The 128,535-nt window shown below is 44.9% G+C and overlaps 1 protein-coding gene and 2 long non-coding RNA genes across 3 annotated transcripts; 2 read left to right on the top strand and 1 right to left on the bottom strand.

The window, feature by feature from the left end:
* Positions 1-22,059: 22,059 nt before the first annotated feature.
* On the bottom strand, positions 22,060-111,067 carry FOXO3 (forkhead box O3). The gene is made up of 3 exons (XM_039725463.1): positions 110,378-111,067; positions 37,493-38,927; positions 22,060-26,209 (listed from the first exon to the last, which is right to left on the bottom strand). Exons 1-2 carry the CDS (start codon positions 110,960-110,962, stop codon positions 37,527-37,529), a joined length of 1,986 nt encoding a protein of 661 aa, XP_039581397.1. The 5' UTR covers positions 110,963-111,067; the 3' UTR covers positions 22,060-26,209; positions 37,493-37,526.
* Positions 56,135-62,188, top strand: LOC120510062. Its single transcript, XR_005629410.1, has 2 exons — positions 56,135-56,473; positions 58,927-62,188. It is a non-coding gene; the product is annotated as an uncharacterized LOC120510062 (long non-coding RNA).
* Positions 100,259-107,506, top strand: LOC120510067. Its single transcript, XR_005629412.1, has 2 exons — positions 100,259-101,723; positions 103,100-107,506. It is a non-coding gene; the product is annotated as an uncharacterized LOC120510067 (long non-coding RNA).
* Positions 111,068-128,535: the final 17,468 nt, after the last annotated feature.

The raw sequence follows: 128,535 nt of genomic DNA on the forward strand, positions 1-128,535 counted from the left end.
GCAATAAAAAATCACTGTTTATAATCCTGAAGAAATAAAAACATAGAAAAAGTCAAATCTCATCATTATTTTTAAAGCAAAATTGAAGTGGTGATGTGATTCTTAGCCTTGAAAAATATGTTTTGAGGTATAATTTTAGTTACATAGGAAAACTTCTATGCAAAGTCATTGGGAAAAAACCTCAAACAAAAATCCCTAAAATATATTAAATGTACTGTGTACTTTCACAGGTTTTAATTTTCAGTCTCACGTGTGCATGGCGAAACTGAGTGCCATTCAGTGGACTCCTTATGATGACTCAAATCTGCATTAGGAAGAGGACTACACAGAAGAAATGTTTCTTTCTTTGTGTTTTTAACAATTTAGCCAAATTTATATTTTAAAAAAGTGCTGTTGAAATTTTAAGGGTTTTTATAAGACACCAACCATGTCAGACCTCTCTTCAATGCTATTTAAAACAAAAATATCTGAATTAGATTTTCCAGCCCTTTTATTTGTTTTTATTCAAGTTCTACAACTGTTAATATAAACATTTTTTCTCTTTTAATGAAAATATTTTCATTTTAGCTGAATGTCCTACTTCATCTCCAACACTCCAACACCATATGAATGAAAAATATATTTATCAGCCAGCTTGCACATTCTGGTCAAGGACACATAAGCCTTATCCAATGCTCTGGTCCTACAACTATCATTCATGTTATTCCTTATAATTTCCTACCTACTCTTGTCTGTTATTTCTCCCACCTTTCATGACACAGAAAATGTAAAGTAAATATTGCTGCATTTTTTTCTGCACCATGTTGTCTTGCCCACACACATTTGGAAGGATGAATAAGTAAAAAATGTTTCAACTGTCCGGGTTTCCCATCACATGTACATTTATAGTACTGTCAAAAAGACATCTAACGTGTGTTTAACCTCTGAAAACCAAAATGCTGCAGCTTAAACCATCTTTCACAACATTTCTATACAGTTCACATTTTACAAACACATCCTGCCCAGAAAACACAGAGGAATAAGTAGGTCTTGAACTGAAAAGCCATCTGAAACATTTTCAAGGCTAGAAAGTGAGAAGCAAGGCATGGGATCAGGGCCATCTCATGTGAGAGCAGAGGCTCAGTGTTGGACCAAATCCATGTCTGCTACAAGCACAGCAGTTTCCACAGAGTGAGAGTGCCAGTCCCCAGCACTCTGGTTTGGGGTCTGCTAACCAAAATGCAGGCTCTGGACTGCACCATTTCAACAAACTCAGATGCACAGCTCTCTGTACAGTTGGGAAGGTCTATGTGCCCACCTCCTGTTGTTTCTGCACCTGTTTTGGCAGAAACAACAAAATAGGTTTTGTGTGTGTGCCTGTGTGTATTGCATAATTCACCACCCAAACTGAATCCAAAATATCTGGATGGCAGCCTGCCCCCCATGTGCTTGGTGGAGCTGGAGAGGCGTGCCAAGAGCAGCACCAACAGCTGGCAGCCCATGATGCTCCGAGCCCTGGGCTGCAGACACAGTCCAGAGACTGGGCAAGTAAAAGGGTCCTGGCTTTTAAATCAGCTCTGTAGGCAGCTGAGGTTTGTGGTGGTGAAAGCAAAGCAAGGGGTCACTTTCAGCCCAGACACAGACCACCTCTCCCACCAAAGCTCTGCAGGTCATTCATTTCTTGCAGCATTGTATTGTGGTGGTGACTGGGAATAATGTCACAACTCACTGCTGTTGTAAAGGTGGAAGCTCAGCTTAACCACACCTGAGAGCAGCAAGGTAAGGACTGGTAGTGTTTTATGCACAACTGTAAATGTTCTTTTGCCTTTCAGTGCTGCTTGCAACCCAAGATTTCATTTGAGCTGGTATAATATACACTTGCATCATTAACAATTACCAGTCATTGTTCCATTTGGATTTCTCTTGCTAATTAGATTCACTCCGACAATCTGTATGGCCCATAAACACAAGCCCAAAAGGAGTATCTTCCCACAGTGAACAGAATGGAATATGAATAATCAGTTTAATAATTGTATTTGACTTAGCTTTTCAACACCAGAGTGTTAATCAAGAGCCTGCCAGAGCTCCCTGGTGGGTGAGTCCTGCTCTGCTCCCGACTGTTCTCACGAGAGGAACCAGAGCTTGCCTGACTGCTTTACCAAGGCTGCAAATGCCGTGTGGGTCTGACACAAGCATCGGGAGCCACCACTTTTAATTCTTACAGTTTTGCCTGAGCACCCAGCTCTTCTCTCCCTCACTTACTCTTCTTTCAGATTCTTGCCTTTCTCCCTCACCCCTCTCTTTAGAAAGGCAGCAGTGATGGAGACAATATTGGCTCCTAGAGGAGCTGAAGGAATTCTGGAATGTAACCTTGCAGTCCCTCTGTGAAAGGCCCTGCAGCACCTCTGCTGACCTGAGTATTGGGCTGGAAACCATTTCTTGGCCACTTGCTGGGCCGTGTCTGACAGCTCACTACAGCAGCCCTCTCCCGGTGCATCTCCAGCAAAGGCAGCAATGTAGCTTCCAGACTCAGGTTGCTCCATGTCTGACTGGCCTGAGGCATAGCCAGAGGGTCAGGTTCTGCTCCTACCTGTTTGGTTAGGCTTCACCTGGGGCCCTCCTGCAAATTCCCTTCTCCACAACACATGTATGAAAACTCTGGTAATTGCTAGGCAGAGCAAGATATAGTTGGTGGCTTTGGCTGTGAATCATGCAGACAGACAGTTGTTTTTATTCATTTTTTCATTGCTTTTCCAAGCTTTAAGGAAAAACATTAAAACAAATGCAATTGCACGCCACTGCAACTGCTCCTCACAGAATGCCAGTGCTGGAGCTGGACCCCTGATGCTACAGCTCAGCTGCCAGGGACTGGGGCTGGAAGAGCTGGCAGCTCCCAGGACAGAGATGGAATGTGGCTCCCAGGTTCATTTGGTACCAAAGCACTGTGAGGCACCACTGAGCTTTTCTCTATCCCCCACCCTACCCCCAGTTATGCTTCTTGTTCCAGGGGCTGCTTTTGACCCTAATCCAGAGAAAATAGATGTGGGTATGCTAGTGGCTGGAAACAATTGGGGGCTGGCCTTAGGCTGGAGTGGGGAGCACTTGGATATTTGTGACAGCAGGAGGGTGCCTGTTTGATCAAACTCCATCCCCATCACCACATGCATGTGCTCCAGTAATTCCCCATGGCCTCCTGGGAAAGAGGCTCTCCAGACTCCTGGTCTCCCTTGCAGATCTTCTCTGCTGCTCTGTTGTTAATACATCTTTCCCAAAAAGAGGGGGAGGAAGGGAGGAGAGTTGATCTGGGCACTAATACTTTCTCTTCTTAGTTGGAAATAGGTGCAACATCAGAATCAAGGTGGAAGAACACAAATCCCCTGTGAGTATCTAATACTGATTTTTCTTTTTCCTCAGTTCTTTTCCCAACCCATCCACTCTCTGTTAATAGCAAAAGCCACCTCTGACATCAGTTTTCACCTGCAGGACTCTTTGTCTTTTACTGGAATGTCACCCTCCTTTTATTACAGCCATTCTCCAGGTGCCCTGCTCATCCTGCCTGGCCTGCAAACCACCTCCATGGCAGCAGTGCCTCATGGCTTTGTGCAGCATGTTCCATCAGCACAATGCTCACATGGGCCAGCAGCATGCCATTAAAGCAAACAGTGAAACAAAACTGGTCCCAAAACTCCTGTTTGAAGAACTCTCACAGACAACTTCTCCTAAGCTGAGATCTCCAGCCTCAGCACTCATTGTCTCCTCCTCTCACCAACAACACAATTTCTCTAATAATCTATTTTGTCTCCAGCAACATCAGTGGTTTCTCACTTGACATCATAGCAAATACATTAAAGTAGTCTAGATAAAGGAAATCTGGCAGATATCACCTGTCTGGAAAAATAATTGTTTTATCAAAGAGAACCATCAGGTTAGTCTGGCAGGATGTGCCTTTAGTTGCATTTCATCCCATTTTGATGTGCCTTTGCATTTTTAATTAACCTTCGAGGCATGTTCCAAGGCCCCGCATACCAGTGAGGTCAGAGCTACAAGGGCGCCGACGGGTGGCTGGATTATTTTTTAACCCTGCACAACTGAACACGTTGTAATGGATATCCTGAAGTCACAGGGTCCCGCTCTGACTTGGCAGATCTATACAAACAGTTGCTAGTAGACGTGCCTCCTCTCATGCTGGTCTTTCCAGAACTGCTGGACAGGCATGACCTGCCTTCCCGAGAGGAACGCCGCCTGCTCTTTGAGCACAGTAACAATTCTATTTCCATATCCCTATTCCCATTAACCAGCCTTCTTTTACCCCTAGGATTTGTCTTCCTTAAACCAGAGCAGAGGTAAAATACTCCTTTGATTGCAGGCCATGCCTAAATTATCTTAATCTCATTTAATGCACAACAGTCTGACTTTGTTTTTCTTCCTTTCTTACATTGAATAAGTTTTTGCCCTTTTTTGTTCTGGAATGCTTTGCAATTTTCAGTTCAGGTTTGCTTCTGATGCTTACACTTACTATTTTTTGGCCTCTAAACGATAAAGCCCTCTTTCTGCAAGGCTCTCCAGAATTAACCAGAGAACTGAGCGTCCCAGTCATGTGGAGTGAGCAGGCAGGGTGCAGGATGCCTCACCTCCACACCCGTCTGTGCCTGCCCTGCACAGGAGCCTCCACTTTCTCCACTCGAGTCAGCTTTGCTGAGGAACGTTGCCCCACTTGTCAGCTTGCCCGCTGGCAAGCTGAGCCTCAGACACACACATATTTGTGTTTATTCTCCCCATTTGCTTCAAACAGTGAGAGCTACTTAGTTCAAAGCTCTGCTCTGTGACTAGATCTCTAGTAACTTAATTGCACATCAAAACAGCATCGCCTTGTATGACTTCACTGATGAAGATGTTTGTTGGCTGTCAAATCCAAGGGTATCTGGGCCCTACCATTGCTAATTTGAAGTATCATTGAGTAATGGAAGCTCCTCAGATTGCCAAAGCACTGGATGAAGATATGAATAATTTCCAGAAGAGTTCTTATCTGAGCCAAAAACATGAACAGCAGCTAAAGGAGTCAAGAGAAAGTGCACTTGTGACCCTGCAGCTTTGCTCCTGCTGAGTTTCAGAGGCCATGGGACCATCAGAAGAGCAAAAGCTACTCAGCAAAACATTGCCAGAAACTTCTTTGCTAGTAAATTTTTGCTTATCATCCTGAAGTGTTCTAAGGCATGTCAGAAAATTCCATTTGCTACCTGAAGAACAGCAGCAGGCCAAGTCCAAAGGGTATTGGAGAAGGTTTTGCATGACTGTTCTCTCCAGTGCAGATGTGTGTGTGTTTGCAGCCTCTGCACAAAGGACTGTCTGGCCTTGCCTGCATGAGGTTGGGATAAGTGTCAACAGTGATTCTTTCAAAATCTGCTCCTAATTTCATCTATCCTCGTCAAATACTTCTGTCCTCCAAATCCTGCTGGATGTGTCAGCCTAGCAGTAAAAGAAAACATCTTCACCTCACGAGACACACCACAAGTGCTGTCATGTAGAATTCCATAGAATCATGGAATGGTTTGGGCTGGAAGGGACCTTAGAGACCATCTGGTTCCAACCCCCTGCTGTGGACAGGGATGCCTTCCACTAGAGCAGACTGCTCACAGCCCCATCCAGCCAGTCTTGAACACTTCCAGGAATGGGGTTTCCACAACTTCTCTGGGCAACCTGTGCCAGTGTCTCACCACCCTCATAGTGAAGAATTTCTTCCTGATATCTAATCTAAACCTGCCCTCTTCCAGTTGAAAGCCATTCCCCCTTGTTCTTTCACTTCATGTCCTTGAAAAAGATCTCTTGTAACCCCTTTTAGGCACGGGAAGGTTCTGTAAGGTCTCCCAGAGCCTTCACTTCTCCAGGCTGAACAACCCCAACTCTCTCAGCCTGTGTGCACAGGAGAGGTGCTCCAGCCCTCTGGTCATCAAACTATACAAGGGCTGAAGAAGTGAAGTAGTCCATGCGCCCTACAGCACATCCTATAGGGTGCCATAGGACACCAGTCACATAAAACATCTGAGATGTTCCCATCTGAATCCAAGCCTTAGCAGAGACACCCTGGCATGGCCAGCTCCACGTCTCTCATTCCGCACTCAGCAGCCGGATGCGAAACAACAATTACATTGTGAAATGTCATGGGTCTACTGGGAAGCACAAACACATCAATATTGTCTCCTGGTTGCATTGAGCCATGATGATTTTGCTTGACTGCATGCCTGGATGAAACAACAGAGAACACAAACAGAGATGGGGCCAGAGCTTGCATGTGCACTAGTTTATCTTCCTGCCTTTCCAGTGCACCCATCGCAGCAGCGTCTGGGTGATAAGTCTGTCTCTTTGCAAAACAGGAAGGCCGTGGGCTGGCTGGCTTCTCTGATGAGCTATAAATTACAGGGGTTTTACCTGGCTGCCAGCCTCGCTGTGCACTAGGTGAGGCGGGCGCTGCAGCGGCCGGCGATAGGATGGATAATTACTGTTATTGCATTAGGAGGGAATGGCCGGGACTCAAGAGCCCCAGGGAAAAAGAGTCCCAGAAATTGGAGCACCGAAGGCATTGCTAGCTCCGTGCACACAAAGGCGACCGACCTATAAATAATCTGACCTCTTTGTTCCAGTAAAATGGCACAAGAATTAAGACCCCGGTCCAGGAAGAAACTTAAAATGCATGACTAAGCTCGGCATAGCTGGGCAGACCTATTGACATGCCGGGGGCCCGGAGGCCTTTCTGCTCTGCGAGCCTTTGTGCTCACCTGGGAGCGGCTGCCGGAGGTGTCCCGCTGCCAGAGCTGCTTTCCAGAGGCTGGGGAGGCAGCTTAGTTACTGCAGGTAAAGGAGCGAAAGCACCCTGCCAAACTCCGAGTGGGACTGCTCAATGGTCTCCACTCTTCCTCTGCTTCCTAAGTTACAGCTAAAGAAAGAGACCTCTGTTAACCTCAGTTACCTGATAGTAGCTGGCAATTTGAAAATTAAAAGCCGACATGTAGAGGAAAAATATGAAGTGTTAGAACATGAGCCTAACAAATGTAGCCCTGCAATTTTCCAGTAAAACAAACCCCCCCAAAAAAAGAGATTAGCCAGCAACAGGGCAGGTCATCTCTAGGTTAGCTTCACCCTGCATGTATATAATCTCTCAACTTTTGGGAGGAAACCCACCCAAGACGTGCTTGTTCAAATTAAAAGGCTTGTCATTAGGCTCAGAAAGCCCTTGGAATCCTTGATAAAGCAAAACTAGAAGTACTTGTGAAAAGAAAGCTTTGATGGCTGCCTGAGGTTCAGAGTAGCACCATTTACAAATATTTTTCTCGTAGCTCTAGATCACAGAGACTTAGAAAAAGTATACCTGAAAATTATTAGTGAACATAAATATATAATAAACCCTTCCCTACTCTTGCTTTTTATCTTTGCAGTAGAGAGAGAGTAAATAACTATTTTCCTCATGCTGGAGGTGAGGAATAAGCATGGAGAAGGTTCAAGACTGACTCAGCATCACCCACCACCAGCCCCTGGCCTGGCCCCCCAAGTCTGGGATCCACAACAAATACGTGTCCCAGGGAAGACATGTGCAGGGTGGGCGTAGGGGCCATTCTGTTCCTTGGGAGGTGAGTAACAGGGTTTGGTAAGCAAACTCAGGTCAGGTGGGGTGTCAGACTTCAGAACTGTGTGCTGCAGGTTCAGCAACTTAGCAGCTGGCTGGCAAAAGAGTAATCCAGCAGCCTTTTTCCCAGGTGAGGGGGAAACAATAGTGATCTGTCAGATCACAAAAAGTGATCTGCCAGAAGGTTTGCAGTGGACATTTGGACAAATGCAGGAAGTCCAGCCACTCTCATCTGTGCTGTGAACACCTGGACAACAGGGAGCTCTCAGGTGTCCCTTTTGCCTGCACTGCTTTTTGTTGCATCCAGGGACAGTAAGGGTGAGGAAAGAGCCACATTCTTCTCTTATGACTGCTTGTCCCAATCCACAGCACCTCTCCACCAGCCTTCCCCGTGCCCCACACGTATCCACAGCCCCTAAAGCAAGCACTTTAAAACTGGAAGTGGAATCCAAGTTTGCACTGTAATTCTTCCTAGGTAGCTCAGTCATTAGTTGCTGTAGAGCAATTAGGAGCTAACAGGTCTAGCAGAGAGACATGGTGTTTTCTGGTGGCTCTTTCCAAGCTCCCAAGACAATTTGGGCTGTTGTCCTGGGTGGCTCATAGCCCCATCACGGCGTTATCAGTCAGAAACTCAGGAGCCCAAAGCTCTGCAGCAGAGGCTGTGTGTGCCCTGTGTTTGTACCTGTGTACAGGTTGTACCCCGGGTTTCCTGCTGGGATCCGTGGTGTTAGAGCTGTACTGCCCTCCTGTTTCTCACGCTCCTCCCGTGTGCCTGCCCCGGTGTCCCAAAGAGCCGCCAGGCTGCCGACAAAGCCAAGAGGCAAAGTTCATCCTTTTGTTCCGAGGCAGCGCCTGGCACAACTATTCCTGGCCCCTGACTCAGAGCACAACCATCTTTGAAATAAATAAAACAAAGAAGGAGAACATCTCTGGGCCTATATTTGACACTTGTATTCCCACACCACTTGGCTTTATATAAACATACGGATTGGTATGGCGGTTATTTTGACTCATCTGCTTAGCAATCATTTTATTTTAATCAATATTTATTTAACTCACCAGCTAGACAAAAGCTCCCTAATTTCTTCATCTGATTTAATTGATGTTCCCTGACAGAATGAAGCTAGACTGGGTAAGACAGTACAAGCTGTGCCAGTCTTCTTTGGTTTGCATCTCTTTTAACAAGTCCTGTGACTGTCGCAGAGCCAAGGCACATCTTACACCTGGCAGAGGAATTGGGACCATACGTGGCTGTGTGCCCTGGGACAAGGAGCAAGAAACACGCCAAAACAATAAGCGTTGACACAATAATTAGCATATTGGTTCTCCATGCAAATTACCTCTTCATGCATTGTGAAACACTTTGCACTGTCAGAGGACTTCAGAGGAGTTCCTTACGGGCACCACAATAATTAAATACGCGTCTTCAGTTGTAACATTAAAATACAATTCTGGGTGAAGGATCATAGAAAGAAACATGCACATTGTGCAGATAAAAATGTATGGGATATGTCTACCTGACACCCCTACCCTGAAACAGGCACCATAAATTATATTCCTGAAGGAACTTTCAAACCATGGATATTTCAGGCCTTCTTAGAAGAACATTTTGCTTTTTATTTGAAGGAAATGATCTGTACCTTATGTCACCTCAACCTCATGCCAAGGGTGAGGAGTGGCTGCAAGTTGAAGGATTGAATCACAAAGCTCAATCTTAGCCCTGTACTCCACTTGCCTGGAAGGAAAGGCTCACTTTAGCAAATGCTAAAACACACTGGCTTTCAGAGGAACTAATTTTTCAAGCTCAGTCACAAGTGCAGGGGGAAAAATGAACTCTCACATTTACATCAGTGGAATCATACAGTAACTATGATCCTGAAGTCAACACGTGGAAAAGCTTAAGTGAAGCAACCTGTAACTTGCTGCCCAGATTAGTTCATGCTGAGCTCTCTCTGCCAGCATTTAAAGTCTTTGTGAAATGCTAAAGTGTAAAGGGTAGCACCATCTCTCAAGGCCAAAGTCAACTGATATTAGGAATGGGTACAGTAATTTTACAACCATTAACAGCATTAATGACCCTGTGAGCCAAGACAGAAAGCTGCCAGAAAGACCCAGAACTGCCTCTGCAAGGAGGAAAAATTGCCTTGCCTCTATGGCCATACTGCACTGTTGTAAAAATCATGTAAATATCAACTGCAGGCTGAGAGGGCAGAGCTGTCTGCAGCGACAGAGACAGATCCCATCCAGAGACAAATGTGACACCATGGAGCACCCACCAGGACACCAGATTTGGATGTAGGCCGAGATACTTCAGAGCAGGGTGGTGAGTCCTACAAAGGGAGCTGCTTCCCCACTGCAAAGTTTTAGGAGCAGGTCACCACCCTCTAATGGAGGGTCCTGAGGTTCACTGAGAAGACCAGAGCTCACAGATGGTGTCCTTCCCTCTCCCCCTGGTAATGCCCTTTTTGTGTCCTCACCTGTGTTGCCACAAGCCCACACTACCACAGCCTCTTGATGGATAAACACCAGCTGCCAGCACCTTCAAGTGCTGCAGGTAAGGCTTTCAACGGGGGCTTGGAAAAGGTCACGGAAAGACCCAGACCCTAATCCTGAGGGCTCCAGGCAACAGGAGACAAATGAATAAATCTCATCTTCTCCAAAGGCACTCAGGCCTGCTCAAGATTTGTTCAGGCTTGGTTTTCTACACAAGAAAATGGTACAAGGTCAGACACTCCTACAGCAGCTCCTGAAACCATTGCCTGTTCTTGGTCAAGCACGGCAGGACTCAGGATCTCAGTAATCACCCAGTTCCTGAGAGTTTTCATGCAAACATTACCCTTCCCTGGTTTGCACAGGGGGGCAGGACCAGAGGAGTTAGGGGTGCTGGCAGAGGACATGGAAGTGCATATGGATTCACTGGGTGCCTGTTCCCACAGCAGAGGAGCTGATTGCAGCTGGAATCAAGGGACATGCCTGCTCCAAGGCCAAATCCTGGCTTCCAAGCCTGCACATCCAGAAATGAGGGGAGGTCCCAGCCCTGGAGGGTGGTGTGGCACCATTTGGAATAGCTTTCATTCTGGTCCAAGTGCAATCCAGCTCCTCCACTCTGTGCCCCAACAAGTCCTGGCTGTCAGCAAAAGCTGCCATCCTTGAAAACTGCCTGTAATTGCAGGAATTCTGGGCTCAGAGGGAAAGGGGAGGGACTGGATAAAAAACCACCTTGGGTCTCTGAAACACAGAGGCACAGAAATCGTGCCCGAGTCGGTTCAGTAGCCTTTCATGGACTCAATAAAAGATTAATCAAATCCTCCACAATGAAAACAAGTTTGGCACCCCTGTCCCTGGGCTAGTGGCAATGCAGAATCCTCACGTGCAGTTTCTTGTAATTGATGCTATTATTTGAGAAAGGCTTCAAGTACTGTCCTATGGGGAGTAATAAAAAACCCTCCCCAAACCCAAAAGGATGCATGGGCATCCTTTATAGTGATAGTGATAGAAATTTGCATTTTTCCTGCCTGTGAACAATAATTCATGCAGTTAGTGCTTTATCAGAACTAATTTAACCCAGTTTTTCATTTAAACTACAGGAAAGCAAGTTCAAATAGGTTTCTCTAACATGAAGGACACCTTTTAACCCAACTTTTTCTCCTGTACACCCCACCCCCACCCAATGCTATTAAATGGCTTGAAACATGACACAAAAATACATCTTATCATATCAGTTGGCTTCTCCCACTATAGCAGCCCTTATCAACATCCAGCAGCCCTATTAATGCAGTCCCCTTCAATCAGTATGAAAAAGTAGAGCTCCACAGATCTGTGATCCATCCCTTCCCAGTATCATAGGCCATTTCTGGATCCAAGTAAAGATCAGGAGTTCTTTTAATGCCAGCAGTTTGCTCCTTTACATCTGGCCTGCATGCCCATGGCCCCCAGCCCTCAGAGCTTGCTCCACAGCAGATCCCTGAGATGCCAGTGTCACATGGAGCTGTCCTTCCCCAGATGCAGCTGCTGGAGCCCTGTCCCTGTCCCACTGGGCTCCTTCCAGAGCCAAGGCTGTGCTTACACCTTTGCCCAGCACATACCTTTAGGGGAAGGTTTACCTGGGTAAGTTTTACATGTACTGCACTGTTTAATGCAAACTGCTCTGAAAATATATCAGAGATTTGCCTTAATCCTACACTACATTCTTGAGAGGTGTGATGGAATAAAGTGCTAGGAAACCATTCCTCATGAACTGCCAGGATTTTTGTAGAAAAGAGCTGTGGAGACCCAAACCTACAGAGACTATTGCAAGAAGCAGAGCTTCAGGAGTCAAACAGTTCAGGAACTGGGAAGTGGACACCCTCAATGGGCACTAAATCTGAATTTGAGTAAATTTGAGTTGAATTAAATCCCATTTACAAACCAGAGAAACCCAGACTTTGGCATCTATACCTCTGTTCCTTTTAGTAGCAGCTTGTTTACCATGTTGTAGTCCTCACTGGATATATTGGCAAGCCCTTTACTAACATTTTCCCTTGGGTTATTTTCATTTCATGGGTGGTTGAATTTAATTTAAGGTTCCCAAAAACCTACAAAATAATGTAAACAAGTGTTTTCAAAAAGTGTTTGCATCTCTCCTATTCCCCCCATGGAACTGGGGTGTCCTTGAGATGTTATACTGGACCTTAGCCAACAGACTGAGAAATAGGATTGGCAAAAACAGAGGAAGGATGTTGCAACACACCAGCTGAATCTTTTCCCTTGGGGTTTTGAGTTTGGTCTGGCCAGAGAGGTTGGCAGGAGGTGAAGGGGACAACCTCTCCACTTTGCTCCACGTGAAGGCAGGTTTGCAAGGAGGAAGCCTGTTTTCTGCAAATGCCTCTTGGGCAGAGTTTACCCCAGGTTTGAGAGGTTATTTGGGGTCCACAGGACACCCCAGGGCCGTGTTTTTCCCCTGAGGCTTCATGGCCCTCTTTCAGGGCATGCAGGTCAGGTAGGGAGACACAATCTTTGCAGACAGCTTGTGTTGCAAGACAGAAACTGCAATGCATGGTTGCTAGCTATGAAAAACTATCCAGGGAGAAGGTTTCTCTCTTACGAAATGCACCTCCTGCTCGTCCTGCAGAAATATCCTTGCCCTTGCTGGTGCTGCCATCCCTCAGCTTTTCAGATCTAACTTTGACTTCCTTACAAGCTTTTAAGAGTGTCTCCACCAAGGCTGCTGAGCAGTGCCAGCTTTGCTGCTGCCTTTCCTAAAATGTGCACTTTCAGTTAGAGGAAAAGAAACCCCAACACACCTATCTCAGCTTCATAGTACTGGTGCAAATGGTTTAAGCTTTACTGGGGCTTATCAGATAGAATTCTAGCTAAAGTCAGTTTCTATAGCTAGAGTGTTAGTTTATAATTTTAGTGCACTGTTTGGTGGTGTTATTGACACACTAAATGGTGAAATGAATGGTGGAATTATCTTCCCTTCAAGTATTTAGTCATGTGCACAAAAGCAGAGAAGTTTGTGCTTACCTGACCATTTTGTGTCTCTATTTCCAACATCATTCTCCAGTATCTGGAGAATTATTACACACAAGAAAGAATCATTCCACAGTTAAATAAAAGTGCATGTGCTTTTTGTAGGAAAGGAGGAAAAAGCGGGTATTTTTACATTGCCTTTAAGAACTGTTACCATTGTAGGAACGGACTAAATTTGGACCTAAAGCCCAAACACAAGTATTGCCAAATCGATGCCCTTTTTCTAGACTTCTAGTTTGCATTAGGCTGAACAAGAAAACAATTTCTTAATGTTCTTAACATTAACCCACTCACACTTGGTACAACTGCAATTCAAAAGGTGTAAATTGCTAACGTTTATGGAGAGACACTTATTTAGCTGTTAATCTAGGTAATCATAGGTTCTCAGTGCCCTCTACATGAAACTCTTCTGTTTCTTGCCATCTGCACACATCATCATCATCAGGGCAATTTGTGGTGATAAAGAAAACTGTAAGAGAAAACTTCTTTCAGAACTTTTGGCTTTGATGTTTACAAGGCACCCTGTCTGTCACGCGAGCATTCAGCCCACAGAACTTCATATTTATGTGAGGTGAACACCATTTTCTTGGGGAAAAGGAACAAACCCCTCTTGCCAGTCAACTTAGTAGGTTTTTGTCATTGTTTTGATGGAGTGATTTAGGCATGACTGGGGAGCAGGCTCTTCAGGAGCCATGGATTACACAACAGACAAAAAGCTTGATAGTGTCATTACCACACCTCTGTTTTTTTAAATACACTTCCTCCTGCTTTTAGGTTGGGTCCAGTTATTCATAGGGAACACCTGGCTCTGCACAAGGAAGCACTAAATCCTTTGCCTTCAAAGCACACAGACAGCAAGGAAGGTCAAGTATTACTCAGGGATTTCTCACCAGATCTTCTGATCAGATCTCTTATTTTCTCAGTAAAATGCTGCACATCATTTTTGCACGTTCAGCTCTGGAGCTCTTGAGTAAACCAGTGAAGCTAAACCACCTCCCTGAATGTCGCTAAAACAGGGAAACATAAAAATCAGCATTTAAATGTACCATGGAGCAACTAATCCCACTTAATCCCACCAGCCCCTGGAAGTCCCTTACGGCACAGGACGGGCAGGGACCAGGCGTGTCCTGAGGCCATGGATCATGCCAACAGCTTCACAGCCAGGAATGGCACCTCCTCACCAGGGACACGGGGTCTGCAGTGCCACAGCAAGCCAGGAGTCCCCAACACCAGTGGGACCAGGAGAGCAGCCAGCCACAGGGAAGCTCAGGTTTGCTTGTTTGCTCCTTCTCTCCAGAGACCCCGAGGCACCCACCCCTCAAAATACCATCAGCACAAGGGAGCCAGGGACTAATTTATCATTATTTGGAGGGAACTGCTCTAGTTTTACTCATAGGTAAGGGCAGCTGTGGATGAAAGAGCAGCAAGGACAAGGACAGAGCCCTGGCAGGTTTCTCTCCAGGTCGGTGCCCTGGGCAGGGCAGGCAGATAGGATCTGCAGCACCATAAATCACCTCACAGCAGAGGGAGAGGAGAAACGGGTTGTGAAATGAACTGTAAAATAAACTCCTAATGTAAACATCGCACAGGCAGGGGGGTGTTTTTTCTGTCTGGGAGCCCGAGTCTGGTACAGTTTGCTGGCTCACTGTGCTGGGCCCTTGTTTGGTGAGGTTACTGCTGGGCATGGAGGCAGCCATCACTTGTTTGGCAGCAGCAGAGGAGGCTGGTGCTGCCATGAGCATCAACTTCTTGTCCTCTGGCAGAATTTGTTTGCTCAGGCACTGGAGCTTTGCCCACAGTTGCCATTTTGGACTGTCTGGATCCTCCTGGCCCAGAAAGACACCCTCCCAGGCACCTGCCTTGGTGGCCTGGCAACAGTGATGGCGACACCCCAAAAGGCTTCAGCATCTTTCACCAGGGCCTGGGTTTTCTGATAAGCTGGGGCTCACCCAAAGCTGCCTCTCCCTGACATGTCCCTGCCCACTCCAGTCCTGCTGCTCACAGTCAGAGGGACTTTGCTGCTTGCACCTTTTCCTGCTCTGGCCCATTGTCCCTGCCAGGAGGGCCAACACGTGCCCTCAGCGGGGAGAGCAGGCCACCTCTGAAACAAACCCGACCCACTGCAGGAATATCTATATTTTCACCTGTATTTCTACCTCTGGTCCAGAAGGAGTCAGGTGATGATCCTGGAGGGTCCCTTCCAACTCAGCAGATTCCGTGATTCTGTGATTGAGCTGCAGCAATGCCTCCCTGGGGTCGGGGGCACACCCTGCCTCGTACGTCAGCACAGTGGCACAACATTACTCAATACCTGTTACAGGCAAACCAGCAGAGAAGATAACAGTTTGCTACTGTACATAGAGACCTGTGCTTAGGTAGGAAAGGACAGAAGCCTCTGTGCTTTTTAAATTTTTTTTGTCTTGTTTTAAAGCTGCTTTAAGTCCTTAAGGCTTAAGGAGCATGAGGTTAGAAGCGACCTCGGGAGATCATCCTCCTACTCTGAGGCAGGGCCATGGAAAATCCAGGCAAACATTTTGCTCCCAAAAAACACCCTTAATGAAGAAAAGTCCACACCTCTAGGAAATGTGTTAATTATCTTCATAGCTAAGAGAACATAACCTAAATTTCCTGCAGATGAAACACAGCTATGTCCTCTCCTTAGTGGGTATGAAGGGTGGGGGGGTTTAAGTAATTTCCTTCATGAAGTAATGCATGAATGTGTCCCCTCTCAACTTGTTCTAACAAATAACATCAGCCTTCTCCCACTGGTCCCCATCCCCACTGCCTCTGCTCATTCTTGCTCCTCTCCAGCCTGGCTTAAACACCCGAGGGGCCCCAGTGCCACACGTCCACAGCAGGAGCTCAGACAGTTTCTGCCTCATTGCTCCCACAACACCTTTTGTCCAGGGCTGCTCCCTGAGCCCCACTTGGTGTTTGCCAGCTGGTCTCTCTCATCAGCACAGCATCTTTGTCTGCTGAGTCTCACCTGGCTGATTTTCCCTCCCAGTTCCCCGTGCTGGCACGTGGTGGCAGTCCCCATTCTGCATGTGGCCCTTGCAGGGTGCTGGGCACGTGTCCCCAGCTGCTGGGCTGCCTCACCTTGCACCAGCACTCGGAGGCTGCTGCCAAATTTTGGGTTTCCAGGGCCCCGTGTCCATGGCATCCAGCCAAGGCTGGGCGGGGCAGGTGGCAGGAGGAGCAGGGGACAAGTGTGGCACAAGATTAGGCTCACAGGAGGAGGAGAGAAGGGACAGTTGGGAGGGGAGGTAGCACACAAGTCCTATTTTTAGAAATGCACACAAGCAAGCCAGTAGGTATTGAAGTGTCTTGGTGAAAAAGCAGTTGCTATCTCCAAACTCCTCTTCTCTGGTCAAGCACCTGTGGTTTTCTTGCCAGGTGAAAGGTAGAGGGGCTGAAAACTGACAATTGGCCAAAAAGTTTGTGGGACACGGTGGAGAAATCCCTGGAATGTAGGAGCTGGACATGGTTTCCCAGCACAAGAGTCTGCATCCTTAAATGGCCTGCCCAAAATTTGGGAGTAAACTGCTTAGACACGAAGGGCTTCAGCAGTTTATCATAATTCAGGTTTCAGATAAGAGTGGTCAGAACAATGTAATTTGGCACCATCTCTTTCTTCAAACATTCCTTTTGTCAGACTCTTGTGTTTCAGGTGCCAGATTCAACCCACATCTAACACTTCTAGTACAGCTTTATCCTGATACTCTGGCACATGGGTCATGTCTGGGACAAGGCTAGACCAAAAAGAAATGAGTGTGACCTCTGAGTGTGTGTGTACAGATGTTGGACAAGTCACCTTTAGATGGTCTTTCCTCAACCATGAGCTCACCAGATCTGCCCGTATGGTAAATTTGACCTTTAAGTTACTCTTGAAATGCTGAACATGTGCCTACAGAGGGCTGTCAGTTAATGTGGAAAAGAAACAGATAAGCCCTTTGTTAGCTTATGGATGAGGTGATCAGCATTAAATGTTCAAATTCTGATAACCTTCAGCTGGAAAAGTTTGCAGATTCCTGACTCACTGAAATAGAGAGAATCAAAGTTTTTCAATCTTATTTTGCAGGTTATGGGCCAGGGAATTATTGCAGGTCACACGTGCCAGCACGGCCAGAGAGCAGACACCCCTGTCAACTCTGCAGCTGGTTGTTCTGGGCTGCACATAAACTGTATAAAGTTTCTTCACAATATTAATTTCTCACAGAAAAACTTGGCAGAGCATGAACAAAGAGAGACATTTTCTAAAAGAACAAGGCATTCATTTCTTTTCCATTTATTTGTCTGTAGGATTTTGCTGTGAAGTGGTGGGCTGCTGTCCCTTTAAGCTGCCATACCTGGTAAGAGGTCCACAAACCATTTGTACTCTCAGCTCTACCTCTCCTTACCTTGGCAGACCTGTGAATACAGCCACCAGGCTACACTGGCTGCAAACTTTACTATTCCAAGTGAAGCAATGTCCAGGGTTTAGCCTGTGTTAGGAAAGGGTGGCTGATGCAGCTAGAGCAGCAAACTTTGACTTCAGACTCAGGTGTGGCTTGAAGCAGCAAAACAAGGAGTGTTTCTTCCTAGTGTAGCTGGAATGGTGTGACTTGTGCTGGCAGTGAATTCTTACAGGTAACTGTGCTATCTGGGCTTCTTGCTTAAATCAAAGCCTCATGAAAAATAACCACGTCCGCAATTTACATAATTGACCCAACAAACATTATAATAACTGGCCTTAGAAAAACAGAAAATTTAAAAAAGGTCATAGAATGAAAAAAAAATTATTTCCAAAAAAGGTTCATGAGGATTAATAGATAGGAAGATCATTGCTGACAGCAATGAAAATCACTGGTGACTTTAGATATGGATTGAAGAATGACCAAAGGGAATGAAAAAGTGGTTCAGATGCCCCCATGGCATTGTATCATTTAAAGAGTAGTATTTTACTAAACCCTTTCCACTTGTCACCTTGTTTTTCACTCCCGTGGGCTCACATCTCTTGACATTTCCTCTGCACCCAAGGAGAAGCCCCCTTGGATGCACGGTCCATGAGATCCGTAAGGTGGGAGCTGCCCACCCCCCCTGCTCCTTACACATCCCTTTGTGGGGGAAAACCAAACCTTGAGAGTCTCCTGCTAACAGCAACCATCATCTTGTCATCCCAGAGGCCCTTTCTTAATAAGGGAACAAAGCTTTGGCAAGGAAAGGTAAAGGCATTGTGGAAAAGCAAAGATGTTCTGGTAGGATATTTAAAAGGCTGGAAATGCAGCCACGTCCCCCAGGACCCAGCAATTCAGGGCACTTTCTGCAGGCAACTTCTCACCTTGATGTCCTCTGGTGAAAAACCGAGTGAAATGGGCTCACCCTGAAGTGCTTGCTATGGGTGAGGAGAAGGGAAGAGAGGCTCTGCATTGGTGTGACTCCAGGGAAACTTCCCACGTGACCTCTCCTGTCTGTGTGACTTGGTTAGTGCTGGCCCTTTGGTGACAGCCACATACCCAGGCTGCAGAGCAAACACAGCTCCCTGCACATCCCCTCTACATTCACGCCTGACCTCCCCTCTGCTGCCTTCCCCAGAGACAGAAGCATCAGAGAAGACACCCAAAGGTACTGCCTTCCTCAGGAAGAGACTTTGATCCAGCTCTGAAAGCCACTATAATTTTATAACTGCTATGGCAGAGTAGAATTTTAACTTCAATCGTGGCTTTTCCATGGGAGTCTGCTAGGCTGAGTGACAGCGCATGGCAAAAACTTCTGTATAAACGAGGCAGCCTCGCCATAAATTCTGACTAACAGATGCACACTGAGGTTGATAACACAATCTGATATTGCAAATATGACTCTCCAGAGAAGTGTGAATGACAATGGGTTTAATTTAATGAGTAAAAGGACTTTGGTTTTTTATTGTATGTCTTTTATGAATTGCTTTATTGCTTGCTGAGCAGTGACTTTTCTCCGGGACATTCATCCATGAATTAGTTAATGGTGTACAAGCCTCGCTAACCTTAAGTAAGAGAAGCCTAAGAGACATTTAAGATAAAGTGCTGGTGAAGTATGAATTTTCTTCTGAAACAACAAATCCAAGACAAACACCAGGCCAGTCATTCACAGCAGAGGCTTGGAACACCTGGACCTCTCCCTCCTGGAGGGGAAGGTATCAGGAGCAGCTTCCTCTGCTGCTCTCCAGGGAGCACCTCTGAGATGACTCTGCCAATGCACACTTTGTCTCCATCTTTTGCTTTGAGGTCAGAGGTAGAGTACACCTGTATTTCTTAACTAGCACTTTGCAACCAATGCCATCCTTCTCCAAGGTGGTTAGGAACAGCAGAAGGAACCACTGTCCATGCAGCAGGTGAATCTCAGAGAGGTTATCACACACCAGAGCAAGGTGCTGGTATCTGCTGTGTTTGCTCCCACTGATGTCCTTCCCATCCTCCTGCACTGCACCTCGCTGCACCAGCCATGGAACAATTGAGGGTTCACAGTGGCCCTCAGAGCATGAAACAGAGCCAAACTCTGACATTCTGCAGTGCCAGGGTCCGCAGGTGCCAGCAGCAGCCTCAATGCCCATTGCACACAGCATTGCTGGAAGGCTGATCCCCAGGGAAAGGCAACATGTGGGAGTTGCTCTGTGCTTTAAGTTTCAGCAAAAACAAAGTTTTATGGTATTGCCTCAAAAAGAGTGAAAATTGAGGGAAAAGACTCCTGATCAGCATTGTATTTGTCTTGGAAATTGGCAATATTTTTGTGAGATGTCATGTATTTTTACAGTTTTCCCCCCATTTCACCATGTCACTCTTAGGACATAGGCACCTTTAAACCTGCATGGCATAATGTAACATTAAAAGAATGTTACAACAGTTAACCTCATTCATGCCAGCTGTTCCTACTGAACTGGGACATTTTATCTCATTTTCTAGATTAAATCAGGTCCTTGGTATGCCATCAAACCATCAAAAAATAAAAGCAGGAAACACTTTGTTCTAGTAAGTAAATGTTTTGACATATGCAAAACTGCTCATGTCATGAGTATGCAAAGAAAATCCAGGTGCAAAAATAAAAATTCCAGTCCGGAGATTCTGATTTTTGTCAGACAATTCCAAAGTTTCTCAAAGATTTAAACCACAGTAAAATTTTTTTTAAAAGCTTACTTGGTTTTTTTGTTGCTGTAGTGGAATTTTCTATGCTTTGTACTTATGTGATAAATATATTTTCATTTTTAAAAATTCCACAGGCAGACCCAGTGGGAAAAAAAGCTCTGTGGGCTGGGTTGGGCAGAGAGAGATGCCATGAGACAGCACAGAAGCTGCTGGCAGTGGGATGAATGTGTGCACCAGCAAGAGCAGTATCTACTCCATCTGGCTTGGGCTCCACTTCATCCAGGAAGACTTCCTTTTGAAGGGGGAGATTCCAGCCATGATGGCTCCAACCAGTAAAAGAGGTAACCTCCCAGATTTACTTATCTCAGCCTTCCTGAAAGCACCCCTAACTTCCTTGGCAGCAGTAACCAAACAAGAGCTGTAAAATACTGTTTTCCCTGGCCTGGCTGAACTCACGACTCAGCATATGTGGCGGGGAGCTCCTAAAATAGCTCTCTGTTGCCTCACCAGCCTCAGCAGCAACTTGAAAAGTCTTTTGCCTTCTGGGATAACTTGGAGAAGTTTTAAAATGTTTGGACTTATTTTGAAAGTACTGTGAAAGATAAGAATGATCTATTCCAAGGCCGTGTGAACTGAAGGTCACAGCTAAGGCATTGCACAATAGACCCAAGTAGGTTCAGCACAAAACTTGCTCAGGAGCTGATCAGCTCATCTTCGTCGCTGTGGCCACTCCTGCCTAAATTCAGGTTAAAGCTGAGTCCCTTTGACTTGGCACCTCACTAGGCCAAGGCACCTCACTAGGCCAAACAATCACAATATCAATGTCCCAAATATCAGCAGAGCAATACCAAGGTAGAAAGCCTGAATCCTTCCCTGGCAGAGCCTTGTTGGAGAAGATTTCTGAAAAAAACCAAGGAAAACAGCCCTGTTTGTGAGGGGAAGCTGTAGTTGCTGCAGGACAAGTGTACTCTGCCAAGTTTAATGCACACTTTCTCCTGGTCAAAGGCTATTTACTCTTTGCTGCGTCTTGTCATGTTTCAGGCTATCTAGTTAGAGCAAAACCTGAACAGCTCTTGCTGTGTTTAACAAGGGATATCCCCAAGCTGCTCTTTATTGCTGCAGTACTTCAGAGTAATGTTCCTGCGGGCTCTGCATGGACAACATCACAGTTTGTTCCCTTGGAGTAATGAAAACCCCCTCCCTCCTGTGAGGAAAGGCTCCTCTTTCTTGAAAACATAATTTCCGGCTGAAAAACGACCATGTACATCTCTGGCTTCCCATCAGGGTGGGAGAAGAGTTTTTTTGTTGACATGTCTCTCATTTCTGAGCACGCTCTCCAGTGCCTCAGCCAGAGCCCTCAGTGTAACTTCCTGCTGAGTCAGGCTGCTGGTTTCATTATCCCAAATCCCAAACGGGTGGTTTCAAGTACTCCAGGCATTTTTCAAAGACAGTCTGAAACCCAGCCAAGCCATGGTGGGGGCTGTAACCCTTCTCTGGACAGGCCTGTGCTCGGACTGGTTCTCTCAGAGCTCAGGCGAGCTGCTCTGCAGCTGCAGCACGCAGCTGCCACCCCTGGGGACAACCCCCTCTGCCCCAGATTCAAGAGAACGTTGTGATTTTTTAGCAGCAGTAAATGACCCCCCTGGGGGTTATTTGACCACCAAAACTACACTGGCTTAGCTGAAGGACTGAAGGGCCGAGATCCACGTCAATATGGATTAACAAATATTAGTGGATGCAGGCTGGGGACCCCTGCCCAGCCCCAAGCACCCCACCAGCCATTTTCACTTGCTGCTTGAAAGTCACCCCTTCTCCAGGTCCTGTGTGTGACACAATAAAACACAAAGGCAAATGTGCAATGTAGAGATCCATTATGCTTTATTTACATGCGTCACCATCTTTTACAAACTAGATTACAATTTAAAATGGAATACACAAGGCAATATCTACTAACACCAAGTGGAGTAAGCACTGCATCTCTACTTCATTTGGAAAGGGGCAGGTTTTGCTCCAAAACAAACTTCCTTCCAACCTCTGAGTAGTAAGGTAATATATTCCTCCAGGGCAGCATTTTCTTTGTTTCCTTTTTTTTAGTTTTTTTTTTTTTAAATATAAAATCCTCAGTAAGACTGCAACGTGAGAGTGTCTGCTTTCAAATGAAAGTACAAGATAGCCCAAATGAAAAGTATAAACTGTTCAGCTCTTCGGTATGTAAAGACGGCCATGCGCGATAAGGCTGTGGATTTAATATTCTTCCAATTTACATGGCTTGAAACAGAAACAGATAAAACAGTTTTACAGATACTGTATACATATTTTTTCCAATCATGCAACTTTTTTAAAAAAAAGTTAAACATGTGAAGCCAAATGTACAATCCATTTTTTCCAACCCATAGTTACGAAATGTATCTGGTCCCCCTTCGCATCTGTTGGCAATTCCAAAGGTATATTGTGTACTTGAAACACTTACAGGACACCAATTGCCAAGCAATGATATAATTTTGGAGAAATACATGACCTAAAAGGTAACTTTTTTAAGCAGTGGCACAAAAATTTCTGGAGTTAAGCAGTGTTTAACTATCTGATTATTCTTAAGAGAAAATTTATTTTACAAAATCATTAAATCAAGCCCCAACCTGTGACTACAAACTGCATAAATAACACCTTTTTAGAGCTTTTGTTTAGACCAAGTGTTCAAAAGACAACCATGTAATTGTGACCTTGACCTTACATGATTTCACAAGGACAACTTCTAGGCATAAATATGTTGAAAGACTCAAAGGCCAAATTTTCCAAATGTAGGTTCCCCAAACTAACTATTCAAGGCTTAATTCTGACACCTAAATAACTGGCCCTTGGATTCAGGGAGATTTATTCAGCACCTCTGGAGTAAAGGGCCTTTGCTGGACACCTCAGCAGGTGAAGAGGGCGATGACCTTCCCTTGGGCCAGGGGGACCTGTCCCCTTCCCTTCCTTCAAGAAGCCACGAGAGCAGAGCAGCTTGTCCCCTGCGACCACGCTGGAGTCCCCGATGTCTGGTGCCTGACACCAGGCACTTCTGCTTGAAAATTCTGGCCCCAAAACTGAGCAATAGAAACCAAACCAAACTGAAGAGGCTGGCAAGTCCATCCCTCTTCAGTGAGTGCTGGGATGTTCTCCAAAGCAGGGGCCCAAGCTGTCCCAGCCACGCCAATGGAAATGCTCCCCTTGACTTTGCTGGGAGGCAGGTTAAGCCTTTCAGCCACTAATGCTTTTATTATTTCTTCTAAAAAAAAACTTCTCTGCCATTGATGGGCTGTCTCTAAACCAAGTGTTTTTTCTCCACTTTCTGAACAGAGCAAGCCATCATTTTGTCTCTCATTTCTGCCAGTGGAAAGCAGTTCCTCTGAACCCAAGCAGGCTAAGTTGCTGGAACAGAGCAGAATTTGCAGCCTTTTCATTTAAGTTTTCAACAGGCCTTCCTTTGCTTGGACAAGAACTGAATCTGAACCAAGAAAAAAACAAAACGATGGGGTTTGGTCACTTTGGCCACGCCATCGAGTCAGGCTTTACTGATCTGTCAGTGACAGTGGCTCTTTGGGCAGCACCACGGGTCTCACTGGAGGCTCATCTGTGTAGGGATCAAAAGCTGCACCTCAGCACGGGGAGCCACCGAGTGAGCTCTGCTGACAGCCAAAACTTGGGGCTGGGGCACAAGCCCAGCCACAGGGCAGCAATGCAGAGAAGCCTCAGTGAAAGAAACACCAGAGGGAAGTCCTTCAGCATACACTCACATTTTGGGGTGTCCCAGGAAGCCAAGAGCTAATGGCACACGCTCAGGGGAGGCCAGTGATGAACTCTTGACCGATTTCAGTAAAAGCTGCCTGCAACTGGACTCGGTTAAGCAGGGTGCCCAGCTGTGCCACACAAGCATCCCAGGATGCTGGCTGGTGACAGACATGGGCAATGTGCACCAGCCAGCTCCAATGAATGCAATAAACTAGGCCACGTGCTAACAAATAAAACCCCTCAGTGTAAAAAGAAAAGAGTTTTTTTTTTTTAAAGGCAAATGATAAACCCTTGGCTGCTTGAAAGAGTTGATATGCTAAAGGGCTATGCTAACCACAACTGCACAGAGCCTACACAGTCGTAACTGGGGGGAGAAACCAAGAGGTGCATCTTTATGAGAGAACAGCATGGGGGCTACGGTACAAAACCAAAACTTCCATCACACTGGGAGCCGTTGTTTCACCAAAATCACCTCAGGGACCTGGAAAGTAAGGAGGGAGGAAGGGCCCACGAATGCGTGTGAGTGTTGGTGCATGACTGTGCATGTGTGGTGGCAGTGGCCAGAGGGAGTCACTCCACATTGCATGGGACACGGGTCGGTGGGAACTCATGCACTGAGACCTTGGGTTAAAATGCTAGTTTTGTTTTCCTAACATCCATGCATAATGATCCATTTCTGTACATAATAAAATATATTTATATATTTATATGCATAATGCTTTTATGCAAAGGAAAAAAAAAAAACTTCATATATCGCTTTGGAGAATTATGTATACACTGTCCTATTCAGAACCTCTTCATACCAAATTCCTATGTACCACTGGTGTTTTCCCCTCTTTTTTTGTATCCCTCCCCCCACAGATACTAATAAAAAGTAATCAAACTTTCCAGATTATAGAGAGGATCTATACAGCACCATACCTTTTATTCATTATTATTATTAATTATTATTCATTTTACAAAAGAAAATCTTAGAAGCAAAATATATAAAACTGCCTTGTCTTTCAGTGTCATTTATCCTGCTACAATCTATGCTCGTATGAAAAGCCATTTGTATGATATTGTGCCATTCCCACTCCTGCTTCTTCCACCACAATGGATTATACATAATGAGAAGGAAAAAATAATCAAGGATATGTCCAAAACAACAACAACAACAAAAATAAACAGGATCACTAATGCCATAACACACCCTGCAGTGATCTGTGCCTCAGCTCCTGTCACTGCAAGTCACCTGCCGATGCGCAGCCGCTCGGTTTCCTTTAATTTCTGTGCTTCCAAACACATCTCTACAGGTGACTGCATCCACCTCGTGTCTCAGCCCGTATCTCCTCAGCAGCTCCCCTGGGCAGTGAGGGCAGCTTTGCTAACCTAAGGCAGGAGGGCAGCCTGCTCCAGCGGGCAGGAAAGGGGCTCGTGCCTCGGAGCTCGTCAGGGCAGTGGCACCCGCTGTCAGTCCGTCCTCGTGAGCCAAGAGGCAACACTCGCCAGCTTCCCTTGCTTTGCAACCAGCTCTGGGTTGACCCTTACGGAAAACAGGGGTGTACCATTAAACTTAAGGAAAGAGTAAGAAAGAAACAAACCAACCAACCCAACAAACAAACAGGCCAGGCACATCCCCTCTCTGGAATCCAGCTGGCTGATGGGACTAACAAACGCTGTGCCTTCAGAAAACCCTGACACCTGAGCAGTGCTGGGTCACAGTCATTTCCATGCATGTGCACAGTGCCTCAGATTCCCCAGGGAGAGAAAGCAAAAATGGTTAAAAATCTACAGAAATCAAACTGGAGGCTGTGGGGGGAGGGTGGGCAGATAGGGAAAACCTCCAAAAAGAAAAGCCAACTTAAAAAATCCCATAAACCATTAATATATTGAAACACCACATACTCATTGACAAGTAACTAGTGTAAAGGCTACACAGTGTGTTCTCAACAGGATGGTGCTGAACATTGTCTCCACAGCAGGTGCTTGGCCATCCCAGAAAAGGAAGATTTTGCATACTTCAGAATGAGTTCAATTTTCAACCAAAAAAAAAAAAGGAAAAAAAAAGAAAAAGAGGGAGAAAAAAAAAGTAGGTTCTTCACTCCAGTAAAGGGCCTATTAACAGTCTGCTTCATTAGGAAAATAATGCAGGGTTCACAAAGGTCGTAAGCTGTAAACAGTATCACTGTCCACTTGCTGACAGCAGATTTGGCAAAGGGTTCTCTCTCTCTACATCTCGTGTCAGTTTGAGGGCCTGGAGGAGAAAAAGAAGAAAAGACAGTGAGATTACTGCACAAAGGGGGAAAAAAAAAACCGAGAACAAAAAAGGCAACCAAGCAAACAACCAAACAAAACAACAGCTTACACTGAAGAACATTTCAGGTACATGTTTGCACCCAGGAGCTTCAAACATATAGCAAGGAATAAGATGACCCTGCCTGAAAATACTTTTCTCTTGCCAAGGTTCATGTGTTTCTTTGATGGCTTAGCTGCTCCAAATAGGACAGAAAAAACCCTCTCTCCAATGAAAAATGACGGTCAAGTCTGATTTACAGAAACCCAGTGCACTGTCTACTTGTTAAACGTATTTCCAGGTAGAAGCAATGAAGGATCTTCCAGCTTTTCTCCATTTTTCATGATCACCTTTTCTCAGCATCACCAAAAAGCTGAATAAATCTGTAAGTGTTTGACATCCACCACCACCCTTGAAGGACAGATGAAGAGAATGCTTAAGACAAACAGTAAGGAGCCACGAATTTCAGTGTGGACTTTGGAGTTTTCCATTTTTCTGCTCACACACCAGCGACAGACAGGGTCCAGCTGGCTTTAAAAACTGGGTTAGGGTCTATCTTATTCCCTAGCCAAGAAACTTCTCTGAGGAGAGAGAAATGTGGGGAAAACACCTTGGATACAGCATGGAGATGACTATGAAGAAACATGGTAAGTAGGTAAAACACTGAAAACTGATGAACATTTCAACCAAGGGGGCCAAGGGGACAGAGTTTTAAAGGTACTCAGTGGCTTAGAGATATAGGCAGGCAGGACACAGGGTTTTGGAAAGTATGTACATTTAGACATTCCCATGAAATCCTCTCACTTTCTCAGAAAGCTCAGTTGGTAGACATCTGTATTGCTGGGCACGTAGCTTCTGGCTCTGAAATGGCTTCTGAAAACAGGGTTTAGTTCCCTCACACCTCACACTTACTACCTTTTGAGGATTTTCCCCAAGACAAAAGATTGATGATTTTTTATACAGTGTAAGAACAGGGGGACACTGGCTGAAACCAAAAAGCCACTGAGTTGATTACAGGAATGTCTTTACTTTCAAAAGACCCTGCTGGCAGGCACCCTCACGAAAAATGCTGGATTTAGTGGAACTGCTGCTTTAGCCAGGACGGGCATCTCCTGCAAGGAGGATCACTCAAACTGTCTCCTGTCTAAGGTACAAGGCACTGATCCTATGATAACAATTTATTAAAATGATCTATTCTGATAATGCTGAATGATTGATGGAAATTTAATCATTTTGTCTCATGGTTATTAAAGCAACAGCGTGACAGCTGCTCCCTGCGCCATTAGGGGAGAACTTCATTCAGCACAGCTTAGGGAGCAGACAGATTGTGCATTTCACCCAAACAAAATTTGGCTTTAGCCTTAATTATGTGGAGGGGTTTGGGGTAGACTGTTTTGTGAATAAAGGGATTTCTGACTGGATCAACATATTGATTTGTTCATTTTCAAAGGGCAAATTAACGCTGGCTGTTGGTTAATGTGACTGCCTGCGATGACTCCATTTGCTGTGCCCCGATGGCCCTAACAAGGTCAGCAGAAGATACCCAGACAGGCCTGGCAGCCCCCAGTAAAACCCGGCTAGTGGCTCGTAAGCAGCTCAAGCAAGTGCAAGCCCATTTCTCTACTTCTTAACCGGAGCACCAGAGGGGGCTGGAAATGAGTGACTTCCCAAAGCACAACATCCTGAAGGCAAGTCTCGTGTCCCAAATGCCACAGCCCAGCAAGTCAGCTCCCTCTCAGGCAGCTGCCAGCTATGTTGAGCATGGGCTTAACTGTGGCATGTGTGAGAAGCCTTGCTGACTTTGAATAAAGCTATTGATTTAAAGTAAAAGAGTACAGAAACTCCCAATAAAGCACCAGAGTATTGCTTAACATTTAAATCAAAAATCTATGTGCAGCATTATACTATGGAACCAAGTGATGAGAAAAAAACCCTGGAGGATGGGTTAAGTTGACCATCTTTTGTGGAAGTGGCACCGCCAAATATTTTTTCTTGTGGGACCTGTACTTCAGACAGTGCCATTGTTTTGGAGACAGATGCACAGCTGAGGTGTGCATCACATAGCAGAACCAAACTATGTTTCATTTTCACAGCTCTGCTTACATGGACTTTGCAAATGGATTAAAAATGAAAAGAGCTAGATCAAAGTCTTAACCTGCCTGCCTTCAAATTACCCTGTTAAAGTCTGTAACAGACTCACACAGTCTTGCTTTCTGTCTCACCACAAAAAGCCTATTTACCCTGAGTTAGCAGCCGGCTACCCCACAGAGATGAAAACCGTATCAAGGCAGGGAAACGCGTGCGCCAGTTATATCTTCATTTATCACAGAATCATAGAATGGTTTGGGCTGGCAGGGACCTTATAAGATTGTCTAGTCCGATCCCCATGAAGTGAGCAAGAACATCTTCAACTAGATCAGGCTGCTCAGAGCCCCATCCAACCTGGCTGGGAGCAGTTTCAGGGGTGGGTCACCCACCACCTCACTCAGCAACCTATTGTGGTGTTTTAGCACCCTCATCGTAAAAAGCACTTTCTTTTTATTTTATCTAAATCTACCCTTTTCTGGTTTAAAACCATTACTCTTGTCCTGTTGCAACAGGCCCTGCTAAAAGCTTTGCAAACAGTCATGCAGGAGATGAGATGCCCCTTTCTTTTGTCCTATTCTCTGCCCTCCCATCCTCTACCTTGCTACTGACCAGTTACAAATGCTATTCTCATTTTACTCTGTGGCCAAGCTGACCAGTTCTAATTTCCCTCTAGCAACAACATTTCCTCACCTCTGCCTCACATCACCACGTAACTGGACTCCCAAGCCCCATGCCACCTTGTGCACCATCAGAGCAGCTCTGAAGAATCATTTGCCACCTGTTGCTTTCTCCCTTTGATTCCCAATGGTGCCAATTATGAAGCACTGGAAATTTCTTCAGAGCAGAAAGGTGACGTGGCAATGCTCCCCAGAGCAGGGCACAGATAACGTGCCCTGGTTTATCAGTGAGCCAACACAGCCACCAGCACATAAAGTCTTCTGTTGGAAGAAAAGCTGTGTGCTCCTTTACACAGTTATGGATGAGAATCTGCACTGCCAACACACAGCTCCTCTGTATGGCAGCCTAACATGGATCTCCTGATTTGGCTTGTTGAGTGGATCTCATCTTGGAAAGTATCACCCTTTAGAGGTCTGTAAAACAAGCGGTCTCCCTGGGCACCACTTGGCAACAAATCTCCAGGGACAGGAAATCACAGTAACTACTTTTACTGTCTAGACATTTGGGATGCAAACATTTTCAAGGAAACTTGTGTCCTTTAGTGACAGATGTGCATTCGTTCTGGTGCCTCTGCCCTTCGATTTGTCATCACTTCTTGCAACAGAGCTTCTACTCCAAAGTGGGGGGGTAGGCTCAAAAAGCAAGTCGTGATTACGTGTGGTGACAAGTTAATATTCTGCCTCAGGTTTCACAGCTGAAGACTGAAAAATACACAGAATTTGCTTGAAAACAACTAAGAAAGATAACTACTGTGGCCAGTCTTTCTGTAATGACAAAATTACAGCACGAGATTTATATTTCAAGCACAATAAAAATTGCAAATCCCAATGCCACAGCAGGTGTGCCACAGTGACACCCTACAGGCTGCACAAGGATGCCACAGGATGGCCTGGTGCTGAGGGACAACACTGAGGTCAGGGGACAAAGCACAAGGACAAAAAAAAGAGTTGGCAACTTAACGTGGCTTTATTTCCTGAACTTTCAGGCATGTTGCAACTTGCTTTTTTTATTTAAATTCTGCTCATAAAAATAGATTTTTCCCAGCTCAGAACTGGGGGCAGAGAATAAGGGTTGAAGGATGGAAAGAGGAAGAATGCCAGCACAGAACCAGGACTTATGGGAGCTAAAATGTTGCAGTGCTTGTAGCTGCATAAGCATGTAAGGCACAAAGGTGTCTCTTTTCCTTCTGTTGCTGTTCTTCTTCCAAGGAACACTGCAAACCATAGGAGACAACCATTTTGGAAGTAAATGTAATTTAAGACAGCAGATCATTCTCTCATCCTGTACCAGTGCCCTGGGAAAGGTCAGAACTGTAGTGAGGTGCCACAACTATTTATAAGCAGGTTATTCTGACATCCCACTGCTCTACAGCACCATATAAAAGTCCAGGCTGGAAGGGATCAGCATCACCTGGTCCAACTTTCTGTTCAAGGCAGGGCCTTAGGTAAGATTATTCAGGATCCTGTCATGTATGGAGTATTTCCAGCACATGAGGATCCACTGTTCCTCTGGGCAGTTCATTTTACCCACAAAGGTGGGAAAAATCCCATCAACCAATTTTACAGTTGAAAAGGAAACTCTGAGCCCAACCACAGTTGATAGACAATTACTATTGAGAACCATCACATCTGGCTGGGTTTAATCCTCTGCCTGGCTAACACAGGAGAGCTTAGATACAGGACGTCTCTCCACAAGGTCAGCAGGTTTCTTACTTGACAACTTTTTGGTCAATTTTATGCCCTCTATTTTGCTCAGGAGCCCAAGGAGTGGGATGGAAATGCTGCCAGCTATGGGTGACACTGCCAATGAGTGAGAGACATCAGCCTGGGTGTTCAACACAGCCCTTTTAAGGCAGCATGCTGCTGGACTAGATGAAGAAGGCCAAAAAGACTTAAAAAATACATCTTATTTTAGGGGTAGAGCCCATCAGCTGGAATAACTGTACTTTCTTCAGGCACTTGGCAGCACTGGGAAGGAGATGTCTACTGTGGATCACAAAAAGATGTGTAACTACTGCACCTGTGCAAGATCAGAGAAGGATTTGCTTGCATTTTTGAATCTGAAGGAAAAAGAGTCACGTTTTAGAATGAGAGGTACCTGCATGGCTAGAGACATCCTGAATATGGGTTTATAGTGCTAAGGAACATGCTATGTACCCGTTATTCTGAATGTGCTCATAGACAGCTTCTTTTTCTTTGCCAGGTACGAAGCCTATTTTAAAAACATCTTCCCTGCTATGGAATCTTCTTGTTTTCCTCTGTGGCAAATCGAAAATGAGAGGCCAATACCATGGACATCATCCATCATGACTTACAAGTGGTAGAAAAGGCAAGAGAGGAAAGGTCCCACCTCAAACCCAGATTTTATCTACATTTCTATGTAGATAAAAGCCAGGAGATGCAAGCAGTGCAAGGGAAAAACAATGGGCAAGACATTCAGCTCAGCTGTAGAAGAGCATATGCACAAGCCACTCTCCACAGCATCATCTGGGAAAAGTGGCCTTTTTCCTGTAGGAAGAGGAATGGCAGACAGCCGCACTGTGGCTTCCGCTAGCCGGGCTGTGTCCCTGTCCGATTCCTGCTCAGCAGATGTCCCCTCTGCCAGACTCCAAGAACTGCCACCCTCTGCAGCAACGTGAGTGGAAAAGATGATTAAACAGCCCCAGCAGACCAGACCAGAGAGGGGCATTCCCACCACCCACCACAGGTACCTGATTTAACGGGGTCAGCGTCCCCACACACCATTCGGGACTTGATCGGGGACAGTGCTGATGGGAACATCCTGCTGGAGATCCTTCACCGCTGGCACCAGGAGCCCAGGGTGGCTCCTTCCTTCATCCCCCTTCCCCAGGCCAGGACAGAAAGGCTGGCTATCAGTACTACTCAAATGTGCACTCCCACTGCCATGCTGTACCTGTGCTTTTTGGCTGGCATCAACACAAGACCTGCACCTCTCCAGCTGTCAGTTCATCACCTGGGCCGAGTGCCCAATTGATATGAAAAAAAGATCCTGACCTTTCCTCAGCTGCATGACGCTATGTTTCTAAAAAGGAGCTCTTATTACGCACTTCTTCAAGAAAACATGCTTTCATGGGGGCTATTTAAAAGTCTGGCTCAAAGGAAGGAATGAACAAAGAAAAGCCACCTGTAACCAGCCGAGTTATCAGGCAAACCACATACCGAGGGACCAACACTGATCTGCAACTCTAAACAATCATTATGGCTCATTCACATGAGACAGACGATTTGCAAAGACTCATTCTGGAACAAAACCTGAACACTGCTGATCCAAGGAGGAAAGCACTGGGGAGACCAGTTGATGCGGGTTGTTCTAAAAATATCAATTTGTGCTGTCATCTGGTGAGAGTATGTCATCCTGTAATCTTAGCATCTGCAGGGACAGCAAGTTTCTGCCTAATTATTGCTGCTGAATCACATGACAAAGCATGAGGTTCTAAAAAATACATCTATATAAAACACCAACAGAAGAACACCCAAACCACAGGATAAGACCACTGTCTTGGCTTCAGCTGCTTTACACTCACAACACAAGCCTGTGGAGCCAATCCTAGTTTTTACAGATCTCTTCCCTGGGTTAATAAAACCCCAAACAATAAACCCAGATTAAAAACATACCAGAACAAAAAAGCCCTACTCCCAGAAGGAGTGAGCAATTCATTTGTGTGTCAGCTCCTGCTGTCTCCACACAGCAAAAGTCACAGCAACCCTGCAAGCCCAGGACTGGCCTCTGTATGCAAGGGGCTTTGATCAGCTTCAGTGGGACTTCATGGGGGGCAGTCCCAAGGGGGTTTGCCCTGATTTCCCCTCTCCTCCTCCCCAGCAGCCATGAGCACAAAGTTTGTTCCTCTGCCACTGATGTCCCCAGCCACTGAGGAGCCTGCTCAGGGCAGGCCCTCCTTGGAGTTGAAGGGATCCCTGCTCCCCACAAAATACATTTTCTACATAGATATTTTTGTTCAAAGGCTAAACTTGGCACGTGTGGAGTTCAGCTAGTCACAAAACCACCTTTCAAAACTTGGGCTGGCAGAAACAACATTTAAATGTTACAAGTGCCACCACCTTAACCACTAGCCTACTAGAAATGGAGCAGAAGAATGTGCTGCTCTTGAATTTCCTTTAGATTTTTTGAAGGCAGGCAGCCCCACCTTAGCTCTGTGTAAGAAACCTGGCAGCCCTATCCCTAAGACCTCATTTTTGAAAATAAGAAAGAAGGAAGTGCAGCTATGATCCTGAAGCAGTCACAGGTTATCACGTAAGAAGTCCAGTAATTCAGCTTTCGTGGGCAGATGTTTTCTGGCAGAAAACAAAAATCATTTTCTTTGTGGCAAACTGTACAGAACTCTCTGATTCAAAACACCACCCAAATGGAGATCTCTGACTACCTATTTTCACTTTTAGATGGTGTTGTAAACATGAAGTCATCTTCAGACCAATTTGTCTTAAGTATGAATTGTACACAGAAACAGGCAGAACACCAATTAACAAACTGGCAAGTAGTCCAAGCTGATATGGACTAATGAAAGACATTTTGTTAGGTTTCCTAGGATTTTTTTTCACCAGAGATGTTAGTCACCAAGTGTGAACACGACGTTGTATTTGCAGCTTGTGTATTCTGCAATAAGAAGATGTGGGACCTAGATGATACTAGTGGAAGATGAGTGACTTTAACTCACCTGTCAGGTATTTTACATGTAATTTTCAAATAAGTCAACGTGAGTCCAGCACAGCTCTGCTACAGAGCCCACAGGCACCCTGATAAATGACACATTGAAACCTCCTTCAGAAGATGCAGCTTAGATGAGTTTTTCAGCTTATGACACCAACTCAAGAAGTTCCTGCCCTGCTCGTGCTCAGCCTTTCTCCACCCCATGCCTAACCCTGGCAGCACTGCTGCCTACATGATGCCATTGTAAACTGGACTGATCACTGAACATCACTGAAACAATCCAGGTAAAAGCAACTTCTTGGATGGGTTTTGGTGCTAGAAAAAATGTTTGGCCATGCAGCAACTGCTCACCAGCTCCTGACCTTCCAGGCAGCAGCACATATCCTGAATAGTCTTCCCTGATGCTCTCTTTGGGGATTATTCTTTGGCAAAAGCCAAAGAACTTTGAACTTGCCAGGTGAGACAGACCCCGGAGCAAAGTGCAGAGTTGTGGGAATCCCAGACTAAGAGAAGGACCCATTAATTTCAAAATAAAGGGTATTATAGAGGCAAGTGAGGGAATACTGATGTCTATTTATTGCTAAAGCCTCTGAAATACCAAGGTGATGATTATCTGAGTGGGTGGAGGGCATTATCCAGGGCTTTTGGAAAGCAGGTAGAGAGAGAGGAACAGAGGCCCCAGGCAGAGTAAGAGGGAAAAATTATGACTGAGTGAATAAAGCAAGAAAAAAATTTGATTTTCTTAATTCCTTTTTGTAAGAGAAAAAAACCCAAACCAAACCCAAATTCATTTATATGCCTCAATGAGGGCCCTCTGAAAGGCTGGGCCTGGGCAGCCTCATGGGCACACGTTGGTGGGGTGGGATTGGCCAATGTTCTTTGCAGGGACCATGCACAGGCTTGCGTGCAGCAAACATGCACAGCCACTAAACCTGCAACAGTGGCATCTCCTGCAGGGTTTTTTAATTTCCCTGTGAAGAAACTGTAGTTGATTTTCTTCCAAAGTAAACCTCTCTCTATACCTAAGTATGTATAAATTAAATACCTGTGTATTTGCCTTCTTTCTTTTCTTCCTGAAAACTGACTCCAACGTTTCTCTTATTTTTAACAGAACACAGCACTCACTATTCCTAGGTATACCAGTAATCCATTGTAACCATTTTTGCCTGCCTGTAAAACACACCTGGCTACCCTCGTGAAATGGATTTAGTGTAAGCAATTGCCAGGCTGTTCTGCCAAAAGCATTCCTCAGTCTTTGGGCTTGCAGAGATTCATTACTGGGGTCATGAACATTGCTGAGAGAAGATTTTAATTCAGGGATCCCTATTGGAGAAGTAACCAAGAAAAGCAATTCAGAACAATGGCATCTGATGTCATGCAAGAAGCCCCTATCAAAACACGAGATGCTCACAGGGAGGCAAACTCTCAAACAGCGCTGCTTAACAGATGAGGAAGGGTGCATGATGAACCAGCTCAGCAGAAATCATCTTGCTTGCACCTGATACCAGAGACACCCCACAGCAGCTGGTCCACTTGTCAGGGAGAGGGAGAGAGGCTTCCACAGATGACTGGACAGCAATCGGCCGAGGAGAGCTGTCTCATTAATAAATCTGTCCTCTGCAGTGAGACTCTGCTCACACAGATGTGTCAGTTCCTTTATTCGGAGGGAGCAGCCTGAAGAAGATCATGGCAGCTATGCTTTCCATGGATGCCAGAGGCCGGGGTGAAGAGGCAGCAGGGAGCATCAGTGAGGAGGTGGGGTGCTGTGTCTCCTCCACGCTGCCCACACAAGTCCCCCTCGGTGGCCGCTACCTACATGCAGCACACGAAGCTATGGAAGCAAGAGGCTGCCCTATTTGCCTGTGTCAAGCAAAACCATCAATAACATCTATTTTCCAGGCCCCATTTGACAGACTGTACTGCTGGACGTTGCACAGCAATAAAGTCCCTACAGCCTTTTTTTTTACTTTGGGCAAAGAAGGTTTTTAAATCCAAACAGCTCACGCACCTGAAGGAAGAGAGAACTGGTCAGCAAGCATGACCTGCTGCAAACTTTTGCTTCTTCAACTTTGAATCAAGTCTCTTTTTCCCCCCCTTTCTTTTCCTAAATTCTCCACTACCAGAACTGAAGAAACCCCAAAATTCATGTGTGGCCCTGGCATTGCCAAGTTGCTGCCTCGCTCAGGGTCTGTGGGACACAGTGTCCTCTACAGCCCTTCTCCACAGCCCGTCTACTGGCTGCGCATTGCAATGCTCTTGCTAAGAGTGAGAAGATGTGCAAGAACCAGAGGAAATCTTTGCACTGACAGAGAAAGGACTGTGCACACCAACAACTCCATCAGAGCACAGCAGCTTTGCAGATCGACTGAAAGGAGGCTGCCTGGGCAGCCTTGCTGTCCCTCACAGACAGCAGATCACAGCACGTGTCCTGAGGTGCTCTGTACCCACAGGAAACAGGAGAACATTCTCCAGGTTCACCACTGCTGCTCACCTACCACAAAGCTTCCCCTTGAACATCTAACTGTGAAATAGTGAATGAAAATGCAATTAAAGATGAAAGGGTCAAATTAGGCAAGTGTAAAGTCAAAGGACACTGACTCCTTCTTTCTGTCCTTCACCTGGAAAATAAGAAAGCTGGAAGTAAGCTGTAAACTGAGTGAATGCCTCATTTAACCTCACCACTGAGATGCTCTACATACTATTCTGAAGTTAATAGAACACTTTCAATAATTTATAGCTAACCTTTTATCCTACTACATTTTGAAATTTACTCCCTTATACTAATAAATAAACAAAGGAGAAAGGGCCCTTTGTGTGGCACCTGCCCTATGAGTCAGGGAATATGTATGTGTGAGCAGGCAGAGGTATGGGCAGGATCCTAAAGAATCACAAAAGAATGACAGAAACAGTGATTACAAGTCCCCAGCTGTGGAAAATAAGCAACGGAAAAAACCACATCAATCTTGAAAAAAAATTAATCTGAAGAAGCTAACATTTGAAAAACACCTATGTCAGAACTCAAATCTACATATATTCTCTTGGAGGAGTCCAAAACAAAAAGACAACTACCTCATTCAGGGAGTGGGGGAGGAGGAAACAGTTATTACATACTTAAAACATTAAGTAGGCCAGGACATTCCTGAGATAGGATCCCACCAATATATAACTCCTCCATTTGATATCTTTTCTTAGCCAAGAAATACAATTTACAAAAAAACAAACCCAAACAACTTTGCTAGTGCTGCTATGCCACAGCAGCAGCATGACCCTGATCGACCCTGATTCTGTCCCACACACCTGATCCCAAGTGAGTGCTCTGATCTTGCAAAGACACTCTTCCTCCTCCCTCACAGCAACACTGCTCCACTGACTGCACAGCCCCTCGCCCATCCCTGTGTAACACAGCTTGGCTACACGTGGCATCGGCTGCAAGAGGGAATCCATCTGTTGCGACTTCAAAGAAGACGAGTTAGAGCTCTGTGATTCCTAAAAACCACAAATATTCCACCTTGGTTTGCCTGATTTGTCATTAACATTTTGCATGCCTAAATTAAGAAGGGCGCTGAACACCAGATGCGTGCTGACAGTGTTGCAGTCGAGCAGCTTTTATAGCTTAGCCTCGTTTCCCTCCACACCTCCACGTTTCTTGGTTGTGCCTGTTGCATACTAACACACAGCAAGCCATCACAAGCCAAATTACTATTATTAGTGTGTGCTAACTATTAAGGGTTTGGTGCAAACTCCAATAAAACTATGGAACCAATTATTTTACCATGTCTATGGGGCACTGACCTGTTTGCCCGTTTTCCCTGTTCTCAAAGATCCTTCAGCCTGGTACCCAACTCTGTGATGAAGCCTGTTTAGCACCAGTGAAGTTCCCCACATTCAGACTGACAACGTTCTGAGCTGAGATGAGGGAATCAAAGTTAAAATCCAGCCCATCGGCATCCATGAGTTCACTGCGGATAATGGACTCCATGTCACACTCCAGGCTCCCATTGAAAATATCCAGGTCCAAGTCACTCGGGAACTTCTCATGTCCCATGACCGGGAGGTTCACGCTAGAGGAGTACAAAGAGGAGCCTGACAGCGGGTCAGAAAGTGTTTGCATAGACTGATTGACAGGTGACTGCTGATGTTTGGTGGATCCCAAGCTGTTGGAGTCACTCAAGCCTATGTTACTGATGGAATTGGACAAGGCACGGCTGCCACTAAGAGAGGAGTTGTGGGACTGGTGCTGGTGATGGGACAGGTTCTGATTGACCAGACCACCCTGGCTGGACTGCGCGGCGAACGACATCATGGGGTCATTGCGGAGCATTATATTCCTGCGGGAATTCTGGGCGGACACAGCTGTGCTGGCTTGGGACATGAGTGGGTCAGACTGTGTCATCATGACATCGCTGTGACTAAGCGCATCAGAAGTGAGGAGATCCTGCAGTGTCTGGTTGTTGTAATGAGAAATGGAAGAGAAGGTGGCCTGCTTGTTCTCCTGAATTGTCTGCATGGGTGACTGGCGGAGGGAGTTCAGGGACGACGGCCCGAATACAGCGTTGTTGAAACTACTTGATGGGGAGCCCAGCCCTGAACCTTTGGAACCATAAGGAAAACTCGAGCTTCTCTGCATTATGCCTCCTGTGGGTGACTGCTGGGAGGGAGGGAGTGTTATATTGTCCAAGAGATCATCCATGAGGTTATCAGTCAGTCCATCATTCAAGTTCATTGTCCCAGCCATATCAGTCAACCTAGGCAACTCCACAGTACACGGTTTGTTTACCGATGGGGACAAGCTCGATGGACTGCTGTACAGCATGGGAGAAAGTGGAGCATCATCATCTTGAACATCATCGAGCTCTGTGCTTGCCAAAATTGGTGACAAGCGGCCACTGATCGTACTGGCATTTGAATTTGTACGGGAGCGAAAATCTGTCCACGCATCCAGCTCGTCGCTGCTGCGGGAGGTGGGACTCCCTGGCCACTTGGAGAGCTGGGAAGGGCTGTCCTCACTCGTCTCCTGGGCTGTCTGCAGGGCTGCCTTTTTCTTTGCCGCCCGCCCTCTGCTCTTGGTGTACTTGTTGCTGTTGTCCATTGACACGGCGCGTCTCCGGGGCGCCTTGCCGCCTTTTCCGCCATCTGGATTGATCATCCACCAAGAGCTTTTCCCGGTGCCTTCATTCTGCACCCTGACGAATCGGCTGTGGAGTGACAAGTTGTGCCGGATTGAATTCTGCAGGAAAGGAAGAAAATAAAGCATCAAGACCAGCACTCCACTTCTTTTACAACCCAAATCTCAATCATTAAACCAACATCCCATGATAACACCAACATGAATAAAATCATTGGACCCTCCTGGACAACTCAGTCAATTTCTCAGGTGCTGGATATAGGAGGGCTAGAGTGTGACAGTGGCACGGTAGCATCCTGCTGTAAAGCAAGCCCCAAATTGCACTAGCTGTGCATTCCTTGTGCTCATCTCCACACTCCTAAAAGCTTCATCCTAACAAAAGGTGACATTCCTAAGAGAGTGACATTCCTGCTAGAAAGGAGCTAGATGTTTATCCCTTACTTTTTACTCAGGACAAACTATTATTATCAGTAATCTTGCCATCAGTTCCTTGAAATAAAAAGTGCGAAGGCACAGCAAAAATCTGGCTGGAGGGGTAGTCACACTCATCACAGCCTCTGCAAATGTCTTTTTAATTCTTCATGGGCACGTGTGCCGTGTATTTGTTATAATAATTCCTGAGAAAACTGCAAGTGCTGTTGCTCCTCTCCCACAGGCACTCTGTGCATGACTAAGCTGTACTTTCTCTCTTGATTAGAGGCACCAGAATTATGCCCATACGGCAGTAGCTGGCCAGCTGTCCCCTCGCTATAGTATCCTCACCGTCTTCAAAACATGATGTGACACAGTATGCAATGATATCCCTGTCCCCGTAAGCTGCTGGATACAGAGCTGGATGAAGCTGCTGTGCACAGCCGGATACTCCGTGCTGTACAGGATGCTATGGAACACAGGGCTCCCAGGGGAGCCTGCACACAGCCTGCTCTTGCATTGTACCTGCTTGCACCAGTCAGCAGTATCAAACTGCCCAAACACCACATTGGCTCAAACCAATGATAATCACCCCAGAATCAGAAAAAGCCTGAAAAACCAGCCCACGGTACTTCCAGAGAAACAGCACTGGATTTAAGCCACAATAACTGAGATGAAAATCCCATTCCACTCATCCTGCTGATCTTGTGCTTAAAATATGGATCAAAGAAAGGAAATAGTATTTGTTAGTGTGAATGCTTCCAGGTTTGGTAAACCATCTTTTTTTTTTTCTCATGTGGAAATCCGAAAGATTTTTGGAGCTATCAAATATTTCTTTGAGAAACCCCTTGTGCTATTCCTCTAAGCTTAAAGAGTGTAGAGTTCTTTTTTCTTAAATTTTGGCAATTACCAGGTGTATCTATGAAAAGGATAAAATCACATTTGTCCTATCAACTTTTAAAAACTCACAGTCAGCAAGACTATAACACAATCACACTATTCAGAACAAGTGCCCTTCGTTTACAAAACACTGAAGAAACTCCAGATTTAAATGGGCAAAGAATGAATCAGTCAACAAATAATTCACCAGCACCTCAATATTTGCATCCTTAGGAAACACGGATGCTTGGCATAAATAAACTGGAGATACACGTAAAGAAGCACAGCCCAGCTTTTTTTAAAAACAATTCTTTTCAGTATAAAATGCCTTTCTTTTCCAACTGTTTTGTGGTTTTTGTCAGATTGTGAAATGGAAAACATGCCTGAAGTTCTCGCACGCAGACAGCAGACGTGGTTGTGATTATCACTTAATGAAAAGAGAAATCATATGGACCACGCTTCAGAACAGCAACTGTTATGTTTTAAACAATTTACACAAAGCAACGGATCAGACTTTGCTGACATGCTCAAGAGAAGTTTGGGTCAGTGCCTCAGCTATAAACATGTCCATTTCTGAGGGACTACCATGCCATCAAAATATGGTGGATTGAGCTGCATCATAATAATTCTTCAGTTTAAGGAGGGAAAAAGCTTTTTATTGTTTAACTGATGGCATTTTAACAATATTTTGAGTCTGGCAACAGTCTAACTTCTAATAACTAGGTACCACTCCTTACTTTCTCAGGTTTCTCCCTGTAAAACCGGCTGGAGAACCAATGTTTTTTTAGAAAATAACTTTTCTTGATACTCCAGCTTGTTCTGCATCTCTGCAGGTAGCTCTCACCCTCGCTCCCTGTAACTTCCATGGACAACCACTTGTGAGAACATCTGCACAGGGATTTCTCCATGCAAACTCCATGTCAGGCTTCAAAAGCCATACAAACCATGCTGTTCCCCACCTAAAAATGCTGGGTATAAGAATACAAGGCATTGTGATTCTTGCTAACGAAAAATAAATCTTAAGAGAGGAGAAACACCTGAAGTGGCTTAAGCAGCGTGCCATGCACAGCTTCAGATATAAAAACACTCAGCCAAAGTGCCAGCAGCTAACAGTTTTTTGCCTATAGTATTCTCATAAAAGGGCTTATTTCTGCTGCTGGTATCCGTAGTATGAAAGCATTTGGCGTAAAACCATGAAAAATCCTAAATGGTAAAATTGTGAGACTGAGGCACCTTTCAGGATGAGGACTCCTTCATGTGTGGATATGTATATGCACATGTGTAATTTTTTTACTATATCTTTTTGCTCAGTGTTGGTTTTACACAAATAATAAAAGAATGTAATAATCCTTCTGCACTGGAAATTGCTAGCTATAAAAAATCCAAGCAGTTTGTTTTCCTTTACATTAAGCACTATGCCACTTACAATCCTGCTTCTGTTTTTCTTTGCTTTTCTTCTGCAGGAAGATTTTCTTAAGCATAATTGTGGGCTAATTTATTTTTGTGTACCCCATCTCCACCCTCTGTTCAAACACTGCCTTAAAACCCACTTCTTTCACGTAACCTCCCACACTAACCTCTTCAGCAACAGTATCTGAGTTTTTTGGTTTCTCCTTCTGTTGGGTGCCCTGCCAAATCAAATCAGGGCTGGATCCTATTATCCTTTCTCATGCAAGTTTTGCTACAGAAGCCACCAGGATTGACAACTCACATCAGTGAAGGCTGTTGCACTGTGTTACCAGGTGGCAATCTGGATGGAAATAACTGTATTTTCTACCTGTTTTCTGAGCTGTCAGAAAATATTCCCATCTGCTTAAGAGACAGGAAAATATATGGGACAATTGCTGCTCACAACTAGGGGCATTACTAATATATGACCATGCAACAAACCACAAAGGAGGTGCAGAAGCAAAGAAAATACAGTTTCTCATTTAAACCCACTGCTGATGAAATTAATGGGGATTTGTCTTTGACTTATGTGGGAGATGAATTAGGCCTTGATGATGGAAACTTAACATATTTTTCCATGCCAAAATGCAATGAGAAACTTTAAAAAAATCCATAAAGGAACTTCTATCATCTGTCCTGGAGACCATATGTAGATGGGAGAGATGCTAGCCAGGCTGCAGACAGCTCGGATACCACCGATGGGTACAACATATGGACTGCACTCGAGCAGAGCAAAAAAGAAATATGATGAGCTCCTCCCTTTATTAGTGTTACTATTTATACTGGACTTGAAGAATGTCGTGCGCTCTACTGAAAGCCAGAAGACTGAGGTTCCTGCAGATAACATCTAGAGCATCGTGTACTACCCTGAGGGCAGACCAGCTGGGTTGAAGTCCCCTTTGAAAGTGCTCCTGCAAGAAGAGGGACTGTCCCTGGAGACAAGGAGGACTCAGGGCAGAGGAACACAGAGAGCAGGCAGAACTGGTGTGAGCAGAGGCTGGTGCAGTGCCACAGGCAAGCAGTGCTCCTGTCCTCCCTTGGCTTAGGCTGATGGCACCAGGAGAAGGGGTGAGCTGGGGGCCAGAACAGCCAGGGCAGCCACACCAGGTCTTACACCACTTTCCCCAAACTTAGGGACATGTTCTCAACTTCAACAAATGTTGATCCACTGCACTGTGTTTTATTTGGTTAATACTCATCGAGGGATCCAGCTACATTTTACTTGCAAGAAAATCCCCCCAGATCAGCTAGCATGTCCTAATTACACAAGCCTCTCTCAATATTTTGATAAGACTGCAAACAGGCAAGCTGACAGAGAGGACACTCAAGCAGTTCCAAAGTGCCCTGTCCCTAATCTGATACAAACAACTGAATGAGTCTCCCAAGAAGGCTGGGACTGTGTATTATTTCAACACTCAGACTCAGTCAGACAACAGCAGCAAATGCTTGAGCTTTTAAAACGGAGAAAATTCCCCCTCCCTGTGCCCATTTCAGCCTCTTCCAAGCAGTGTTTACCTTGTGGAGCCTGTCCACTAACTCAGACACCAGCTGCAAGTGCTTCCACTGCAGTACAGAGTCTTTTTTGTCTGGAAGCAACATGTGGTATCAATTTATCATCCTCGACAACGCAACAAGGAATCCACTCGCTTTAAAAATAAAATGAGAGTTGTGTAACTTAACTCTTAAAAGTCCCTGCCTTTTTTTTTTTTTTAAGCCTGAAGATCAGCAAGATGAGGTGCAGCTGCAGCTGGTGGCTGATGAGTCCAAGTTACACACTGGTCTGTTTTTCCTTCAGTGTTTTGTAGTGAGAAGCTTCCTTCAGATAGGGGCTCCTAAACTGTAGATTTAGGGCTAAGAATCAAAAGCAGTAGTTTAACAAGTGGGATATTAAGACATGGTGGGAGAAAAACAAACACTATCTGCAGACCCATAAATGCTGCTAATGCTCACTCGGGAGAATTACACTTTATTTTATGCTGTATTAACATATATAATGTTTTCACTTCACCATATGAAGTTGTCTGGTAGCCACGCAGCAGAGAAAGGCATCAGATCTAATACCACTGAAAAGAAGCCATGAAAAGAACTCCAGCTTATCAGCCTCCAGCTGAACAGAGGGAGTCCAGCTTCTCCATGGTTCTGCCTGCTCACTTGAATTTCAGTTTTCAGCTTATGTCATCTTGTTCAAAATGCTGTCACACAAGTCTCATTTGGGGTGAACACCCCTAGAGACAGCTTTCACAAAAGAATTATTTTCTTTAAGAAAAGCCTACTTTTTTTGCATTCAGTGGTTGATGAAACTGGAGTCTGTTAATAATCCAACATATTTTGCCCACCTGTCCAGACCAGTGTCTGTGCCTTCTCATGAAATAACTCAAAACTTGCTTCAACTACCAGTTTTCACAGAATCATAGAATCACAGAATAAGTTGAGTTGGAAGGGAAACATGAGAATCATCAAGTCCAACACCCAGCCCTGCACAGGACACCCCAAGGTCACACCATGTGCCTGAGAGCATTGTCCAAACACTTGAACTCAGACAAGTGATGCTGTGACCACTTAGCTGGGGAGCCCAACCACCCTCAGGATGAAAAACCTGTTCCTGATATCCAACCTAACCCTCCCCTGGAACTGCTTCATGCCATTCTCTGCCACTGGTCACTACAAAGAAGAGATCAGTGTCTGCCCCTCCTCTCATAAGGAAGTTGCAGACTGCAATGAGGTCTCCCCCTGTTTCTCCAGGCTGAACAGACCAAGTGACCTCAGTGCTCCTCATATGGCTTCTCCTCACGGCCCTTCCCCATCCCTATGGCCCTCCACTCTCTAATAGCCCAATGTCTTTTTTATCCTGTGGTGCCCAAAACTGCACACAGGACTAAAGGGGATGCTGCATCAGTGCAGAGCATAAGGAAGTTGCAGACTGCAATGAGGTCTCCCCCTGTTTCTCCAGGCTGAACAGACCAAGTGACCTCAGTGCTCCTCATATGGCTTCTCCTCACGGCCCTTCCCCACCCCTATGGCCCTCCTTTGGACGCTCTCTAATAGCCCAATGTCTTTTTTATCCTGTGGTGCCCAAAACTGCACACAGGACTAAAGGGGATGCTGCATCAGTGCAGAGCACAGTGGGACATTTTACATTTCACATATTTTACATTTTGTTTGCTTTCAAGTCCCCAAGGAGATTCAGTTGCAAGTAAACAAGAAAACAGATGCAGTGGCTAAACTGTGTGCCAACTGTGTGCATGCACATAGGAATTCCAGGTGAAAGGGATTTGCAAACCTAGGGAAGTTGATCTTTAGGAACTACCAATCTATTGGTTCCATACAGCCCCTTGTTGCCTAGCTGCATAAGGCTGCAGTGCTACACTTCTCAAAGAACCCTGAAGTCCCAAAGTGGCCTCAGAATTTCTTCCTCTTTCCCATGAGTTTTTTCAAACCAGAAAAAAGTATATAATTTAATAAAGTAGTGAGGGTGCTCTGCAGATACAGAAAAATCAAGAACTAAAATATAAAGAGAGTTCTCCCACAATATCTCTCCAGCCATGTTGTCCTGATATGCCTCTTTTCCATACTAGAACAAGTATTATGTGTTTCAGATTGTTATATTTTCCCTAAAGTATGGAAGCTGCAGGGACAAAAAAAGCATTAAGAAAATTACACGGAGAAAAAGAAATCTTTCCTGACACCCAAAGTGGTTCTGATGCCTGATGCTTGGTATCATCTGCATGCTCCCAAGGCAGCTCCCAAAAATCCCACCAGCTGTTCAGCAGGAACAGGCAGCCAGAGCACAGCAGAGCCCTGCAGGGTACAGCCCTTCACACCCAGCTGGCAAAGGCACCATCCTCACACTCCTGCATATGTGGGGTGACACAGGCTCAGCCCTACCCACGCACGCCCTCCTTCAGGAAAACGGAAAAAAAATATCCCACAGATTTAAGAAAGTCAGCTCCACATCTGAAGGGTGGTTCTGTGGTTTCCCCTCCTCATCCTCTCTTCAGAGGAGTTTTCTGACCTTGGTGGTAGGGGAAGAACACCAGAAGAGGCCACTGCCCACTGTCCCCCACCCCAGAAGAGTAGAGCCTTGAGGGATTTAAGCTCCTTGGGAGAACAGCAAGTCCAGAAAAGGTTTATCCCCTGAAACGTGCTCAGACAGGAGAGCAGTACATGGATCTGCCTCCCGTATCCCGCACACGGGGCACCGCGCCGTGCCAAATTCCAACAGGAGAAAGTGATTAGCACAGGAAAACAAACCCTCCCCGACACGCACACCACGCTGCCCCAGCTGCGCTGGCCACGAGGGCAGGCAGCGAGCCACCTGCCCACCAAGGGGCTTTGTGCCCTCCTCTTTCAAAAGGAAAGCATCTCAAAGCATGGACCTATGGGAATTGAGTCATGACTTCAAAGTTTTTCCTAAAAAAAAAAAGAAAAGTAAGAAAAGTAAAAAAAAATTAATTCTAGTTAAAACAACCACTGCCTTGCTCTTTGCAAACAGTGATATTGCAAATTGCTACGCTGACGTAAATAAAACTTAGCTGAAAATATACACTGCCTGGAAATTGCCTCAGAGCACCACACTTCCAGTTAGCAGAAAAATCTCCAGTTATTTTACAGTCAGACATGCTCTGACCACATGAGGACTCTAATAAATAACATTTGTTTTGCTGTGAGTAGAGCATGCTGGTTGTCATTTACACTGGGTGTTGGGAGACGGGAAGCAGAGTGCAAGGAAAACGCTGATACTTTAACGCAGCTGCGGACCAGGAAGGTCAAGCTCTCCAGCAACCCCCAGCAGTGTCAGGAGCCAGGTATCTCAGCCCCCTTTGCTATAGGAAATCCCCTAAAAACCAAAGTGTTATCCTCTGCATGCTGTGGCAATGCTACTCCACATTAGAATAAGATTTGGGAATCAGGAGGCAGGCACTGTCACTGAGGTTACTAGGGCACCTTGTCAAGAAGCACCTTTTTCAGTCCCTTCCACCTACTTCATATTGTGGCTGCCCAAAACTCAAAACCACAGTTGATTTAAATAAAAGGATTTAACTTAATTAAGAGCAAGAATTTACTGAGAGGTATTGCTCTTGTAAAGTGAAATCCCAAGGGAACTCATAACAGGCTTGACTGGGACATGAACAGAGTCACCAAGAAAATGGGAGATGTTGCCCTTATTGAACTTAAAGCCAAGGAGCTGCATACAAAAAGGCTGCAATGGACACACAGGGCTGGGTCTTTGCAGAGCCAGAGCAAAACATTTGTAATTTCTGTTCAGGAGTGGTATCACCAGCAGATAACATCTTTCTTTTCTCCTATTGTTTCTCAATGGCAAGCCCCAGCATTTGAAGTGTTTCCACTGTAGGAACTTTGGAAATAACACCATGCTTTATTTGTGGAGCTCCTTCAGCACAGCATTGCTGCATTTCTCCTCCACACCACAGAGCCCCCAGAGAAGTGCAAGCACACGCGAGTAATCTACCTGAACACTGTACATAACAGTAACACCCACAAAACCACCTACTCCTGTCAGCACAGCTCCAATCCATCAGCTGCTGAAGCTACTGGAAGAGTCCTCCCAAACCTCAGTGGTCACCCAGACCACTGACCTTAATGAAAACGATGCAATTTTCACAGAATCACAGAATAATGAGGTTGGAAGAGACCTCTAAGATCATCGAGTCCAACCTATGCCCTAGCACCCCTCAACTAGACTATAGCAACCAAGTGCCATGTCCAGTCTTTTTTTAAACACATGCAAAGATAGTGATTCTACCACCTCCCTGGGAAGAGCACTCCAGTACTTTATTATTCTTTTGGTGAAAAATTTTTTCTTAATATCCAACCTATACCTTCCCTGACGTAGCTTGAGACTGTGTCCTCTATCCTAAATTTTAGTGCAAGGCAGACTTTCACCATGAAGGCGTTTGGTTTGTATTGCTAGAAAGAAGATCTAGGGAGGAAAAAAAAGCCTCTGTTTTTCATTTCTTAGATGCAAAGATCCCAGCACAACTCTCACACATCATTGTGGAAGCCAGAGTGCTCAATTCTATTTTTACTCATTCTCAGCATATGGCTGTTACTATACATTGACTATTTAGAAACACGTAGGGGCGTTCTTTCATGCCTTTATAAATAAATGTGAGTGATGCTACTGCTTATAATAATTCACTAAAAATAGTAGCTTCCCTTGGAAGATCACAAAAGCCTCTCACTGCTGAATCACCTATTATAAATCTTCATTTTTTGAAATCTTTTGCAGTCATGGGTTGATTTTTTTAACACTTTCTATGAAATTCAACTAAACCAGCAACAACTCCCACCACACAGTGGCAGGGGAAGAATAAAATCTCTGTGCATGGAGACAGCATTCCAGGGCTCCTGGAAGCCAAGCTCAAGGCTGCCCTGCATGCAGCCCCGCGAAGCTCTAGCACCGAAATGATAGATTGTTGAACACCCAGCCTGGATTAATTGGAAGTGTTGAGCTGCACACACTAAATTGTGAATCTGGTGACAGTTACAGCAAACATGTGACTGATGAGAGGAATAGATCTGTCGCCTGACTGAGTTTGATCAGGCCACAGCAAGCCCTTCAGAAGCCAGCACAGGCACCCGAGACCTTCTCATGAGAAAGCAGCCTCCAAACCAGCCCCCAGCATTTCTGCTCTGTCAGCTAATCTGAAACAGGACCCCTCTCCTGTGCTATTTTAAGCACATAATTACTTTATTATTGAACCAGAAGATACTCTCTGATTTTTAAAAAAAACCAACAGCATTTTAAAACATGATGTGCTTCAGTTGGTAGCTGAGGTGGCAAAGGGAATGGTCCTGCTCCACAGACCTGAGCTCTGGGGGAAGCTGGGAATGCACCTAAGCGTGGCTCTCAGTGGGTCTGACCCCTGACTTTTACAGGCAAAAAGCCTTTGGGAGCCTCCAAAGGGCAGCTGGTGTGGGAACATGCAGCTGTGACTCCAGATATCCACCGAGTTACTGCAGCACTGCTGTGGACAGGGTGTCAATTAGGAGACAAGGGATAAGTGAACAGAACAACTTGAAAAACAGGTATCTCCTTCATGACTCCAGACTGGATAGCTACCAGTAAATACCTGAGCACTCTTCAAAACATAATGGCAGCTGTAAAATATTAATGCCTTTTGAAAGTAGAAAGTGATCAGTTTTCCTTCTGATGTATTCTGATGTGTATTCTGCTTTCGTCCTGAGAATAACACGTGTCCTCCCTAGCTTCTTGGTTACATAGACTTCTGTATTTTCCTTCAGCATTGGGGAACATACTTTAAACACTGCACTTAGGAGTATATTTGAAGAATCCTACAGATTTGCTTTCTGTATACATAAACACAGCTCATGCTGCGCCAGATGACATGGGTGGACAAAAATATCCATCTCCACACCGTTTTTACAAGAACAGCAGCAAAGTGGGTTTACTCCAGCAGTCTTTTCCAGCCCATTCTTTGATCTGACTTCCACTGATACATTGATCAGGGCACTCAGTCCCAAAACCAGGTCTACCCAGAAACTCACCACCAAGGCATGTGGCATTAGTTCCCATGCTGTGATGCCCTGGATGCAATCTCCAAGCTGACAGCACTTGATTCTTTTTCCCCCCTTCCTATGGAAAAAGCCTTTCTGCAGACTTAAAATCTGGGCAGCTCCAGGTCAGACCTGGAGCTAGCGACATCAGCCACCCTTGGGAGTCCTGGGGAGAAAGGGGCACCTCCACCAAACAGGCCCACCAGCCTGTCCTCCTGTTCTCATCTGAGAGCGCCTGACCCTCTCTGCTGGTGGGGGTAGATCTCATCCTCTGGCAGGCAGATTTTGGGATGGTGACTCCCAGTGCCTCCCAGGGCATAGCAGCTTCAGAGAGCTCCTCTGCACGCAACCAAACTCTACATCTCCACATTCATCCCAGCCTCACCTAACCCCACTTATGATTATGAACTGTTTAAGTTTTCATTGAACCTCACCTCACTCAGATGACTTGCATGTTACTGGTTCTACTGGATTTTTTAAATTTATTTTCTGTTTACTGCAAGGGCAAAATATACCTGAGGAGCTGACAAAAGGGAATATGACACCTATTACAATGCCAATGAATCAGCCCTTTGCTGCAGCAAGCAGGACATTCCTGTTTCGCACGTAACTGGCAGCAGCACCATCCCAGAAACCTCACGATCCAGGTAAATGCACAAGTATGAGAGTCATCTTTTTTTTTTTTTTAAGCTGTTTACCTAGTTTGAGAAAATAAGACCACCATCATCGACACAATCATAATCCCCAAGTGCTGAATGTTGAGCCTAAAGCTAGACTGCGTCAAAATGCTTCAGCACTCCATGCTTTGTTCAAGCCCCACCCCAACACCAGAGCCTGAATAGCAGAATGATGAGTGGAGGAGCCTTTTCATGTTCTGGATTTGAACCTGTACACATGAGTAATCCCTCCTGAGGCCAATACTCGGGCCACAATGGGGTCTTTGTATTGCTCCATACATGCCTTTTTCAGAGGCAGCTGTGGAGCCACAGGACAATGGGTTTTAGGACCTTGACTGTGTCAACAGCAAGAGTACTTACCAGGTAATATGACAAGAATTATCTACCCTATAGGATGCAGTCTGGTTGAGCTCCAAGTGAGGGAAGGACTGCACCAGTAGAAGACACTTGCATGTGAAAGTTTACAGCCTCAACCGACAGACAAAGAAGCACTAACTCCATAAAGATTCTACAGAAAATAAAATCAAGAGACTTGTTTTGCTTTCATTTGCTAGCACAAACCAGCCTTGTCTTCCCTGCCCTTTGGGACAGGCCTTGAGCCACCTTCACAGACACCATCTTATACCCCAGAAAATTCAAAGTTTTGACTTGCTGAATCATAATCTATGCATTTTGAGGTTGCAGTAGCTGTATGCACTCTGAAATGCCCCTACAATTCCTCCAGATATATTCTCTCTCAGATAACTTTCTGCTTCTTAGAGAAACTAACCCAGATCTCACATGGGTTGTGTGGACACAGGCCACATCTGGTTTTTAGGGGAAAACTGATGAGTTTTATTAGTGGAACTACACTGCTTGAAGTAAGCTCTTTTTCAACACCTACATGTCCAAGACACAGGGTAAATTTTAAAGGACAATGCTAAGAATGATGATGCCTTTGTACATCATCTTTTTCTTATGACACTGTTCACAGCATTCACAGCTCAAGAATGCAAGGCCTCCTAAGTATGCCAGGTATCATTTTCATAAGCAAAGTACACAAGAAACAAGCACCTTCAAGTTGCAGTTGAAGAGACAAGGGCAAAAAGAATGAGCAATGGCAAATACTTCTGGGGATATTTTCCTCCTTTGGAAAGGGAAAGAACCCACTACACCAAGAACCCTGAGATGTTCTTACATTATGACAAGTCTGCTAATACTTTTGCAATATGAGACAATATGCAAAATATAAAATGGGCTTACTAAGCTTTGTGCTTTTTCTTTCCTTCTTCTTCCCCCACCCCACCATGACTGAAGTTTAGAAGAGATGGGATGGGATATCTAGAAAAAAAGAAATGAACCAGCCACTTTCTGATCAAAGTCAGAAAAAGGGGAATGAAAAAAATAAAGAGGTGGAAGAGTCCACACTCATCTCCAGTTTGACTTTTTTCAGAGCTAGTGGAAATTAATTCTCTTTACGAGGATCTGCTCATGTGCCTGTTGCAAAGTGAGATTCTCACCTGCAAAGGCTTTTTTGCATGTTTAAATGCATATGAACTACTTTGTGTGCTTGAACAGGAATGCCCTCAATGTGTAGGGTAAATGTGCACCAGCCTTTGCCGGACGCTACCTTGTTGACAAGGATAAACACAAGGAGACACACAGAAATTTCCAATTTTCTTCCACAAGCAAGCTTCAAAGCTTGAAAAAGTTAATGAAAACCTTCTAGTAGTTTTGTAACAGGCTCTTTTTGAGGTGAAAATGCACCATATTAATTATTTTCAGCAGAAATGGGTTTTTGGTGCCATCCAATCACAGCTATGACACCAGCAGCCCTTCCGCAGGAGAGTGACAGCTGAGTCACTAGTGCTAAAATAGGGATAAGAAAAGGAAAATGAAAAAGAATCTAGGCTACTTCCCCTGAGGAGCTAAATACAGTATTTAATGGCATATTTTTATAAGGTTAACAAATCAAATGCTTCAGCTGTGAATTGTTGCCATCATTGTGACTACAACAGGATGACCCCGAACACCCTATCACCATCTAGGTTTTTTCCTCCTGTGACACATAAATAAGGAGGAAGAGGCTGGGAGCAGCCTGGCCTTTCCCTGGTCTTTGGGGAGACAGGTTGTGATAGCCACCCAAGGATTCACCAGGACAAACAGCTATGCTGTCAGCATGGGGAGAAGGCGCAGGAGGGAGCAGCTGGGTACTGGTCTTTTCCTGCATCTGCAGCAGCTGCCATCTCCATCAGCTGCTGCCCCATGGCACTCTGCCTGCATGAGCTGCAGCAGGCAGCACTTGGGGTCCTCTTGTTTAACTCGCACTGAAGTGTTGTGTCCCCTCCCTGCCCCACTGCCCTTAAATGAGTGTGTCAAATGCAATTAAAGTCAGGATGGCAAGAAACCTTAAGGCTCTGCGTACAGAGGAGGATCTTTTTACCAACACCACAGAAGTGTTGGGCACTTTGGACTCCATGTCGCAAGCTGCATTTTAGTAAGATGCATTTTAGTGAAGTAGTTAAGAAATATATGCATACTCTAGAAAGTATCTGTTCAGCAGAAAAGTAAGAACTGAAGCTAATTCTGCACAAAATCAACTGACAAGGCCTTCTGTGTTAGGAGACCCTATATACAGTCATAAGGTTTTAGAGCACAACAGGATGAAATTTTTGCTTGCTTACCCAAGGTCATGTTTGCCAGCAATAGCCCTGGATCAGGGCTGCACCAGCAGAGCTGCTTTTGCACCTTCAGGCCCCAACAAATGGTTCCCACTGCAAGAGCCAACAATGTAATCACGAATGCAACATGATCATGGGGTGGTTCAGAACGCTGCCTCCTGATCTGATAGCCAAACACAGGAGTGCACAAGATACTGGCATGCAAGGAACTGGGCCACCTGGGCAGATAATTCCTGGAAAGATCATGTGCTAACCTTCCTTCTTGAGGGCAATGCCAGAGAGCGCACATCGGACACTTGTGGCACTGCATTTATATATTCTTTTTAGGGAGGCACTTTCTCTGAGTCCTAGAGTTTAGCCAAACCCAGCCACGCTTGCCAAACACACAAAATTTCTATTTAATTAATCCCATGCATGTCTTCAGCAGACTCCCTGTTGAGCTGGCTCAAAGCACCCCCTCCACGCCTTATCACAAACTCTGACCGTGTTTTTTTGACTACTTTAAGCATAATTCCAGCATGATGCCAAATAGCAAATAAGTCGCTGTTCGTGCAGAATGTCTGGCTGACCTCTGCAGGACTCTTCACATGAGAAAAAGTTTGCAGGATTAGGACCAAAGCTGGAAGCAGGGTCATCTCTTCCCTCTGCCCACACTCCCTCTCCCTTGGCTCCAGTATCCAGTACATGCTGTCCTCTTCATTACTTCAACACAGTCCTTAAGGGCTTAGACCTCAATGAAGAAAACTAGCAAGCTCTGTGATTCAGGATATTTAAAAGTGGAAAAAAAGGGCAACTGTTAGGCAGAATCTGCTAGGAGGAGGAGAAGGAATCGGCAGAGTGCCAAGAGACAAGAGTCCACAGTCTTCAAATTTCAAAGGTTTTCAGGATAGATGACCTCAAGATACATTCACAAGCTAGTCTGAACAAGTCACAGTTTGGTAGTCTGCTGGTTTTTTCCTCCTCTTTTTTTCTCCACCTGGATAACTCTGGATTTTTTCACTTGGTGAAAGACAAAATAACTTTAATAACTTCAAATAACTTTACTCCCCCGTGGCGCTTACATGTCAATTAGCTCTGGATTGCTGCTATATACAGGGACAGTGTACATGCTTGGGAAAGAGTCCCTGGGAATTGTGACACCATAAAATGCCTCAGTGCTTCAACCCTACCCCATCATTCTGGTACACCAGTCATCGAACACAGAATGCTTTCTTCTGCCGTGCCCCTCTCTGTCCCCCACTTCATCCATGGAATTAGGACATTGCTGGAATTCAGCACAATGCTATTTGCAGCCATGCAAATTGTACCAGGATTTGTCCAGGATTGTACCTCAGGCTGCCTGAGATTCAGCCCCCTTCTGCTGCCCAAAACCACAAAGACAGTGTTTGCATGTTTAGATATCAACTAAAGTAAAATGAAGGCTAAAACTACAAGCACCCCCTTTTACATGCAGACAGGGCAGGGAGTGAATGCCAAGACGCACTGGCACTAACCAGATGGAGCCTTATGAACATTTGATTTGTTTTACTTCCAGGTTTCCACCCTGACTCCCAGGTGCATGGAAGTCATCTGGGGACACAGTTCGGTTTGTTATCAAAGAACTCCTGGACCCCCATGTGTCAAATGACAATGAGCTCTGCTCTTCTGGTGAGGTATTTTTAACTTCAGGAAGTACCTAGAAAAAAGCTGGAGGACGAGTCCCATGAGCCAAGATTCAGGGAAACTACTGAGAAAAAGAAGGAAAATGTCTGGGAAAAGTCATGATGTCATATCATTGTCCTTTTAGACGGATTTTTGGACGTTGCCACACATGCTTCAGCAAGATTTCCACCCCACAGCCCAAGCACTGCAATACAGGCACTTAACGGGTTAAATCACATCAGTCCTCCAGATTTGCAGTAGTTGAGAGAAACAGTCTTCTTCAGGAACAGGAAAAATCCCAAGCATCCTGCAGGACACGATCCACGCTTCTCCATGTCTGTCCCAACACATAAGGGTAAAATGAAAAGCCTGGAACAGACGTCAGCAGCTCCCAGAGGTCTGACAAGCACTGGAAAGGAGAGCTTTCCAGCACCAAGAAAAGGCTGGGAGTATCACCTTCCCCTGGGTACATAGCAACAGTTGCTACTTTTGGCAGGCAGCGAGATGCAGTGCAAGACGTGAGGGTGACATCATTTGATTATCACCTCGCTTCCCTCAGATTCAATTGGATTCCAATAAGAAATTATTTTTAGAATTGCTACAGACAAAAGCCTTGAAAACTAATTTATTACAGATCTGGGTAAAGGAGGCTGGGGACTATATTAATAGCAGACAAAGCCTTAAAAAGGCCCAAGTATTTGGAACCCAAAACCACAGCAGGAATAGTGTGTACATATTAACAGCAAAGGTAATTAACCTTCTCAAAAACACACTAGAAGATAGGGTGGATTCTCCGTTGCCTTAAGCTTTTGCATTTAAGGCTGGATATTCTTCCAAAAAGTGGGATGAAGTTGAAACTGAATTTGGGATTTGTTGTTGAAAGATCTGATGGGAGCTCTGATACTTTTACTCAGAAGTCCTGCCCTTAAAAAAACCTAGAATCTTGCTTGTTGCCTGTGTTTGGGAAGTTAAGTCCTAGTTTGCTGATATAGGCATTTGTAGTTCCAAAGGAAGCTAAGAATTACTAGAAGATATAATGACACATGAAGTTAACTCTCCAGAGAAAGCAATACAGAGGGGAAAAAAAAAAAAAGAGCTCTCCAAAATGTTAAGCCTGAGGTTCATTGCTTTTGCCCTGGACACAAGAAATGAGTAACATCATTTCTTGCTACTCCATGACACCAAGAGCTTGGAAGTAATTGATCTTGCCTCCAATTTCAAGTTAGCCAAGGTGTCTGTTTAGGAGAAGAGGCTCACATGACAGGCTGGATCTTCTGAAGGAGACCTTTCCCTGAAGTGGTAGCAGCTCTCTGGAAATAAATAACTACAGGGATTCCCAGGCAGTTGTGGAATTGTCAGCAGCAGTCCACTGCTTGGTGGTGGCACAGCACTTCTTTATGTTTATGCAACTACAGGTATTAGTATTTACAGCAAGAGGCTTCTTTTTACATCCCTTACTTTGAATATTTGATATCCTATATGAATTTTAATGGACTGTTGTACTGCCTTCTGTTTTTTAGTTTGTCATTTAGTATGCTTGTACAGTGACAGACTAACGAACTACTGAGTGATGTGAGGAACCACGTAGTATGCCACAACTTGTTTTGTAAAATAACAGGGCAGAGCTTTCTCTACTTTTATAGCAAGGAAATAGTCTCTGCTCTGCTTGCCCCAAACAACAGTGAGAAAAATCTTTTGAGAAAGAAGGAAGGAAAACTAAAAAGCAGAACAGAAGTGAAACTGCACTGTCAGGTTTTCACTCTGTTAGATCCCTTGCAATCAAACCCAGGAAGGCTACCCAGTGAAGGGAGGGCCCTGGGCTATCACATCATCCCCACCACAAAACTTCTGACTGACGTAAGCAATTGACTCGTCTGCTAATTTGATTTCTACAACTCACTGCATCAGGACGTGACTGATAAGAGCTGACTAGGAATTCCCACAGATAGGGACTTTGCGGAGCCTTGCACGCCGCGCAGTGCGGCCGACTCCACCCATTTCTTTCTGCACATGCCAGTGTCACCCACAAATCTGAGGCAGACACACACGACTCTATCAGCAGGACCATATGTGTCTGCAGAGATAGCAAAAGCCAGAGACTGCCATAATTTAGCCAAATAAACAACTCCACATACAAGAAATGACATGTGGCAGAAGAGATCCAGGAAAGGACAAGGTTTAAGCCTCCTAAATTCAGAGGCTTTTTGCTTCAAGAGAGCAGAGGCAACAGGCAACCCAATAGCCACAGATTTCTCTGCAACACCAATTTCTATCAGGGAGAAGTCAAGAAGGACAAACCATAGGCAAAGCAGAGAATACAGACTTCTTCAAAACTGATGCATCTAAACTGAGGATTTTTTGTGTGTATGAAGGGCATTGGATAAACATTTGGGTAAGAATGGGGAAATGGATAGGAAAATCAGACCAGTAACAGGAGTAATGTGAAAATATTTGGTGGGGCAAATTGGGCAATAAATTATGAACCATCTGACCCACAGAGATTTATGAGAGACTGTCTGCCAGGGAGCTCAAGCAACTCCTTCTTCTGGAGTACGATAGGAGAGGAAGCACAAGGGCAAAGACTGAGACTCTTGTCCACTGGAAAAGCAGATTTTTAAAACCCTCAGAAGAAGGCAGGAGCGACTTCAAAGTAGACTCCAAAAGCTCAGGTCTCCTGAAGCTACCTGCCTTCAGCTGAAGGCTGCACAGGTACCTGTCACTGCCTCAAATAAAAGATGCAGCACTGCTGCTGGAGGGCTGGGAGGTGCCTGACCTTATCTGCCCAAGTATCATTGCACCCTCCTTCTCAAGGGCCTGCAAGGATTTATTGCTTCCCCTGGGGTATGCAGGGGTCATAGAATCACAGAATCCTAAAGGTTGAAAAAGACCTAAGATCATCAAGTTCAACCACAAACCTAAACCCAGCATGTTCAGCTCTAAACCAAGTCCTGCATCCACACATTTTTTAAACGCTTCCAGGGATGGTGATTCCACCACTTTCCTGGGCAGCCTGACCAACCTTTCAGTGAACAAAAAGGGTCAGTGTGCAACAGAGCATCAAGCTGCAACAGACACACTCTCCAGTGAGGCTGCATCCTTTCTCGCTGTCCAAAGTGCCCACTGAAGAACTGTGACCACAGCTCTGAGGAGCAGCACTCAGAGACCCTGAGTCCTGTTGGCTGCTCATGACAGTGACCCCATGAAACAGCTTTCTCAAATCAATATATGATTTTCTACTAACAGAAGGTAGGCAGTGTAATGCTTTCTAAAACTGACTCAAAAGAGGGTATTTGTCTCTCCTACCTTGGTCCCATGCCAATACATGTCCCAGGAGCTGCTGAGAAGCTGAGATTCCTGCAAACTTACAAGCAAGGTGTCTGATCCTGGTGAGTGGCTCTCGAACAACTGCCTATTTTCTGCCTGAAGAGTTTTTTTTAACTCTTGGCAGTTCCTTTGATCTGCTCCTCCTTAACACTGGCAAAAAAACCCCTGAAGCTGAGGAGGTAGCATCTTCCCAGTTAATAGGTTCAGCATTGTATCTTAATCCCTCCTGAGGCACCTTCCCAAAGTTATTTTACCAGCAGCTGCTGTCTTGCCTGCCTGGTTGTTCTTAAAACTACTTTGATACCAAACCAACAATACACACATCCCTGAAGCAGCCATCCCAGTAGTGGGGCATACACCCTTCTCCATCCCAGGTGGAGATGCATGCCATGCTGGGGATAGAGGGCAAGGAAAAGAGGGACAAGCCCCACAGCACACCTTTAGGCATCCTGGATGTCCAAGCTGGGAGCTGAGACTAGTGAGGCATCCTGACACTTGAGGTTTCTTTCAGAAGCCCCAAGATCAGAACTGCCCTGCTGCTCATGTGAGGCACAGAGACATCTGAAGCTGGACCATAGTGATTTTCTCCTATTCTCTCTTCTCAAAAAATACCTGAAGATATTTTGAGTTTCTCCCTTTTCATTGCAGGGATTATAATGTCTGTGCAAGTTGTTCTCATCCTTGCATATCCAGAGAAATAAACCAAATCATAATAATAGCATATGGAAAAGCAGAAATTTATCTCAAGATCATGGTGTTTTTATTAAGGTGAATGGAGGCAAACACTTATACCGCAATTGACAGGGAAGGCAGGCAGGCAGAAAGGTATGGGAAAAGGAGTTAGTAATAGAAACAATCTGGTTTCTACCAACAAAAAGGTGCTACAGACTTTCTTCTTGCCCTTCTCAAATAAATTACTTCTAACAAACAATAAAAGTTTGTCTAGCAATAAAACAGACAAAGCACTTAATATCTGTAATTTCAGCCTCAGAGAATAAACTATTTAATCCTTCATTTTTTAAATTTTGTTTTACTTCTAAAAAAGACCGCTAGCTCCTCACTCTGGTGCTTCCACAGCAATTTAGCAGGCATAAAATGACGAGATAAGAAAATGATAAATCTCAGTCCAAAGGAGAAATCGGTCTACCCTGACTCAGAAGAGAAACCTTCCTATTCGGCTCCTTCTTGAGAAAAGCTGGCATAAATAAATACAGTGCTTTCCTACCTTCCTCATTTAGGAAAAAAACACCATCACCGCCATGTGATACAGCCTCAAGACCACAGCTTTCTAGAAAGAAAGGTCAAATGAAACAGTTCTTCCTAAAGAGCTTTCCTGACTGCAGAAACAGGATCATACCAAGCAATGAACAGCACGACAAGTGCCTTAAATCACACATCACAGGTCCTGCTCCATCCTCCATGATGCCAGCATCATAGAGGACAGCAAAGGAGAGGGGAGGTGGGGAGGAAATACAGGGCTGCTCTCACAGTTTTTGCATTGACCATACATTTGCCTGACAGGTCCTGGAAAAGGCAGGGCCAGCTGGCCACCAACAACCACCAGGCATTGGACCAGGCCAACAGGAGCCCTCAATCTCCATTCCACCGAGGTGGAGGCATGACCAGGCAGAAGAGAAGGCAGGAAGCAGTGATCAACTGGAAAACTACCATGAAAAAAAACCAAGGACTACCACAAAAACATGAAAACCCAGGGAAAAAAAATCCTAACAAAACACTGCAATAGGTTACCTTTATGTGAATGACTCTTCACGCTCGCCTAGACTGAGTCACTCTGGGAACTGCCTCGCGGTCCATCTGGCTGCCAACTCCTGGCTAAACTTGAACATCCTGTGACTGAAATGAATGCATCAAAGGCTAAGGCACCGCAAGGTAACAAGGTTTTCTTTGTCCAGCACTTCCAGATGCACCAGCATTCCCCTTCTGCTAACTCTCACATATCCTCTGGGTCTGTGTTTGGTATATTTCTGACTTTCAGCAGCTGTAAAGAAAGGGTAGACTTGAACTTTGCCTCTCACTCTAATTTCATGGACCTCCTCAATCCATCTCTGGCCATGTATCAGTGATAGTATAGTTCTGGATGTAAAACTGTTTACGATTTTTCATTGCTCTGGACATAAAATTTTGCTACCACCTATGTAAACAACTTTCAAATACTGGAGGATGCAGTTGCTGAAGAGGAATGTAGGCATAGAAACCACTCTGACACGATCTTACAGAAAGTGAGACTGCACTGCTGGATACTGCACTTCCACAGACTTTCAAACCACTTAGTTGTAGTGGAAGGGGGAAGGGAAAAAAATATATTAAAAAAGTATTCTTTACATTCCCAGCTTTCCTCCCTAAATCAGGAACACACTCCTATCTCTTAGGTGGCAATATAAACTTAAATAATCTTTCCTGCCCTCACTAAAACTATTTTTAAACCAGTAGTCAGGTACAAAACAAATGTCCCATCAAATGCAATGGGTATTACTCAGTGATGATAAACACTATACACCCACCTAGACTTTTCACTTGATGTGGTTGGAAACTGCTATGTAAGGTGGAAAAAGTAAGGCAGGCTGCTTTATTTTTGGCATTTACTTTAGAGTTTAGGCTTACAGCAAGAGTACATTTACTCTGGCTCCGTGTGCTGCTTACAGCCAACTGTGTAAAGATATTTAGTGGCTATTTTTTTGTCTGGAAGAAAGACACCCCCCACCTCCCTTGTGTCTCCTACTCCACCACACTGCCAGGCTGCAAGAAGGGAGCGTGCTGGGAGGGGACCTTCTCCTTCTCGTCTGACAGAGCAGAGCTCAGCAAGGTAAAGCTCTGTCTAGCCAACAAAGCTCTTTACCACGAATATCCTTATTAAACACAGCCTTATCAGAGACCAGTTTCTGCAGTCTGAAGCAGTCAGGAATTAACTCTGTCAATATAAAATTTCAAGCCAGGATTAGAGCCCAGACCCAAGGGGATGTGAGCAAGCGTTCAAGCCACAGCAGAGCCACCTGACCATGCTCACACCATGGCAGGGGGACTGCCCAAGGGGCCAGGGCTCAGACTGTGCACCCACCACCCTGGTGCTACCCCAGCCCCCCGAAGGGCTCACTCCCCAGGCTGCTGCAGCAGGGGAAGGGGGATGCTGAAACTTGTCTGCCTAGCAGGATGGAAGGGAAAGGCTCTGCCAGTGCTTCCAAAAGAAGGAAGGCTGAAGGAAGATCCTGGTACAGCAGCATCACCTGTATGCAGAGGGCATGAAAAGCCAGCCTGAAAGGGGCAGACAGCACTCCACAAGTGTAGCCCAGGACTGCTGGCATGGGAGGTTCACCAGCACCTCGCAAAAAGGTGCCACCATCCAGCAAGGTGCATGGCCAAGATACAGATTCATTCAATGTGCTCCTTTGTCAGCCTCTGGCTCTAATCCCCACCCACAGGATCAGGCTGTGCCTCTTGCCTTATCCACAAGATAAAGCTGTCTATCCCCGACACAGCCCTCAGGGCTGTGGCACCAGTGCTGCCTCTGCCTTCGCTCCAGGGCGAGCCTCCTCCACTGGCACGGCACGGCACAGCATGGCACGGCACGGCTGCCTGACTGGCCTGCAGAAGGTGTGAGCTTTGCCCACAACTCCATGAGTCAAGGCCTTAATGGTGACCTTGCTTCTCTTACATATTGAAAGCTGCCAATGCTATTGATGGGGACTCTGTGAAACACGTTTGTAATACCGAGCTAATAAGGCAGCAGTGAGCCTCTAGTGCCCTGTCATTAGCAATCCCAGTGAAAAAGCCTTCATGCTACCTTTCCCTATAAAATACCTGTCCACCTCCAAGTAAGGCAGAAGTACATTTCAGTGCATGCTTAAACTACAGTAATTTTAAACTCTTTCCCTGAGCTTATTTTACAGCAGCTACTAAACGGTTAAGCTCATTACTGAGTCCAAATATGAACGTAGGGAACATACTTCCATTGCTTTTGGCACAAAGTAAGTGCAAAAGTTGCCTTTCTGCTTGACTAAAAGCCTGAAAAGCAAACAACGCACACAGCATACATTGTTCAAGAAGGGAGTGCAAACAAGCCTAAAAGCAGATTAACTTTGAAGGTGTCATGCAGGAGCAAAGCAGGCAGCACCTGCTGTTCCCAGCCCAGCACCCGAGGCAGCGGGTGCAGAACCCAGCACCAACTGGGATCCTGACCATTAATCTCCTCGTCAACACTGGGAAAACCAAAGCTGCACTTCAGAAAACATGCAGCTATTAAAAGAAATTAAAATTAAAAAAAAAGAAGAAGAGGTACAGTCCTAAGAGCTTTAACAACACAAGGCCTTCACTTCCAAAGAGCAAGAGCACACACTCCTTATTTTAAGACTTATTCATCCTTTTCTAAACAAAATGAAGAAGCTTGCAGCTAGCCAAAACCTTTAGGGAAATTTTTAGTCACCAGAGGCAGTAGCACATGCCTTGATTCCTACTCAAGTCTGCAGAAATCAGGTGCCCAACCCATCTGTGCCTCTGAAATCCCCTCAGTAACAGCTTAATGCTACAAAAGGGAGAAACAAACGAGTTTTGTCTATAGGCTGCTTCTCAAACAAAGAATACAAATTGCATGTGACATGCTGCTGCACAAGTTTGACTGTATGTGTCTATGTGCAAGTGGAAGGGCTAATGGAGAAGTATGCCAGCTTCAGAAGGGCATATTGCTGCCAGTCATTTTTAATAAAAAAATGAAATAAAGTAAAATAAGATAAAGTATAATAAATAAGATAAAATAAAATGAAATAAAATGGCATCCCAGAGATTCTCTATGCCCCATTATGCAAGACCATTGATTTGAGCAACCTGCAATTTGGAAGTAGCATGCACCACTGCCTGCCCATGGCCATGGGCCCCATGGGCCACACAGCTCAACCATCAGAACTGGACTTGCCAGGCACAGAGCACCAACAAGACTTCAGCCTACTGTCCTAAGAGCTAACCCCAGCCAAGTCCAAATCTTCCTCCTTTTCTTTAAAGGCATTTACCTCCCTGTCACAATGCATCTGTTTAGAGCAGCACAGCAACTCCATGGCTACAGCTGTGCAACAGACCTGCTGCCCAGGCCTGCCCCTGGACTGTCCCCCTGGATTTTCTGGAGATGATTAGGTGGTTGCACGAGTGTATTGTTTTCCATCTGTAGCAGTTCCTTTGTCTAGGAAGCTGCCTACCTGCACACAGCTTCACCACCAAGATGAGAGTGCAGGCTCATGTTGGGTGGCACTGCTCCAAACAGGGTTCCCAGAGTCCACTTGTCTCTTTTTTATTCTTCACTCTTCTCTGTGCTCTGCATCGTGCCTCAGTGAGCATGAGACCACCCTGGGAATTCACAGCCACGGCTTCAGATGAAACCAACCAAGCACTGCAAATTCTAGTATTTTATTAAAAAGTCTTGGTTCATCTTTCAAAAGCAGAGAAACAGCACAATTCAAAATTTAGATCTAATCTTCCTAGGTAGGATGCCAGGACTGAGGTGGGGAGCCAAGTCAGGCACCTATGAATTCAAGCTCTCACCTGGACCTGCTAGCTTCCAAAAGGTTCTTCTGCTCATCACTTCACAGCACAGCAATTTAACTATCATCTCCCCCATGCTTTATCTTCTGCAAATCTCCCTGGGTGATAAACAGTGAAGTTTGTAAACACACTGGCATTTTGATGTGGATTTTTGGTTCAAAAATATTCAAAGTGGCACACACTTGGCCATACTGGAGAAATCATATGCAGAAGGTTCCATCCTCACATTGAGCATCTGGGGAGAAACATCCAGCAAGGTGTTGGATGTGAAATCAGTTTGTAAGGGCCAGCACCTCCCTCAGTTGTTAGCATTTAAAAGAGGCCACGGCTTTCAGAGGGACCCAAGACAGACTCAGAGAATTTCAATTAGTTCTTCTAAATCAAGGCTCTTCTAAAATCAAACCCAGTGCTTACACCTATAATCATACCTAGGTTTTGAAATACCTTTCTCCTTTTGTATGCGTGCAAGTCTTTATTGAGGTAAATCTTTTATGTGGATGGTTAACTACAATACTTAAGTATTTCTTGAAGTAAACACAACTTAAGCTCATTTAGATTTAAGTAGGTGCTTGCCTGCTTTCTTTTCTGAAGGCAGATGAACTTAATTACATATGTACCTATTCTTCTAAACAAGGGCCCTTCGGACATCTAGTATTGCTTTTTGCCATTTATTTTTTTTTAATCAAGATGTTCACACCACACTACACATTTATAAACACAGTTATATTTATATCCTTATAATATTCTCAGACTGGAATATGTGAGTACAGAATATACTTACTTAGAATACATTAATTTTCATCTGAAGAAAACCATTTACACATACCCAGTTTCATTACAAATTCAGGCAGTATACGATTAGCACTAATTGTTGGAAATGCTGTTTTACTGTGTAACACACTGATCTTCTAAAACCTTGAACTGTAGTGTTTAATAATCTTTCCCTAAACAGGGGTCTAAACTTGGCTTCTCCACATGTTTTGTCTGACTGTATTTGACTTGTTAATTATCTGCCCAAAATCAGCACTCAAAGGAAAAAAAAATGTAAAGATCCATGTTAAGATAGGCATATTTGGATTCATCTCGTTGGAAATCAGTAATGCTAACTTTCACATTCTAAGTAATGCTTAGATGAAAGACAGGCACTAAGTACTTTCCATTGGAATGTGTAGAAGTCCTTGACAGTACCTTGTATAAGATTTTTTTTAAAAAGGCACAAGCACAGCAGACAATGAATGACCACTCTCCTACACATCTGTGTCTAACTTCTCAAGAACTTGTACCTTGAACTCAGTACAAGCTTGTCCAGAGGACTGTTGGGAGAGCCCAGGACAGGTCAAGGCAGGGACAGTGACTGAGGTCAGCTCACTGGCTGTAACACACTCTGTTAAAATTGCAGCTGTGCCAGAGTGGAGGTTTTATGCAGAAAAGGAAGCGGCTCTGCCCTTTTGCACATCTGCGATGCAATGCACTATTAAGCAAAATTAACTGATTATGTAGCAAACATGGCAAAATGAAGCCCTGACTCCTCTGACAGCGCTATCTCCTTTTTAATGAGGCACAGAACAATCTGTTACCAGGGTTAGTGCTGCAGACAGTCTTTATGGTAATGGGTCCCAGCTCATCTATTTTTTTTATACTTCAGTAGGTACTGCAGATGCCAGAGGTACCATACATTCACTGCTGAGCCTACAGGGGCACAATGTTTGGCCATGTCACTGGATATTAACAAACTTGTACAAAGGGCCTCCAACAGTTTAATATGTTTCATGACATCTATTCTACTCATCCCAATCTGTTCCTCCAGCTTGCCTCACTAACACTCGGTCCAGTGCATTCACACCTGTATGGCTCATTCTCCTCCATTACCTGGAACTTTCCTTGCCTCAAGTATGTTGTGCTGGCCATGCCTAACTCATCAGGCTTTTGTAAGCCAAGGAGCAGCTGAAGAACATTGCTAGGAAACCCTACAGGCAACTCCAGAATCAGCTGAACTGTGCACAAAATAGGTCACTTCTGCATTATCAAATGCATTTAGTGCAATTACAATCATCAGAGAAATTTTAAAAATACAGTAAAGAACAAAGAAGGAGGGCAGGCCATCAACAGCAAGTGTGAAGTCCTGTTTCTTCACAAGAGAATGCCATCATCAGGTCACCCTCTCTGGTAAAAGAACAGACTTTAAATTGGACACAGTTTTTATCACATAATTAAAGGCTGCAAGAGGCCATATTTAGTTTTTTCAGTACTGTGATAAAGCATCAGAAGCAAGAGCATGGAATAAAACATTAAAAATCTATAACAGCAGTTTCTAGAAAGGAACCTGATTGGAGCTGCTACCTGTGAAAGAAACTAACTGCCTTTCCACAAAGTCTCCTCATCCCTTGCAACTTCTCAGAGGAGCATGTTGCAATGGGGAAAAATGTACTTGGCAGGGGTTTTAGCCCATGGGATAAGAGTAAAAAAGCAGTTTTCAATTCTCAGTTCTTGAGAGGCCATGCATCTCTGAAAGACTTCTCCAGAATTTTCTCCCCAGTGACCATCAACACCAGCTCTTCTGCCTGGATATCCTGCTTAAAATTCACATCCTGCTTAAAATTTGCACCCAACTGACTCTAATAAACAGCTCTTACTGAAGTGAGGCTGTTCCCCTAAGGAGCATTTAACATACCCTGACACGTGAATGTCCTGCATTAACGGAGCAGGTTGACACAGGACACGAAGATGACAAGTGCCTCAGTGAAGCTCCTTTCCTGCACAAAGCAGTCCACAGGCTGAGCTTCTTCAGAATCACCTGAAATCCATTACAGCCTTGAGCGTTTTCATTATTTGAAATCACAAATGTAATTTAACACCTTTAAAAGCAATAAGGGCTCACCTTGGCAGCTGGGATTCAAACCATTTTGAGTAACACAGTGTGCCATGATGAGTACAACTCTTGCTGTGTACTCTGCAGACTGACAGGATAGAATCACAAGGTAGGGGGTATTCCATGTCACCCAATTTTTTTCATGTCAGTTATCAAATTACTTCATGGCAGTCAAAATCACTCTCCTCTCTGTTCTTAGGACACACTCCAGACAGGCCATAAGCACCATATTTGTCAAGTGAAGTACTGAAAACAAGACACCCGTTTTGTTTGCTGCATGGTTTCTTGTGCAAGGTGAACGCTTTCATCACCTAAGCACATGGGTTTCATAAATGGAAAAAAAAAAACTAAAGTGAAAATAAAACTATTCTGATTGCTTGGTTGTTCTCCACACTTCACTTGAGAAATACAGATGGAAAGATTACATACAAGACAGCACTGATGCACAGGGATTGTGACACCACACCAAACCATAACAAGACTAAATCCTCCATCTCCTCCTAATCCCTCTGAGAATGCAGGATATTTACTTCTGTTATAACCATCACTCCACTTCCCAGCCCAGACTGCTTGTTACTGTAGTACAGTATGTACTCTTCATAGTTGCTGAGTCAAAGAAAGAACAGCCCAAGTAATTAGAAAACAAACAAACAAAAATAGACTTTTCCTTCTGTCCCTCCCTTCCTCCTTAAATAAAGCAACATCACAGACTGTGAATCACATTGTGGCCATCATATGACCATATCAAAAGCCTTGTATTTGTTATTTCTTTTGCTGTGCACGCAGACAAGATAAAAATGTTTTACTGAGGGCTAGTCATCATAAAGTACCCACTGAGACAATCATTTATCTTTGCATGCAAGGGATCTCAAGATGTAGATTGCTGTTTACAGACTACAGATTTTTTGGAGGAGGGAATATTAACTAGGGAGAAGTCATGTCATATGTTTGATCCTAATATTTGTTGGCTTTGGAGCAGCATGGTTGTGTGGGATTTGTTCAATTTTAAAACGGACCTGCTAATACTAAAAGTAAATATCTTTTCACAAGAAAATCAACAAATACAATGTCCTATGTATATATTACACAATATACTCTCTCTCTTTGTGCCTCAGTTTGGACCTAACACATAAACTGGACCCCTTAAAGCTTCACTTGCACTGAAACTTAAAATTAACAATGTGTAAGCATGCCAAGCAGTACATGAGCAATAGTCACCATTTAAATAACACCAGAAAAACTGGAATCAATTTACAGTAAGTTTTCAAAACCAGCATTTAACACAGCCCTGAAGTCTCTAAGTGACACAAGAAGGCCTACTTCCAGGTAGAGCTATGCTAAGGTTGTGCTGAAAGGTATGGGCAGAACAGAAAATGCACTCACTTCAGCCAACCACTGCCATTTATTTCTCTCTAAAGAAAGCAAATGACTGAATTATCAACTGTAAATGACTTCTGGGTCACAAAAGGAGGTGGAAGGGTTGAAACCTTGAACTACAGCTGCTGCTGCCTAGTGTCTTTATCTCCCTGCTCCCTATGGCGTGTAGTTGCCGGTTATCTCAAAGGATGAACGACCTGCCTGCAATGAATTATGCCTGCTTATCTTCCAGACGGGCAATACACCAAGTCATTAAGTCATCTAAGAGTATAACCCCAAGGGAATTACCAAATGAATGTGAAATCCTGTTCTGCTCTTAGCCCTTGTGACAGACTTCTCCCTGCTTCGGGTTCAGGCACCACAGGGAGCAAGAATGGGACTCGAACATCTCTCACTGTTTGCGTGGCTACTTGTTTTCTGATATTAACATTTTCTGCTTCAAAGGCTGCAAAGTTAGGTGATGTCAGAATAGTAACAACACTCATTTCCTCCAGAGGAAGGGAAAACACAGCCCCTTCTCTGACCACCAGTATTTCCAAACCTCCAATGTACCAGCTGAGACAAGCAGCCAACATGAAACTAGCAGAGAGCTTACGGCTATCACATTTGTGTTGGGATATAATGGATTTTATCCAGATGAAAGGGTGCACTTCTCCTGAAGAGCAGCACATTTTTTTAATTAAAAGAAATTGATTTAGTGACAGGATTTACAATTGGTTATCTGACAAGCCCACTGACCTTCACACACATATAAAAACAACTGAGGCTTGATGCATTCAGATAAATGAATTCTCACTTGAAACCACAAAACATTGAGAATGTTTTCTGACTCTTACAGAACCCAAGGAACCCACTAAAGCAGAGTGTACCAAAGGAGACTTAGGGTAAAGATTGATCTGCACAGCGAACCCTTCCAGATAACACTTCATGAAGTCAGGGGAATAAATAACATCTTTAAGCAGAGACAGAAAAGCATGTCTGACAAAGGCTCACCCATGCTTTATTACAGCCTGACAAAGCTTTAGCTCACCATTTGCCTGGGATGCTGTGTTTACTGTCCCGACTCCCATTGCTCCTTGTACTGAGTAAGTTGTGCAGTAGTTAAATATCTCCTTTCAAGTATTCTCGGCGCCCACACAAAAGACAGAGGCTCAGCAGCACCCTTAATGAGAAGAGACACACTAGCACCTCCAGACAGCGCTAAACAGTTTGGCACCCAGCCTCTAAAACTGTTTGCAAGGGGCTGTTGCTCAGGTTTGTTTTTAGTTTCCTATTATCTGCAGCCAGGCTAATGAACACCCTAGGAGGTGTTTCCTTGAAAGTGGTGGTACCACAGCCTCTGTGTTCCACCCCGGCTGAACAGCAACCAAACCTGAGTTTTACTGGGAAGGAATATAAGCAGGATCCTCCATGAAAGAACGAGCCTGTTGTAATGGAAATCTGCACTTTCACAAAAGGGCAATGACAATCTCTAACCTTCTGCCTGGTGATACCAACAAAACACATGAACAAATGATGCTCACCACCATTTCAGGATCTCCTTCTAAATTTAAAATTATAGATTAAAATAATAATAATTTTTTTAAGGCTTGGTTTTCTTTATTTACAAGCTTTACTGAATGAAAACCCCTCCCAGCCTGGTCAACCTGATAGGTTTCTCTGAATGCTACAATATAAAAAATAAAACCTAATCCTTGCTTGAATGTTCCTGGGACAGGGCCAGGATATTTATATCTTTCCAGGGCAAAACTCAAACTAGGCCTTGTGCTGTGCCAAGAAAAGTCCTGCTAGGACAAGGAAAGAGGAAATTGCTCCCGTTTCCATGTGGACATCAGAAAATGTTGTCTGGAAAACAGAAGATGCCACACAGATGGTCAGAGAGCAACCAGACTTCCTTCAGAAAGCTACACACAACACTCCTCCCAAAACTTTTTTTTTTTTGGAGGATGGCTCAGGCTTGTTCTTCTATGTGTGTTTTGGTTTGCCTCTTTTTTTTTTTAATCAGAACATTCTACACGAATAAAAAGTAATCTAAGTAATCTAAGTTTCTTTTTCAATCAGTACCAGAGACATACCGGGCACCTGCACAAGTGTGATTTTAATCTTATCTTCCTATGCATAGTGGTTTATATAAGGACTTAGGGTTTTTTCTCTTATATAAAACCTATTTTTTCACACTGTACCTCCAGCCACTGCCATAAACAAGGAATTAAATTGCATGATGGTGAAAAGTTTTCACTAATAGACCAGCTTATAAGCCTGCAAGCAGTCTACTAAAGGAAAAATAAAAGCAACAGATTTTCAGTTTTAGTGGACAAGGACAGCAAGGGCTCCCTTGTTAGCTTCTATTTATGGTCCCACAGCAGATGACCTGAATCTCCTCCATACTCATCCCCCTCTACAGAGCCTATAGCTTAGATTATTCACTTCTTAATGAAAACACCACCTGCCAGATGGACAAGAGAATAATTACATTACACTTACATTATTAAAATACATACGAGTCCCATTTGCTGTGCACAGAGCAGTGCTATACATCTGGGTCTCTGTACAGTAGAAAGACTTTCAGAAATGGGATTTTCCTTGCTGTATTTTATGGTAATAAAGATCAGCATCTGATTCAAGCAGTTGCCTGATGCAGATCTACCTGATGTGGGAAAGGCAGCTCTTGGAGTAATAAGCTGCCCTTCCTTATCATCTGAGCTGGCTGGATTTTGTAGGCCTGGGTTCAACTACTGTATCCACAACACACTGGCATTCCCACCTGAAACCCCAAACAGAATAGAGGAGACACCACCAGGAACTACACAGAAGGGCAGAGTTCTAATGGGAGTCATATAGAGGTAGGGACCTTATCTGAACTCGATAAAAAAGCTTTAGATTTAAGTCTAGGGGTGAGCAGAAGTTCAAGCCAATTATGCTCCCGTATCCCTAATACCATCCATGGCATCAGCCAGCAGCACGTCCTGCCCTGGTGGTGTGTCTCAGGGAGCATTTCCACACCTCTGGTAAAAGCATCATTATTCATATTTCTGGGAGCTAGGAGTAGAGAATTAGAAACCAAAATGCCTCAATGGGCAGTGCAGCACATAATAGTTTCATCATTAAAAAGATGGCCACAGAGTGAGTCACCTACTGTATGGCCACAGCTGCATCTGCATTGAACTGAAGAGTGCAGAAAATTGATTTCCCCTCCCGAGAAACATCCTGAACCTTTAATAGTGTTTATCCAGGAGGGCGAGGAGACCAGGGAATGCTTTCTGCTTGTTGAACCCATTTCTCTCTTCCCCCAAGAGAAGGTACATATTTAACAAAAAAGGCCATGTTTTGTTAAAAACATGTTTTAAAGTTTAACATCCATAAATTGTGCTAACATAGAAATTTTGGTAAGACCATTTCTTTCTGCTGTCCCACTACTGCAAATACTACTCAGAAATACTACTGTGGGGCTAATGAGACTTTTCCAGCCTATTCCTACTTTCTTGGCTCTTGTCCTTCAGATGGAGCAGAGCTGTAAAAGACCCTTTGGGGACTTATCAATGCATATTTGCAGACACTCGAAGAAACTACTGGTTGGTTTGGCTGAATGCATAAATTCTGCCATTCAGCTCCGTGGTATCAGAAATGCTGGATGGCTGTTGTCCTCACAGAGTGAAACAACAGGAGTACAATGTTCAGTGTACACTCACTTCACTGCCTCTGCTACTGGGAAAAACAGTAAAGTTTCTCCTTAGAAGGATGATCATGTTTTGGGTAAGTAAATAGGATGGAAGAAGTCCAGAGCTCACACTAAGCAATGCTACAAAAACCTTGTACACAAGCCATCCTGTCTTTCTGGCTGACAACTAAACACATATTTCCTTGAGGGAAGAAAACATCTCAATCAGTTTTCCTGAGACCCAAACTTCAGTCCTAGCCAGACAGCAGTCCTAATTTCACCAGGAGCCAGACTCCAGCCCTGGATGGTTTCCATCAGGATTCCATTAAGCCTGTGCATGTGCAGCTCTCATAATTTGTAAGAGCCACGTGTGTATTCAAGAGCAGGTTTGGATGTTGTGTTTGTTTCTGGCTTCGTAATGGTTCTCATGCCCCTTAAGTAACAGTCTGTTTTCTGGAAACTTAGTAATTTCTTAAATATGTTCACAAGTTTATCCCTCTTATCTGGCAAACAAGACTGAAATTATCAAATGTCTGTAGCTTTTGTTGTTACTTTTGAAGACAAAAGACTGTTTCTCTGAAGCAAGATGTTGGTTAGACTGCATAGTTTCCTTCTCAGGAATCTTTTTCCTTTACCAATACCAATGTCTGCAGAGGTCCTGCCACACACAGCTCCTAGTTTGTCTCCTAGGCTCCACTGAGTCAGTCTAAGGTGTCATAGAACTGGACTAACAACTACTTTATGAAACCAGAAATTACCCCAGAACACAGAATACCCAAAGAAAAGAACAACTTTGCCCAAGAAATAGTTCAAGGTAGCCTGTGATCCCAAGCAATTCCCATTGTTCTTGGCAAGAGCAGGGTATAGATCTAAATTCCCAAACGCAGCAATGTTTATTGCACTAGCTTGGTGATTCACTAAGTACAGGATGTGCCCAATTATTCTGTGTATTTTTCCAATCCTATTTCATAAACTTCAGTTGCACAAGTACAGGAATACATTCTTTCTTTCTTGTCCATTAAAATTAATTTAAAGAAAGGCCATCTGACTTGAACAATAAAATCACCAACTGGCTATATGTGTGAGGCTTTTTTGTTTTGTTGGTAACCATGGAATCAAAAACCTTGGCTGTTAAGTGCATATATTCTGTGATACAATCGCTTTATTTTTTTGTCCCAACCTGCTGAGAAAAGTTTTGCTTTTAACTTAGGATGCTGGGTTTGTTCCAAATCCAAAAATTAAAAACAGCAGTTCTGAAGGACATGGATATCTAAGCCAACAACATTTGACTGTCTAACATAAAAATTAGCAGAACTGTTATTACTAAAAACAAACTATTAGATCTTTCCAAGATAAATAAAAACTTAGAATTCTGACTATCAGTCCACAAACAAAGCTTCTAATTTAGCTTGTTTGAACACAACACCATGAATAAAAGAGATACAACTTCAATTTTTGTATTTCTAAGTTAATTTCACTACCTTAAGCAAGCTGGCTGTAAACTGAAGCTTTGCCTCATTTTCCTTCCAAGATGTCATATTACAAGTAAATACAAGTCTGAGTTATCATCAAGGTGACAACCATGCTCCATTGCTACACATTCAAGATTATTTTATGAATGAAGCGTGGGGTTTGCTGCAAAAGCAGCAAAGGCAACAACTTGCAAGACGAATGCAGTGCAAGGTCCCCAACTCCCAGCACAAGGCACACGCAGTGCTTATGAGAACCCCAGCAGGCAGGATGTGTCTGTCCAGCTGGGATGAAGCACGTTTCACCTGGAGAGCTCACATCACCTACCTGAAGCAGATGGGGCAGCCTGAGGTGCAGTGGCTTCCCATAAGCCACATGGCTCCCTTTGGTACCACAGATGCAAAGGAAACCTGGGTTTCTTAAACCTGCAGCTAGGATCACCCTGGCTGTGTCCACACACGTGGGTGGCCCGAAGCAGTTCTGAAGAACCCCCATAGCCATCCCTCCCATTGCAAGCTGGCTTTCTTCAAAGGGTGGCTCTGCTGGGCCCAAATGAAATTCCTTTCAGAAAAAAACTGAAAAGGAAATTCAGCTCCAGGGATGTATCAAATGCCTTCACATCTCTGAATTAAGATTGAAGTATATGAAACAAGTAGTGCTTCGGGCAGATTCAACCCACACATGCAGTGGGGACATTTAGTCCAAAGGACCAGACAAAAATCTAGTCTGGAATAAAATGTTCCGTTTGAATATCCTGTAGATACAGGAGCCTCTGTACCTGCTGCTTTGATCTACTCATCCTCTCCCACTGTGCCACACAGCAGGTAAAGCTCCTGTCTGTCTAGCATAGCGAGGTGACAGGCCAGCCAGTGCCTCTTGCCATGTGTGCAGGACAGACATCCAACATATTTTTCATGGACAGCCAAGTATTGTACTAACAAATCATTTTATGCTCTAAATGTGAGGATGAAGGTACAGCCTTCACACTCCAGGTCACAAATTCACAAGGCAGATCAGAGTTCTGATCCAGCTTGTATGAACTCCTCTCTGACAGGACCTGCACATCTGTTGAACCCCATCACAGAAAGTGCACCAGAAGCAGCTGCCCACTACAAACCTGAGGCATCTGCACCCTGCACAAGGCCAAGCAACACCTGAATCATCACTGATGTGAGCCATGAATGAGATCACCCACTCTTGCCAGCAGCGCTCAGACAGCTGAGCCCAAGCTGCCCTGAGACACTCGCATCTGGCAAAGCCATGCCATCCAAACCAGGTCAGCCAGTTTGAAGCAGGCTCACCCCAGCTCCTGGCAGCAGAGGTTTACCTCCAGCAGCTGCCCAGCAATTCAAGGAAGTAAGTGTCACCTCGCCACTCTGTGCACACACCCCACAGTCGCACTCACTGGTCAGGCTTTGCAACCTCACTGGCAAGAGACACGAGAGTAAGATAGGCCAAATTAAAACCCTAAGCCCATTAATCACACCCTCATGACTTCAGATAATGCAACGTGCAATGTGCACCATATGCTTATGTAGGTCTTGCCCTTGGCCATAATCTAGATTATGGAATACACTCGGAGCAGGGTGAAAAAATGAAACAACACAAGGCAGGAGGGACGGGCAAGAGTCACGTGAATTCACTCCCTCGATGGAAGGCACTTATGCAAAGAGTTCATACCTGAACTCAAATGGCTCAATTAACATTCCTGAAATGAAACTCATCGATTCTTCACATAAAATGAGACCAAAAGTGATGGCATGTACCCACTCTTCGACACCCTCAGTGCTTGAAGTGGAGCCCAAATGGATCATTGCTGCTTTGCTAAGTCCTCTGTGAAGAACTGCCAAAAGAACAAAGTTATGTGAAATATCACTTTATCATTCCTACAGTGGAAGCAAGCACAGAAATGGCAGTGGAAGAATGCAGCTGAAGGAGTTTCCTCTGGCCTGCTGCAAGGCACCGAGAAAGCTCTTCAGCCTCACTGGAGAATTGCAGGGATCTCTGCATCACAGTGATTTCATGCCTCTCTTTGCAGACAGTGTTGCATGATGTTTGTAGAGTTGCATTAATAGAAATCCTTTAAATAAACAACGCAAGTGAAAATTGGACATACTCAAATTGTGTGATCTCCGTGCTATGCTAAATATTAATGCTGTTTGGTATAACTGTAGACTACTTCACATGGAAAAAAACCCATTACTTTTGAGAGGGAAATGATCCATGTGGAGATATACAAAGATTTAAAATCAAACACATCAGAAAATGAGTATTCCTATTTAGACCAATTGCTTAAAGTCATTTTTTTCCCTATAAAACTGCTATATTTCCAACACATACACATCTGATATAGCAGGATTACAGTGGGTAGATGACAAGTCACAGAGGAAGCTGTCCCTGCAATCCTTTAACACTTAACATGTTACACAGAATCACAAAATCTAATAGGTTGTAAAATACTTTTGAGATCATTGAGGCCAACCTGTGACCTGACACCACCCCTTGTCAGCCACACCATGGCACTAAATGCCACATCCAGTCTTTCCCTGAACAGCTCCAGGGGTGGTGACTCCATCACCTCCTTGGGCAGCCCATTCCAATATCTAACCACCATTTCTGTGAAGAAATTCCTCCTGATGTCCAAACTAATTCTCCCCTGGCGCAGCTTGAGGCCATTTTCTCTCATCCTGTCACTGGTTGCCTGGGAGAAGAGACCGACCCCACCTGGCTAAAACCTCCTTTCAGGGAGTTGTAGAGAGCAATAAGGTCAGCACTGAGCCTCCTTTTCTCCAGGCTAAACACCCCAGCTCCCTCAGCTGCTCCTCACAGGACTTGTGCTCCAGACCCTTCACCAGCTTCACTGCCCTTCTCTGGACTCGCTCCAGCCCCTCAATGTCCTTCGTGTAGTGAGGGGCCCAGAATCAAACACAGGATTTGAGGTGTGCCCTCACAGTGCAGAGTACAGAGGAAGAACAAGTCTATCAACAGCCCTATTCTCCAGATACAACTCACCTGATGTTTCATTCTATCTCCCAGTATATTTTTTTTGCCTGCAGATAGTGAAAGATTGCTTCTAAGTGATAAAACTGTTAATTCCTGCAACTCCACCTGGCAGAAACAGCAGGACACTTCAAACAATGTATTCTGCATGTAAGACATTAACCTTACAGGTGACTTTTAATGCACACAATAGGAAATGTCCTTCTAGCTTCATCAGAAGTTGCTGTCAGCTCAAAATCCAATTAACTTAATAAAATAAATGGAGGAATAAAAGGGGGGAAAAAAGGCAGAGCGAGGTTGGCAAGAATAAGGGTAGGACAGAACCACCCAGAACTTCTTTTATATCTGAAATCCCCTTCAGCCCACCTGAAAGGGTTTGTTTATACCTAGGTAGAAAGCCTGGACTGATGCTAGGATTGGGAAAGTGTCTTTTTCTGACCTAAAGAGACCAAATTTAGGTACCTGTGGTACCTAAGTGCTATAATGGAAATATGGGGAGTAGAGCGTGTTTCCTAAAGAGAACGAGTCAACACAGCAAGTGTGAGCTGTGTTGTGAGCTCTCCTTGCCTGCAGAGAGCACCTTGGACACACAGGGCCATTGCAGTAACACCTGCAGGAGCTGGTGGGGGGAGGCAGCCCCAGGTAACACTGCTTCACCCTGAAAGGAGCCTGGAGTGCAGCAGGCACAGTAAGAAACACTGCAGAGGCAACTATTTTGCCTGAGCTTTTCAGTTTGAGTAATCTTAGATAATATGAGTGATAACAGTAGGTAATAAAAAACCACATAAATATACAACCTTAAGCCTCCTGAACTCCTTTGATCTCAACAAACCATGCTGTCAAACACTTGCAATGCTGTAAACCTTGCCAGGATGGTGGGGGGAAGACACCAAAAACACACCACCAAGAATACCACGCCTCTGAGAACAGATCAGTGCTATCTGCTCTGCTGAAAAGGAAGCCACAGAGCAGGGGAAGGGAGAGCATGCCCTCCACAGCCAGGGCTCTGCCTGGGGACAAACACCAGCTGGCATTCCCATTCCATGCACCCCCCAGCTGCCACTGCACAGCGTGGGTGGGCACCCTGCCTGCCCAGAGGGCAGGGAAAGCCATGTTCTCTTGTACTTGGGGTAAGCAGACTTAAAAATCAAACACCCTTCTTGGACAGGAACTACAGGCACAAAAGCACAAGGCATGACTTTTATTAGCAATCCCTGTGCTGGAGCAAATGCTTTCTCTAAACATGTCGATATGCACCATTGGAAGTGGACAATGCTTCCACCCCCACCCCCCAACCATTCTTGTTGATTAAAACACAAAAGCATTCTCTTTAGTGACCTTCCTCTTTTAACTCCCCCTCAAGCCAACAGTAACCAACCTCTAAAAATAAAGGTAAAAGCTGCTCCATGAAGGTTCTAAAGACAACAGCAGTGCTGCATGCCTCGAAGGAATCATTTGTCCTCTAACATTTCAGGCATTCAGACAGAGATGGACAGAGAGACACTTGGCTTAATGCTCTTTCCCCTCTCCCCTCCCCTCCTTCTTGGAAATGGTATTCTGTTTGAACAGTTTGCTCCGAGTATCCGTAGCCATTCTTGGCTTTAAATGCCTCCTTCCTCCAGGAATCATTTCAATGTAGGCCACTCTATTTATGCTGCTCTTCTGTAATCGGGGGATGAAAGAATATCACTTGCAAGACATGCCTGCCTGGTTCACAACCTATCTCCAGGCAGTGCCAACAATAGGACTGCTTACAGCTAATCCATTTACTTGGCTTACCTGTTATATTCCCATCCCCTTATTAAGCACTACACAGCAGCTTCACCAAACTTGGAAACTGCTAAATGACATAGTAACCTCCCCTGTGCCACATACTTGGAAAGCTGTGGGTTTGGATTTACACAGAAGCAAACCAAAATTGTCATGGAGCTTCCAGCGGCCTGCCATTGAGAGAAGACTTCTGTGCCCTTCCCTGTGTGGAGACAGTGCTGGAACCATTCGTGGATACAAGCACCTCCTCTCCATGGCTAACCTTCAGGGAACAGAAGCCATGTACAACACAAAGAGCAGTTCCCTTTTCAATGTCTGAAAAAAAAAAATCACAGGATACTACCTTTTTCTACACCCTCATGCAGGCAGAAAAGGTTCCCAAAATGCTGCTGACTTCTGTGGTAAAAGGGCATTTAGCCTCCTGCAAGTGGCTCTGAGATGCTGGAACTCACAGTTTCCATTCTTCCTTTCAAGAAGTAGCAGCTTCAGTGCTGCTTCTCCCTGCAAATTGCTGTGCAAGGTGACAGGCAAACAAAAAGCAGCAGAAAACGGAGACTGGAGCTCCAGTAGCTTCAGAAGAGCTGCAGGTCCTGCATCTACCAAAGCCCAAATTCTTCATCACATGCAGAACAAAATAGGGAAATGGATCAAGAATACAGAATGGAAGACCCACATTATTTTTACTTAAAACAAAACACTTAAATCTATTTGGGTAGGTAAAGAAAGCTATCTTTCCCAACACAAAGGTCTAGAGAGGGAAGTGGGGATTTTGGAACTCTGGCATCAGAAATGTATTCAATTACAACGCTAAACAAACAAAAATCCACAAACTAAATTCAATTTTAAAAAGGGAAAAAATAATCAAAATCCCCACAAACCCTGATATTGATTAAAAAAATTATTAGTAGAAGAAAGCTTCTAGTAGAACTGAACTTTAATGGAGACTCCAGCTAGAAGCTGCAGAGCAAATGAAGAGATTCATATACTATGAAGTGTGTTTGCAAGCACATTTCAGGATGCACTGAAGTAGCAATACTCACATAAATTTCATTAAGAAAAGTAAAGGACTACCAGAGTAAAGCCCTAAAAGATACAACTTTCAGGAGGAGCAGGAAGAGTCCAAGGATTCAGGTTATCTAAGAGAACACCTGGTCATTTGTACCTTCCCTGTGCAAAGTTCTCTGATATCAGACATCAGCTGATGTTAGCACACTAAAGTGGAATACCAAAAAACCCAAACAGTGGCTTGACAAGTTTGGAAAACAAAAGAAGTACCAAACTTCTTATTAAAAAAGGGGGGGGAAATGAAGGTAATTAACCACTGGGAAAAAGAATTCCAAAAGCTTCATCATCTTAAGTCTTTAAATCACAACTGGATGCATTAAGAGTAACCTCAAGCTCAGACAGAATTCACATCCTTTATACAGGAAGTATTAGATGAAATTTGATGTCCTGTATGTCACACAGACATCAGATCGTGAGCATAATTGGTCCCTCCAGCTTCAAAATCTATTAATTCTATTCTATATGTGCTAGGAACTCAATTACATTTTGCAACCATCAAAACCTATATAAATATTATCACATTGCTGCAAAAGACAAGCTAAAGAAGAAACAGTTCATAAATCACAAAGCATTGCAAAATGAGGCTTCTTATCATGATGAAAGTGTATTAATAAATCAAATTTTTTTTAAAGGTGCTTTATAAAACTCATCTAGACCTACGCCAATTCCTCCTCACACTATCCTACTGTTAAAACACATTTTTAGTAAAATTTCATGGTAAACAAACAGTATCAATGATCATAACAAAATGTGTTCACCTATTTTCTGCTGCTTGACTGGAAAAAAAAAACCACCAAGGCTAAATGGAGGAAAAGTCTCTTTTCAAATCAAACACCTGGACCCTAGTTGATAAGAAGTGCTCTCTTTACAGATGCTTCATTCCAGAATGGAGAAAAAAAATTCTTAGAGAATAAAAAATACTTTGAGTTGGAATAGCAATTTCCATTATTAGCACTAGAACACATTAGCAGCTAATGTCTTTCTCATAGGGCTGCATCCTCCCTTGTGGCTGCCGTGGATGAGAGACTCACAGTGCTGGGTGCCACCTGAACACAGAGTACCAAGAAATGTCTGCTCTTTCAAACAGCTTGTTTAGAGCAAGCTGCCTTTTCCCCACACCTCAAGGCAACGCAGAAGGCAGGTGAGAGAACTGTACTTTTTGGAAACTGCAGCTGTACTTTGTATCACTCCAACATCTCTCTCTTCCCTGTCGTGCCATCACCTCCCTTACCCTCTTGCTAAGGTTGAACAGTACATGCTTACTTAGACCTGTGAGTAGATTAATCACAGCTCCTAATACATTAAATGAAATAGATGAGGCTCTATCATATTTCTACATTAATGCCACTTTACTTAATCCAGTCTCTTTATTTCACTCAAGCATTAGGCACAGTTTTCAAATTTGCATTTTATTATTAATAGAAAGAATTTTATGGTGATTTTTCCCCCTCCCTAACAAAACAGAAAAAAAAGAAAGAGGTCTAGTCCATTTTTTTGAGAACAGGCTTTTTCTTAGTAATAGAAAGGATCATATGACAACAGTTTTGCAGTGTATCGTGCAAGCTCTGCTGGAGTCAATCCAATTTCTATACAAGTGCTGCCATTTGGACAACAAAGCCGCCTTATTGAAACGGGCAGGCTTCATCTTAATTCTGGCACTACTGAATGGAGAATACACACTAGCTGGGGAACAATGAACCAAGAAAAGAGTTACAAATCTCTCGTGACAACTGCACGCCAAGGAAGAGAAGACGCATTATGATAGTGTTGTTTGCTCTGCTTCTTCCCAAGACCACTTTCAAACAAAGGTGGCTTTTTTGCACTCAAAGCTGAAGGCTCTTTCCAGATTTTACACATGTACTTTCCAACCCTCATCACACATCCACTGAGACCCTCCACTACTGCACGACTCCTTGGACAAAGGTGAGGAAAAAGAGGCTCCCACCTTCCCACTCCTCTTCTTCTCCTGCCTGCTTTATCTGTCACCCCTCCTATTTGGAGCCTCCCCTCCTATTTTCTCATTTAAAGCACATACAGCTGGACTGTTGTATTGTTCTGGGGAAAGAAGTATTTGCTCTTTATTAAATTTACTTAACATACTTCTCAGTGAAATTTAACTTCTGAATTCCTGAGATTTTCTGAAGTTCGGCTTAGTTCACAAGTGCCTGCCTTGACCTCAGCTCCTGAAATGAGTTTTGCTCACACTGGTCCCCAACTCACCTGGTGACACAAGCAGAAATTCCCCTCAACATGATGCATTTTGATGAACCATTAAATAAATGCTAAAGTGTGTATGTGATATGATATATTGTGCAAGTGTGCACTACAACTCTTACAGAACAGTGTGCATAAAATCCCTTACAGAACAGGTCAGAAAATGCTGTGACCTTCCTAGTGTTTTCTCCCAACATGCGTTTTTAAGTGGGAATGTAAGAAACCAATATTCCCCCATACAGGGGAAAAAACTAAAATTAAATCAAAAGGTACCAGAAGATCACATGCACATCACTTAGTCCTGCCAGTGATTCTCAGGTGACAGCACATGACACTACCAGGGGAACACACACACCTGGGCAGAAAGGTGTGTGACTCCAAGCCTGGCTCTCATTTGTAGTGAAGTTTTCCATTTCTCTTTAGTTTGCATGGAAGAAACTGAGACTGCATCCATAGGAGCAGACCAAACCTTTTCCTGCAATTCAAGGCAATTTCACCAGTGTTTGCAGGAGTTTCAGAAAACTTGGCAATGGGTATTTCTCCTCACCACAGATGACTACGGCTCTTCAGGCTGCTAGCTTTTTGGTAGGGTAAACACAAGGACATATATACACCCATATAGACATGCACACACATAGGGAGATAGGACAAAACCTTGTGAAACCTGTGAAACAGGCCAGCTCAGTCCATGAGCTTCACTGTAATGAGGTTCTTAAAACCTTTCAGGTATTTACTCTGGCAAATACAACCTGATAATACAGGTATTTGTAATATAAATCAAATGCAAGTAGGTGCATGTTTTTTTTTAATTAAAGCAATTACAATCTTTTAAAGATTTGAATATAAAGCTTTGCCTGGTAATTCTGGTAAGAAGGATCCAGGAAAATACCAGCTTCAAAGACTCCTGGAGAGAAACACCAACTCATCACAAAATGCTAGACATTTACAAAGAGATCTTTCAAGGACAACAGCACAACTTTCTCTTCATATCCCACCAGTAAAAGCCAACAGGAGTTGAGAGACTAATTCTTCTGGTATACCTGAAAATATCCTCATTACTCTTCAAATTGAAAACTGGAAAGCATGAATGACTTTAAATTAAAACGCATTTAAACTAAAGCCTTTTCTGTCACACCTGGTTTCAGAAACTTGATGATTCTAACGCTGATTTGTACAAAATGTCCCATGTAAAGGAGGAATGGAGGGTCAAAAGCAGGTTGAGTACCTTTCCCATGCCCACACATACAAGATGAGAAGGAGAAAGATCTGGCACTTTCTTTTCCTTATTAATAAATAGCTTTGCATTCTCACTCAGCAAAAAGGAATTAATTTTATCTCCAGTGGATTGCAGCATCTTGGCAGGAAACACAGAACACGAGTTTAATCTTTCTAGACCAAGTCCTCAAGCTTGGCTGATGTGAACGAAAATATGCAATGGGAGTTTTTCTCTCTGCAAATAATTGTATGGGAGGGAGATGAAGCAAGTCACAGACCTAATGAGCAGAATTGCTCAGCTCAGCCATTTTGCTGTCCTGCAAGAGAAGCACACCTTTTGTTTTCTTTGACAAATGAGAATCTTTTGAGACTAGGAGCCTGGGTCCACAGTCCACAACAACCACTTACCTCTAATATGGATTAATGAAAGATGGGGGGAAAAATAAAAGCCCAGGAAGCCAGGAAATCTTGAGAACATCAGAAAAAGGTAAAACAGTAAGAAGTCCAGTCACTGAAAGTACCTGGAGAAGACCTTGGAGCTAGAAGGAATGTGGCTTGGAGCACGTAGTTCAGGCTGGGGCTGTCCTCCCCAGCTAGATGCAAAGGGTACAGAGAGACAATGACAGAGCTGGGCCATGCCTAACACGTCCTCCTACCAAAGTAAATTACAAAACACAACCTGAAAGGTACCATAAGGAGATAACTACTAACCTGCTAATAAAGGCAAAGGTTGACTGCGTTCAAAAAGCTGCTACACTAGCTACAAGGAGATCTCAGCTCTCCATGGAACACTTCCCTTGAAGACCACAGCTAAAGCTGGCTTATACAAATCAGTCAAGAGTTCACCTTTCTGTCCATCAGAGCTGGGGCTCACAGAGCCTACAAACCTGTAAATAGGGGTACAACACACTGCATGGGGCATGCACATCACAAAGACAGCTGAGGTCTCCAGCAGCTGCCAGGGATCCTGAAAGCCTCACAGCACTCTTTGGCTCCCAGGAAATACATCCATATCAAGATGATTTGTGTCCAAGGGCTTGGACTCCTCTGGGAAAAAAAACCTCCAAGTTGTCATCTCCACTGTGTCAATCTTGCTGGAGAAAAAAATGCAATTATCCAATCCACCACAAATTCTAACTGAGAAAAATTGCTGATGAGAAAAGATACCCGGTTACACATGAAGGATACAATGTGCTTTTGTTAAGAAAAATCTACTAACTTGCTCCCTAAAACTTTTGATCAAGGCTTTGAGAGAGGCAACTGAGTGGTGAACAAAAGAACCTCCTTCATCACTGTTTAACACATTTAAATCCACAGGTAATAACTCTGATAAAATAAACGAGATCTTGGACTCAGTTCTACTTCCCTGCTTGCAATTTCAAAAGAAAAAAAACAACCCTAGAAAATGAAGAGCACCTTGCAAATCTACCATAACAAGTCCCTAGAGAAGAAGATTCAGCATACAAGGTTACAGCTGCCACCCATCCTTCATGCAAAAGAAAGACGGAAGGTGCCTGCTCTGGTGTCTGCTCTTTTGTCCTCATTCAGGTGCCAGTGATTGAGAAATGCAATGCAATTTTAAAAATCCAACCAAGTGAGTTTGTGTATTCTATCTGATTATCAGGTGTTTTAAGATTACACTTGAGTAATTAGATTAACAATGCAATAGGAAAGAAATACAGCTTTGACGTAGGGTGCTTTTTGGCAATCCTTTCTGTTAAAGGATTGTGGAAAGCACAGATAAATTTCAAGCATTTTCTAGCACAGTAATACTGGAAACGTCCTTCATCTGAGTCAGGAATTCCAAAAAGGAAAATACGGGGAAAAAAAAAAAAAAAAAAGAGAAACCAACTGTAAATAAGGAGACATTTAGAAGTGCCCAGTCTATTCAAGGGAACTTTTAAAGTTCACAAACAAGTGCTTTTAAATCTTCTGCATTTGTCTTTGTTTCCAGCATTACAAATTCAGCCTAACCAAGGGGAAATTAACACAGACTCAGAAAGAAGTGCTGGGGAAATAAGATGAGCTCCTTTATGTTTCCCAAGTGAGGAATGGTCACTCTGTAAAACAATGTAAAATATGGTATTAATTTCAGTTGGCTTGTCATAACTCACTGAAGGTCTGAGCCACTTTTCAGCAGCCCGCCAAGCCAGACTGAGAACTATCATAATAGAAGACCAACTCCCAAGTGACATTCTTTTTGAGCCCAGAGGCTCCCAACACAGAGTGGCAAGCGGCAGAGCCTTCTGACACCAAATAAGCCAGCTTTTGTGTTGCCTTAACACAAACATTGGCCGCACACAGACATGTCCGGCTCAGTTGCAAAAGTGCCCCATGTCCCAGTGATGTCCTCTCATCTTGCTCCTTCCTGTCTCGAGAAGAGGAGGCTTTTGGGAAGGTGTTTAACACCCTTAAAGCACAGCCTAAACCACTCCTCATCCCCAGCCACATTGACTCTGAAGGAGCAATCATCATGCTAAAGCAAGAGTTTGTAAAATGATGCCTAAGTGCGCTAAATGAAAAATCTCAGTATGTACTTTTATTGTCTGGGAAAGTTGTTCACAGTGTTCCTTAAGAACTTTTCACTCTTCTGTGAAAAAACAGAGTTGTAGTCCAAAACTGATGTCACATAATGACATTAAGTCAACTTTCATTCCCTCCTTTCTGAGTCAGAAGACACAGAAGAACATCTTGCATTAAAGCAAAAATATATTAAATATTAGCTATGTATAAGACTTCTCTGGCATAATCCTGCAGCTGTATTCAGATAAAATAAAAATGACAAGTATGAAATTTCAAATTAATTTTCTTTTTTTCCTGCTTAGAATCCAAGTAACTGCTGTTGGGTAGCAAACTATGGCCACCACACACACTGGGCTAATAAAACAACCTCCCACAAAAATAATCTCTGAAGACAAAGAAAAGAGAGAGGCTACTGGAAGGTAAATAAACCTAACCACTGAGAAGTACATAAAATAATCAAAGTATTACAAAACTGTATGAATTCTCAAATTATTTTTGTTGAGCAGGAATTAGTTTACCTAGTATATTATGCACCAGTATAATTATCAATACATCTTCATCCTGGTACGGAGAAGCAGCTGAAAAGTATCCTAAAATAAGCAAAGGATTACAAAACTGTTGTCAAAACCATCCAACTCAATATGAATTCTGAAATTATTTCTGTTGAGCAGGAATTAGTTCACCCAGCATATTATGCACCAATATAATTATCAATACATCTTCATCCTGGTACGGAGAAGCAGCTGAAAAGTATCCTGACAAAAACAGTGATCCCGTGATAACTGCAACCCTCTAATATTTGCTACAGGAAAACAACACAGAAAACGCCCAGTCTGTAGTTTGTTTGCTCTGAGTACACTTAACTGCCTACAACAGAATGAAATTTTTAAGATCTTGCAAAGGAAGCATTCAGGTTTTTGAGTTACCTGCCTGCACTCTGCAATGAACAGAGCCTTTGGGTCACAGGGCTTTGATTGTGCCTGGTACCCCCCACCTGAGGGAGGACAGCCGTAAATCACACCCCACCAGGCCATGTCACCATCCTCCACCTTCAAACAGCCTGGTAGGATCATCCCATACCTGGCAACACTTCCAGCAGCACATAGGCAGTTGCCTCACAACCTTTAGGATTAAAATTTTGCTGGCCCAACATGCAAGGAAGACAGAAAAGCTCCCAAAACGTGCAGCCTCTTCTGAGCGAAACCACTTGCACAATGTGGAAGAGAGGGGAACATCTTTGGATTTTGCTCATCTTGCAAAATACTGAACAACCTTAATTGCTTCACGTATTATAGATAATAACAAAGGATCTGAGTTGACTCTATGTGGAAACACAGCACTAATTTGAAATGAACACTCGGCCTGAAAAGAATAAACACAACTCCCTGAGTAAAGTACTGACTGGAGGCGGCAAAGATAGGAAGGCTGGACAACCATGTCCCAGCACTGTAAAGAACTATTTATTCCTAAAGAAAGAGGCTTGCTTTCCCCAGGTGGTTGGGGAAGAAAAGGCGGAAGGTTCCTAAAGGCAGGTTGCCTCTGATCCTCTTAATACACTAGATTAAAACAATTTCATTTCTTTTTGCCAGAGGTCTTGGAAACATCTATATCTTGGCTAGCTTTAAGATACTTAAAAAACAATTCAGTCCCATCTCTTGCTATTTATTTCTTTAAATGACAGCATGAGGTATGAAAGACAAGTTCTTGCAGCCAAAATGTATTTAAACACAGACATGCTATCAGATTGAAATATCACATGCATTTACGCTCTTCCCTTTCTGGCTCTCTAGTTCCTGACTCAGACATCTCCTCACAGGATAATGGGAGTCCTGAGGATGATGGGGAAGTCTCCACCAATGGATCCCCCAAATGTCTACAGAAGTCCTGGTGGACACAGCATCCATGGCCTAAGAAACCACCCTAACTCCAGCATAGCAGCACTGATATGTTTCACACAGGGGGCCAGGCTCTCCTGGCAGCTCAGGGTGGGGCACCCCTGCCCATGAAAAAGAAAGAGATAGCAGACACCAGTTATCATTTTGCCATCTTAAACATTCTGCCATTGATTTGGCCAATTTTAACACTAATTCAAGTTTTAAACAGGGAAGGATTCAAGTTCACCATGGTGAGCAGTAAGAAGTATTTTCTTGGCTTTGAAGAAGAAACTTGGCCTCACAAGAACTGCATAGGGAGTGTGCCAGCCCAAGATGCCTCTCTCCTCACACCCTAAAGACTGACCATCATCTCCTTCTTAAAATTCAACCCCACTGTAGCAAGAGACAGACAGATTCTCAGCCTGAGTGCCCCCCTAACCTTGCTGAACCTACACCTGTATGAGAGGGTTAGCCAGCAAGGGAAGGAAGTGCCTATGGAACTGATAATGGGGGTGGATATTTCATACACCACCACAATGGAGCACTACATAGGGCCCTCTCTATGCCCCTATTTGTGTTTGCAACAGCACACTGGGAGTACAGATCCTTTTCTTTTGCTTCTCCCTAGCAGAAGTGGGGAGACCCCACCAGAGGAGATGGAAAGTTGGCAGCATCCCAACTAAAGCTGCTCTGCCTGGCAGCATCCTCCCCAACAGCCACGGGCAGCAGGGTCACCCCCAAGGTACCACAGCTGCTCCAAAGCAGCAGAGCAGTCTCTGACCTGGCACAGCCCTGCAGCAGCGGGGCCTTGTATTAAAAACAGGGTGGTAACTGCAAATCCTCAGGATCTTTCTGGCTCTGCAGAGCCCTTTCAGAGGCATTAGGCAGGGAAAGGCTGCTGCCTCAAGGGACCTGGAACCACACATGGGCTGATAACCACACAAGTGCACACACACAAATGGGTGCACAGCTAGAAAAGCCAGGGGTGAAAGGGAATCATGCTTAACATTAAAACGAAAAACTTTCCTTCCTCCCCACTAAATCATTAGAGGGTTTTGAATTCTTTCAGAAATAGCATTTTCACACAGATTCTCTTTAGGTAAACAAACTGCTTTTAATGAATTTTTTTAGCCCTCACAAGACATTCATTAAATGCACAGAAACTGCAGGATGCAGAGGTGACAGTCTTACCTAGAACCCTTTTTGTCTAGGAAGCTACTTCACTTGCTGCTGAAAATCAATTTGCACTTTGGATCAAGACCACCACTAAAAACACTTCCTTCTTTTGGGATGAAAAGATCACAAGCTCCAAATTGTGCCTTCTTCAGAACTGAAGTTCAAAAACACAGAATACTAAAATTCACTGGTTAACAACCAAAAGGGTTTCTATTCATCACCAAGATAACCACAGCAGCTTTTCCTAACCAAATTCACCCTGTGTGGCACCACCTCAGCCCCTCTGCCTCCTGACAGGCAGACAAGCTTCAGCCTTCATATACAGCATCAACCTATCCTGAAACCCATGGAAAACACAGAGGCTCTCAGAAGTTCTTAAAAATGTTGTGAACAGCTGTTTTAATTCCCCCTCCCCTTACACTTACTGGAAAGAGGGGAAAACCACCACCCTGTGCGGCACAGCCTTGCAGAGCCACAGCACCCTGAGGCACACAGTGATGTCTCAGGTGAGCTGGGAAGGTGCCAGGTTAAACAAAGGCAAGCACGGGACTGTGCAGGGGCCGAGCCCAGGTTGCTGTGCTGACCTGGCACACACCTATCTGCACACCCTGGCAGCTGAGTGGAGCTCAGATCATCTGGGCATTGTGCAGGGAGTAGACAGCAAAAACCTTCAGGCAAGCAGTCTGTGCATCTTAACACCAAATTTCTTCAGATACACAAGTAAAAAATCACATTCACTGAACAAATAAAAGCTACACCTGCAGCAAGCTTGGCTTCACGTGGCAGATCATCCGTCTTCAGCCTTTCGGAAGACCTCAAACACCAGGGGAAATGTTTGGGTTGGGTTTGATTTTGTCAGAAACCACCCACAAAGTGTGGCAATGGACCAGTGATGGGGAAGGCCCTTTCATTTCCCCAGCATCAGACCAAAATCCTACCAAGGTCAGCTTCTGTCTGACAGCTGTTAAAAAACCACTGTGAAACAAGTTGACTGTTTTAATCCAGTTTCAAGTGGACTGTGCATAGATCCTAAGGTGGTTGAAACTTTAGCAATGCAGTGGACAGGAACATGCCCTTCACAAAGCTCAATACAACAAGTACTAATCACGAGCAGCCATGCAGGAGAGGAGCCAAGGACAGAGAGGAGCTGGAAATCCAGTTACCCACTCCATTCCTAGAAATGATTCAGCTAGATTGGACTTACAGCAAATGGGCAGAAGCACAACAAGTAGCTTGTCTTTGCTCCCTACATTTTATGAATAAGTATTTCAGCTCCTGAACCCTTGATCTTTCTTCCCATAAAATGCTATTGCAAAAGCCAACTCATATTTTCCACACACATGGAAAAGTATTTGCTACCCATTCAATTCCTTAACCAAACACACACACACACACTTAATATACCAGCATCTTTCTACCTCACCCCTTTTGCATTTTTTCTTTAAAAAATGCTTAAGTTTCTTCTTTTTGGATCTTTCCTTTCAATATTACAATATTCTTTTTTGATTGTGCCATCACTAACTTTTGGGGGCAGCAGAAATCTTCAGGACGATGCAGTAAACATTAATACCAAGATTTCTGCTGTTTACAGTCTTTCAGAGCATAGTGTTTTCCTGTGAGATTTTCAGTCTTTTAGAGCAGTCTAAAAGTGAATGAAAAATTAGTAAATGTCTTGACTGCACTGCAATAAAATAAATTTAGGAAAAAAGTCTAAAAGCCCCTAAAGCACAGAATATAGGAGGGGCAAAAGGGAGTGTTTTGGAAATTGAACATGTGCAGTCACGGTGCGTTACTTCCAAAAACATACTTCCAGCTGTTGTGTATAAATATTGGCTTGAAAATGAAGCCCTAGACGACGTGCTGGCACTTGGTTGGATCTGTTGGCTGGTGGGGCACTCTCGGGTGACACCATGTACATGCTGTGCTGTCACAGAACGTGCTGGCCCCTCCCGTCCTGGTGTGTCACCGGCATTGCATCACTGCCAGTGAAATAACGCAGCTGCCTCACTGCTTTTTTTTTTTCCCTTTTTTTTAAGTGACAGCAAATTTCAGTGCAATAAATCCCTGAGCCTGTGCCCAGCTTCTCTACTTTGTAGGATCTTTCTTTCTCCTTCAGCATGGCCTTATTTGAGGAAAATAACATTCTCACCAGCCGAAAGATGTCGTGATTAAGCTTAAACTTTGGCAGCCACGTTATTGCCTGTCGTTGTCCCTTAGGCTCCTGGGATTACTGCTTTCACTGGCCATTATCGTTGCCCTCCCTGAAGCAAGTGAGTTAGATAGTCTATCCAATAACATCTACAATTCACCACAAACCTGAACACTGCTAAAAGGCCCCAGAAGTCACTGACAAATCTCGGCAGCAAAATACACAAAACTTTCCTGGAGTAAACACAGCAGCAGCAATAGCTGTGGTAAGTACTCTCACCAGGCTGCTGGCCTTCATTACTGTTCAGCAGCCAGGTTGCCCACATGGCTTTCAAAGAGCGCCTCAATGCCATAACCAATATGCAGAAAAGTTCATTTATCCAGCTTTATCCACTACTTACCCACAGCAAACCTGCCCAAGTGTCACACTGTATAATGGCAGAGCTATCTGTAGCCACTATTTGTCATTTTAGTAGGACACCACAGTCCATCAAAACATCCTACCATATAGTTCAACCACAATTTTACAAAATCCACTCAGTTACCAGCAAAAAAAAAAAAAAAAAAAAAAAAAAACAAAAAAAACCCACACCACCATAAAATAAAAATTCGTTTTTTCTGTATTTTGACAGTGTAGGAAAAACCCACTTCGTGTGGGTCTCACTTTGTGTGAGCTTTCAAAAAGGTTCCCAAACGATGGGCATATAGAAAACACTGCTGATCCCTCCAGAGCACCCTCTTTTCATTTTGACAATTAAACGCATGAGCACAGGGTTCAGCCTCGTCTGCAGCTGCAAACACTCTAGCTGAAACCTGCAAGCTACGTACTTGTTCAACCAGATTCATGTTATTATCTTTTCCCTTTCCTTTCGTTGTGGCAAGAGTAACAATTTAATTAGACAGGGGAAGAAAAAAAAAAGCCCGTATTATTTATAACTATAGCGCAATACATTATTTTTAGCTAAAGGACTCTTAAGAAAAAAATAGTGTCCAGACCGATTTTCATGTACAACTTCCTGAATTTGTGATCCACGGCCAAATTTCAGGGACAAGTTTAATTTAGGTTTTGATCCTTTTGACCTTGGCACATTAGCAAGAGCTCTAGTTTTAGTGCCTGCAGCTTTGCTTCTTCTGAGCTCTATAGATTTAAAGCTCAACAGGTCCAATGGCTGCAAAACCAGCAACACTTCGGAAAAGACAGCCTTTGGAGAAACAAAGCTGTCATCCAGCTGTGGCTCTTGGGGAAATTTGGGAAGTGGGGAGCATTCACCCAGGCACAATACCACAGTGATAGGAGTGGGACGTATCCCATTACGGGAACTGCGCGTCCACAAACAAGTGCCAGAGTCACAGGCTGTTCTGTGCCACGCGGCAGAGATAACACCGACAGGCTTCACGCTGCAAATCCACCCTCCCCAGCCAATTTTTTTTTTTTTTTAACCTAAACTATATTTGACTTCACTGTCAAGTATTTCAGCACAGCTGCTATTCTCAGGTTCTCCTAAAATACACACAGTAGGTACTGTACTATTGCACATACAAACATCTACCTTCCTACCACAGCTATTTATGATTAAAATAACTTTTCTCCATTTCTGATTTCATTTCCTTTCCCTGAGCCCTGTTTGACTCTGCACAGGAGGTGCTTTCAAAACCAGAGCTAGCCTCTAGCATGCAATAAAGAAGTAAAATGTTAGCCCGGTTAGAAGTTTAGAATTTAATGTCCAGTTTCCCTTGTGGGTGACCTATAAGCAGGACTTATCTCTGATGCCTCACAGATTAGGGAAAAGAAAGGACTGAAAGTCAGCAATTAGCTAGGGGGTGGTGGTAAAGAGGAGCTGCTTGTCATCTGCTGGTCCCTCAGATACCACCACTGCCCATTCCAGTCTCTGCTGGGTTTGTAACATACGTTCCTAGGGCTTGTACAGCCCAAGTCCTCTCTAAAGATCTGCCCCAAGTGCAGCCATCACTGTCAAAAATTGTGCAGGTGCACAAGAGCAGCACTTAGCAATGGTGGATCTTACTCTGTCTAAAAACAAACTTTTTGGGTAAAGAACACCACACAAGCTTTTCAGTTGCACTGAAATAGGATGAAATGGTGGCATGCAATTTAGCACACTTTTCTACCCTTCTGGGACACTTCCATGGTTCAGGGGTTGTCTGCTGATATGATGCAAGAAAAAGCGCCAGTGGTTCCTCTGCATCTGGAAGAGGAGCATTGAAATACACAGCATCACCTTCTAAACTCGCCCACATGCATTGGAAAAGCAAACATACCTTGTTTTCATCCCCCCTTGCACCAGGCAAGAGGGGAGGTAAAGCATTAGCACTGCAGTTACAGTGCAGAGGAGGCTGTACACAGGAGCTTAGTACACTAAGTTTTTACTGTGCTCCAAGCAGAAGCTCTGTAAGTGGTTGGGATGTTCCAACAGATGTTCTCAGCACCTGGCTCTTATCCAAATCCTTTCTTAGAGGCATGTGTTCCACTCAAGAGGAACTTGCTTTCAGTGCATGTATTCTTCCATAATTTAATGAGTTGAAGCCCAAAACTTCTTTACCTCCCAAAGCTTTTGCATGATTCGTAACTTCAGCATGACATTAGCTCTGATGCTTCTAGAGAGCCAAGCAAAACCCCTCCTACTCCCTGAAATGTTACTCTGGACATAGTTGACCAGCCTCATTCCTTGTCCATGATCATCCTGCCTACTCAGCTGACTATTAAAGAATTAACCCACACTGAGGCAAAGGCTCCTTTCTGCCTTATGGAATGGGGCCTTAAGTTTTCAGTGTGAAGCTCCTTTGTACTGAACCCAGTACGTCCTAGAAATCTTTCTGTGGGCAGCTGTACTCTGTATAAACAGCAACATAAACAACAGAGATTAAAGGGGTTCATCTCTCGCTGTTAAAGACAAACAAATACAACTGTTACAAATCATTTTGAGGTGATAAGGGATTTGGGGTGAGCAAAGCTGAACCCTGACTCCATGACCCTGTGGCATGTATCCAAGTGCAGTAAAAGGAAGCTCACAGTGGTCCTGAAGCTGGGCCTACAAGCCATGCCAAAAGGCACTAGTGCTGCAAGGCTGCACTTCAAGGCTGCACTGCACTCCACTCTGCCTCCTGTTTGGAGGGACCTACCCTCACTTACCAGTGCTTAAAATTGGCTGCACCAACTGAACCTTAATCCCAGGTTTTAGCACAACCCAAGGAGTTGGATACCTTCATACATGCACACACTCTGAATCTGTCCTTTCCTTACACAATTTGGTAGTTTCCCTAAACAGCTGCTGCTTCCAAAGATCCTTAGCCCTCCTTCTCCTTGCTTTTATAGTCCCTTTTATTTAGAATTCAGGTATTTACAATTCTAGGATGGGAAAATGACATTTGTGACCAGATGTTCAAGACACTCCTATACATCAGAAATCAGGGGACAGGAGTTTAAACTGAAATACCTCACTACTACTGGTCTGTGCTGCCTATTCTTCCTGCTCCAAACCCCATTGCTGGAGGAGTGAAGCTGCTGCTCTCCCTGGTCTGGGACTGTCAGATCCCCAAGGCAGAGCAGGGTACTCTTCTTGACACCTGTCCATTTAAAACAACTGCTGGACTTGCAGTCAGAGAAAACCCCCTTTCTTTGTCCTGCCCTCAAGATCAGACTGACAAGGAAGGCTGTTGGAAGATTTTTTTTTGTCTTGACTTCTCAGCAGCAAAATACACAAAACTTTCCTGGAATCTCAGTGGGATCCTCTGGATATTTCATTTAACAGACATGCTGTACCTGCAAGGCCTTCAGTTTTTCCTGGTATCTGCATGCAATGCATCGCTGTTGTGGTCTCTGTCTTGCAACTATAGGACTTTGGTTTGTCATAAGGTGACAGAAAAATGCTTTATGTGATGTGCTGTGGGCCAGATCTCTGAGAGACTTTGGAAAAAGATGCTTATTGGCACGGGTGATGACCAGGCACATCCACTTCAGGGCCTTTGTAGGCCAAAAAGGTGCACATTTCTTTTGCAAAGAAGAAAATTACCACAATGTCAGAACACAAAGTAACATGGTTTTCTTTGAATTTTTTTACCTACTTTTCATGTCTTTCTACTGAAACAAGAGGTTTACAGCACGGAGAGTTGCATCAAACAAAACTCTGCTCAACAGCCTTATCTAAAACCCACAAAATGTTAATTCAAGGTTGTTACCTCTTCCATCTCCTTTCCTTGCACACTAGCAAACAAACAAAATACACAAAGGGCACATGGAGAAGCCTCAGTGCAGTACAGACAGGACAGATTTTCTGATTCAACTTCAGTCTTTTCACAGACACTAAGAAATATGTACAATTCTTTTATCTACATTAATAGCCCATTTCTAACTGATGCAGGTTTCAAGAGATGACCAGCAGCATGGAAAACAGAAGTTACTTAAACTCCTCTACTCTCCATAAATGCAAAGGAAAACCTCAGCTGGCAGCCAGCATGCTGCAGTACTGAAGCTGTCCCTAAACCTACAAACCAGTCCTCAGCATGTGCTGCTGCAGACGCTTACCTGCACTTTAAATGTGTGCATTTGAATGTTTCTGAATGTGCAGAAACCAGGCAAAGTAAATAGCAAGCAGTTTTAACATGGCACAGAGACACAGGGTAACACTCCCTCTGCATTACGCAGCTAAAGCTTCAGCCGACAGCACGGGCTACATGACAGAAATGCTCCACCGAGCCAGAGCTACGGCTCTGCAAAACTGTAAATGATTACAGAATAATGCCCTGCAATCAAAGAACAAAATGTGTGCTGCAGATTAATCACTTTCCAAGATGGGAAAGGAAAGATAGGCTTGAGAGATAAATCTGGCTGGGGTGTTTATGCAAGCGTATCATGCTCCTTAGTACTGAATGTCCCAGAACTTACAGAGGAAGTAAACAATGTGCTGGGGGGGCGTGCGGGGGGTGTGCGAGGGGTGTGCGTGTGCCCGCGCTCACAACCCCAAAGAAGACAGCTCGTGAAAAATGCTGAACTTTCAGTTATGAAACACCGGCGGCAGGAGTCACTTTATTGCCAGCTGTACTGCTCCTGCCTGGGAAAATCGAAAACAAGGAGCCCTTCAGACACAGCCAACGCTTCCCTCTGGCATTTCAAGCTTCCCTACAAAACTCCACAAAGATGCCCACGGACTCCTGAGCCCTCTCCCCCATGCTGCCTCAGCAGCTACAGCAGATGGGCAGTGCATTTGAAGGCAGGGACTGCGAGCGCTTCTGGTTGGGATTTACTTCTGGAAGCACACCGGCAACCTACATTTTCAGTGTCCCTCTAGCAGAAAATCACACTGCTTTTGGCTGTCTAGGCAATGCCAGCTTTCACGCATTCCTCTTTTCTCTGTAAACATATTTACATTTGTAACTCCTAACTGGCTTAACACTACACAGGCATTTCGAGGAAAACTCTACCAGCCCTTGAATTAAATGCAGCACTTTGACAATCAATTACAAACACAGTAAACTTACAGCAATGGGTGCAAGAGAGGCTGGTGAGATGGATTTCGTTCAAGGGCTGCACAGGCTCACTGGGAAGGCTTTCTGCAAAAGCTCACCAGGGGCCCACGCCACAGTAGACTGGGTCACCAAAGTGACACATTACAAAAAAGTTAGAAAATATTCATGCTGAGAGTTTTAGTTGTCATCAATGGCTTTGGAAGAGGTAGGGACACCATGCTCCAATTCTTCACCTGATTATGATGGTCTTATACCAAATTTATTTCCACACAGGAGCAAATAAAAATTTCCTAAAAACTAAAGTGAGAAAGAGTGCTGAGGTATACACTGCAACAGTGCTGCATATAGGGAAAATACTTTACAGAAACCAACTACTGAGGTTCCTTCTCCCTGCAAATATCTGGCTCTGCATTAAAACAAATTAACAATATGCTACTAATAACAAGACTGTGATATAGCTGTGAGGTTCCCCTAAAGCAAAATCCTACCAATGCTAGTAATTGATTCAGCAATGTGCACCAGTGCAATGGCACAGGTGCCTCCAATTCTTGGGAACATTACATCCACTCTAATTCTCCCCCCAAGGTCACCACAACCATCAGAAAATCCCCATACGTCATGATCCAGAGAGCTGTGTCTAAACAGCCATTATCAATAGCCTGGCAAACTGAAGCACTGCACCTGAAAGGCATCAGCCACCACAAGTAAATCCCTCAGCCAACCACCCTGCCAGAGTGGCTCGGGGAGCAGTGGCAGAGAACAAACTGCAGGGGAAAAAGCAGGGTGTGCTAGATTTGCCTTTGCACTGTTTGTTGCAATGTGTGCTTGCGTACACTTTATTGCAATGGAAAGAGGACAGGACACCCTGTTAACCTGATTAAAGTTTTGAACTTTTATCATGAAGGAGCAAGAGACTCACAGATGACACACGCCATGCCCAAGCTCTTTAACAGGTCAATACAGGGTTATTCACACCAATAAATGACTTGCTCTAGCTAGCACCACAATTCAGTATGAGTTTCTCAATCTAATTCTGATAACAAAACCACTGCCATCAGCTTCCCTAGATGTGAAGACATTTTACCAGAACCATTAAAGACCAGGCATGAAGTCAGCACCAGAGGCAGAAGGTACAAGAAACCATGAAGCGATATTAGAAAAGGTCAGCTATATCATTATATTTTCAAGTCTGTATCTATTCATCAACTCAGAGGGTCCTTACTGGAGGACACAGAATATGCTATGACTATGGACTGTACACTTTCAAGGCTTCTGTTTTTCCAATGAGGAACTTGAATGTCTCCTCTCTTTTCACAGATAAGGAAGGAAAAAGGAACACCCCTCACCATAGAAATAAGAGCAATTACTACCTATACCATGAAATACTTTAGGGACAGCTCAGTAGCCCTGTGAACTACAGAATCTCAGATGCTGTTTGGTGTCTAGGTCAGGCCAGAGATAAGTAAGACATCCAAGTCTCTCTGAGACAGGACCCTCCATCTCTTACACCAATGAGCAACCTCTCAGTACCCAGTATCGGCAGAAGGAACAGGATTATCCCAATGACTAAGGATTTGCACATTGACAGCACCAGGACTGCTTACCTAAGGGTGGATCAGTTAAAAATATAAACAGTGTTCTAAATTATAGGTGGTGCTGTGAGCCCCACCTACACCTTGTATTGTCCAACACTTCCTACTATAAAACCCTGTTTGTTCCTCAGCACTAATAACTTTGCAAACCTGAACTGAAACTGGAATTAGAAACAGGATAAGTGGTCCAGGATAGGCAAGCAAGATACAGGAAATACACACTCCTGAGGCAAGGGGGAAATGTGGAATGGGGAGCTGGACAAAAAACCCCAGACAAGCTTGTCAAGCAGAACAGATATGAAAACCAGTGGTGGTGGGCAGAGGTGGGGAAGGTCACAGGAAAAGGAAGGAGGGATGCATGGAGTAAGGGAATCACAGAAAAAAAGAGACTGGGATGAGAGAACATAGCAAGGAACTTGGGGAAGGGAGAACATCTGGTGCTGGGACACTGCTTGTCAGGGAAGCCTATGGATACTGAGGAGGCAAAAGAGACAGACACGTACAGCCGGAAGGGCGTAGTTCTTTACTCAGAGCCAAGTGCAACAGCAATGGCACAGGGCCCACACAGAGAGCACAGGGGATGAGCTGAAACCCTGAGCACCCCTTGAAGGATCCAGCCCACCAAGGAGAGCGGGGGTGGATAGAGCCCGTGAGCTCCTTACTAATAACAGCGTCATAGCCGGCATGAGAAGTAATTTCAAGTGTTAGAGGCAACTTTATTTCTGACATTTTGTACTTCCCAAGCACTTGACTTTTATATTGATACTTTTTTTCAGTGTAGATTTTTGGGTAAATAAAGAATGCTCTTATATGGTACTTCTGCTTGGCCCTTTACTGAACAGTGAGAACTATCCACAGAGATACTCCAGTGATCTACAGTGTGTGGTCAAACCATGCAAAAGCTCCCTGGCAGCTCCTAGAAAATAGGGAGAACCCATCACTGGCATTGCTCAAACCCACCCACTCACTTCTAGGGAGAAAGCTGCTGACCCCCACAAGTCTGTAATCACCTAGTAGACTTTGTAGTCTGATACCTGATACAATTTCTTGCAAAAAATAAGGAAAATACCACCTCTGTGCAATGAAAAGTTTTAATTTTTTTTTTTTTTAAAAACCAAACATAACCAACAGCCACCAACAAAAATGTAAAACCAGAAAGCAGGCACTCAAAGCTGGGTAAATTTAGTAAGATGTCATGATTCAACTACAATTGAAGGAAATCCATACTTAATTTCTCAAACAACTGCTATCATACAATTCAAGCAGTGTTTTTCCTTCAGGCTGAGAAGATACCAAATATACACAATTTCCCAATTTACTACTTTTTTCCTCTTTTCTTACTTTCAATTAGAGAACATTGTCATTCGACATGCTTAGTACAAGCCTGAACAGAAATGACACGTGAGAAGCTTTTGCCAGGGTTAAGTCCTGACACAGCTGTTGGAAAAACCCAAAATGAACATTTCATCCTGGCCAAATCAGTGTTCTTTTCACTATTTATACTCTTGGATCCAGCAGCTGCAAGTGACACTACAGGTCATGTTGTCCAAAATGGACAGGGAATCTGAAGATTCTCTCAAGTTATGGAGGCTTCTACTTTTGGAGTTCCTACTTCTGTTCTCCCTCTCAGTGCTTCACAGCACCGCTACACCAATACTAATTTGCTGCAAGTTTTAGGTAGAATACCAAACTCTGGTCAGAACAGACTTTCAGCTAAAATTTCCATTCTTCATAAAAAAGTGCCTTTTTCCTGCTTTCATTTTTCAGCACCATAGGATCAACACTGGCTGCTCAGCTGATAATGCCCCTCTTTATTTGAAATTATTTTTCTCCTTTCACCACCCACATTCATCTGGGACTTATTCAGTATTATTCTGCCTGACACTGGTCCAAAACAGCAAATAATTTCTGTAACTGCACAATAAGCTGAGAAGACCCTAACAGAGCTGCTTCATTGTCTAAGAACCCCCTTACATACTGAAAATAAGGCTGAAAAACTAATAAGGAGGCTAGATACAACTGTGCCTTTAACAGCACAACCTCTCTGGTATTTTACATTTGGCATCTGGCATTTTACAAGCAGGGAAACATTTCTGCTGTACTTTGGCCTTCTGTCATCAGAGAGAGGTGGAGATTTATGCCCTTTCTCCTTCTAAATTAGACTACTTCAGTGCCCTATTTTATATTCCTCCTGACAGGTCCCTATTTTGTATAAAACAAAAAGTACTACTGTTGCTGTGTTGCATGGCAAAAGCCCTTTCCAGCTAGAAGAGAAAACTCCTGCCACAAAATTAAACAGCAAGATGTAACTTTGCAGTTAAAACTGCGAGGATGAAATAACTTTGCCCAGCAACATATTAATTTCCAGGAGGATTTGATAAAATTATAATTCACTGTCCAGAAAAAGACTAAAACATTAAACAGATTACACTGAGAAAGTCAAAATAGGTCGTTCAATCGGCGTTATTCCCCCTTCATTCCACACATAATACAAAGCAGTTAAGTAGTTTCTCTTGCAATTAGCATCATCTTTGTCTCCTTGGTGTCTAAAATACACTGGAGAGATGAAGCTGCTCTGACTGCAGTGCAGCCCAGGCCCTGCTTCCCACCATCACCGACTCCTCAATAAATACAAAGGTAAAATCTTGTCTTCAATTATTTCAACAATGATAATTTTCTTTTGTTATTCCAATTTCCTGGGTTATCATCTCAAACAATAGGCCTTTTCCCTCTGATTAAAAAGGAGTACAGGTGCACTCGGGGAAGAACCCCAGCATCCTCCAGCTGCTAATGCACATCCCACTCCACCTTCCAACCAAGAACACTTGTTACCTGGCAGAGCCCTGCAGAATGTGGGCTAGAAACAGCCTCCATGAGGAACAACGGGGCTTTAAGAGATCTTTCCTGGATGTGAGAAGTCTGACATATGCTTCAAATGCATTTTAATTTAGAAGAATGTTGGAAAGATTTTATTTATGTTTCTAATTAGGTAAACAATATGCTTCTTCCACCTGCTTTGAGCTACCCCACTAGGCCCAGTAGACATCAGATGTCTATGAACATCCATCAGGTTGATTTACATCCTACTGCTAGCTCAGAGAATCCTTCCTCCTCCCAGTCCCGTATGCCACTACCTTATGGACTACACGCTTCCCCTCTTCTTTGTATGGAAAATGGCCTCACTATTGATTTTCAAATACCTTCCTAAGCACTATAGCTCCCTTCCCCACAGCTTTACATAGTACAGTTCCTCATAAAAGATTTCTCTCCTACCCCAAGCATGCAAACCTTCTAGCACATTTAATGAGAAGTATTTTTGCCGTGCATGAATCAGGATGCAAGAGCACTGGGGCAAGAAATAAATCTCAACATGCCATGGGAAGTGAAAATCACACTGTCAACATCATGATGAACATAATACGAGGTCGGAGCTTTTGGCTGCTGCACAAACTAGGCTGGAAACCTCTGGCCCAGTTCATGCAGAGCTCTGACTTGACTTCCATTTGCAAATCGAAGGTTTTAGATGTAGCCCACTTATACTAGGCTGAGGCTTCGAATTCAAAAAATGCTTCAGAGTTTTTACAGCTCCTCAGTGGCAGCATCATTATCAGTGCCAATGTTCTTGTCCTACAAAGGCATAGAAGGGTCAGCAGCCTCCCATTGTAGGTCTTGATGCATACTTAAAGAAGCACCATTCACTCTGAAACCTGACATCTCACACAAACGGTTTTGAGTTCCCCCATACAGTGAAACTCTCATGCACAATAGATCATGTTGCACAAAAACAGAGACAGCAGCTCCACATGTCTCAGCTTACAAGCATCTCAGGACACGACTTGAACTGGCGTCACCTTCTTGTACGAATTCCTGAAAAAAAACATTCTCTGAAAATTAGTCAAGGTCCAGAGCAGTTGTGCAGAACAAACAGTAAGTTATAGGCTTTCAGGAAACCACATCACTGCTCTCTGCACAAAACCAGTCAGCAAAAGTGGTGATAATGTGAGAGCCTGTGAAACACTCACAATAAGACATTCTTTCTTGAGCACTGCTCTCACTTGTCAGATGCCAAATTTTATTTACTAAAGCATATCTAGAACTTAATACGTGAAACTGGTAAATCCTCCATGAAGTATTAGCAAATATATTTACACAAGATTGGGGTTCACACAAAGTCGGAAACTTTTGATCTGGATTAAGCCTCACATTTAAAGGTATGTTTACACTGCAAATTTCAAGTAAGAAAGTGGGGTTAACCTTGGTCACAATGTGTCTTTGGAGAGCTGCAATAGGTGTTTGAAGAGATAGCATAAAGAGAAAAAATCCCAGATAAAGCAGGATTTAAATGCACTGCTATGTGAGTACATATCAAGACAATTCAGTGCACATTCTAGACAAAACAAATATGGCCCTGGAGTTTGGCCCATGTCCTAAAATTATATCTTTAGAATAATATATTTATTCTTCTGCATCCTATTTTGGAAAAAGCATATAAACCAACATGATACAGCATGAGAAAACACTAAGTTATAAGGGCAAATGGTCTCGACAGTCAGAGGTGCTGCCTGTCTAGACTAGGAAAGCAGCTTGTATTAGATATTTCTCGGTAATTAATACATTCTTAAACAAAGCTTTGTTTACTTAAGCACAACACTGTTACTAATGCTCCCTGGTCATACTCAGTGCTCACAAGAGCTCAGGCTCAGCTGCAACCAGGATTTTGGCACTGGTGGCTTGAGTCTGTCTAGCACTAATGCAAATGGGTGCTCCTGCCTTGACACGGCCTTCAGCAGGGACGAGACTCAGACCTGCCCTCTTTACTTCATCTACCCATGAAAGTTGCACTGCCATAAACCTAAATCCATGAAAACTCTTCTTCATTCCCACTCCCCACCGAGCAGTCGCAGCAGCCAGGACGCAGAGCAAAGCCCCAGCAGACACATCCTGATGTTGTTGGGTGTTCCTCTATCTATAATCCCACAGCAGTCTGTCCTCATCAGTCTTCCGACTTATCTGCTGTCTCCCACTCCTCTAGGGCTGGGATAAGCAGATGTTACCTCCCAGTTCAAGTCCTGGCAAGCAGCCCAGACCTGCCCTTTTCTGCTCACGTGGCTCAGGAGCCAGCAAACCTGCTGGAAACACTTTCCTAGCACTGAGTCCCACCCACTGATCACAGTCCTGGGAGTGCCATGGCCTCCGCTGCTCCCTAGAGAGAGACAAAGAACTGGAAGGCCAGGGCTGGGGAGTCAGGCTGGCCTGAAGACACTGCAAGGCTGAGGGCTGGCTTATGAGGAGCCCCCAGGCAGACCCTCAGCACAACAGCGAGCATGAAGGCAGCCTGAGAGGTAGGTGTCAAAGGACAAAAATGGCTTCTTTGGCAGCACTCCTCCCTCCTGCCCTCATTCCAGAGCTCTCAACTGGGTTTTGGCGTGGAGACGTCAGCACGGACCCACCCTTCACGTCGGCACGGGCAGTGGGTGAAGGGACGCAGCAGTGGCGTGATGCAGTGACTCACCCCATGGAAATGCACCTGACCACGGGCAGCACGCAGGTGCACAGCAGCCCCAGGCTGCACAGCCTGCGCCCACAGCCTCCTGACCCCCAAAACTGGAGGCACACGCTGCAGAGCCCTAACAACAAGATGTCAGCACCACACGGCATCGTCCTTTCTTCCAGTGGTCCTTCCTCCACCAGTTCCTCCAACAGTGGTTCGTGGGCTGCCTCTACCCTTCTGTACCAGCATGCACCATCCTCACACCTCTCTTTACATGCAGAGAGTGGAAACTTCGCCATTGGGGAAAAATTATAAAGAAAAGAAAAATAATACCCTGCCAAATACACATTTTCATGTGAAACCCAGCATTCTATAATTCAGGTCTAAAGTATGTAGCATGTTGTGATAGAGCAAGCAATCCATTTAATTTGTTAGCACAAATCTGTTATAAGAGCTAATTTTTACAAGGCATTTCTTTACTAGCACAAATACACAGAAGGGCATTTCTCTGTCTGTGAAATCTTAAGAAGGTATTTGAAAAAGTATTTAAATAGCCTTTATTTTTAATAGGTACCAGCATACAGATAAAGAGAATTGCCCCAGTAAGCAAAGTCCAGGTAGGACACACACAGTTATTAACACATATCAGGGCTAATAACTCCCAAAATCCCTCAAATTCCCTGCAAAACAATATCAATCCTTGAGCAAATGTGCAAGGTGGGTGGCCCAAAGAAAGGACTCTGGCTTTGCAGGGCAAGAGGGGCTCCTCCTGGACCTCACAGCCAAGCACACCAGCAGGAGAAACCACTCTGGCACAATGCAGTGCTCTTCCCTAGCCCTACTGGAAGGCAGTTCCCTTGCTCTTTCACACCAGGGATGAGGCAGAGCACTGATGCAATCACTCACTTGTTCCCACTCCTCACACTGCGCTGGCATTGCTTTTCACCAGTCCTGTAGACTAATCAACTCCTCACTGTATCCCCAACCAAAACTGCCAGCTACAAGCCAGCCCTCCACCTCCCATGGAAGTGCAACATGCAAGCCTCCTGCTGGTGTTACAAGTGGGAAGGATGGAGAAGGTGAAGTAGGACATAATGTCCCTGGAGTCTCCCAAGACAGGAATGAGATATGGGGAATTGAGGCACAGGGGTTTTTGGGGTTTTTTTTTTTTTAATATTGGTATTTGGAAATGGAACAAGTCCTCTCTGGTTCTTAATCCCCTCACAGGTTCTAGATCGATGATCTGTGACAAGCCTTACCCAACACACTGCCCAGGAGATAACTTGGGTAATGTAGTTGAAGAATACAGCAAGACTCCTGCTGTTGTTGGAGATTACGCTCCACTCCAGCACAGGCCTGCTCTCAAAGGCTGCAGGAGCCCTAAGGTCCATCATCCTCCTCCATACAGAGCAGAAGATGACCTCCCTGCAAGGCACCATGGTGTGCCCCAGAAACTCCTACATCCCCTCTCCAGCCTGGCATACATGAGCTTTTCCTACTCCTTCACCCCAAAGGGGCTGAAATCACATCACCACAGGACTGCAGATACCCCTGCAGTTCCTAGCAGGCTGAGACGCACGGCTCCTTCTCTGCTGCCTCAAGCAGACGAGCAAGAGCTGTACCCATGACTAGCAGAAAATGCTTGAAAATATGCTAGTTTGCATGGGAAGCTAAGCTGTTGTCAAATAAATGCCAAATACACACGGGTAAGGAGCTGGTGCCTATCAGTGGTACAACTGTATCCCACACACACACAACTAGAACATCAGGAAGGTGGTACAGCCACAGGATACCCCAACCTGACTTCATCTGAAGCAAGTTAGAACAAAACATCTCACTCTGAAGGAAAATCCCCTTCTGTAGACAAGCCACTTTTTAATAATAAGTGCTAAATGGACTATTCAAGCAGGTAATTAATGTTAATTAACATATGTCAGGCCATAAATTGGCTAAATGCACCTCATTTTCCAAGCTTGGTGTGTGGCAATGCTCAGGAAATTGTAACAGAACAGCCTAAGTTTGTAGAAGCACAAAAAGAAGAGCAAATAAAAGGTTAAGCATAATCTTCACTTAACTCATGGTGTGCTGAGCCAGCAGTACAGAAAACTGCGTGACTATGCACATTACTCGAACACTTCATTTTGCTCCTGAACCGCTGTGCTATGCACATATTGTCAGTCCCAAGAAAAGCCACATCAAAAAACCCTGCAGCTCCCTGAGTGCTGCTATCGGCCAGGCCTTTATCGGGATTGTCACTATGTGCAGGACCTGGACGCACCTTCTGTTCCAGGGCCTGGCCAAGCTGTGCCCCTTTCCAGAGCCAATTTGAGAACCGCAGTTTTCCATGGCAAGGGGAACGAATGGATGTTCAGAGCTTGCCCTTCTCCAGGCACAGTACCTCCAAACGAGGAGGGCCCCTTGCCTCCAATGCAAACTAATATTGCCATTTTGTAACGCTGCCCTTGGGCACATTTTCTGTGACAGACAAAGTAGTAAGGCTTTCTTAAAAAGTGGGAGAGAAATAAGAACATGCTGAGACTTTAGTCTAAGTAGCAACTTGCATTAGGAAACACTTTCAGTTTCTCCTTTGGCAATTCGCCACTACACCAAGACTGACTTTAATTGCATTGCAAATAAGAAACAATCCTCACAAAAGATTTTCCATACTTCCACGCAAAATAGCTGGCTGCCAAAATCTAGCAGGGCACCTTTAGGAGGCTGCCACCTAGAGAAATGCTTTGGCTGCTTATCCTCAGTTTTCCCTATCTCCAAGGCAATCCCCTCGGCTCCCTTTGAAACCAGCACACCCACCGTAGTTTTCCGGGGTGGTTTCACAGCTGTTCATCCCGTCCACTCCCGGCGAGCTGGCAGAAACCCACCCAGCCGCTGCAGGAGGGTGCAGGGGGGCTGCCCCAGAGCTGCCCACCTTCCACTCTGGGCTGCTACTTTGTCCACATCAGCACAAAGAGCTTTCACAAAACCACACCGCCAACCCTAATCACTCGCCTTTCTAAATGCACCAGCACGTGCCCAGCCTCCCCTAATCTCCCAGGATTACAGCAAAGTAGTGTAGCACCACCAAAATGACCCGAATACAAAATGGCCTCGAGTGTAAAACACTGCTCATTTCACCAGGACAACACCAAGCAGAGGCAGGATGTCCCAGGGCAGAACTGCCAGGACATTTCTCCTTCCCAGCCTCACAGTCTCAAACAGTGTTTGTCCAAGCCAGTACAATACATCAGATATAGCTGCCACTAAGGTGGATTTAATTTTCACTGGCATTAACTGTGTACTTTCAAACACACAGGTAAGAGTAGAAGCCAACCTCTGACTCTCAAGCTTCCTATTTTAAATATGCTCAAATTTTAAATATGTACAAATATTGACACTAATAAATCTATTATAGGCAATGACAATAGCTGCATGACTGTTTTAGGTAACCTTCTCACTCTGAACCATGGAGGGACATTGATTACACCTTTTATCATACAGGTCTACCTGGCAGTGATAACTATCCAGCAATACCATATCACCATTGATTGGAAGTTTCCCATTCACATCAAAAGTTGAGTTTAGCAGAGCCTGTGATTCTTACCAGCTGAAGACATTCACCAAGGTGATGTGTTTATGTCTGCATTTAACAAGTCCTTCAGCAGAGGTGCTCCTCACTGTCACACTGGGGACCCAACAATGTGAGTGATTCTGAGAGAGCTACTTACTTGGTCTGTCTCTGCTCTAACAGCTGTCACCTGCCTGCATGAGCTGGGGAAAAGTGAGATCTCTAATGTACATTACAGATATGAAATAACAATATGTGCTAATATCTGCACATGGTTTCTACCGGAAAGTTTAAAAAGTCATTTGTTATTGTGCTACTCCAGTATACTCCTCTTTGATGCAAGACATTTGTTATCTAGTGGTTTCAACCACTGGAACCACACATCTCTTTACACTGCTCAGCACAAAAGTCACTTACAAATGTTTCTGAGTATTTTGTTAAAGCACAACATAGTAAGGCTTTGATCAGGTAAGATGCTTAAGCAGCAAGTTTAAGCACACAAGTAATCCCAGTGAAGTCCCAAGGATCCATTCACGTGCTTAAATCCATGCTCTCCTTGGTAGGTCAAAACTTAAAATAATCAGGCTGCAGCTTGTAACTCGAACCCTTCTGCAGAGATGAATAAGGCAACACAAAAATATATTATAAAAAATATAATAGAAGGCTGAAAAAATATTCCTGCTAGCAGTTAATTGGGAAACAGAACTTTTAAAGAAATAGAAAAGAAGTTTATAGGTCAATAGAGGAAAAAAAAGGAACTGACACAGACTCCAGTTCTACGTTGCCACTCCTGATAAAGACATTGTGTGTCAATCCGAGGAAGGAGAAGTAAGAAGAAAGAGAGTAGTGTTACTTCCTCCTCACATCTTTGCAAGAAGATGATAAAAAGAGTCCGACACATCTTGCGTTATCAGCATCTGGCTAACAGATTTAGACATCTGTCTACATCACTGGCAAATTTCTCAAGCCTTTTCAAGTCTCAGTAATTAGAGAAGAGACTCATGCATTTGCTACACTGATGGGACTGCAGCCCTTTGGTACATACTGGCCAATGAGACATGCTAAGAAATGTACTAAGTTTACAAAAACCTCTCCATCAAAGTAAATACCCCAGCAGCTAGTGTTTATCTTCTATGAGGAAGATGAATACAACAGGTGGAAAACAGAATAGGCTTCTGATATGAAAAACAATTCAAAGCAAATCAGCTACATTTAAATTTGGGATTTGCTGGTATCTCTGTATAAAGGACGAGATTCACAGTCTTGCCATATCACTTAACAAAGAGGAAAATAGTCCCCCTAGTGTACTTTCCATGTAGAAAAGACTGTTTCACAAGATAGTGCTGCAAGAAATTACAAAATAACATTGTGGGAAGAGGTATGGAATTACTTAAGCTGTAGCGAAACTGGGCACCTCTACTACATACACGAATCAAAAGGTTTTCCAGTTTCCTATTTCAAGATTATTGAGGGAAGTGAGTGCTTCACCTTAAATACCTGCGAGATAAAACTTGGTTTTTAAGTCAGCACAGTAGTTTTGTGACTGCAGGACTTCGATTGGGTAACAGATACCTGAATGAGGAAAGATCTAGTCATCACGGAGCTCTGTGGAAGTACCTGGAACAGTCGCCTGGCACAGTGAATTTCACAAGGGTGAAACCAGCTCACCCTCGGATCTGTTCCCCCCTCCGGTGATGACGAACATAATACCAACCTTTCCTAAGTATTCAAGACAGAAGCCGATACCGGAACATGCATGGAAAACCCCTCCAGTGGTTTGGAAGTGTATGGGTTTGCACCAACCGGGGCAGCCCATGGCACACAGGAATGTCTGGAGCGTGGCACCTCTGCAGCACTGCACTGTACACTGCTGCCCTAGTCAGCTCCAGGCACTATTAGGTTAGCCAATGTCCCACCAGGGCCAGGGGGTGGGGGAAGCAAAGGAGATTGTTGGGGGGTGTATTGGGCAAACCTTATCCGAATTACCGGAAACGTAATATATGCCTTGCTAACCACATCTGAAATATTCACTTCTGCTTTAATGCCCTAGGCAGGAAAAAAAAAAAAAAAAAGTGATAGTTGTAACTTTAATTTATAGCTCTTAAAATAATTGTTTGAGGAGAATAATCCTGGCTATGTTTACGGATTATGGTGTTCGGCACATCTCACTGGAAACCATATTAATATTTCATATATAATAATACATAAGGTAATAAGACCAAGGTATCTTTTTCCCTTTGTTTAAAATAACAATTTTCTCACTCAGTGGCAGAGCAGAATATTGTTAAATGGGTTTACTGCCCTCAACAATTAATTAAGCTGTGTAAAAATATTCTAAATTATGATGAAAGCCTTCTAACACAGAATTATCTTCTGTTCATTTAAAGTCTCGGTGTAACTAGCAATCTGAAGAAGTCTAATGTGAAAAGCTGACATTAGTTCCTGAAGAGTTGTATTCATTACCTGTGAAGGAAACAAAGATGATAATTAAGATATAATGTGTTTTAACATCAGGAGACTAAGATGGAGTCCCCGTGTAAGAGTGTTGCCTCTGCACAAACTAAACTACTCTTCAGCCAAGAAATTGAAGTAGTCATCTTCTGAATATACACGCACTTGAAAAAGAAACCCTAGCCTTGCTAAGGAATTATATTTTCCAGTTTCAGATGCCTGGCAGACTATTAGCTCCCCTCTGCTCCTTCCAGTATGCCCCTACACCCACACACAACCAATATGTACGCACTTGAAAAAGAAATCCTAGCCTTGCTAAGGAATTGTATTTTCCAGTTTTAGATGCCTGGCAGATTATTGGCTCCTGACCTCCCCTCTGCTCCTTCCAGTATGCCCCTACACCCACACACAACTGCACCCACCGTTAACACGACCGAACGCCTTACCCGAACTTCAGAGAGTGCTCACAATCATTAGAGGCAGAATTTGCTGCTACCAGTGTGCCTGCATCTCCTGAGAAAGGTCATCCTAAAGGCTTGTGAGAAACTTCTGAACTAAATTAAAACAGAAGAATCTCAAGGGATCCAAGTTTTTAACATTTTAATTAGCTCCAAGCACCAGTTAATGCTGCTCAGCAAAGGAATCAATATCAAATTAACAGTATAAATTGTCAGAAAAACTGTGACGGTATTAAGGATACTAATCAATGTAAGTACTTCATATTATGGCCCAGATTCTGCTTCTGCAAAAGTGAAAAGGAGTTTTGCCACCAAATTCAAAACAGTGTCAGCCCCATTGTTAGGTAAATCTTCGTTTGAATCAGATACTGAGAATTTACTGAAAATTCGAAGTACCAGATAAAAATGCTGGATTTGTCATAACAGCTGACATCTAAAGCCACTGCTTCTGTGTGAAACCAAACAACTCACGAAGGCACAGGCTGTCACTGGAATGTAACCCTTTATCACACTCTGCGTCACACTTGTAAAGTCAGACCAAAATTCAACACCTAATACAGACACAAATGTTGTAAAAAGAATGTGTGGTTTTAAAAGCCTTGTCTTCAACTAGCTACGCCAGAGATAAACTTTGTGTTTGTATTTTCCCCAGCCTGAGACAAGTCTGTCAACTAAATGCTTCCTCTCCTGTTTCATTTGGAAGGTAAAAATCATACAGCTGCACTTCAATTCCCAGCAGCAAGTCCTGCTCAGGCACCAAAATACAAGACAGGGCTGCTAGCACAGAAACTGCCAGAAATGTTTCATCTATACAGTATTTCTGACCAATCTGTATACTGAAAGTTATCACCTGGTCCAAACCTAGGTAGATTCAAAGAGAAAATTTAATTTCTCTGTAAAAGCATTGAACTTGCTGGCAAATTCACCTTCAGCCATCCACACAGAAACTCAGTGTCAGATGCCGCTAGTATCGGCCCCCAGCAGCAACTGAACCTTGCCGGGATTTCCTTCTGCAAACAGCGTCGGCGTCAGGCAGCACCTGCATTTCTGTACAGCTGCAAGTACGTGACATTCTGGCGTCCAACAGACGCTGACAGATGAACAGGAAAAAGAGAAGAAAAAAAAAAAAAAAAGCAGTTCTGGAAATCACTTCAAATGTGCTTTCCATGCAGTTCTGGCTCCTGGTAGGCCTTATAAGACTCTTTCTTGAGGGTAAAACCCTGCCTGCCTGCAACGTGCTTTTGCACGCGCTGAGTAAACAAGCCACAAAACCAGATTTTTTTTCCCCCCGACTTATTAAAACGGTAGTACTCTTAGCTGCTCACTGTCGCAGTGCTGGGCAGAAAATGCTGGGCTATCAGTAGACGGTGCTCTCATACACTGGAAACGCAGGAATCACAAACCAAGCATTCCAGGGGCTGAACAGCCAGTAACTCCATGCTTTGATTAACTTTATGAAGAAATGTCAAAACCCTAATTTCCCTCTACTGCCTTTGAGGAACACATGGGCAAAAAACTGGGGGTTTCCTTGACAAAAATAATAAAGTCATTCTGTATTTGAGCTTTGAGACGCAGACTGACCATACATGAAAGCAATTCTGCTCGTTTCCAACATGAGGTACCTCTGGTGTTACCATAACTTTAAAAAAAAAAAAAAAAAAGGCAAAACAAAACCCACACACCTTATAAATATTTTTCTTTTTGCTTTCTCTCCCTCCCTCTCTCTTTCCCTGCTTATGTGCTGGTGCATCACAAAAGCCAACTCCGCTCCAGCGTGTACTCTGCCCCCAGAGTCAATAGCCCTCACCGCCCGTACACAGCAACAGGAAAGACACAAAACTTTCCTTAATCCCTCTCTTTAAAAAAAAGCAAAGCCGACAGGGCGACCACCATCACCAGGACCAGCACCAGCGCCCGGCGGGCAGCTGTCGGGGCGAGCCGCCCGCACCCCGCTCCGCGGCCGCATCCTCCGCGGGCAGCCCGCCCGTCGGGGCGGCGCGGCGGGAGCGCCGCAGCCCCGGGATCCCGCCTCACCTTCCAGCCGGCCGAGCTGTTGCTGTCGCCCTTGTCCTTGAAGTAGGGCACGCAGCGGACCATCCAGTCGTAGATCTGGGAGAGAGTGAGGCGCTTCTCCGGGGAGCTCTCGATGGCGCGGGTGATGAGGTCGGCGTAGGAGAGGTTGCCCCACGCGTTGCGCCGCGACGAGCACTTCCTCGGCGCCGCCGCCGGGCCCCCGCTCAGCCCCCCGCCGCCTGCCGCCGCCGCTCCCCCCGGCGAGAGGCTCGGCCCCTCCGGGCCGCCGCCGGGCAGCGGGGCCAGCAGCCGCGCCGCCTCCTCCGGCACGGCGGTGGTCGCCGCCGCCGCCGCTTCTCCGCCCGCAGGGGCCGCGCTGCCGACGGTCATGGCCGAGCCGCCCCCCTCCTCCTCGTCGTCCTCCTCCTCGGGGATCATGGAGGCGGCGTCGGCGGTCGACTCGCCGGCGGGCTTGGCTGGGCTGGCCTGCAGCTCGGGCCTCTGCAGGGGCCAGGTGCAGGAGCGGGGGCGGCTCTGCGGCTCGAACTCGGGGTCCAGCTCCACGTCCAGGGGCGAGAGCGGGGCGGGGGGCGACGCCTCTGCCATCTTGGCCTCCCCCGCGGGCGGCTGCGGGGCGCTGCGACGGGGCGGGCGGGCGGCCGCCGACCCCGCTCCTCCTCCGCCGCCTCCTCGGTGCCGACGGGAGCCTAGCAGGCGGGGGGCTGCCGGGCGGGCATGCCGCGCTCCGCTAAGGGCTGGCCGGCTCTCCGCTGCGCCCCGAGCTCCGCTCCCCGCGGGCGATGCGCACGCCGGAGCTGGGAGGCGGGGGGAGAAGGGGAGGGAGGGGAAAAAAAAAAAATCAGATTAGGAGCCGGAGCGGCCGCGCAGGGCGGCAGCACGGGCCGGGCGGTGCCGGAGGTGCCCGCGGCGCTGCCCTCCGCGCCGGCGGAGCGGCGGCCGCTCCCGCGGTGCGTGTGTGCGTTTGTTTATGTTTCACTCCATGCGGATGCAGAAGTAGCTCCAGCGGGAACCGCGCTGTATCCAGCCGGGAGACGACCCCCTCACGCCCCCGGCGCCTCCGAGCTCGCTCCTCGCCGCTTCCGCAGATAGCTTGCCTTTTGGGGGGGTGGTCCTTCGCGCCCTCCGTCGGCAGGAGGGCAGGGAGAGCGGTCCTTTGGGTTACGCCGAAGACTTTTTCCTTCTTCAAAACGCCCTAAAGGGAGCCGAAGTCTTAGCATACATCCAACTGCACACTAGCGTAAACCTGTCACTTTGCGGTGCCCCAAAGCCACGCGCAAGCAACCCCCCAAAATCTCACAGCTGACGGACCAGGGGGCAGGAGAAGGCCACCCCGGGGGCTGGTCGGTTAAAAAAAAAAATAGTGATAAATCCTCCTTCTTGCAGGGAAAAAAAGCAAGCACAACGGGAACAAATCAAATCGCCAGTCTTCCAACAGGTCCAGTAGCTTTAAGCCCTCCCTAGGGCTGCCAAAGAGAATAGGTTTTGTTCCAGCATCAACACCACATTCATAACCTCCTTGCTCCTGCTGCTGCCATCTTGACAGTTTTTCCCCCCTTCACTTAAGTCATTTAAAAAGCGCAGGCAGACGAGGCAGGGAAAGCCACACCGGGAGGCGGCGGGGGGGTGCTGGATCGAGAGCCACCTCCACAACCGGCAGCAATCGAGATCCGAATTCACGGGAGGAAGAAGCAGCGCTGCTGCATGGTTCCTGCTGCTCCTGCGCCTTCAGCTCCAGAGAGCCTTCCCTTTAAAGGCGAAGGATGGGAAAACGGCAGAGCGCCCGCTCCCCCTGCGAGCAGCCGGCGAGAGGCAAGCGATCCGCCCGCGCCCAGCCCGTCCGCCGCCGCAGCCCGCCCGAGCAGCCTGTCACCCTGCTCGCCGCCGACTTCCACATCCCTCCTCCTAACAACCACCGGCAGCAACACAAAGTTATAGACACACGCAGGGAGACTCAACCAAACCGCACGGCTCGGCACGGCCCGCCCACGGGCGGGCGGAGGGCGGGCGGTGCCGCGCAGGAGCCGCCCCAACGGGGCGGGAGCGCCGGGATGGGGGGAGCTGGAGCTGGAGCAGGAGCTGGGCGGGCTGGAGGAGCTGCCGGCACCTGGCGAGGGCAGCGCTTCCCTGCGGCTCCAGAGCCCTGTCCGCCCGGCGCGGTGGAAAGCGCTCAAGCCTCTCCAAGTACCCGATAAATCTTTCCAAGGGTTGTATTGGCCCTGTTTCTTTTCTGTACTTGTTTTCATTGGTCATAAATTAGTGGTGGACGAGCTATTCTGGTAAACTTTAAAATATAGAGTTTAATTTAGTAATTCTTTGAAAACTTTCACTCTGCCTGTGGGTGATGCCAGGAACATGTTCAGACATGTCCACACGTGAATACAGTCCCGCTGTACCTCCTCCTTGAAGGCCGTGCCCTAGCAGAAAGCTCTCCAAAGTAGCTCACTTGAAGAAGTTGATAATTATGGGTTGAATAAAGGGGTGACCCACAAAACCAAAGAACATAAAAGCTATTAATATGGATGTAGTTATAAATACTTCACATGGCAACTTCTATGTATCAGTTCTCACCTGCCTTGATATCGACCTAGACTGTGGACTAGGTTTAGTCCAACAGCAGCACTGGCTCTGAGACAAGATACAGACAATAGCATGGACTGAGAAGCAGCGTGCTTCTGAAGCTTTGCTGGATAGAATTAGCAGACAAATTAAACTATTCCTGATGTATTGCATTATAGACAAGTAGAGAGATTTGAAAAAAATTCAGTTTTATTAGAAAACATCAAGGCCCTGATCCTACACGCCTTATGCTGCTGCTAAGTAGGGCCTAAGGCCCTAAGGGTCTAGTTAGGTTTTGAATTCAAACGCCACTGAAGTTAGGAATAATTTTGTGTGATTTTATTACAAGGGACAGCATTTCAGTATGCGTACAATTAACCCCTGGTTATCTAAATATACCAGGAGACACTGAATTAATCAGAATGAATGCAGGTTCAAGTGATGGAAATAATTTTCACTGCAACTCTATTTTGGATCACAATGTTGAGTGCCTTGCCATGGCTTTTGTTGTAACATAGTCCCTACAGGAATGCAAGACAGCTCAAAAAGACACCAGCCACTCTGCAATTGTGACACTAGCATTCATATATATGATTTAGCAGTTAGTAGGGAGGAAAACCACAGTGGCATTGCAGAGCCAGCCACCAAGTTCAGACAAAAAGGCACGGTGAGAAGACGCTTAGTCCAACACCACATCTCCAAGGAGGCTTTCCTTGTGGCTTTCAGCAGTTAGCCATAGAAGGCCGCCTGCAAAACTGTGACTGGTGCTCAGCCCTTTCCCAAAACCAGCTACTGCTTGGGGCTGGTTTTGATCACTGCAGAAACCTCCACGTGGAGCGCATCCTGAGGTTCCAGGGAAGCATAACACTTTGACCTTGGGCTGGGTTGCAAGCAGCAAATCTAGCCCTAAATGATATTATCATCTTCATTTATTTATTTAATTGGCATTGCATTACTCTACAGGCACTGCTATTAGGTCTCATTGTACTGGATGAAGGCCCTGCACGTGGTAAGAAATGCTCCACTCCCTGGCAGAATTGCAGTCTAAGTGAGGCAGAAGAGGGCGGGAGAAAGGAAATAAGTAAGTAGCAACCCTATTAAAAAGATGATGGACTGAGGCACTGAACAATTACATGACTGTACTGAGGTCATACAGGAAGCCCATGCCAGAACTGAGAAATAAAACTGGATCACCTGAGTGCCAGCCTTGAGCAGGATTATCTGTCCTCTTCAGACTTCACTGGTATATCAGTCGCACGACCTTTATCACATGTCATGGTACCAGTTTTTCACAGCTCCATGCACCACGTGTGTGCCCATGATAATGCAGTTCAGGGGCGTAATTAAAACCACAGTATAATTTTTCCTACACATTTTGCTTATGAAAAGTGTATGAGCAAAACAGAAAGACACGGGAGCTCTGCTTATTGTGGTTCCATGGCTGGGCCCTCTGAAATACACATAAAAACTGATCAAAATTGAATCTAAAACCTCCACAAGTTTCAGTCTCTTCCTTTAAGTACTTTCATGCCCCAAGGGTGGGATTTTCCAAAAGGCTCCATTTATGGGAGTTTTATCACTGACTTCAACAGGAATAAAGTTAGGCCAGCCCTCAGGCCATTTGAAAGCCAGCTCACTTACTTTGCCTACTTAGACTGTGAGTGTTTTAGAGCAGGGCTGTGTCTTCCTCTGCCTCTCCTTTTATCTACTATGGCCGCTCAAGCTGATGTGGGGAACCTGTGCCTATCACGGTGTCTGGATTGTATGGATCTGGCAGGGTCACAGTCACATGGCAGCTAGAGAAGTGCAGGTGACATTTCTGCCTTCACCTCTCACACAAATATCTTAACTGCAGAAGCAGGGTTGGAGATAAAGTTGCATGGGGGGCGGGAGACCTGGAATTTCTTGTCAGTACAGCACTATGGACATGTCCTGTGAAGTGTAGTGCCCCTCAATAAATGAATGTTATATTGCACTTACGTTAAACAACGGCTGCATTGTCTACGGGGACCTCACACAAACAAGCGTATCATGGGTTGTTTTGCAAGGCACCTGCAGCCTGGTCTCTGAGCAGTTTGTCCCCTGCAATAACCCTGTGCACCCTCCCATTCACACCGTGAGAGAGTGGCTCCCTTAGTGTGTTTTTGTTCTTCCCACAGCTCCCTACTGTGTCCTTTAAACACAGACTGGGCAAGGCTTTGTGGCTGATTCAGAGCAACCTGGATGCTGATGATCAGAAAGAAATGCCATTTATACACCAGCCAAATTCATGCCCCGAAAGTTTAACTTTTTGGCTAAAACTGGCTAATGGGTCTTGCAGTTGTTATGGAAAGATGGGCTGACTGGCAGAGACAGAACAAGGGTCCAAATTGTGCCATGGAAACTTGATGGGTTTGCCAAAGATGGCCACAGATTTCTAACTATAAAATTTTCCCTGAAGTGATGAACAGCAATTTAAAGATCACTTCAAGCTGGCTTTAAGTTGGACTCCCAGCATTATTTATGAGGCCTGCAATAGTGGTATTTCCCTGATATCCCCCTTCTTAATGTTCCATTGAAGGAGCATCTCAGCTTCCACTTCAAACCAATAGCCCAAATCTTGATGTGCCATGGATGTGACCCAATTATGCTGTGAGGGCCAGGAAGAAAGGTAAGAGATGGGGAAAAAGCAATATTTAACTGCATATTTTAACCTGCTCTTTAGGCTGACATTGCTCAAAAGCTTGCTTCATAATTTTTAAATACTTGAGGGTACATGAGTTTATACCGTTAGGGTGCAGTCAAAATTGCTGAGATACAGGAAAAAAAATCCACTTTTTTATTATTATTAAGCTTGGATTATATGAAAGAATTTTGACTTGTAAAGATAGAATTCTCTCCTTTAGCTTGGGCTGGCCCGAGTGACCAAACGCCGTTGTGCAACGCGGCCGTGTCCACTTAAGCCCGTCTCGGTTACCCCACGTGGGTTAATTATACCACTTATCGCTTAATTGCTCCATCATTATAACTTAACACCTTCCTGCTCGCACACAGCGCGGGGAGGGGGAGGGGCCCCGCTGGCCCCGCCCCCCGCCCGGGCCCGCCCCCAGCCCGGCCCCGCCCCCATCAAGCTAGGCTGCGCCGTGCGAACTGAATGATGTCATGCTCCGGGGCCGCGCGTGACCGCCGGGGCCCGCCCTCGCCGCCCATTGGCCGCCGCCCGTCGCCCGTCAGGCCAGCGACGCCTCCCATTGGCCGGCGCCCCCGCCCCGCCGCCGCCCCTCGGAAAATAATAAACAATCGAGTAAAATGCGGCGCGGGGCGGGGGTCCGGGCGGGCTCCGCGGCCTCGCTCCGAGCCCTGCTGCCAGAAAAGCCCTTCCTGGAGGTGCCGCACGGAAAGTGCCTTCAGCCAGAAGCTACTGCTGTACCGAGGACCAAGCAAAGCCGTCTCTCGGCTGTCCCCGATCCCCTTGTCTCAAAGCTAAGTTGTGCCAGGCTGCAGGTGCCCTCCAGATGCGGTGGAGAGCTGTGTGCGGTGGGACGGGAGGGGACTGGGTGGGGACGTGTCTGGCAGGCAGCTGTGCCATTCCCGTGTGCCAAATGCCCAGAGGCAGGGCACCGACAGGGAGACCTGGAAGCCACACCTCAGGAACAGTGTCGGCTGTCTCCGCGGGACAAAAACGGCCCCGAGGTGGCTGTCCTGTCCGCATGGTGCTGTGCGGAGATGCATCCTCGGTCCTCGCTTCGTTGCGGCGGTGCCTACACAGCAGAGCCCTAAAACAACGACCTCTCACAGCCCCGCTTCCCTCTCCCTGCAGGCAGAAGGCGCGCCTGTACAGCAGGGATTTAATCGGGGATCAGGTGACGAGAATGACCTGAATGGCTGCGGGAGAGGATTCACCTTTTCTCGGGCTCGCAGCCTGGCCTCTCCTTCTGACAGCAGGTGCCCAATACGGCCTATTTCGCTTCCTCCAAAGAATTAATTTTTTTCTCCCGTACGTGGTCCCTGGAGGAAGAAGTCTAAGCACCTCCCTCATGCTGTCATCCTGTATTTCCAGTGATCAGAGCACTTGTTCAGGAGCTGAAGATGTGGCTCCTGGTCCTCTTCCCAGGACTTTGTGTTTCCTTCTCTGACAGATGTTTGATGTAAAGTACATAGAGCACACTTTCAAAAGGGGACTGAAATCCAAGGCTGCTCCCCTCCCTTCCCCATGGCACTGTTATTATTGCTGGGTCATGGCCTCTCCTGGATTGCTCCCGTGAATCCCGAAGCCCCACCCTCTCCCCCAAGCAGCAATACGGGTTCAACAGGCTGCCTGGAAATGGAGTGCGTGTCAGGCTCGCCTGCCTCCCTGCTAAAATACTCTCCGGGAAGGTCAGAGCCACGCATCTGAACCCCCGCGGGCAGAAGAAGGAGAAAATGACCTCGTGTTCCTGCTGTGAGGGGCACTGCAAGGCACACGGGGGGAAGGAAATCTCCCCCGGGGAGTTGAGGAAGGGTTCAAAGGGGCCGGTGCAGTGTTAAGCAAAAGCAGTCCGCGGCTTAGCACATGGTGGAGAAGTCGCCTATAAGCATTTGCAGCTGGTTCTCTCTCCTGCCTCGGAGGAACTGGGAACTGCTGACTCAGGAGCTGCATCGAGTCGCAGGAATGGGAAGGGGCTCGTGTTTCCCGAGTGCCTGTGTGCCCGCAGAGCGATGGGATAGCGCCGGGCACCTCCTAGCTGCTGTCCCCTCTTGGAAAAGCCATGCCAGCAGCGTGCTGTAAGCCAGAGCCTGTTGCTGTGTGTTGGATGTGCTCCGAGCAGGCTGCGCAGCCGGGGCCCTGGGTCTCGGCTTGCATGGAAACGTGTCCGAGGCACGAATTGCAGCGCTGGGTCCGGGGAAGACAGGCACAGAGCTGCCCAGCGTGGTTGTGTGTATGTGAGAGGCAGAATATCCTGTATCTTGAGATGCTGGCAACCTAAAAATAGGACTTTATTGCCTCCAGGATTAGGCATCTAATTAGGAGCAGGGGATTTTGGGAGGGCAGTTCTGAACTTTAATGCCTCGGTTCTGCCCTGGTACTGTTCTGCTATTAAAGACTTTACATTCCTTGCAGCTCATGTGAACGTCACTCAAACATGCCCAGGGCGTGCAGTTATGGCAACTGCCCTGAAAAATCTTCCTGGAATCTGAAAAGTTGAATTCTTCCATTTGCACACACCCTTGCCTGCCTTGCAAAATAATTTCCTTCAGTTTAGCAAACCAAAACTTCAACTGAAGTAATTCACTGCCAGTTTACCCTATGAAGAGGCAATGACAACAAGAGTGAGACCTGGTTTTGTTGGTTTTTAAATTCTTTTTGGGGGGTGCCATTTCAGTGAGCCTGTTTAATTGAATACATGCTCTGCTGAAGAGCTTGCTGCTTCTAAATACAGCAGCTACTCTTCATAATAGGCATATCTAGTTTAAAACATAGATAGAGGTATGATAAACCTTGTTTAGCCAAAATGGACTTTTTTTCCTTGGAAGTAAGCAGAGAAAACTGGGAGAGGAACTCTAGCTGAGGTCTGACAGATGTTCAAGTATGTGAAGCTTCAAAAGGAACGTGTGCTATTCAGTTTGCTCACAGAGCCTTTGTGACCTGTGTCTTCGCAGAAATGATGACACAAGCTTTTTTGAATAAAAGGAAGAAATTAACAGCCGTGGCTAATTGCACCCTTGCTAGCTTGCTAACCAAGGACACCATTTCACTGTGAAAATTGTTGGTGTACCCAAATCTCTCAGCTGGAGAGAATATCCAAAGTGAGAGTGTTCCCATATCTGTGGGCTAGAAGGGCTATTTAAAAAACTTCCTTTAATTGGAAAATTCAACACAATTGCTTTAAAACAGTGTGCACTGCTTTGAAAAATTAAGATCATATGGAATCATTTATTGCTTTTCAATATGTATTCAGTCTCTGGTGCAATTTTATGTACTCGCTAATGCATAAAGTCTCTTGGAGCAGGAATAAAGCACCACAAAGCATGATTTAATGCTATAGGGTCACCAGATCTGTTTCACATTACTGGATGTTTCAATCTGCTGAAAAGAAGGGGTTGTCCCCAAACCAATGAAACAATGATGGGGAAGGGGGGGGGAAGCCCATAAATCTGAAACACTTTGGAAATATAGTGCATATATCAAGAAAAACTTTCAAAGGATTCAGTAGGGATTTGGCTGCATAAGAGATTAAAATTATGTAAATTTATATTAAGAACAGGAAAGTTAAAACAAAGTATTAATAGTACAATACTTGGTTGCAGTTTAAAGTGTCTTAATAAATCATGTTTTCACACAGTACAGGCCTACATAAGCATGTGACTGTAAGAGAAAATAAGAGCAAGTAATCTGGGAGTGCACAAAAGTGCTTTTGTTTTTAGTTCTGTGGTCACTGGAAGTGCCTATTCTTGTGCTTATTCACAAACACCTCTGGCTCCTTCTTCCAGAAATCCTATCCAAACGTTTTTGTTCTGACTTCGTTAGAGGACTTTGTGCTTTGGTTCTTTTCATATGACTTGTTCAGGGTTCAGTCTTACAATGCCTGTCCTCTGGCAAGGGACTGAGATGGGTCCGATGCCTTTGCTGGTTTGGGTTTTTTTGTTGTTGTTTTTTTGGGGGGGTTTTTTGGGTTTTTTTCCCTTCTTTTTCCCCCCAGAATGACAAGCGGTGGGGCAATTTTTGCTCTCAGGGCCTGGGCATTTCCCTTTCACTGGTTCAGCAGGGATCAACAAGAAGAGGCCAAGTCTGACAAGTAAACCATGCATGGTCTGAGCCACCTGGCAATGAACTCGGCAGGCATGGGAGGCAACCTTTCTGCTTTTATCATGAACCTGAGAGCAGTATAACTGTCTGGCTAGTTATAATTTAACAGAAACCCCATTTTTCATCTTGCTGTGGTGGTATGCTTTCTTTTAAATGTCATCTGTAGAGTCTCCCAGTGAGTGGGAGCTTCAGTTTTGCTTTGTATTTCCTACAGATACTGACAAAAACTAGTCCACCACATTACTGAATAAGAGCCATATTCCTTCTTAGAGGCCTAAGCACACTAAAAAGGGTTTGCAGTAACTTTAATACTTCAATCAAAATATTTTTCACTACATATTTGTCATTTATAACCAATAGAATAATTGACTGGGTTTTTTATTAATTTTGAAATCTTATATTTTCAGCTTTATTAAGCAAGTAAATTAATCTTCAGTTTTCCTGTAGCACTGGAGCTTGTTCATCATGGCTGTGCCTTCCATCACTCTTTGGTAATAGATAGTAGTAATTTCAAGTAAGTTCAGATTGTTTGTTCAAAATAAACAGAGTATGCATGTGTCTTCTGGATCAGCCCCTTAATGTGACCTCTTCTGTCTGCTCAAATTATAGTATCAAAATAAAAATCTTCAGAAAAATTGGAGCCAGTTGAATGAATACATCATCAATATTAAAACAAACACCATGAGGAGTTATTGCTGTCTTCAATTGACTTTTGCCCAGATCCTGTATCTTAGCCATTGGAAAATCTTAAATAAAGTCCTCTTTAAAGTCCTTTCAAGCTTTTTCAAAAACAGTTATCAGTTTAGGCATATATTCCTATTTTAACTTGTATGTGTGTTTGTTAGGACTATTGCTTGTCTGTAGATGGCAATAGCATTACAGTGCTGAAGTAGCCCCCAGCCTGTAAAATAAGGCTGTGATGCTGGTAAGCATTAACTTTGAGAATTAAGAGAAAAAAAATACCTTGCCTTTTTCTTTTCTGTTTGTTTGTTTGTTTAATGTCTGCAGCAGTGGCAATGGGGACTGTTCTACTTGCAGGAATGTTGAGACTAATCATGTGAGAAAAGATCCTGGAGTGATGAGGCAGCATATTTCCCATGTCTGAGGTCAGGATTTGTTCTGTGAAGCTGACCTTTAAAACAGCCTGAAAATGAGGAACGTGGCACCAGAGAGCCGAGCAGGAAGCCTGAAATTATGTAAGATACGTTTCTTCTGCATATGAAATACTTTTTTTTAACTCCAGGTTTGTGATTCAGCATTTTCTGCCACTGAGAGATACAAGAAAGGGGAAAAAATCTGTAGCAAAAAAAGAAAGTCCCTATTGTTCTAATCAAAACCTAATAAAATATTAGCCATCAGGTATTTTTGTTCCCTTCTGATGAACTGGGGTTGAGATTATATTTTCTCAAAATCACTCTCCCCTCAGCCTCCTGATCTGAGAATTCTGGAACTGAAGACAAAGTTTTATTTAGGCACAGCCTGGGCACCTTTTCTATGTGTAATCTGTGTGAAGTGCCTCCAGCTTTGTTGGCTTTGGATTCCTGGGTGACTGCTGTTTCAGCTCTGCCAAGCAGCTGCAGGACAGGCCTGTGATGAGGAAGCTGCAGGGTGCTGGTGCCCACTGGATATTTGGTGCAGGACAGGCAGGTCAGGGGCCCCCCAGGGCTAAAGCATCAGCTTGGGTGATGTTGCCAGCCTGGGTTTGATCCCAGCTGCATGGTGATGCAAGCCCTAGACACAAGCTCTCCTCTCTGAGCTTATGCAAAAGTGCCTTCACTGCCTTTTTCTCCTTCTTGCCTTTTCGCCCTGTGCCCCTTCCCTTGCTGAGATGCACGAGGTTGCATTGAGGGGTTTGATGCAGCTGCTGGATGCCCCAGCCTGTTGCTGCCTCCCTGGTCTTAGAAACGCTGCTCACCTGTTTGGAAGGAGAAAATGAGGGAGCCATTTCATCCTTCTCCCTCCTTGGAGACTGATTCTGAGTTAAGATGGCATTTACCTCACTTGATAAAGGAGGTGGCAGTGGTGGGGAGTGGGAGCACTCCAGATAGTGGAGCTCAGCTGGATTCCTGGCACAGTGTTGGCCTCAGGATATTAGGATTTTCCCAAACAATTCCCAGGTATGGGCATAAAAAGTCTGCAGTCACTACCCTTGGATGGGTAGGAGGGTTTAACAGCCTGTACACAGCTGATCTGGCTCGTTTATCCCTATGGATGTGGTCTGGGTGTGCCTGGGGCGATCTGTGCTCAGTGCAGAACCCTGCACAGGGGCAGCCTTGCTTTCCAGTATGTCACAGGGAAGAAGGAAGACAGCCTTGTCATGCTTTCCCTTTACCTGCTGAGATGGCAGCAGCAGCAGCAGAGGTGACTGATGGCTCTTTTTTGGTTGCTCCAAATGCCAGACAGAAGGAAGCAGGCTTGTATCTGCCTCAGACTCTGAATAGATTTTTTTTTTTAAGAGTCCTGAGGGAGAAGCAAATGGATATAAGCACATACTGTATTTGTGAGACCAGCACTGGGATGGCCTGCATGTTATAAATTGATGTTGAAAAATGGGTTGTGGAACATTAGAGCCACACAAAATGATTCAGAGCCTGAAGAAAATGCTTTGCAATGGGAGACATGAAGCACTTTGTCTCTTTAGTTTATCAAAAAAGGCTGAGCAGAGAATTGATTATGATGGTGAAGGAACTTCCTTGGAAGAAAAATATCAGGTACTGAAAGGCTCTTTAATCTAGTAAATTATGGGAATGTGTTTCAGCAAGCTGAAATCAGATACATTCATGTGAAAAACTGGGCACAAATTTATTGGAATGAAGGTGGTTAATCACCATAACAAGCTGTCAGGATAGTTGGAACATTTTCCAGATGTGCCCAAGCCAAGACAGGCCTGTTCCTGAAGGGTGTGCACTAACCACAGTTAAAAGCAGGAGGGACACTGCAGTCAAGGCTCAGGCAAGGTAAACAGGTGAGGTTTGAAGGACTGTGATGTGTGACAGGCTTGACTAACAGCTCCCAAAGGAGCTGTGAAGATCTAATGGCTCCCATCTGTCCTTAACCTCCCAGAGACTGAGAAAAACAGCACTTAGCAGAAAGTGAAAGGCAGGAATCAGAATGACAGCCTCATCGCTGGCACACTCCTGTGACCTCTGTTTCTGGAAGGACTGCGTCTTTCACCTACTTGGGGCTTTGCTAATGTTTGCTTTACTGCCAACACAAGAACAACCTTTCTCCAGTCCACAAGCTCTCTGTACAGATTGGCATCAGCAGCTTTCATTTTAGGAGAGCATGAGTAAAAATTTGTGATCTCAGCAGCTCAGTGGTAGCTGGGATATGTAGTTTCCTTTTTAATTTTTTTTTTTAAATTCCGTCTTCATAAGCTTTGGTCTTGCTTGTTCTTCACACCTCCTAGTTTCCCTAGTATCCATTTCCTTGTATTGCCTTTGCCACCAGGCTCAGTGTATTTTCCTGCACTGGTAATCTGTGGTACAGGATGTCTTGGAGGGTGCTTCCTACCTCTAATTTGACAAAATAAACCCTGTCTTTCTTGCACAGATTTCACACAGGATGGGTATGTCAGTGATGTGCTGTGTAGACAAGAGCTTGTCAGAAACTTTTAAATTAAGTACCTTTCATCCAGACATACAAGTTTGTATCTGCTGTAGCTATTGACAGAAACACACTAAGATATCTTTGCAAAATACCTGCAGTCTGTATCTCAAGAAGTGCCCTAATCTAATTTTAAAAACAAGGCTCCTTTTCCAGAAAACTAGTTGGTGGTGGAAATCAGGAATTTCTTATCTCCTGTTGCCTTTTCTGTGGTCCCAGTGCTTTCATGCTTATTGCCCATCTGCCAGGGGTGATGCAAGTATTTTATACTCTCAAGCCCTAAGACAAGGTTGCTCACTTTTCCTTGTTCCAAAGGGCAAGGTACAAAGTCAGAGCTGAAACAAGGCAAGCGATTTCCACACAGCATCCCTATCTTCAAATTGGAGAGGCACGGATTTGAAAGGTGAACTGTTTGGTAGATAAGGCATTGACTGGATGGATGCAGCCAGAGAGCTGAGGTCAAAGATTCTATGCCTAGGTAGAGGCTGGTGCCGAGTGGTGTCCCTCGAGGCTCTGTCTCTTTAGTATCTTTGCTCATGACAGTAGGACCAAGTGCACCCTCAGCAAGTTTGCAGATGGCATAAAGCTGAGCGATGCAGTTGGCACAACAGAGGGAAGGGATGCCATCTAGAGGAGGCTGGACAAACCGGAGAAATGGGTGCATGAGAACCTCCTGAGGTTCAACAAGTGCAAGGAGCTGCAGCTGCGTCAGGGCAATCCCAGACACTACAGACTGGCAGAAGAACTCGTGTCGATCAGCCCTGTGGAGAAGGACTTTGGGTTCTCGTGGATGAAAAGCTGGACAGGAGCCAACAGTGTACACCTGCAGCTCAGAAAGCCAAACACATCCTGAGCTGCATCAAGAGGTGTGGCCAGCAGGTCAAGGGGGGTGATTCTGCCCCTTTGCTCTCTGAGTCCCCTCCTGGAGTGCTGCATCCAGCTCTGGGGTTCCCAGCAAAACGTGTGAACCTGTGAGAGTGAGCCCAGAGGAGGCCATGAAGATGATCAGAGGGACGGAGCACCTCTCCTGCCCGGACAGGCTGAGTGAGCTAGGGTTGCTCCTCTCTTGATGGAGAAGAGGAGGCTACAGGAAGACCTCATTGCAGACTTCCAGTACTTAAAATGGCTTATAAAAACAAAAGAGAGAGGCTTTTTACATGTAGTGATAAGGCAAGGGGAAATGGTTTTAAGCTTAAAGAGGATAGATGTAGATTAGATGTTAGGGAGAAATTCTTTACTGTGAGGGTGGTGAGACACTGGAACAGAGAAGGATCAACACTGGAACAAAGAGGATGCCCCATCCCTGGAAGTGTTCAAGGTCAGGATGGAACTTGAAGCAATCTGATCTAGTGAAAGGTGTTCTGGCCCCTGGCAGGAGCACAGGAACTAAATGATCTTTAAGGTCCCTTCCCACCCAAACCAGTCTATGATTCTATGAATGAAGGGGTGGAGTTGTCATGCAGTTGTCATGCAGTTGTCATGCAGTTGTCATGCAGTTGTCATGCAGTTGTCATGCAGTTGTTGGCAATACCCACAATCCATTAACCTGGCCTATGGAGTCTCTAAACACAGAAGTTAGAGGCAGAGCAGGGTTTTGAACTGACATCTCCAAATAGTGAGAGTCCTGAACTTACTTTTATGTGGGGAAAAAAAACCCTTTGAAGAATAAGAAATGTTGGGAGGCAAGGGAGGGTCCTGTTTGTTTTAGATTTGGGGTTTTTTTCGGAGAACACACAAGAAGTTTCCCAAGCAGTTTTCCTGAAGCCCCAATACCTCTGGAAAGTAGCAGAAGTATCTGCATGAGCAAAGAGCTCCAGCACAGGAAAGTACAGAGGATGTAAGAAGAACAGGGGTTTGGCTGGAGAGATGGAAGTGGTGAAGTCCTGCAGCCACTGGTAGGCTTTTCTGCAAAGACTGCAGTTGCAAACAGAGCCAGGCAGGAGCTCACCCAGACTTTAAGAAACATTTTGTTTTAGACCTTAAGAACCCATGTTTTAGTCTGAACTGAACTCATGAGTGTAAAACTTCTTTAAATTCTGGATGAATGTTGCTTTTAATCTTACCCTGTAGCTTGGATCCATTTGTTTAGTCATTGGCCAGATGAAGGTTATTCTTTGTCTCAGAGAAAAGATTTACCTTTGCTGTCTGTCTCAGATTAGCTTACTGTTGTCCCCACAGTTCATCTGCTTTTATATGCATATCCTGCTGCTAAATGTGGATAAAATTAGCAGATAGTCCTTTCACTCTCTTTCCTTTCAGCTTGTTGATCCAGGACTCAGTCATATGCATGGTAATGTGTAACTAAAGGATGTAGGCCCTGCCCAGCTGGCTTAGATCTCACCTCTAAGCCTGTACTCAAAAAAACCTACCTATTCTGAGCAGCATGGGAAGCTCTCCAGGGCCCAGAATGTGAAAATTAATCAATTCTTGTAGAAATGTTTCTGTAATGCTGTGGAATCCAGCCAAGAGACACGATGAATGTGAAAACTGTTTTCTAGGACATCCAGTTTCATTTAATTTTGTCAAGCCCAGAGAACTTTTCAGCAAATGTCTGTATCCTTCCATCCTGCATCCTTTTGTGATGTGGTTACCCTGGCAATCCAGCTGACTTTCCAGAAAAGCCAGCTCCATCAAAGTTCATTGACTTGCTACATTAAAGGCCTTCAGTAGGCTTCAGCACCTATTGATGCCAGTTCTTTCATGGGCTTGGACTCTTATGAGAAGAGCTCTGCAGAGAGGGTTATGCTCTAGCATGCTTGATTGGAGCTGGGTTTTTTTCCTTGTTTCTTCTTCACTCTACATGGACCAATAATTCTGAAACACTGAGGTAATTTTTCTGCATATCATCAGACTTCTGTTCCAGCAGATTCTCTGTAGGGGTAAAGTGTTCCAGTAAAGGTCTCTTCTTATGTACCTCCCTTCAGTGTGTTTGTGCAATAGTTTGACTTGAAAAAATGTCAATATAATTTCTTCCTTTAGGCAAGCCACAGAGGGACCAATGTTTAACAAGTTCGTCTATATTTTCCACTTGAATTTAGCATTTTTTAACACTTGAGATTAAGAAATAGAGCCTAAAAGGTACTTAAGTATGCAAGAACACTGAGCATTGAAATGCCTGACTCCCTGAGTGCCACATGGAGTGCTTGCACTTTATGAGGGGAAAGTTTGGTGCCTCAGAAGAACAGAACCTGATGCACAAGGAGCTGCTTGCACCAATCAATAAAGGTATGAGCCTGGAAGGGGAAATCACATGGGGAAGACCAAGCAGACAAGAGCTGCTCTCATGATAAAAGACAAACAACAAAATAATTTTTAAAAACCAAAAGTGAACAACAACCCATTAAATGTTGACCCATCCCCTCTAGTACCTTCTAGTTTGGAGGAGGAGGAGGAGAGACACCGATGATGAAGGGGTGGAAGAATAGGACTAAGAGAGCTTATTGAAGCTCTTAACCACAGTAAGCCCAAGCAAGGGCCATCTTTTTTTATAAAGGCCTAGTCCTGGGGGTATTTTTGAGGAACCTGGCATAAGCTAAATCCTACAAGTGCCCCAGATTTCAGAGCATTGGGGTTTCAGGCTTGTTCAAAATCCTTTAAGTCTGTTCCAGATATTGTGATTTTCTGAGAACAGGATCCCAGCAGAAGACAACCACAATAGAGAGATTTCTTCACTGAAATACAGAGATACAACTCATCAACACAGCCGCCCCTGAAGTTGTGTGAGTCACCATTTCTCATAAGACCACCTGTATGTGCAACAAGCATCCCAGAATTACTTCAATCCCAGGAATAGGTGGCACTTCCAGCTCCATTTGCCAAAAGGTCCCCACATGCAGGGGCAGCAATGACCCCCACCAAGAACTTCTGCATTCCAGGGTGGAGACAGTGTTCCATCACCCAGGCAACAAGCTGCCAAATATATACTAAAAATGATGAGTTGGAGACAGGGATCCAGGTGGATCCCTGTAACAAGGTAGCCATGCAGAAGCTTTCCAAAGGTTTATTGGAGGCCTGCCTGTAGCTTTGCTCAGGAGCACACATACCCTGTACCCTGCATCAAAGGATTCTGCTGGTGCTGTGACTGGGAGGATTCAGCCTGAACCACTGCAAGGCAGCATATGGCCATGGGGAGAAGGCTGGGATAGGATCAAGCAACATGAAAGGGGTCACAGCACCAAGACAGTTCAGGAAGTTTGGACAGTACTCTCAGACACATGGTGGGACTCCTAGGGATGATCCTGTGCAGGGCCAGGAGCTGGACTCGATGATCTCTGTGGGTCCCTTCCAACTTAGATTATTCTGTGATATAAGGCAGCCCCAATTTCACGGAAGCCCTTGCTTCCCAAAATCAAGTTATAGTTGACTGGTTGTATATTAAAAATACATCTGTTTAAAAACATAAATCATGGTGAAGGTTGGGTCATCCCTGTCCTGTGGAAGGCTCTGCTGCCCACCTGCCCCACACTTCCCTGTCCAGCAGCCACCCTGCAGTCCCTCACCACCCCTCTGCTCCCCATTTTTGTGTCCAGCCTGCCTGACATGGGACACAGGGCTGGATCTCATGCTGGGAATGTGGGTGTTTGATGCCTTTTTTTTTCAGTACTTCACAGACATTTTTGGGTTGGAAGGTACCTCTGGAGATCATCCAGTCTGAACCCTCTGCCAAAGCAGGGTCACCTACAGCAGGTGACACAGGGACACGTCCAGGTGGATTCGGAGTTTCTCCAGAGAAGGACTCTCCACAACCTCCACGGGCAGCCTATTCTAGTAAATAAAGAAGTTTTACCTCATGTTGAGGTGGAACTTACTGTGGTTTAGTTCATGTTCATTGCTCCTCATCCCGTCACTGGCCAGCACGGAAAGTAGCCGGCATCATCCTCTTGCTTTTGAGACAGATACCAAACGGAACTTTCTGAAAGGGATCTCAGCCCAGGCTAGTACGGGATATTTGCCTGATTTCGTTCTCAGCCTGTTGGTGTATTTCTCACACTCTTCGTTCCACACTCTGGGGTGTATTTTTACCCTCTCCTTGCCAGGCCGCCCCCCCCGCGCCGCCGCCGCCGGCCGCGGAGCGCGCCCGCCATCTTGTGGGCTCTGCCCGCCTTGCAGGCCGCCCTCAGCCCAACCCCGCGGCGCTCCCGCTTCAGCGGGAGTTTTCCCCAGCAGATTTAAAAAATGGAAGATAACTGGGACTGGAACAGGTTGCTCAGAGAAGTTGCGGATGCCCCAT

This window comes from Passer montanus, unplaced genomic scaffold (genome assembly GCF_014805655.1).
Source record: "Passer montanus isolate IOZ18808 unplaced genomic scaffold, ASM1480565v1 scaffold11, whole genome shotgun sequence".
NCBI lineage: Eukaryota > Metazoa > Chordata > Aves > Passeriformes > Passeridae > Passer > Passer montanus.

Excerpts from the sequence above, each read along its gene's own strand:
- FOXO3 (XM_039725463.1), bottom strand. The coding sequence starts at position 110,962 with ATGGCAGAGGCGTCGCCCCCCGCCCCGCTCTCGCCCCTGGACGTGGAG. Across the intron at positions 38,928-110,377 it reads ACAGCTCGGCCGGCTGGAAG|AATTCAATCCGGCACAACTT; the intron begins GTGAGGCGGGAT and ends CCTTTCCTGCAG.